This window comes from Dromiciops gliroides, chromosome 2 (genome assembly GCF_019393635.1).
Source record: "Dromiciops gliroides isolate mDroGli1 chromosome 2, mDroGli1.pri, whole genome shotgun sequence".
NCBI lineage: Eukaryota > Metazoa > Chordata > Mammalia > Microbiotheria > Microbiotheriidae > Dromiciops > Dromiciops gliroides.
In genome coordinates, this window is record NC_057862.1 from 458,334,412 (window position 1) to 458,470,624 (window position 136,213).

General features: G+C 41.2%; 1 protein-coding gene across 1 annotated transcript; it reads right to left on the reverse strand.

The window, feature by feature from the left end:
• Positions 1–22,104: 22,104 nt before the first annotated feature.
• BCAS4 (breast carcinoma amplified sequence 4) lies at positions 22,105–90,962 on the reverse strand. The gene is made up of 5 exons (XM_043981570.1): positions 90,506–90,962; positions 66,849–66,920; positions 60,303–60,404; positions 54,369–54,503; positions 22,105–22,673 (listed from the first exon to the last, which is right to left on the reverse strand). The coding sequence occupies exons 1-5, from the start codon at positions 90,800–90,802 to the stop codon at positions 22,569–22,571; spliced, it is 711 nt and encodes a 236-aa protein (XP_043837505.1). The 5' UTR covers positions 90,803–90,962; the 3' UTR covers positions 22,105–22,568.
• Positions 90,963–136,213: the final 45,251 nt, after the last annotated feature.

Below are 136,213 nucleotides of genomic sequence, written 5' to 3' on the forward strand. Positions count from 1 at the left end.
TCCCAGCAACAAACAGCTATGATAACAATATTGCATAAGTGTAAGGAACTGTTTGGGGGAGAGGGGGGAGTGTGGCATTTGATTTGTCTTGTGAAAGTGGAGGAAGGTCAAGGTGAGTACACTGATATCCTAGCAGAAGTTTTGAGGGATAAAATTAGAGGTTAGGCATGGTATAAGACTGAATACTTTTTGAGTAAAGAAATTGCTCTCCAAGGACATCCTAAAATAGGTGTAGTAAGGTCAGATGAATGTTTCTTCTCAGAAACAGAACCAGGTCACTTGGTCAAGAGGGTTAAGAGTATGATCATTTTCTATGAAAATTTTCACTTATCCACAACCACACTGCAGGAGTTGGCCAGAAAGAAAAATGAGGCTTTGATATTGTGAGGGAGTAATGATCACCAAATTAGCTGACACAGCTTACAGTGCTCTACAGCCAAATGAGGCTATCAGCTATTCTCTAATATTCTGCTCTCTCCCCACCTCTGTGTTCACATAGGCTATCCCTGGTATCTAGAATACACTGTCTCCGCATCTTCACTTGCTGAAATCTTTCTCTTCCTTCAAGGACCAACTAACCGTCTCCAGAAAGCCTTTCCTAACCTCCCTTTCCCTCCTTTCCCCATCCCAAACTGAAAATGATCTCTTCACTAGGGCAGAGTCTTCCCCCCTCCCCAAACACTCCTGAGTGCTGCCCAAACCAGATGGAAATATAATTAGAAATTACTTAACAAAATAAAAATACAATAGAATGTAGACGATGTTAATATGTGATTTTCTGAGTTAATATGTGACAGCCAGGGATCCTTATGTAAGGTTTCATACCCTCTTCCTCTCTTCTATATGTGAGTTCAACATAACTATCCCAGGGCATTTGGTTTCTCCTTTGTCCTATTCTACTTAGTATATTTAATTGTGTTTTTGCTGTGTGTTAGAATGGTGTATGCAGTTTCAAAGAGGCAAATTTAGGCTTGATATAAGGAAAAAAATCCTAACAATTAATTAAATCAGTCCAGAAGTGAAATGGGGTTCATCAGAAGGTAGTAAGTTTCCCTTCATTAGAAGTCTTCAAGTGAACAATCGCTTACAGGATGTTATTAAAGTGATTCCTTTTCATTGCATGGGTTGGACTAGATGATTACTAAAACTTTCAATACTGAAATTCTTTGATTCTGTTCTACCATGAGGAGCCCTCCATACATATCCCTCACCCCAGAAGAGCTTTCCCAGTTTTGAGGCACTCTGTTAGTATGACACCCACTCAAAACTATAGCTCACAAGCCCACAGATGTGTTTATTTTTACCAGCCAGCCAGATGACACATTAATTCAAACAAAAGACATTTAGTCAAATAGCAAATAAAATGTCAAGAAAACTTTCCCCTTCCAGTTCCATGTATCTATGGGGTTAATTCTCCTACAAGTTACCATTCTACCAGCAGAGAATGGCATACACATTCTAACATGTGACTAGAGAAAATACACAGGGGGAACACACAAAGGATATATATGGGGTTGGGATCATATTTAGAAGGCATATATATATAATGTAGCCAAGGCAACCCAAACCTCTAATACTGCAGAATTGTTAGTGTCCCCTGGTGATTTCATCCTGCTCTCTTAAAGTACACCTCTGTTGTCTGCTGGACATTTCATCTCTTCTGATTACATTGTCTTTACTAGATGTTATCTCTATGCCAGTCATATCTCTGTTCTCTGTTGTGTTGTCTCATCAAGGCACTTATGCTTGTCTTATAGATCAATGAGAGAGAAAGAGGGAGACAGAGAGACTGCCTTTATTATGCATATCTGGCAGCCATAAAACCTCATGGGTTCCCTTTTATTTACCTCATCCTAGAAGAGAAGTCCGAACTATGATTAACCTTGGCTTCATAGAGCAACTAGTAGAAATTGCAAAGGGACAGATTAAAGTTTAATACAAGGAAAATTTTCCTAACAAAGCTGTCAAAAAATGGAACAGACTACTTTAGAAGGTGATAAGTTCTCCCTATTTTGGCAACTTATCAGGCATATTCTAGAGCCGTGGTGTCAAACTCAAATAGAGGGGAACCACTAACACATATATAAGGTTCCCTGCAGGCACATTTTGACTTAGAAAGCATTGTTGTTTTGTCCTTCATTCTCGAAGAGGACCATGACATCAGAATGATTTCACAACTTGGGCTGAATTGGATTTAAGTGAGGGAGGGCTGTACAAGGTCACCAACCTCACTCTTTATTCCAGAGTCTCTGGGTCAAGTGGCAATATATATATATATCAGGTTCCCGGATATTTAAGGCAATTGGGGTTAAGTGACTTGCCCAGGGTCACAGCTAGGAAGTGTCTGAGGTGAAATTTTAACTCAGGTCCTCCCAACTTTAGGGCCAGCACTGCACCACCTAGCTGCCCCTCTTAGAAAGCCTCACAATAGCGTTATTTGTGTTCTGTAGTATATTTGTTTTAACTTTCCCAATTACATTTTCATTTAGTTGGACTGCACTGTGGAATGGTATAGGCTGCACATGTCAGGCCACATACTTGGCACCTCTGTTGTAAAAGGAATTCTTGTTCAAGTATGGGTTAGATTAGATGGCATCTAAGGTTCCTTCCAAGTGAGATTCTGCATTTATTCCTTCCAGCACTAAATTATGCTCCTATGATTCTGTGATTCTATATTAGAAAGAACAATGCATTCTGGATTTGAAGAACTAGCTTCAAATCTCAGCCTTTGGCCACTACCTATGTGACCATGGACATTTAAGAATAGTGTCAGAACTTCAAATTATATTACAGAACTAATTATCAATAACTATTTGGTGATGATGAAAAATTAGAAAAATATATCAGTGAAATAGACTAGATAAGCAAGATTCAGAAACCATAAGATTCAGCCTACTTTTAGATAAACCCAAATGCACAAATTAATTGGAGTGAAAACTCCGTTTTTTTTAATGAGGCAATTGGGGTTAAGTGACTTGCCCAGGGTCACACAGCTAGTAAGTGTTAAGTGTCTGAGGCTAGATTTGAACTCCAGTACTCCTGACTCTAGGGCCAGTGCTCTATCCACTGCACCACCAAGCTGCCCTGAAAACTCCCTTTTTAACAAGTACTACTTAAATAACTAGAAAGCTGTGTGGCGGAACTTAGCTTTAGACCAGCACCCTCTACCATATAGCACAATGAGTTCAAAATGAGTATCTGACAACTGATTATTAAAAGTCACACCATGTGGACCTGTGAATTAGTACAACAATTCTGAAAAAAACAATTTGAAATTAGTGCAAAGAGTGACTAAAATGTTCATACCTTTTTACCCAGGGATTCCAATGTTATGAATATATCCCACCAGAGATCAACAGCGGGGAAAAGGCCCCATATGGACCAAAATGTAGCAGCCTTTTTCTTTTTGTGATAGTAAAGAAATAGGAACAAAGTACATTTCAATCAATTGGGGAATGGCTAAATAAATTATAGTGCATAAATGTAATGGGTTATGACAAGGTTTTAGGAAATTATGAACAAGAGAATGACAGGGAAGCATGGAAAAGATAATGTAAACTGAAGTAAAGTAAGCAAAACCAGTAAATTAATGTACATCATGACTATAACAATATAAATGGAAACAGAAGCAATAACAAAACACTCAATGCTGCATAATTATGTTGACCAAGTTCCCCCCCCCCAAAGAGATAAAAGACACCTCCCTTGCTCCTTAGCATGAATGGATAATGCCAGATTTTTTTGAAATGTTGATTAGTTTCAAGGGACTTTTTCCTCTTTTTTTCTTATAAGGAGGTGCTTCTCTGAAAGATGGTAGGAGGATACAATGAGAAATATAGATGATGTAAAAAAATACAAATTTGTTTTTTAAAAAGGGTCACACCAGGGGGTGGCTAGGTGGCGCAGTGGATAAAGCACCGGCCCTGGATTCAGAAGGACCTGAGTTCAAATCCGGCCTCAGACACTTGACACTTACTAGCTGTGTGACCCTGGGCAAGTCACTTAACCCCCATTGCCCTGCCAAAAAAAAAAAAAGGGTCACACCACTTAAAAATAGAGGAGAAGCAAATCAAGCACTTTTCACAGCTTTGACTAGAAGGAAATTTCTTAACAAAAGATAGTGGTTATCACAAGATAAATAATTTTGATTACATGAAATTAAAAACCTTTTGCATGAAGAAATCAATGCAGCTAAGAAAGGAAATTATCAATGGAGGAAGAAAAAACTTTGTATCAGGTATCTCTTATAAGGGTCTTAATATTAAAGGCAGTAGGGAAGCAACACATATATGACAAAAGTCATTCCCCAATAAATAATTGGTCGCATAATGTCAATAAACAGTTCTCAGAAGAATTGCAAGATAATAACCAAATGAAAGATTGCTTCATAACACTAATAAGAAAATGCAACTCGAAAACAACTTTGAGGTTTCAGTTCATAATAAACGCATCAGCAAAGTTCACGAAAGATGAAAATAGTCCATGTTAGAGGAGCTATGGAAGGACAGACATACCACTGTTAGTAGAGAATAGAAAGCAAACTGGAATTATACTAACAAAGTGACTAAAATGCCTCACCTTTACCCAGGATCCTTTTGTTTGGCATGCAAGGAGCTGGAGGACATTGGAGGGTCCTCCAATAAAACAGAAAAGCCTACACCAAAGTTTTCATAGCAGTACTTTTCATGATAGCAAAGAACTGGAAATAAAATAGATGACTATTGATTTGGGAATGGCTAAACAAACATTCCATGTAATGGAGTATTACTGTGCCATAAGAAACAATGAATATTAATAATTCTGAGAAGTATAAGAAGACATAAACTGATGCAGAATGAAGTGAGCAGAACCAGTAAAACTATTTATTCACAGTGATTATAACCATGTTCTATGTAAATATGAAGAACATAAAAATGAAACAATATTTTATAATTATAATGACCAAGCTTAACCCTGAACAAGTGTTGGAATATTGCATATAATCTCAGACTTGATTGATATGTTGGTTAGGTTTACTGAACCACTTTTTTCAATGTCTTTTTATTTGTTACAAAGTGATAGCTCACTGGGTAGAAGGTGGGGAAGAGATATATTCAGAAATAAAGATGACATTAAAACAATGTATCAAACAAAACCTTTTTTAAAAAGAATGTGAGGTGTGCTAAAACCAAGAATGAGCTAAGACTGACAACAAATTCTAAAGACAACAAAAAAAATGGATTTGATTTTATTTTTAGCTACATGGGTGGGAGGGAGAGAAAGGGATGAAAGGAAGAAAAGAACCACTGGATTAGATATGTGACATTTAAAATCTAATGTGTGGTTGCCTTATTCCTGTCCCGAGTGTAGGGAAAGCTATCTACGGTTTACATATAAATTAGAAGCTTTAGCACCAGTTTGGGGGCATTAAGCATTTATTAAAACAAACCAAATATTAGTAAAGAGAGAACACATGGAGTTCATAAAGTTAAGAAACCTATCTACCCTAGAGGAGAGATAAGAGTCCAGCCTGGCCTGCTTCTTTCAAGAGTCCTCTGCCACCAAGAGCCTGTTTGAGATAAACTGCCAGTCCTAGCTTAACTCTGAGTCCCAGGGAGAAGCAGTTCATATACACTGCTTTAAGCTAAATGGCTAGCATCACCCAAATCCATTGGTGCACTGGACTTGAGGGTGGTCCCATGTTGAGGTCAGAGTCCAGTCTCTGAGAACACACCCTTTTCAGAGTCAGGCAGGTGTGCTTTCAATTGAATTAACTTTAAGTATGTTAATCAGCAAAGTCAGTCTCAGTCAATCCAATCAATCTAGGGCCTTTGGGTATTGGCAAAGCCCATTATTTTCTTACAGATGTCATCATGATGATAATCAATGAAAAGAAAAGACAGAATTACTCAACTCTTATTTTCTTTCTGTTCTCTCTAGGTTCTATTTTCTCTTCCAAGGAGTATGATCTTTGGACTGGAAAGAACAGAACAAAAATGGTTAATAATGAATTGAAACCCAAGAGTAAGTCAATTAGATGATTAGTACAGCTAAGTGGATTTGGAACTAACAAGAAATGAACTTAAAGAATGGTAATTCTTGTATAATGTCTATGGCCCACTTACAAAACATGAGGGTCTAGTGATGATGAAAAAAGCCAAGGATGGAAATGACTTAAGATCAGCAAGTATTTATTAAGTACTATGTGCCACTGTGCTAAGCACTAGAAATGCAAATGTGAGCAGAAAAACAGTCCCTTCCCTCAAAGAGCTTACATTCTAATGGAAAAGAGGGCAGCACATTAAAGGGAGCTGAAAAGTGAGGTTGAGGGTAGGGGAGAGGTGCAATGAAAGTATCCCATATGGGAGCATAATAAAGAAAATGCTGTGAAGATGAGTCAGGCCTTGAGAGGAATAAAGGCATGATTAGCCTCACCTGCTGCTTAAAATGGAGGTTCTAAGAGGAACTAGCCAATCAGAGGTAGAGACTGCAGGGGCAGAAAGCATTTCCAATGTGAAAAGTAGTCTGGGGTGGGGTGGAATGGGGAGGGGAGTGAGCTTCCAGGGCAGAGAGGTTTCTATGGTATGGTAGAGAAAGTTCTGTGGAGGAGTCAGAAGTGTAACCAGGAAAGGAATAGAGATTGGAGAAATGAGGCCTTGCTAGAAGAACTTGTACATTCTTCCTCTTGGATTGTTTGAACAAGTATGAGAAATGAGCTAGGTATGTGCTGCAGGGAAAATACACACACACACACACACACACACACACACACACCATCACCACCACCACCATCTCCACACATACTTTTTTGCCTTGAAAGAAGAGATATAACTTAAATTACCTCTTGACAGAAGACCAGCAGAAGCATTCTAAGTTCCTGAGTCAACCCAACAGAGGACATAGTTACCCGAGTGCATTTGTTACTGACCTTATTCATTTCTCATATTCTGATTAAGTTTAATAAAAAATGTTTTTGTAGGTGACTCAATGAAGCACATAACTAGTGATACAATAAAGTGTTTTCTTAGTAGTATGGAACCTGAGTCAAGACTTGATTGAGTAATATGCACCTGCGAATTCTAGACCAATGAGATAAGGTACTCTCATGAAGGGGTAGAGCTAAAGGAAGAGAGACAGCTAGATCCATGAGAGCCAAAGAAAGGTTGGCAGTTAACCCCACACAGTAGGTGGTGTTCATGACAGATGAAGTTAAGTGTTTGCTTAACAATACCTGGTCTTTACCACTAACTAGAGTCAGCTCCTCTGGCAAGGCTCCATTGCCCCAGCCTCTCTCTCCTAAATTGTCCTTGCCTTCTAATTTCTTTTAATACCATACAGCCCAAAGCTTTGTGACCCAAGGATAGGAGTTGTAAATGGGTGCAAGTAAACATGAGTCTCTAGTGTCCTTGGAATCTATTCTTGACCCTGCGCCATTTCACATGCTTATCAATAACTTGAATGAAGATATACATGGCTTACTTTATTATTTTTATTGTTTATTATTCTGAACTTGACAAACACTAACAAATATAAGCATTTCAATATAGAAGGAATGGAAAAAGAAGATTGGCATTAAAACCTTAATCCTTATTATGTTCACCTCATTGGTTTTTAATTATATAATACATTTTTAATATCTTCTGCCTCTCCTTGAGATCTGGTTCCCTCCTGATGACACAGCCTCCCTCTCTCTGACTACCCTTGCCAGCACTGACAGCACTTTGACTTATTCCTGACTCACCCCCAGACTCACTTGTCTTGGTAGGGGAGTTCCAATACTCCTTGCTCTGAATTGCCACTTCCAGGTTCTCCTCCAAGCATCACTCAATAGTCTATATTTGAAGTTCACAAATCCACATCTGCCTCCTATTCAGAATCCTGATAGCTATTGTCTACAGTCCTCTAGGACACTTCCTTCCTCGTTGAGTTCAGAACTTGGCTCTTCTTTCTCTCCTCCTCAACTCCTGTCCTCATACTGGGGGACTTCAACATACACATGATACTCAAACCTCCTGGTTACTCAACTTACTTATTTCCCATGACCTACTCCTCCACCTCACTTCAGCTACACACAAAGATCCTTGATCTTGCCATAACCTATAAATGTACCATCTCCATGTTTATGAACTCCACTTTGTCCCCTTGGTAAACAATTCAACTTTACACTGTCTTCTCTTGAGTCCCTTGCTCCCTTATCGTACGGTTGATCTTTGCCCTGTCGAGCCTCAATCTTAGATCACTCCCACTGTCCTCTGCCTTTACTCCTACATGTGTGCTATTGGACAAAGTTGGAGAAAATCATGCAACTGTACTGACTAGGTCCACTACAAATTTATGTTCTATAATATCAACTGTACCCTCATAGCTCCCACTAAACACAGAAGCTCTTCTAAATTTTTTCATCCTTCTTCAAATTTCCCATAGCTTCCCTACCCATCCCCCATCCTCTTAACTGAAAGCTCTGCCTCACATTTTACTGAAAAAAATTCAGGCTATTCATTGATAACTCCCTCTTCTCTTTTCCTCCTTAACTCTTATTACCTAAATGCCTGAGTACACAAATGATGTAGCAGTAATCCCATTCAGTCCCATCTTCTCCAGCTGATTGTTCCTTCTTTCATTCCCCTTTCTCCCTTATTTTCAATTATTCCTTGTCTTCTGATTACTTCCCTACTACCTACAAAAATGCCTATCTCTTCCCCATCCTCAAAACAAACAAACAAAGCCATTGATCCCTACTAATTATGGTCCCATATCTCTCCTTCCTGTTGTGTCCTTGAGGACATCTATAATCAGTGCCTCCACTTCTCCTTTTGTTTTCTTCTTAACTCTTCACAGTATAGCTTCTGACCTCTTCATTCAACTGAAACTGCCCCCTCCAAAGTTATCTATGATCTTCTAACTGCCAAATCTAGAGTCTGTGTTTTCAAACCACATACTTCTTAACTTCTACAGCCTTTGATACTTTCTCAATCATCCTCTTCTCCTTGATTCTTCACTTGGGTTTTGGGGACACTACTCTCATTTTCCTCCTACCTATATAACTACTCAGTCTCCTTTGCTGGAGCTTCATCCACGTCATACCCACTAACCTTGGGTGTCCCATAGGGCTCCATGGGACTCTCTTCTCTTCTCCCTCCATAGTATTTCATTTGGTGATCTTCTCAGCTCCCATGGATTTAATTATCATCTCTATGCTAATGATTTTCAAATCTACTTATCCCCTAACCTCTCTACTGGCCTCCAGTCTTGGATCTTCAACTTCCTACTTGACATCTCAAACTGGATGTCCCATAGATTTCTTAAATTCAATATGTTTGAAACTGAACTCATCTTTACTCCAAACCCTCCCGCTTACAAACTTCCCTATTACTATTGAAGGTAGCAACCCAGATGTCATACTCAGCTCCTCACTCTCTCTAACCCTACCCCCCTTATCCAATCTGTTGCCAAGACCTATTGATATTACCTTTTTAACACCTCTGCAATACTCCCCCTTCTCTTCTCTGATACTTCCACCACCCTAATGCAGGCTTTCATCACCTCAGGTTTGGACTATTTCAGTGGCCTGATGGTCGGTCTACCTTCCACAAGTCTCTCCCCACTCCAGTCCATCCTCCATTCATCCATCAAAATGATTTTTTAAAGGGATCGGAGAGGATGAAGGGTGAAAATCTAGCAAAATTACATCCACCCTAAAACGTAGACTTCCATCAGTACTTCCTTGCCCTAAGGTTGGAGAGGGTGGAGGGTAAATAGTAAAGAGCTCCTCCCAGATCCTCCATTTAAAGAAAGTACCTAGAGCAGCCATTTATTTCTCATCCAGCTGTATTCATCTGGACTTTTAAATCCCCCACCCCCTTTCAGCTTATTTTTATGTGTTATCTTCCCCATTCCACATTAGATTATGAGCTCCTGGAGGGCAACTGTCTTTTGCTTTTCCTTGTATTCCCAGTGCTAAGCACAGTGCACATAGTCAATGAACATTAATAACCTGGCCCTCTCCTACCTTTCCAGTCTTATGCCTTACATCCCCTTTCTGGTGTTCTTAAACCTTACACAGACACCCTTTTTCTGCCCTCCTCTCCAGTCAGGTATTCTTTGCTCTAGTGACACTTGCCTCCTTGCTGTATCTCAGACAAGACACTTTCTCTCCCAGCTCTGTATGTTTTCACTGGCTCTCTCCCTTGCCTGGAATGCTTTCCTTCCTCATCTCTACCTCCTACCTTCCCTGGCTTCCTTCAAGCACTAGGTAAAACCCTATCTTCTACAGGAAGCTTTCCCATCTCTCAATTCCGGTGCCTCCCCTCCACCGATTATTTTTCTAGTTATCTTATATAGTTTATTTGTACATAGTTGCTTGCATGTTGTCTCCCCCCTTAGACTGTGAGCTCTTTGAGTGCAGGGACTATCTTTCACTTTTCATTGTATCTCTGCAGCAGTTAATACAGTACCTGATATATAATAAGTACTTAATAAATGTTCATTGATTGGGTCTTTTTCAAATAGCAATTTTTAAAATCAATTCCCTCTCAATTCCCACATTGTTCATGTCTGAAAATGTATGTCTCATTATGTTTATCACCTCCCTGTCAGGAGAGAATCAGATGAGTGGAATGATTTATCTTCATTCTTTTGGACTCATGATTTATCATTGAGTTGATCTGAATTCTAAGGTTTTTCAAAGTTGTTTTTCTCTGCAATACTGTTATTTTATGAAAGTATTCTAATTTGGTTCACTTACCTCTACATCAGTTCATAAAGATCTTTCCATTGTCCTCCCAGAAGAGATTGAGATTGAGGCTGATGAAATGTGAATTGCCCAAGGTAGAAAGAAGCTAAAATGGCTTTGAGATGTGGCCTCCAGGGAAAATATATTCAAGGGGAAAGGAGTCAGAAAGTGAGGGATAAGAGACTAAAAGAAAAACAAGACTGAGAATACCAAAGATTGAAGGAGGAAGAACATTCAAGGAAACACCCTGAACATAAACAGATAAACCAACTAAGAATATATTGATAACAGAAGGGAATATGGTCTCCAGCACAGGTTTAAAAAAAAAAGTCCAAACATCTATGAATAAATATAAGGCAGCATACCACATACCTTCCCAAGAGGGTGTGTCACCACAGCAGAATACTCCTGAATGATTTAAAAGAAATAAAAATTTTGGAAGCAGAATTTGTGGTTTGCAAAGCAGAAATAATTGACAATAGAAAAACTTGCGTCCACGATGGCAAGTCTCACCAAAAAAGAAAGAATAACTGCCAATACAAATATACAAAAGTGAGGATAATCAGAAAGAAGATAAACAAAAAACAATAACACTAAAAGAAAATGTCTGCATATAATCAAAATATATTGATCACAAAGACAGGTTGAAATGAGGCACCTTTAGATTATAGGTCTTCCAGAAGAAAGTGATAAGTAAAAGAAACAACAACAACAAATGCCATAATGCATGACATAATACAAGAAAATTGCCCAGAATTTCTGAACCTGCTATGGAGAGGTGTAAAGAAGTGCCAATCAAAAAACCTTCAGATCACCTCCAAAACAAAACAAAAACCCTATTCTGCAAACTCCAAATATAGAGTGGTTAAATTGAACAATTCCACTGACAAACAACAAATTCTGAAAAGAACCAGGAGAAAGACTTTCAAACACAAGGGAAGAAAATTCAAATAACAAAACTTTTTTTTGTATCCACCAGAATCTACAGGAGGGAATAAATTAATGTGTTCTGAAGAGCAAAGGAGCTTAAGATACAACCTTGCAAACATTGAGTAAAAAAATAAAATAAAAAGTCATTCAGAATATTCCTAGAAAGATATACAGATCTGAAGAAATTATTTGCTTTTCAAATACCCAGGCACAACTATACGAGAAAAATAAATACAGCAACCAAGGATGACAACAACAGAAAGATCTTTAAGAGATTTTTTTCTAAATGCACAAAAGGAGACAAGGGTGAAAGAAAGCAGAAGTAAAATCAAAGTGATGGTTGAAAAACAGGCCTGAAACATCAGACTAAACCACACAACACCCTACCTACAAGTGAAAAGATTTGTTTTTGTTCTTGTGGGACTAAAGAATGGGAGGGTACATAAAAGAGGGGAAGAGAGGAAGAAAATATATGGCAATTTAGGTTTTACTCAAATCAAGTCGAAGGCCAAGAATGAAGGCACGATAACTTCTGTAGGCTCTCCAAGGGAAGAGAATCTACAGGAGAATGAGTGAGGAATCAAAAGGAAGGATTGGAAAAAAAAAAAAAGGAAAGAAAGGGAATATTCTTGTTTTAGTTCTGGGAGGAGCTACTTCTGATGAATGCTCCCATGGGAGAAGAGAGATGTTCCATAAAGAGGGATGGAAACCTTACAATGGGTATGATCTGTAAGAATTTGGTTCTTAGAAAAAAACACTTATCCTTCCTTGTAATAAGGAGAAGCATAGCTTCTTGAGGCAACTGACATCCAGAAGAGTGGGGGGAAATGAACCCAGGAAGGAAATGTCAAGGCAAATAGTACCCCCAAAAAAAATGACCAGGGGGAGGACAAAGGTTAATAATGAACTTTACAATCAGGCTCATGGGAAAAATCTTACCGTGAGGCAATATCCTCTCTATCACTTGCAGAAATTGATATTTCTAGGAATGAAGCACAACAGAAAAAGGGAATCATGGGGCAAAATCTGTAAAGGAATAACACAGAAACAAGCTCCTTAAAAGCTTTAATTTCATGATGAATATAGAGACTAAGGACTAAGTATAAAGGTCATGAATCAAAGAATAAAAGTCTAGAATAAACAAAATAGGAAGAGAAATAATGAAAAGAATTAAATTATTTTTAGAAAAATGTGTAGAAAATGAAATTTTAAAAATAAAGCAATTGAAAAAAATAAAGCAATTGGAAGAGGAAGAGAAGAAGGTGTAATTTAATTAATTGAGGGGGGATAAGAGAAGAATTAAATAACTAGATGAAAGCAAGAAAGACAAAAGAACTAGTAAGTTAAGCAAATTCCAAAATTAGGAAAATGAATAACAAATGAGGGAAAGGAGACTTGAAAGTGAGGGGAAGAGAGTTGATGAGAATAGAGTTGCCTTAAAATAGAGTAAACTAAAATAATTGAGAAGATGTGTTTACAGAGAAAAGGAAGAAAATCCTAATTTGGGGGAAAACATTTTGAAACAAATGGGGGAAAATACAAATTGAATTCTCATAACTTTAAATGTGAATAGAATAAATAACCCAATAAAATGAAAAAGAGTGACAGATTGCATCTCACTATTTGCTGCTTATGCAAAATATATTTAAAAAATCAAGAAACACAAAAAATAAAGATGAAAGGCTGGAAAAAATGTACTATGCATCAAGTGAAACTAAACAAGTAGGAGTTGTAAGCATTCTAACAAAATGCAAAAGCAAACATTCAAAACACAAAAATATCAACAAAGAAACTACATTATATTTTATATAGACAACAATGTTAAGCTATTAATAAGCTTATTAAGCCTAATAATATTGTTTATATGCTCCAAAAACCATAGCATCCAATTTAATAAAGAAGCATTAACTAAAGTAAAAAAGGGCATAGACAATAACACAACAGTGGCCAGGGATTTCAATGTCCCTTTCTCAGTTTTAGATGTCTAATAACAATAAATGAAAGAAAAGATATAAAACTCAACAAATTGTTGGAAAAAAATAAAGCTAAAAGACTTGTGGCATCTTCTAAGTGGGACTAGTAAAGATTACATTTATTTTTTTATCAACCACAGGGAGCTTTTATGAAAGCTGACCATATATTAGGTCACAGCAATATTGCAAATAAATGTAAAAAGGTAAAAATAGTAAACACATCTTTTACAGAATATGATGCAATATGAAAACAGTAAGTTCAGGGAGCAAAGACCAAAATGGAGACTTAGGAATGAAATCCTAAATAATAATAAGTGGATCAAAAAACAAATCAGAGCAACAGCTACTAATTATGTGAAAGAAAATTATGATGAACCAACAAACCAAAATTTCTAGGATTCACCCAAAGCAGTCTTCAGGGGAAAATAATTTTCCTACAAACACATTAACAAAATAGAAAAAGAGAATTAATTAACTGGATATGCATTTTTAAAAATTCAAAAACCAACAAACCCAAAATAAGCACAAAAGGAGACATTAAAAATTAGAAGAGGGGCAGCTAGATGGCACAGTGGATAGAGCACCGGCCCTGGATTCAGGAGTACCTGAGTTCAAATCCGACCTCAGACACTTAACATTTACTAGCTGTGTGACCCTGGGCAAGTCACTTAACCCCAATTGCCCAGCAAAAAAAAAAAATTAGAAGAGAGAAGTAGAAGAAAAAATGGGAAAAGAAATGAGAGTTGCACTGGAAAAAGAAGCAGAAAACAATTCCTTAAACAATACAATTAGCCAAGTGGGAGAAAAAATTGGCCAAATGGAAAAGGAGGTGCAAAAGCTTACTGAGGAAAATAAAGCCTTAAAAATTAAAATTGAGCAGATGAAAGCTAATGACTCCATGAGACACCAAGAATCTGTCAAGTAGAATCAAAGGACTGAAAAAAATAGAAGAAAATGTGAAATACCTCACTGGAAAGACAACTGACCTAGAAAATAAGTCCAGGAGAGATAATCTAAGAATTCTTGGACTACCTGAAAGCCATGATCAAAAAAAAAAAAAAGAGTCTAGACACTATATTCCAGGAAATTATCAAGGAGAACTGCCCTGATGTTATAGAATCAGAAGATAAAATCATCATTGAAAGAATCCATCAGTCACCTCCTGAAAGAGACCCCAAAAGGAAAACTCCAAGGTATATTGTAGCCAAATTCCACAATTATCAGATGAAGGAGAAAATACTCTAAGCAGCCAGAAAGAAATATTTTAAATATCATGGAGTCAGAGTCAGGATTGCACAGGACCTGGCAGATTCAACATTAAAGTATCTCAAGGCTTGGAATATAATATTCCATAAGGCAAAGGAGCTTGGTTACAACCAAAAATCAACTACCCAGCAAAATTGAGCATTATCTTTCATGGGAAAAGATGAACATTCAGTGAAGTAGGGGACTTCCAAGGTTTCCTGAAGAAAAGACCAGAACTGAACAGAAAATTTGATCTTCAAATACAAGACTCAAGAGAAGTATAAAGAGGTAAACAGGGAAAAAAGGGTTCTTCAGCAAGGTTAAACTGTTTACATTCCTATGAGGGAGGATAATACTTTTAACTCTTGAGATCTGTATCTCTATTAGGGTATTATTATTAAATTGACTTTGATATTATGATATAAAGAAACTTAAGGGGCAGAATAAAAGGAGAATGGGGAGGAGACGAAGGGGGAAGTAGAATGGGGTTAATTACATCATATGAAGAGGCGCAAAAAACCCTACTACAATAGAGGGAAAGAAGGGAGGGGGTGAGCATTTTTTCAACCTTACTCTCATCAAATTTGGTTCATGGAGAGAATAACATACACCCATTTGTATGAAGAAACTTAGCTTACTCTTTAAGTAAGTAAAAGGGTAAGGGGGAAAGGGTGGTGCTGATAGAAGGGAGGGCAGAAGCAGGGGAAGAAAGGGGAAATAAAAGGAAAGGTGGCTGATAAAAGGGAAGGCAAATTGAGGGTGCCAGTGGTCAGAAGCAAAACACTGGTGAGGAGGAATAGGGTGATAGAAAAAAAAGTACAAACAAAGGGGAAAAGAGGATGGAGGGAAATAAACAGTAATCTTAACTGTGAATGTGAATGGGATGAACTCTCACATAAAACAGAAGAAAATAGCAGAGTGGATCAAAAATCAGAATCCTATAATCTGTTGTTTACAAGAAACACATTTGAAGCAGAGAGATACACACAGTAAAGGTAAAAGGTTGGAGCAGAATATATTATGCTTCAGCTAAAGTAAAAAAAAGCAGGGGAAGCAATCCTTATCTCACACAAAGCAAAAACAAAAACAGATCTAATTAAAAGAGATAAGGAAGGGGCAGCTAGATGGCACAGTGGATAAAGCACCGGCCCTGGATTCAGGAGTACCTGAGTTCAAATCTGGCCTCAGACACTTAACACTTACTAGCTGTGTGACCCTGGGCAAGTCACTTAGCCCCAATTGCCTCACCAAAAAAAAAACCAAAAAACAAAAAAAGAGATAAGGAAGGAAACTACATCTTGCTAAAATGTGCCACAGATAATGAAGTAATATCAATACTAAACTTATATGTTCCAAGTAGTATAGCATCCAAATTCTTAGAGAAGTTATAAGAGGAAATAGACAGCAAAACTATACTAGTGGGGGATCTGAACTTTCCCCTCTCAGAATTAGATAAATCTAACCACAAAATAAATAAGAAAGAAATTAAAGAGGTGAATAGAATGTTAGAAAAGTTAGATATGATAGATGTCTGGAGAAAATTGAATGGGGATAGAAAGGAATTTACCTTTTTCTCAACAGTACATGGCACATCCTCAAAAATTGACCATGTATTAGGGCACAAAAACCTCAGTCAAATATAGAAAGGCAGAAATAGTAAATGCATCCTTCTCATATCATGAAGCAATAAAAATTACATGTAATAAAGAGCCATGGAAAGGTAGACTGAAAATTAATTGGAAACTAAGTAACCTCATCCTAAAGAATGAGTGGGTCAAACAACAAATCATAGAAACAATCAGTAACTTCATTTAAAATAATGGCAATGATGAGACAACAAAACAAAACTTATGGATGCAGCCAAAGCAATTCTTAGGGGAAATTTTATATTTCTAAATGCTTACATGAATAAATGAGGAAAAGAGATGAATGAATTGGGCATGCAAATAAAAAAGCTAGAAAAATAATATTAAAAATCCTCAATTAAATGCTAAATTAGAAATCCTGAAAATCAAAAGAGAGATTAATAAAATTGAAAGAAAACTACAGAATTAATAAAACTAAGAGCTAGTTTTATGAAAAAATCAAGAAAATAGATAAACCTTTGGTTAATTTGATTAACAAAAAGAAAGAAGAAAACCAAATTACCAGTATCAAAAATGAAAGGAGTGAATTCACTACCAATGAAGTGGAAATTAAAGGAATAATTAGCTATTTTACTCAAATGTATGCCAATAAATTTGACATCCTAAATGAAATGGATGAATATTTACAAAAATATAAACTGCCCAGATTAACAGAAGAGGAAATAAAATCCCTAAATAAGCCCATCTTAGAAAAAGAAATTGAACAAGCCATGAGTGAAGTCCCTAAGAAAAAGTCCCAAGAGCCAGATGGGTTTACAAGTAAATTCTACAAAACATTTAAATAATAATTGATTCCAATACTATACAAATTATTTGGAAAAATAGGTGGAAAGGAAGTTCTACCAAATTCCTTTTATGATGCAAATATAGTGTTGATACCTAAACCAGGCAGAGCCAAAACAGAGAAGGAAAATTATAAACCAATTTCCTTAATGAATATCAATGCAAAAATCTTAAATACAATATTAGCAAGGAGATTGCAGCAATTCATCACCAGGATAATACACTATGACCAGGTGGGATTTATACCAGGAATGCAGAGCTGGTTCAACATTAGGAAAACTATCAACATAATCAACCACATCAATAAGAAAACTAACCAAAATCATATGATTATTTTAATAGATGCAGAGAAAGCTTTTGAAAAAACACAGCACTCATTCCTATTAAGAAACACTAAATAATAAGCAGTATCTACCTAAAACCATCAGCAAACATTATTTATAATGGAGATAAGTTAGAAGCATTCCCAGTAAGATCAGGGGTAAAACAGGGATTTCCATTATCACTTCTATTATTTAATATTGTACTAGACATTTTAGCTTTAGCAATAAGAGAAGAAAAAGGAATTAAAGGAATTAGAATAGGCGAGGAGGAAACAAAACTATCACTCTTTGCAGATGATATGATGGTATACTTAGAGAATCCTAGAGAATCAACTAAACTACTTGAAACAATTAACAACTTTAGCAAAGTTGCAGGATATAAAATAAATCCACATAAATCATCAGCATTTCTTTATATGACCAACAAAGCTCAGCAGCAAGAGATGGAAAGAAATTCCATTTAAAGTAACTGTAGACTTGGGAGTCTACCTGCCAAGACAAACCCAGGAACTCTATGAACACAATTACAAAACAATTTTCACACAAATAAAATCAGATCTAAATAATTAGAAAAATACCAATTGCTCATGGAAAGACTGAGCTAATATAATAAAAATGACAATTCTACCTAAATTAATTTACTTATTCAGTGCCATACTAATCAGAATACCTAAAAATTATTTTATAGAGCTAGGAAAAGTAATAACAAAATTCATCTGAAAGAACAAAAGGTCAAGAATATCAAGGGAGCGCTTCTTCTTAGCGCCATCTTGTCAACTTCAGCTGCGCCATGAGAGCCAAGTGGAGGAAGAAGTGAATGCTGAACACTGAGGCCACAGGAGCTTAGATGGAATGACCCTTGGTGACATTCTCAGGAAGACAGAAACCATCTGGAAACTTCACTCCCCCTACATAGCACTGTGCTGCTAGCTCTACCATCTGACAAAGGACTCTCACCACCATTTGACACCTCCCTGACAAAAAGACATGCCACCTCTTAATGCAGATTCCACCTACCTGCTTCTTGATTTTGTGCTGTGGGACTCCTATCATTCCGGACTGATTGTTCGTTGTGGCTTAGTGTAGCACACCTGTACAATGAATCCTCGCTATTTTCTTGTTTGGAAAAAAAAAAAAAAGAATATCAAGGGAACTAATAAAAAAATGCACAGGGGGGGCGGCTAGGTGGCGCAGTGGATAAAGCACCAGCCCTGGATTCAGGAGTACCTGAGTTCAAATCCGGCCTCAGACACTTGACACTTACTAGCTGTGTGACCCTGGGCAAGTCACTTAACCCCCATTGTCCCGTCAAAAAAAAAAAAGCACAAGAAGATGGGCTAAACATACCAAATCTGAAGCTAAACTATAAAGCGGCAGTCATCAAAACTATTTGTTACTGACTAAGAAATAGAGTGGTGAATCAATGGAATAGGTTAGGCACAGGAGACACAGTAGTAAATGACTATAGTAATGTATTGTTTGATAAACCCAAAGACTCCAGCTTCTGGGATAGGGCCTCAATATTTGTAATGCAAATATAGTTCAGCACTAGGGAAAAAAATCTATATAATTAATCACATTAAAAATAAAATATCCAAACCACATTATTATCTCAATAGATGGAGAGAAAAAACCTTTAACAAAGCATATCACTCATTTATGCTTTTTAAAAAAGCTTCACTGATACTTTAAACACTTTTTTTGCTTCACTATCACTGCCTACCTCTTCTTCCTAATTCTGCCTCCCCTAGCCATAAAAAAAAAAATCTCCCTTGTAATCAGTAAACATAACAAACAAAACATCAAATCCACACATTGAGCATGTTAAAAATGTGTGTCTTATTCTGTACCTCTAGTCTATCCCTTCTCTGTCAAGTGGTAGAAAGCATGTTTTATCTTCAGTCACTTGGAGACATAATTGGTCATTTCACCAAAAGGTTCCTAAGCCTTTTAGAGCTGCTTTTCTTTACAGTGTTGTAGTCATTGAACAAATGATTCTCCTGATTCTCACTTTACATCAGTTCATACAAGTTCTCCCAAGTTATTCTGAATTTTCTCATTTCTTACAATGCAATAATATTCCTTACACCCATATACTATAATTTGTCTGGCCATTCCCCAAATAATGAGCAGATCACTTATTTTCTATTACTTTTTGACAGAAAGTGTTGTTATGAATATTTTTGTACCTCTAGGTCCTTTCTGTCTTTTAACTCTTTTAGGCATAATGTAATAAGAATGGCCAGAATTTATGTAGTGCTTTTGGGTTTGCAAAGTGTTTTACAAATACTGTTTTACTTCATTATTATAGCAACCCTGGGAGGTAGGTGATTTTGTCATTCCCCATTTAATAGAGAAAGAAACTGAGGCAAACAGAGGTTAAGTGACTTATCCACCCACAGTCACACTGCCAGTAAGTGCCTGAAGCCATATTTGAATCCCAGTCTTCCTGACTCCAGGTCCTAGTACTCTATCCATTTTACCACTTAGTTGCCTACTAATAATATTGTTGGATCAAAGGGTATTCACATTTTAGTAACTTTGGAAGGGTATAGTTGCTAATCAGATTTGCAGATGACACAAAGCCAGGAGAAGTAACTAACAGTGAATTGCAGAATCAGGGTCGGAAAAAAATCTTGACCGACAAATAATGGCTAAGATGAAATCTAATGTAAATTTGAAAATGAATGTAAAGTCTGATATTTAATTTCCAAAAAACCAACTACATAAGTAACTTTCTGTCTTCTTAAGAAGTGGAGAGGAATGGCTAGATAAAAAGATGTGTGTTTCATTATTAATTAATAATACTTAGAACCAAACTTTCTATTTTTTTTACCAAACCTCCTATACCACACCACCTCACTTCTTCTCAGGATAGGACCTGCCTCATGTTTCATAGCAAAAATTCAGGTCTTCTGTTGGATGTTCCCCTGCCTTCCAAATTCTTGGTTTTAAATCACTTAATCACATTCCTTTACCCTCTCCTCCTTTGCTCCAGTTTTAGAGGGTAAGGTGATGCTTCTTATTGCCAATGCCAGCCTCTCTGGGGCAGTTAGGTGGCACAGTGGATAGAGCACTGGCCCTGAAGTTGGAAGAACCTGAGTTCAAATATCACCCCAGACACTTACTAGCTGTGTGACCCCGGGCAAGTCACTTAACCCCAATTGCCTCAAACATCTAGAGCCAGCTCCAGTAGTCCTGATGTACATCTTGCCACTGGACCTAGATAGCTCTGGAGGAGAGAATGAGGTTGGTGATAGTGCACAGCCCTTCCTCACTTAAAGCCAATTCATTGCAAGTCATGACATCACCCCAATGTCATAGTTCTATTCAAGAAAAAAGGACAAACAACAACAAAAACAACAGCCTCTCTACTAGTGTTCTTGATTTTATCCCCTCCCTTCTCTTAATAAAGCACTTGATAAATGCTTTATCTGTTCTATCCATTCAATTCGAAGGTAGCTGGCTCTGCCCTTATGACCTAGGTAACTACCCATAGGCACTGTGATACTACGAAACCCTTCTGTGTTCTTTGTGATTAAGACCTCAGGCAGCTCTTAGCACTGCCTGGCATACAGGATTTTCTCAAGGACATCTACAACATAAGGAAACAGAGACAAAGAAGGAAGAAACTCTCCAGAAATAAGATACCTGAAACTAAATTGTTTCCCAACAAAGAGGTCAAAGATATCCATTATTTATCTCTCCTTCATTGCATGAAAATCAATGGTAAACAGTAAAAGAATGAGCCAGTCTTACTCTAGCTTAGAAATACCTCTCTGGGGGCGGCTAGGTGGCGCAGTGGATAAAGCACCGGCCCTGGATTCAGGAGGACCTGAGTTCAAATCCGGCCTCAGACACTTGACACTAGCTGTGTGAACTTGGGCAAGTCACTTAACCCCCATTGCCCCCCCAAAAAAAGAAAGAAATACCTCTCTGCTTTTATCTGTTGGCTATAGGCAACACCAGCCTTAAAGAAAAATTGGTACCCGTCTTACAATGATAGTTTTCAACTACTACTGCCTTCAGGCCCATTCCCCCATAGCTTTCTTAATGTGTTAATAAATAATTGTTGTATGAAGGAATTATTAAAACTATTAAACTCAGAGACTAAAATGATGGTTTAATGCTGTCTATGCATCTGACAAAATTAAATTATGTATGGTTTGGACAACTTTGTAATCACCAAATAACCTTTGGGTTTTGATTGAAAATACAAAAGCCAGTAGTGTAAACTATCCAGTGGAGAAGGACACAGTAACAACCATCTTGAATATCAAGGACATGGAGGCAGCTAGGTGGCACAGTGGATAGAGCACCGGCCCTGGATTCAGAGGACATGAGTTCAAATCCGGCCTCAGACACTTGACACTTACTAGCTGTGTGACCCTGGGCAAGTCACTTAACCCTCATTGCTCTGGGTGTTTTTTTTTTTAAGAGAGAGAATATCAAGGACAGCTCACTTGAGATGGCTCAGGTTTAATATTATAACAAGAATAATTTTCTAGAAGCAAACATACAGAGAAAATAACCAACACTTATTGTTCTCAAAACCAATCAAGGCCTGGCATTTGATGCTCTTTATTGAAATGACAAATAAAAAGGAGAATAAATCACCCTCCAAGTATTCACAGTAAACAAGCTAAGATTGTGACTTTTATTCCTCTTATTGATCACCATTAAGTATAAGAGGAAAACATGCATACAGGGAATATCCAAACAGTGTGCACTTTAACATTCAAAAGTCTCTCTGGCTAATCTCAGACACATGGGCACAGACAGCTTTTTTGAGCTGCGTTTCACACAAAATCTTTTATAAAGAAGCAAGAGAAAAGTTTACAACAATTTTTTTCTTAAAAATCTGAGCTCTTAAATATATTGTATTTCATTCTCAACCATCAGGAAGCAAGAGAATGAAACTGCATCTCTGAAAAAGCTGCAAGTGAATGGATATCCACTATGGTGTTGGACACTTTGTTCCAGGCATATCCATGGGAAAGTAGTCTTCAGTTCTGTAGAGTGTGGGCAGTTCATACATCTGTGGAACTGGTGTAGGCTGTTTCTGAAATCAAAAGAACAACTTTTCAAAGTGGTTAAGTGAGACGAGGGACTTAGCATTATAGAACTGGACACTACAAGCTCTATTATTATGGAGTCATATAGTTGCTCAATAAATGGCTTATAACTGATTGAGACCTTTGAAAACCTTTCTTATTTTGCCTGTATTTTATGTCACCATTTGAAACGGACAGTTTCTCAGTTCTGAATTGCCTTGGTCTTAACCCCTCTACCATTGTCCTGACAGCTAACTCTGAGCTGGGTTGGGAAAACACAGTCTTACCATGGCCACTATATCATCTTCTAGCCTCAGAATGATCTCCTAGGCTGATAATAGAAATCACTTTGTTTTGTGTTGTAGGGAAAGAACATGATCCAAAACTACCATCATTGTTTATTTTCAGGGCTCCTGCTTTTCCCAGAAGACCTCTGCTGAACAGCAGCTGCTTACTCACTTGACTTTGGGGAGAGGGAGGAAAATTTCAGTCTCTTGGTTTTCTAGAAAAACCAGTATGGTGGCACCTGTAACTTACCATGGTCAAGGATGTCATCCATGAGGGAGATCTCTAAAGTATTCAGAGCTTTGTATTAGGTCTTGTCCTGTTTAAGAGCCTTATTAAGAACTTATATGGGGGCAGCTAGGTGGCACAGTGGATAGAGCACTGGCCCTGGATTCAGGAGGATCTGAGTTCAAACCAACCTCAGACACTTTATACTTACTAGCTGTGTGACCCTAGGCAAGTCACTTAACCCCAATTGCCTCACACACACACACACAAAAAAAGAACTTAGATGAAGACACCCCCAAAGGATCACAGAATTTCAGAGCTAGAAGGGAACTCAGAGGTCATCTTTTACTATTCCACTACCTGAAGAATTCTCTCTACAACCTCACTAACCAGTTGTCATGCTTCAATTAGTTATTCACTCTACCTCCTGATACATCTTGTTCTTCTGATGGAGACCTTTAATTTTCAGGAAATTTTCTTTATTATCAAACTGGAATCTGACTCTACAACCCATTGCTCTTTGTTCTGCTTTCTCAGGGCAAGCTTACTTCTTACACATTGGACAAGTCTCTTTTTCTGGGCCTCAGTTTCTTCTGTAAAATGAGGAAGTTGGAACATTATAAAGACAACTTTGAAATGCTTTAAAAACTCTGATCAGTGTAATTGTTTTTGTTGTTGTTGAGTCTTTTCAGTTGCGTTCTACTCCTCATGACCCTATTTGGGGTTTCATTGGCAAGGGTACTGGATTAGTATGCCATTTCCTTCTCTAGCTCATTTTTACAGACAAGGAATTGAGGCAAACAGGATTAAGTGACTTGCCCAAGGTCACACAGCTATTAAATTTCTTAAACTGGATTTGAACTCATTAAGATGTCTCCCTGATTCCAAGCCCAGAGCTCTATGTGCTGCATGAAATAACCAACCATAATTCCAGAGGCCCAATGATGAAGCATGCTCTCCTGACAGAGAGGTGATAGGCTCAAGATGCAGAATTAACATACATTTTTGCACATGGCCTGTATGGACATTTTCCCCCTTCACTATGCATATTTGTTGCAAGGTATTTGATTTTCTTTCTTTCTTTTTCTTTTTTTGTCTGAGTTTGGGGGGAAGTGGAGAAGGAAAGGAAAGAAAAATAAATGTTAGTAATTTAATCTTTTTTTAAGTGAGGGATTGGGACTACCTGATCTCCACAGTTCCCTCCCACTTTAAATCCTGATTTCCTACTTTATTTACTTCAGTTTCAGTTTCCTCAACTGTAAAATTAAGGTAACATATGCTTCCCTCATAGGGAAAGCCATTTGTAAGGATCAAATGAAATAATGTGGACCCCTGGTTTTGATGGTCCCATGAAGAACAACCCTATGAGCTTTTGTGTCTCTAGAGAGATAAAATTTCTGAGAGACCTGAGTTCATGACATGCATATGAATAGGAAAAAGTTACTCTTGATTGTAGAAGAGAGAAGCAGGGATATAGAGAAGCCCCCAAAGTGTAAGTGTTTGGGGGAGAGCACCCCCATCATAAACCTTGATTCCCAGTACTTATACCTCAAAGATTGCTAAGAGTGGAAAGATCATTCTCTCCTCAGCTGAGATTTTATCAGTCTCATATTGTAGAGCATCCTGACTCTTGTGTCTGTGTTCTATCACCTACATGAATTTAAATGACTTCTCCATTACTATTTTACTGCTTTCTTTTATCAATATTTTTGTTTGCTATCTGTGATTGTCTTTTATCTAATAAACATTTGGTGGGAGGGAAGTCAAACTGTCAGAGATTAAGATAACTGATACCTTCCAGGTCTGGGGCAGAATTATTTCCTTCTCTCAACCTAGTAACAAAGGAAGGTGGCTTTTTACCTAAACTTTACAAAAAAGGGTATCAAATCAGTAGATATGTTATTGGGTTTTTTTGTTTTGTTTTGTTTTGTTTTGTTTTGTTTTGCAGGGCAATGGGGGTTAAGTGACTTGCCCAGGGTCACACAGCTAGTAAGTGTCAAGTGTCTGAGGCCGGATTTGAACTCAGGTCCTCCTGAATCCAGGGCCGGTGCTTTATCCACTGCGCCACCTAGCTGCCCCCAGATATGTTATTGTAATTGATGGGTATAAGGCTGGTCCAATTCCCTTCTTGAAGATAGGAGAGTGTAGGAGTGATTGGCCAGTCACAGTCATCTCCCTACTCTCCACAAAGGTGAAACTCCAGTATCCCTGAGACATGAGGTAACTCATTCCAGATCTATCTAAAAATCAGTGTTACAAGCATAGTAGCTATGGTCTTATGTTCCACTGCATTTTTTGTTACTAATATGTAAAACAACTACTACAATCATAAGGTGCTATAGAATTGGAAATTTGAGCTGGCATCTCATTGAACTGAAAAATTTTTAAATAAAAATAATACAACTGTAAGGTTACTGATTATCACTGGAAAACCTGTAGCCACACTGCTTAGACTGAGCCAATCACAGATCAAAGGTGGAAATTCAGATTGAGAATGATACAAGCCAAAGTCAGCATGAGACAATGGAAGAAATGCTGGCCCTAAAGTCAAAGGATACAGGTTTAAATCCCACCTATAAGGCTTCACCCTCCCATATCTATAGGCAAATCACTTAACCAATGTTGTCTTCAGTTTCTTCATCTATAAAATAAAGGGGTTAGGGGGCAGTTAGGTGGCACAGTGGATAAAGCACAGGCCCTGGATTCAGAAGGACCTGAGTTCAAATCCAGCCTCAGACAATTCACAGTTACTAGCTGTGTGACCCCCGGCAAGTCACTTAACTCCCATTGCCCCGCCAAAAATAAATAAATAAATAGATAGATAGATAGATAGATAGATAGATAGATAGATAGATAGATAGATAGATAGATAAATAAATAAATGTGATTGACAAAGCTCAGTGTCCTAAAATAAAGGGGTTGAACTAGATGGCCTCTGAGGTTCCTTAAGACTCTAAACCTGCTATCCTGTGAGAGGACCAGCACATATGACCTTTTTCTAGCTCCCCACAAAAAATAGGGATGCAGGTGGGACATGGCTAGAAGCAACAAAATCCTTCTGTACTATACAAACCTGGAACACAGTATGGTATAAGAGGTAGAACTGTGTCCAATAGACAGGCTACTTCACAGGGACTAACAAGTTAATGAGGAACTGAGAACATAAGAAATTATATTTTTGAGTCATGCCACTATGGTTCATGTAGTCCAGGATTCTATTTCTGCTTGATCTCTAAGGAAAGAATCATCAGGGAAGCGTCCTGTTGGGTATCTGTCCTCCAATTATTTTTCCCCAATGTTATATCTATGTTCTTTTTTTTTTACATCACTGTCACTCTCCAATAATTTTCCCCCACACCCATACATCCCCTTGGAACAAATAAGCACAGTTAACAAATCAACACTTGACCATGCCTGCAAATGCCTGCCTCATTTTGCACTGAGTCCAACTCTTCTCTTTCAAGTGGTGAGAGGCATACTTGACTGTATATCCTCTGAGGTCAAAACTGGTCACTGATTAGTCTCTTCACATTGTTTCTCCTATATTAATAGTGTTCACAGTATAAACTATTCTCCTAGTCCTGCTTACTTCACTCTGCTTAAGTTCATAGAAGTCTACCCAAGTTTCTCTGAATTATTTACATCTATCATTTCATAAGGTACAAAAATTCATTATATTCATATAACAAAATTTGTTCATCTATTCACCAGTCAATGGGCCTTTACTTTGCTTATAGTTCATTGTTGCTATAAAAAGTATTGCTATAAATATTTTTGTATGCATAGGACCCTTCCATCTGCCTCTGACCTCCTTGGGATATATATTCCTAGTACTCATATCACTAGATTAAAAATTATGTATAGCAGAGTGTCCTTTTTTAGTAAAATTCTATATTATTTCCAGATCCATTGAACCAATTGACAGCTCTACCAACAGTTCATCTGTGTTCCTATCTTCCCACAGCTTCTCCAGTATTTATCATTTTCATCTGTAGGAACCTTTACCAATCTAAATGGGGTGAGATGAAAATGGAAAACTCTTAATTTGCATTTCTCTTATTTTAGTGATTTGGAACATTCTTTCATATGGTTGTTGATAGTTTGTATTTCTTCTTAACTGCCAGTTCACATCCGTGGACCACTTATCTATGGGGAAAATATGAGTTTCTTTAAACTTTTCTTGATCTATTTCTATCACCCCAGCCTGCACCACCATAAATGCATTCCCCACTGTGTTAAATAGGATGGAAGCTTGTACTTTAGTCCTTTAATGGATCTGAAATCTCACTGATGTGGTATATCCTCTCCAACAGTATAAACCACAATTTATTCATGCTTCTTCAACCTGTATAATTCTTGTCCATTTCTTCCCAAGAAATTCTCTTCAGGAGATGTTGGAGGCTTTCTTCTAGGTCTTATAATATTTCATGGATACCAGTGCAATACTATTATCCCTAGTTCTCCTTATATGACCAGTTCACCTCTTTTTCCAAACATATAGGTGCTAGGTGGTATCTTTTCCACCACGTGTTGCATGAAACTCATCATTGTTAATATGCTGCAGCCTACTTTTGCTCACCATACATCTCTCCATTGCCCATGCATCCTCTCCATTGCTACTGACCATCTTCTGAACACCTGAAATTCTAATTTTTCAGAGACTGTGATGTTCTATGATTTGTACCCAAATAACATCACCAGAAGAATAATGATGGTTAAAAATTAATTTGAATTTCAGATAGGATTATAAAAAGTGCCACAGAATTTCCCGAAAGCAATTCAGTCAGCCAGTCAATCAACATTTAAGTACATCCTATGTGCCAGGCATTGTGCTAAGCCCCTCCTTTTGAGGACCTATAACTTCTCAATGTCTAAGTATAGTGTCCCAAACTAAATACAGTACTCTAGAAGTCATCTGATTAGGTCAGAGCACTGGAGGACTGTGCCCCTCTTAACATATCCTAAAATCACATTAACATTCTGGGTATTCTAGTGACCACAGAGAGTCACACAAACTTACACCCAAAGCCAAATAGGAATAGACGTAGGAGTATGCTGGTAAGTGTTTAACACCTGGCTCTCAAAAAATAGAAATGTAGACAGGACACACTTTTTTTTTTTTTGGTAGGGCAATGAGGGTTAAGTGACTTGCCCAGGGTCACACAACTAGTAAGTGTCAAGTGTCTGAGGCCGGATTTGAACTCAGGTCCTCCTGAATCCAGGGTCAGTGCTTTATCCACTGTGCCACCTAGCTGCCCCTGGGACACACTTTTAAGTTTAATCTTCATTATTAACATGTTCTTCATCACTTTCTTCAGTCTAGATAGTCAACAGAACAAGAAATCAAGCCCTGACTTATAGCATTTGCTGATTTCCAAGATATAAATGCTCACAATGAAAATTTAACAACTGGATCTCTGGAGCAAGTCTGAGTTGCTGCCTTCAGCACACCCCTGAATAATAAGCCCAAGAGCATCATGACCCTAGGTGTTCCCACAACTCTATGATACTGTTTTGCTCTGCCATAGAGTTGTTGTTGTTTGTCCATTCTCAGAGAGGACCATGTCATTGGGGTGATGTCATGACTTGCACTGAATTGGATTTAAGTGAGGGAGGGCTGTGCAAAGTCACCAGCCTCACTCTCTCCTCCAGAGCCATTTGGGTCCAGTGGCAAGATATACATCAGGACAATTAGAGATGTCCCCAGATGTTTTAAGGCAAGTGGGGTTAAGTGGATTGCCTAGGGTCACACAACTAGTAAGTGTGTGAGGTGAGATTTGAACTCAGGTCTTCCCGACTCCAGGACCAGCGCTTTATCCACTGTGCTACCTAGCTGTCCTTCTGCCATAGAGACAACTTAGTTCAAGGGAATTCACTCCAATATTCTAATCAATCAGGGGCAGCTGGGTGACACAGTGGATAAAGCACCAGCCCTGGATTCCGGAGGACCTTAGTTCAAATCAGGCCTCAGACACTTGACACTTACTAGCTGGGTGACCCTGGGCAAGTCACTTAACCCTCATTGCCCTGCCCCCCCCCATTCTAATCAATCAACAAGCATTTATGAAATGCTTACTATGTGCTAGGCTCTGGGCTATCCATTGAGGACTCAAGACAAAAATGAAACAGTCCCTGTCCTTCAAGGAGGCTACATTCTCTTTGGAACCAAGGTAGCTGGACTAAGCTCACCAGTCATCAGAGTTCTTATTCTGTCTTCAGTAGTATTGCCTTTCCTACCTATAGCCTGGGAGGATTGAAAACAGCTGAGACTCCAATGCTGTGCCTGAAACTTCTCTCAGCCTCCCCCTTCCCTAACCTATTATGTCAGGGTAAGGTGTGGCTGTTCTGTCTTCCACAGCAAGGCCTCAACCACTGAACTCACCATGGGAACATGGCCACCTCCTCTGGGCAGGAATCTCACATGTTACAGCAGGAAACGAGGCACATGGGGGCCTCTTTGTTCTATAGCTACTCTCAGAAGCACTTTCCTCCTACTGTACCTGGGGAGACCTTATCATTATCTCCTGTCATCAAATCAAAGTCTAGTGACCCTTTCTAATGCTATACCTGGTGTGATTCAGGGGCAACTCATGAAGCCTCTGTCTGGCTATCTAATTCAATGACCTCATTTGATTTTTGTCTCCATTTTATTTTATTTTTTTTAATTGATAAGTCCAGATTTCTTTCAAGAACAAACTACCTCAGATTTTCCACTTTGTTAGCAAAAAGTTTCCAAGAAGATGTTTCAACACATTAATTTTACAGATGAGGGGTGCAGCTAGGTGGTGCAGTGGTTAGAGCACCAGCCCTGGAATCAGGAGGACCTGAATTCAAATCCGGCCTCAGACACTAGACACTTACTAGCTGTGGGACCCTGGGCAAGTCACTTAACCCCAATTACCTCACCAAAAAAAAATTACAGATGAGGAAACTGAGGTACAGAGAGATGAAGTAAATTGCCTGAAGTCACATGGATAGAGGGTGGCCTAGCCAGGATTCAAAGACAGTTCTTCTAATTCCAAATCTCAAATCTCACAGTCTTTTTGCACCCTTCATCTTGCAATAATGAGAAAAAAACACTCAACTTAAAATTAGGGGACCTATGGAGATTTAAGTCCTGTGAGAAAATATAACTTTGCCACTTACTGTGTACCTATGACAAGTCAATAAACTTCTCTGAACCTCAGTTCCCTCTTCTTCAGAACAACAACAACATAAGAAGGGTAGGTTTGGAGACAGAAAACAAAGGCTCAGATTTTAGCTGTGCCACTTACTACCTATGTGACTGTGGGCAAGTAATTTAACCTCTGTGAACCAAAGTTTCTTCATTTGTAAAATGAAGTGGTTGGAGAAGATGGTCTCCAATGTTCTTTCCAACTACAGAGCCTTTAATTCTGTCTTTGAACTGCTTACTTTATAGGAATGTAAGGAATGTGCTATATAAATGTGAATTTTTTATAGCTATCTCTATTTTTAATATTTTGCCTTTCCAGATTCCACAATTGTCTCCTGCCCAATATCCTGTTTAAAGTGATAATAATTACAACTATGCCTGACCTCCTGGACCTACAAAGAGAGTAGGCCAACCAAGTGTGTTGGGGCTTTGTTTCTTCACCAAACCTCTCTCGCTTGCATAGTCACTACTGTAACTCCTGGGACTGACTCTTGAGGCCTGCCCAGGCAGTAGCTATGCCCAGGGGCCAGGAACCTTGGAGGCCAACAACTTGGAGCAGCAACACTCCTTCCACTGTGCAAAAATCCTGCGTGTTGAGTCCTGCCCAGAGGGTTTAAATGGCTGGTGGCAGCTTTGCAGAATGCAGTGGAGAGTTTCCCTCCCCTCCTCTCCACCAAGGTCTTCCTGATGAGGCTCATTCTATACAAAGAGAATTTCATAGACTACACATGTTAAAAAAAAAAAAAAGTAGTGACTAAAAGAACAGCCAATGGGAAAGATTCAAGAGCTCCCTTGTCAGAATCTGGTGGAGACACCAGTAGGATAGTCATCACTAGACAAGAAATAGTCAGTACTAGGCTGGATAATTGATGGTCATGTGGTAATATTAAGTTTTAGAGAATGTTTCAATTTTTTTGTTTTTATTATGTTTCATGTGTAACAACTAAGATTCTGAATTTCCTTAGACATGGTTGTTTTTTTTTGAGAACTCTCATTGTTTGAATTGATTATTGGCAAAGCTATTTAAAGTTGTGTTAAGCTCAATTTTGTAGCTAATTACCAGCATCTGAAACACCTGAAAAGACTTCCATTCCACGACTACACCCAGAAGACATCCCAAGAATAATCTGAGAAAAGATTTCCAAAGACTTAAATGGACATTTTCCTGTTTTCCTTTTCCACATTATATACACTGTTTATAATGTCCATTTACTAAAGGGGAGTGCCCCCTTTAGTTTTTCTGTTTATAATGTCCACCTGCTAATAGGGGAGTGCCCCCTTTAGCCTTTGTCAATGTGTCACTCAATTTTTTTTTCTCTCTTTTCATTCCCTTTACTTTGTTAGTCATAGGCATCTATAAAGTTATTGCTTCATGTAAGGAAACCATGTTTCTTTGCATGAAGCACAGGGGGGACTGTGAGATTTAAAGTGCTACCAACCTGTTGAAAAAGATATTGCAGGGAAGCTCTGCCATGAGGAGAAAGCATGTGACTTGGAAACCATCTGGAAGTTACAGCCTGTTAGTTGTGTCAATCAAAGTTACCAGCCAATTAACTTGGAGCTGTGTGTGTGGACAGCCCTGTTTCCTGTTTCACAGGAGGGTTCTGGGAGAAGCCTAGGGGGAAGTGAGGCTTTTTTGGTTCCTGACCTCAGCTTGGCAGAAGGATGCTGGGGTCTCTTAGATAGTTAGATGAAGTTTGATTTTTACCTCTCTCTCTCTCCTCAACAACTTCTGATGTACTTTAATAAATACTTAAAAGTCTAAACTCTTGCTAAAGCTTTTAATTTAAGGCAACCACTCATTAGATTTTAGACATCATAGCTATAATTTTAGACCCTTACAGTCAGGATATCTCCTTTATAAAATTCTACTACAGGAGCAACTCTAAAAAAGAGAGACTCACAAATTATTGCACTTATAGTTTATGTTATTTTTTAAAGACAACACAAAAGAGGGAGGAGCATCATGTAGCTGAAAGAGCTTTGGAGTCAGAAGATCTGGGTTCAAATTCTGTTATTATGTGACCTTGGACAAATCATTTCCCCTATCTAGGCCCTAGTTTTCTTCTCTATAAAATTAGGTTGAGGGGTGGGGGTGGGAATGATTTAAGGTAACTCCTAGTTATAAATCCTATTTCCAGGGGCAGCTAGGTGGCATAGTGGATAAAGCACCAGCCCTGGATTCAGGAGTACCTGAGTTCAAATCCGGCCTCAGACACTTGACTCTTACTAGCTGTGTGACCCTGGGCACGTCACTTAACCCCCATTGCCCCGCAAAAAAAAAAAGAAAAAAAGAAATCCTATTTCCCAGACTCCACCTAGAAGAATACAAACTTCCAAAGCATCCAGGTCCTTCAGAGAGGTAGAAGGACTGAGAATATAGATTAAGAGGCATCTCGATGGATTATTATTTATGATAACACATTTCCATAGCACTTTAAAGTTTGCCAAGTATTTTCCTCCCAACAAATCTGTGAGATAGGTGGTAGATTATCATCTAGATTTTATAGCTAAAGCTGTAAAAGTGACTATCCCAGAGTTACCCCTTAGGGCAGCAGAAAGGGTACAGACTCCCAGATCTTATCTTATCATCTTATATGACTTATCATCTATATAACCTTGAGCAAACCATCTCTCTCAAGCTGTTTCTCTTATATGTAAAATGGGGGTGAGGGGGGGGTTACTATCAACTGTAGTACCTACCTCACAGGGTTGTTGTAAGGATCAAATGAGATAATATACATAAAACACATTGAAAAGATAAAAGAAACAAATCATATTGTAACTGATAAAGCAGGACATAAATGTCAATGATTATTAACATTTTTAGCGATGTTAATAATGATAACAATTGCCATGGAGCTTGAGTCAGATGAAACATGCCTCAAACCTCAGTCAAGTATTACTTAGGTCAGAGTTTCAGATCTGGGCCCTTTAGAGGTTCTTCAGTCTTGCAGTGAGTCAATAAACATTTTTTAAAACACCTACTATGTGCCAGGTAATATACTAAGCACTTGTAATGATTGGAATGATGCCACCTGCTAGAGAGCTACTGTAGGAAAGATCTGCCATGAGGAGAAGGTGTCTGAGGGCAAGCCATGAGGTCAGGTACTTGGCGTCAGGAAGTGACATTTGCTCTTGGGTACCGTCAATCAAAGCTTTCAGCCAATTAGCTTGGAACGGGAGGGGGGGTGGGGACAGGACACACTGAAGATACAAAAAGAGGCAAAAAGCATTCTCTGCCCTCAAGGAGCACACAATCTAATGGAGAAAACAACAAGCCAATAAAGATGTACAAACAAGCTAAATCCAAGCTCAATAGGAAATAAAAGAGAGAAGGCACAAGAAAGAGGGGTTGGGAACAAAGCTTCTTAAACTGTGGGTCACAATTCCATATGGGGTCCAGTTACTGAATGTGGGGCTTGTGAAAATTTCAGCAGTAAATGTGTGATTTGCATACCTGTTTTATATGCCTATGTACCCAGGGTTGAGTAAAACTTTCTCAGGTGAAAAGGGGTCATGAGTGGAAAAAGTTTAAGAAGCCCTGGTATGGAAAATGGGATTTTTGTTGAGACTTGAAGGAACTCAGGGAAACCAGGAGGTGGGGGTCAGGAGTTTGACTACATGGGGAACAGTCAGAGAAAATGCTCAGGGCTGAAAAATAGTTTCTTGTTTGTGGGACAGCAAGGAAACCAGTGCCATTAGATCAAAGAGTACATGATAGCGAACTGGATATAAGAAGACTGGAAAGGTGAGGTGAGGGGTTAGGTTATAAAAAGGCTTTGAACACCAGAAGATTTTGTATATAATCCTGGAGGTGATAAGGAATCACTGACAGGGAGTATATTGGATGACGTGGTCAGGCCTCTACTTTAGGAAAATCACTGGTATATGAATAGAGGATGGATTAGAGTGGGAAGAGAATTGAGGTAAGCACATCCACCAGTAGGCAATTGCAGTAATCTAGAGCAAGAGGTGGTGAGGGCCTGTACCAGGGCGGTGCCAGTGTCAAAGAGAAAGGGGTATACTCAAGATATTGCAAAGATGAAATTGACAGGCCTTAGTAATACATTGGCTATGGAAGGTGAGAGAAAGGAGTTGAGGCAGACACCAAAATTGCAAGCCTGGGGGACTGGGAGGATAGTGATGCCCTTTGATAGCAAGAGGAAAGTTTGAAGGGGGTGGGAGGTGATAAGAGCAAAATATAATGAGTTCTGTTTTGGACATGTTGAATTTAAGATGTCTACGAGACATCCAGATTGAGATGAATAATAGACAGTTGGAGATGTAAGCTGGTGGTAGCTTTGGAGAATGCAGTGTCAAGATGATAATTAATCCATCATCGCTAAGGACAGCATTAACTGAAGCAGTATAGAGGGAGAAGAGAAGAGAGCTCAGGACAGAGTCCTCTGGGACACCTATGGTTAGAGGACATGACCTGAGTGAGGAGACTGAAAAGGAGACTGAGAAGCCATCTGACAGGTAGAATAAGAACCAGGAGCGAGTGGCCTCATTTTACAAATGAGGAAATTGAGGCTCAGATAAGTGACTCGCACAGCTGAGGTCACAAAGCTAGTATCATAGGTCTACCTGGCTCCAAATCCAGGATTCTATCTCCCATTCTGTCTCCCTAATGATCCTATGCCCCTACTTCCATGCTAGTGACTGAGACACTACCCTTTTCCAGCATGTGGAACTCTTGACTGCTGAGAGTTCTTCATTCTAGTCTCTTGTGTTCCTGACTTCACTTCCTATTTACTCTATCTCCTCTGAAATCCTGATCTTTTTGTTTCCAGTATTAGCTTGATGACTTAACCACCATTCCTGATTTAGTCTAGATATAAGGGCTTGGTTTGGTGTTCTTAGAACTTTATTAGACCTTCAATTCTGACTACCATGCCCCTAGCAGCTTAGCAGAAAAGCCAAACCCCCTCCTCCTAATTAAAATGTTCATGTGTCCAAGGACTGTACAGACTCAGATGTCTAAGAAAAATGGGATTCCCAATCTAACCAAAGAAGATAATGATTGAAGTTTGTACTTGTCATAATGGAAGGAGCACTGGTTCTTGAAACAGATCTGAACAAACTCGGGCATAGGCTCTTTACCTGGCTACTTACCACCAGGGATAAACCATCTCCCTTCTCTGGGTCTCAGTTACATAATATGTAAAATGAGATGGAGATGATCTACAAGTTCTCCTCTAAATTCTTACATCCTATGTCCAAATTTTCATAGCCACCAGCTAGATAATGCCCAACAACTGGCTAATGTTCAAAAAGGATGAACACAGGGGCAGCTGGGTGGAAGGCCTCAGGATCATTAAGAAGTGTTGAAAATAACAAGCAACCTTGAGGACAAAAAAGTAAACATTAGCACAACTAACCATTTTCTGAGGTTCCACAAAGGTCACTAAAATGTGCCAACAGTCCCTAATGGGGCCAATAGCCATTAGTTAAATAAACAAATAATAAGGATGAAAATAGACATCAACTAGAACTTACCCTAGTAGAGACGCTCAGTTTCAGAAATCCCCCTTGGGATACTTGATTATCAGGCCTCTGACCCCCTAACCAGAGGCATCTCCTCCCAGGACTGAACTGAAATTCTCCCATATAAGGAAGATGTGGCCTGGTACATTGTCTTTAGAGACTACTGAATGAAGGAGGACTTCAGGTCCTTGGCCAATCATTAACTTCCTTCTTTTCAGCCCTGGGTGAACTGTGCTAGGGGAATCGGCTTATAGCAATGCATGGGTCCTTCTCAAGTCCTTCCCCTAGTAAGAGTCAGTCAGAACCTACCCTAACATCCTGGTTTCCCAGCCACCTTATTTACTCCAAGCTCTTATCCTGGCCTATCACAGTTTCTTTTCTTCCCAAAGTAGAGAATAAGCAAGCTCAGAAATACCATCCTGGTACTTTTTTTTCTTTTTTTTTTTTTTGCGGGGCAATGGGGGTTAAGTGACTTGCCCAGGGTCACACAGCTAGTAAGTGTCAAGTGTCTGAGGCCGGATTTGAACTCAGGTACTCCTGAATCCAGGGCCTGTGTTTTATCCACTGCGCCACCTAATCCTGGTACTTTGAAAGACTAAAGCCCTTGGCAGAAGAGTATCAGGCTAATGGACCTACAGAGGTTCCTAAGTGCATGAAGCCTCAGCCTGAGGAGCAGTGGCTGTATTTACCTGTTAGTGAATTAATTGATGAAATCTCCCTCAGTCGTGTACACCACCGGAGGATTAATAAACTCAATTCTTAAGGCCTGTTTACAAGACAATTCATGCTAATATGCTTTTCTTGTCTGATTAAGACATTTTATCCATTTGAGCCTCTTCAGTATGAAAAGAGTTTGTTACCAAGGTTGAAAAAATAACATGGGGCAAAGGAAGGGAGAGAAAATGTGGGAAGGAAAGTGAAAGGAAGTGAAAGACAGACTAGAGAGAAAAGGAAGAGATGTCCTCTTACAGGAGAACAGAGAGACAGAGAGAGAATGAAGGAAGGCAGAAGGGAATGAGAGATCATGGAAAACAAGAGAAAGGATCACTAAGGAAGATGACAGGAGTAAGCACTATAAGGTCCCTTAAGAGATTTTCCAGGCCAGTCCCCTCACTTTACAAATCAGGAAACTAAGGGCCTGTGGAGTGAAGTGACTTACCTAAAATCATGCATCTAATGAGTAGCAGAGCTGAGATTAAAACTCTGGTCTTCAAATCCAGTGTTCTCTACCTAGACCAACTCTCAAAAGGGAATCCTAAGAAGAAGAAACTAGGAAAGAAAAAAGTAAGTAGAAAAGTGAGAACTTGAAGGAGAAGAAAAGCAAAGAGGACGATGAAAAGGAAATTCTTTTCTCTAAATCATATAGACAGTGAGTTCAGAATCAGGACCAGAACCCAAGTCTGCCTCCCCATTGGGTGTTCTTCATTTGATGTGTCTTCCTACTTGATACAATGTACTGCTGTCTGTGGATAAAGACCTAACAACAGTTTGATGCGTGATTCAAGCCATTCTCCCTCTGTCAGCACCGAGCCATCCACATACTCTTCCCCAGGCCTCCTCCTGATTAGGAGTGAGCACCATGGTACTGAGCTACCTGGGCAGGTTCACTGAGGTAAAACTGAAGGGAAAACATCACAAGAGGAGAACAATGCAAAGAATGAACAGAATGAAGAGCAGTCTGGCTCTGGAGAACCCCATGGAGTTACTTCAGTGTAATTCTGGGGACTGTCCCTTTCCTCCATTCCTGTATACAGCAGTCAAGGAAATGAGGCTCCAAAGAATGCCTGCTTCCCTTGAGCAAAGGCCAGAAGTAAAATCATAAGGCTAAGAAGAGACTGGGAAGATACAAGGCCCTTGGCCATCCCCACCCCCTGCCATGAAGCCTTGGTCTAGACTGCCTACCTCCCTTCCTGCTGTTACTGATGATCCTCTAGCATATTGGGAAAGGAAAAGACAAGAAACAAAGAGTGGGATCTTAGGTTGTCTTTCTAAGCAAGACATTTGCCTAGGCCCTCAAAAAAATTCCCTGAAGGGAAAAAGTGAAAACACATTGGATAGTGACAAGGCAATAAAAGAGTTAAACCCAACCTAGGGGTACAGAAGCAGTGGGCCGAGAGAGGTAGGGGATTACACACACACACACACACACACACACACACACACTCTCTGTCATACACTCACTCACCCTCACACACCCCTGTGAAGAGCCCAGCTCAGGTCAAACCAGTGGTTACCCATGGAACAGCTAATGAAGAATAAAAATAGTCTGTGTATGAGTATGTGAAGGGGAGGGGGGCTGGCGGTGGGGGAGAGAGAAGGAGGCAAGCCCACAGAACTGGCATTGCAGTAGTGTGGGGGGATGGGCTGCATTCAAATCAGGCTGCAGCTCGGGGTGACTCCTGCAGGCTGGATCTGCTGGTGAACTAAGCTACACAATGCGGAGTAACCACCAGCGGCAGGCCGACCAGAGGCTCTGCAACGCCACTGCAGTCAGACTCCACCCGCCAGAGGGGACTAGAATATTCCAAGGGGGTGAGGTGGGGGGGGGGGAGTAAGGGGGGAAAGGCTGGGCAGGAGAGGAAGCTCCTCTTTGGTTATTGGCTGGTGAGGGCCAACTCTAGCTTCCGGAAGATATGTAAGCCGTCCCACACCCAGAACCAAGCCAGACAACAGAGTGCACCGGGAAGAGCTCAGAACTTAGAGCCAGCACACTTGGGTTAAAATACAGACTCCATAACATTCATCCAAGGTCTAAGTGCCTCATCTCTCTGAGCCTCAATTTCCTCCTCTGTAAAATGAATAATAATGTTTGCTCTAACATCCTCAAAGAATTACTGTGAGGAAAGAACTTTGTTAATTAGAATTCACATTTATATAGACTTTAAGATTGGCAAAACACTTTTCCACACAGGTAGTTGCTACAGTGAATAGAGTACTGGGTGTGGAGTCAGGAGGACCTGCGTTCAAATTTGACTTCAGACATTTGCTAGCTGTGTGACTCTGGGCAAGTCACTTAGTCACTTAGCTGCTATCTGACTCAGTTTCTTCAACTGAAAAATGAGAATAACAGGGGCAGCTAGGTGGCGCAGTGGATAAAGCACCAGCCCTGGATTCAGGAGGACCTGAGTTCAAATACAGCCTCAGACACTTGACACTTACTAGCTGTGTGACCCTGGGCAAGTCACTTAACCCCCATTGCCCAGCAAAAAAAAAAAAAAAAAATGAGAATAACAATAGCACCCACCCCACAGGGTTATTGTGAGGATCAAATGAGATATTTGCAAAGCACTCAGCACAGTACCTGCTAGCACATAGCAGGGCAGTTAAATGCTTGTTCCCTTCAGCTTCCCTATGTGAGGTGGTATTTGAACCTAGGTATCTTTATTTCAGCACTCTTTCCACTATACTGAACTAAACTGCCTCTCAGTCTTAAAGAACTATATAAAAGCAAGTGTCCATTAAAACTAGATGAGGGGGCAGCTAGGTGGCGCAGTGGATAGAGTACCGGCCCTGGAGTCAGGAGTACCTGAGTTCAAATCCAGCTTCAGAAACTTAACAATTACTAGCTGTGTGATCCTGGGCAAGTCACTTAACCCCAATTGCCTTACTAAAAAGAAAAACAAAAAAACTAGATGAGGGGGGGTGGGGGGAGGAGGTGGGGGAAGTCTTGTTCTAGAAGACAATTTAGGGGAAGAGTAGAAGCAGAAAAATCCTAGAAGCAAAAAAGACATTTTCTACTGGACCTTTTCTCCAGACTGGTAAGCCTGATTATCTATAGCCATGGTCATCCTTACAGACCCCAAAGACTGAGTTGTCCAACTATGTCCTCTCTCTCATGCCCCAACTGGGGCAAGGTTGCCCATGTGATGACAGAGTAAGTCAATGCTCAGAAACTGTAAAGAAATGAAGAGCCCCTAGTAGTGGGCACAGGAAGCTGTGATCTAAAACAGCTTCCAAATGCTGGACCCAGCCAGGGCCTCCTGATTGGCTCCAGATGATGTCATTCAGATGGCCAGCATCCCCAGTTCAGAGCTAGGGCCTTTACTTGATCTCTGAATTCCATTTCAGAGCAAGCACCTTCAAGCTCCCTGTCATGGTCCCCAGGTTAATGATTATACCTCTCAGGTAATAGTTAAAGTCAGTCTGACCTTAGACCCCAAAACACCCATCAAGGTGTGATATTATCACACCAAAACAACCACCTGGAAGGTATTATTGCTTAATGAGACAAGGTTTATTTCATTGCCCGAAGGCGGCAAATTAAAGGGTTTCCCCAAGCTTCAAGGGGCATCAAAGAGGTGTCAAAGGGGCATCATAGGGACCTCTGGTTCCTCCAGAACACCTGGAAGAACAAAGCTCATGGGGGTACTAAATATTGAGAGTTATAATTAAGTCACCTCTTCATTGTCTGTATGACCTAAGGTGAGCTACAGTTCTAAATAATCCAGAACCAGGATAAAATTCCTTCTATTTGTTACAACATCACCATACTCAAGTATGGAATATCTCCCTACTGCCTACCATTGCTAGTCTAAACTCTTCTGACTGGCTTTCAAGGCCCCCTACAACCTGGTATCTTATTTGATCTTAAAACACTTCCCATCAAGCCTTATGCTCCATAATGACTAGTCATCCCACTGACTCCGGTTACAGTGTTGTCTCTGCCTAGAATTTCCTCCGTCTTTCCCTCTGCCTAACCATGATAGCTCACATTTATTAAGTACTTAAAGAGTTACAGAGCACTTGGCTCACAACAACCCTATAAAGGAGTAAGTTCAACCATTAACATCTCCATCTTACGGATGAGGAATCTGAAACCCAGAGAGGGGGTATAACTTACCTATGATCACATAGCACTGACTGTCAGAGTTGGGATTTGAACCCACAACTCTCTTGACTCCAAGTCCAATGTCCTTTCCACTATACAATTTGGCCTTTGTAAAAGGCCCAATTGAGTCCCGATGACATTTTCACCTGTTCCCCTGAGGTAGGAGGATGGTTCTGAAAGCACTAATTCTGAAAGAAGACCTTTGGGCATACTTGAGCCAGAAAGGATGAAGGTCAGGTCATCTGTTTCACTCCCAATCAAAGCAATAGGACCTATGTTTTTTCAGTGTCCCAAGAACTAAGGTGGTATTCACTAGACAAAGTAAGGGCTACTTCTTACTAAAATAGAACAAATAATCAATCCATTAACAATCAAAGCAAAGAATGAGACAAAAAAAAAGTCAATTTCTAGGGCCAAGACACCTTCTTCAGAACCCTTTTGAAATGATTTCCTGGTCCATGAGCACAAATGCTAGTTAATAATGTGACTTGGCATCAGTAAGAGTGGGTGATGACCAGCATCCTCAGAGTTAACATTCTGGGAAGATGCAAGAGTGCTTGCATGGGGGCTGCATGTACAGAAAGGAGAGAGCAGGCTGTGTAAAATATTAATCAGGCACAGTTTTGAGCAGAGCTTGCAACAATCCTAAGCCAATCCCTTCTCTGCAGCCCAACAAGCTCAATGACATGACTCACAACTTCTGGAACTCATGCATTCTCTTGTCCTGGATGAATGTGGAACAATTACAAAAGCTACTCATAGAAAGAGAAGAAACTGGGAAGCAGTGGAGGTACGGGGCAAGGTTGGGAAGTGAGGGTAACCTCACCACACATGTCATCATCATCATCATCATCATCATCATTTTATATGGTGCTTAAAGGTTTTAAAAATTCCATACATATATTAGTTATTTCTTTTGATCCTCAATAGCCTGGAAGGCAGGTGCTACTATTTTCCCCATTTTGTTAATAAGGAAACTGAGGCTGAAAGAGGTCATAAGACTTACCCAGGATCACATATCTAGTAAATGTCTGAGACAGGATTTGAACTAGAGTCTTGACTCCATTGCACTTATTCATTGCACCACAACCACACTGTCAGTTTCTCCATGGTGGAACACCACTACATTTGTATCCTACTCAAATTATATTCATATACACAGGTAAACCTGTCATTGCAACTTTGCGGGCCCTCCCTCTAATGATGCAAATAGCAGCACCTCTACAACATACTAGATTGTCTTTTAGAGTTGCTGTGGCCAAAAGAATTCATCACCATGGTCGACCTGGTAATGAGTCTCTGCACTTAGCAAAGTGGGTCTTCAGGCAACAGATATACACTCATCACTGAGCTCATACTGGAAAGCTTTCTAGATTTGTGGTCCTAGAAGAGCTTGGGTTCCACCTGCAAATCATTTATGAACCTGTGATCAGAGAAGAAAGTCATGGTGAAGAGCTGGCCTCATAGTTAGGCCTCTGGCACATACTAGCTATCACCTTGGACAAGTCACTGATCTCAGTACCCCAAGCAACTTTCTAAAAAAGCTACTAGATAGAGTTCCAGAGTTGGAGTCAGGAAGATGTGAGTTCAAAACTTGCCACTAGCTATATGTTTTTGAGCATGTCACTTAACCTCACTTAGGTTAACCTCTCTTCATCTATAAAATGAGAATAATAATAACACGAGGTGTTGTGAGGATAAAATACAATCATGTATTTTGATACATTATTATTATACATTTGATACATACAGAGTGCTTTGGCATTCTACAAGTCTTTAGAACTAAGTTACAGAGCAAGTACCTGTGTACTTTCATAAAGGGAGTTTTCTTCACTGTTCCTATCTCATTGAAATTCTAGGGGCGGCTAGGTGGCGCAGTGGATAAAGCACCGGCCCTGGATTCAGGAGTACCTGAGTTCAAATCCGACGTCAGACACTTGACACTTAACTAGTTGTGTGACCCTGGGCAAGTCACTTAACCTCCATTGCCCTGCAAAAAAAAAAAAAAGAAAGAAAGAAATTCTAGTTCTAGTCAAAGCATGAAGAGAAGATGGAGAAAAAGGAGGAGAAGAAAGAGGAGGAGGGGAAAAGGGGGGAATGAGAAAGAAAGGAGGAAGAGGAAGAACCTTAGGAAGAAGAAAAAGAAAGGAAGAAGCAAAGATAACCACCCCCACAAGCTAAGGCAACAGAAGATTTCCATGGATACACAATACACATGTATCATATACATATACATACCATATATACATACACATTCTATTTCTTTAGAACCCTTTCATGTCTATTACCTTATTTGATCCTTACAAGGTAAACATTATTTCCCTCATTTTAAAGACAAGACAAATGTTGCTCATAGCAGTGACATGACTTGCCTAATCAGAATATTGAGCCCAAGTCTGCAGATTCCCAGTTCAGTGCTTACACTTAATCTTTCAAATCCCAAATGTGGGTTAAGCTCCTGTTCCATCCTAGCTTTCCAGTTACTGGTTTGCCATGAATATTACCATGAAAAGTACATGAGAATAGCAACCTGGAGACCTGGGTTCAAACCCTGGCTCGGCCACTTACTAGTCTTCATCTCTGGATGAAGCCCCTCTATTTCTCTTGAGCACCAAAGTCTTTAACTGGAAATTGGAAATAAAAATCCTTGTGCTATCTACCTTTTAGGGTCCTTTTGAGGCAATGTGGTATAGTGAATAAAGAGTCCTACCTCTCATACATCCTGGCTGAGTGACTCTGGGTAAGTCAGTTAACCTCTCAGTGCCCCTAGACAGTTCTCCAAGACTTAGAAGTTCAGAGGTGTTGACCTGTATAGGTAGAGGGAGTTTCCTGACTGGGGAGCTTGCTCTATCAATGAAATTACAGATTATGTCTTTGTTCCTATACAACTTTCAGAGTCATTCTGAAGAAACTGCTTAATAAACATTAAAGCACTGTAGAAATGCAAGGTATTATTAACCTGTGTTGGAAATGTAGGGGGGGGACAGGACAATAGCCTGGGCAAGCCAGCTTTTCACTTAGTGTCCTGAGAAACACCTGCCCTTAATAGATGCATCATTACTTTGCTTCCCTTAGCCAATCAGGCTCTCCCCAAATGCCTGCCCCCCTCAAAATGTCCACTGAATTGGCAACTAAAGTCGCACCTCCAGGAATCCTCTGCCAGTCAACATACCACCCAACATTCAGAGTGGAACAAATGTATTACCTTATAAACACTGTTCAACTAACTGAGCATCAGAGCAGGTGGGGGTGGGTGGCTCAGGAGCAAGGGAGGGATGATGACAGGGGAGAGAGAAGCTGGGTCCAGGCACACGGTTCAATCCACTCCTCTCAGACCCTGTATTTGGTGGTAAGTATTGCCATCTGCTCACTGTGTATTTGTACCACAGAGAGGGAAGTGGGGGGGGGGAGACAGAAAAAGAGTGAGAAGGGTGGGGGGAGAAGGGAAAAGAAAGGGGGAGGGGGGAGATAGAAAGATACCATGGCTTAACATTATAGACCAGTCTTGAAGGAAGTCAGTCATTCTAAGAGTGGGAGGGAGGTAATGAGAAAGAAAAAGGGAGAAAGAGAAAGAGAGGGAGATAGAGAAGGGGGAGGGAGGGAGAGAGAGGGGGGAGAAAAGAAGGGAAGTACATGACAAGGAGGAGAAGGAAAGAGAAAGGGGGAGGGGGAAGATAGATATCATGGCTAAGGAAAGACACTCAAATCTCTCTCAGTCTTCGTGTTGCTCTCCTTACTCTGGCTTCACCACCAGAGAACAAAACCAGAGCCAAATCATGCCTCCTCAGAATTGCCACTGAAGGGAAATTCTTCAGGAGGAAGGGAAAGGAAGAGAAGGCAAAGGGAGGCCTCCTCTGCACGTCTGATACTCCACCAGGCAAGAAATCTGCCTCAGGGAGCAGCTCAGTGCAGAGCTGGTGGGGGGAGGGGGAAAGAGAGAGAGAGAGAGAGAGAGAGAGAGAGAGAGAGAGAGAGAGAGAGAGAGAGAGAGAGAGAGAGAGAGAGAGAGAGAGTGTGTGTGTGTGTGTGTGTGTGTGTGTGTGTGTGTGTGTGTGTGTGTGTTGGGGTGGAGATGGGAGGGAGGGAGGGTTCCAATGGGGAGGAGACTCAGCGGCTGGCAGCTGCGACTCCTACAGGCAGAGATAGGGGACAGCATCCTCTCCCACTTCCTCCATTACATCACAGACGGAAAAGCTGCCCCAACCACAGAAAAAGAAAGGCCTTGAACCTTCTTTATGGCGCCCCGGCCAGGCCTGCCCAACCGAATCATATCAACAAAGAATAATGAGGGAGAGGATTCAGGACCAGAGTTGAATGAATCATTTTTTAATCAAATTAAAGTTAGATGATTCAGTAGACAAAGCCCTGGCCTGGGAATCAAGAGGGATTGGTTTTAATGTACTAGTTTTGCCATCCATTTTTGAGGTGACCTTGGGAAAGTCCCTTCCCTCTCTGAATCTCGTTTTCTTCCTTAATAACAATGGCTGGGAGTAGAGAACACAATTAGATGCTCTCTAAGGTCCTTCGAATATTCTAAGTTCCTTTTATCTCTGACATGTTCTAAGAGTCATTCCAGTTTCAACATTTCCTGTTCTAAGGTGTTTTCCAGTTCTGATATTCTATGTTGCTGGGTCCTTCCAACTCCAATATTCTATTTTCCTAACAATTCTGACATTTTATGTTTGAAGGTCCATTCTAATGCCAACATTCTTTGTTCCTTCCAGTTCTGACATTTTATGTTCTAAGGATGCTTCTAGCTTTAACATTCTATGTTCTGTTATCATATGACCTTCTCCAAACTCCTTTCCCAAAGTATTTGAAAGAAGATGAAGGATTGTAACAAGTATTACCCTTTCATCTGAAAAATGGGGCAAGCCGCATGAAATACTGAGTCTCCAAGCCTGTTTTCACATCCTGTAAGAGGTCAATTGGTTTGCAGACCTAACCTGTGCTGGATCATCTAACCTTCTTTGGAAAGCAGAATAGGGACTTGGTTGAGAGAGAGTCAGCCTTAAGGGGGTCTTTGAACTTGGGACCAGGTTTTCCAACCATGCCTCTAGGTTCCTCTTTCTCCAGGGGCCCAAGGACTTTACACACACTACAATTCTCCCCTGTGCAAAATCTGCTTGTGCAACTCTGGAAGTCTGGTGTTGGGACTTGGCCCAAAGTGGTTTTGTTATTAGCCAAAGAGTCATCCTTGGAAAGAGTTGTGCTCTTAACCATTGGAAAAATTAATCAAAATGACACCTCGTGAACAAGATGTTTTGGCTCACTGGAAAACAAACAGCGGTTTACAACAAATTAGCAAGGTTCACTCTGTGCTTCTGGGCAAAGAGGCAACTCTTGGAGCATTCTGGATACTATTCCTGGGGCCTTTACTAGACTGGGACTGGTTTTTGGCAAATAGAAAAACTATCCAAGACAACCCATGTCCCTTGGTCTCCCTCTCCTACATTTTGAAGGGCCCCAAGGCCTGGGGAGCAAGCTGAGATGTCTCCAGTTCATTTTTACACTTTCCTGCTTCTGCCGCCTGCCCTGATAATGTGTTGCAGATGTGAGGCTCTTTATTCCTTTGTATGAAGTTGCTAGGCCAGACTCTCTCTCCAGAGTAACTGCTCCTACTAAGTTTGTGTCCTGTGAGCTAGGTGCCCTTCTCAAAAAGTCCTCTCTATGGTATGATGTTTCCCAAGACCACTTCCTCTACTATCTCCCCCCACCTCCACAGTGAGTGGGATTCAAGGAGAAAGGAAGTTTGGTAGATGGCTGATAATTTCTCCCTAGTTGTGAGAAATCAGTTCTAAATAACCCATCCAGAACTGTAGAAGGAGCAAAACATGTCCAGGGCCGACCAGGACACTCAGCTCTTCATCTCAGTCTTTCTCTCTATGTCATATTCTTTTATGTTTCAAAGTGATGTCTCATGGCCCCTGAGCTCATCCTCCAGTAAGGATCCTGTGGCTAACCCCACCTGACACCTCTGCAAGTCACTCAACTTCTGGCTTCAACCAGAAGTGTTCATTTCCCTTACTCTACCATCTTCAGATGGTCCCAGGACACCAGGCCCCCAAAACCATATAGGAAAAGTATGTCTGACAACCCCGTGGAAGGGCTTTATTCCTAAATACCCAATCTTCTCCCTCCTTTCAAAATCCACTCCTTATGTTCATTAATTGCACAAACATATATGGAAACACCTTCAACATTCCAGGAACTCTATTAGGTACTGGAGATAGAGACAAAAATAAAGAGCTTACATTAGCAGAGGAAATAACATGAACATGAATAAGTAAATATAAAATACTTAGAGTAAAAACAAAGAACTTGGGGGAGGGGCAGTAGCAACTGTATAGTGAGGGGAAATTTAATAAAAACTTATTATATGAGCTTTGCACTTTTCCAAATGCACTTTTCTTTCTTTCTTTCTTTCTTTCCTTTTTTTTTTTTTTTTTGCAGGGCAATGGGGGTTAAGTGCCTTGCCCAGCGTCACATAGCTAGTAAGTGTCAAGTGTCTGAGGTCAGATTTGAACTCAGGTCCTCCTGAATTTCAGGGCCAGTGCTTTATCCTCTGTGCCACCTAGGTGCCCCCAAATGCACTTTTCAAAACGTTTTCACCTGTATCATTACATTGGTTCTCCCTCATAATAACTCTCTGAAGTAGACAGGGCATGAATTATCATATCCACTTCACAGAAGATGAGATAGGGCTTAGAAAGGGAAGTGGTCCATGGCTAGAAAGTGGTCATCAGGACTTGAACCCAGATTTCCTGAGTTAGAGTCACAGAATTTTTGAGCTAAAAGGGACTTTGAAGACCTACCCCTTTTCTAAGATGAGAACATTGAGGTCCATAGAAGGGAGGTGATTTTGTTCAAGGCCATTCAGCTAGTAAGTATCACAACTTAAAAAATCTGGCTCTCCTATTTTATATTACAGGATTTTATCAGCCAGAATAGCCACTATCCCCCAATCTGCCTTTTCACATACCTAGCACAAAGTTCATTTCTATAGTAAATAAGGAGAAAAGGCCTTGTGGGAGGGGGACTTATTTATTCTTGGTTCTGTTACAAGCTTGTTGGATGATCTTTGCCAAATCACTTACCCTCAATGATGACCTGGCTGAATTTAGAAAAACATGGAAAGACTTGCTTGAATAATGAAGAGTGAGATGAGCAGACCCAAGAGAACATTGTGCACAGAAACAGCAATATTGTTCTAAGAAAAACTTAGAACAACTAAATCATTTTAAGTATCATAAATACTAAAATCATCCACACCCAGAGAAAGAGTTGATAAATAGATGTATAGTGTGGTTTTACATATATACACATATTTGTGTCCAATAATAGCCTTCTGTAGGGCAGAGGAGGGGCGGCCCAAGGGAAGTACACAGGAGAGAACAAAAGAAAACTTAGAAAGAAGAACAGAAAAGCAGGTTAGCTTTGAAAACCATGCATAGTATTTATTACATAGTTTATCAAAAAAAAGTAAAAGTGAAATGGAAATTTATGGTTTTATATTGAATCCTCTCTGTTACACTGTGTACATGGAAATGGTGGGGTTTGTCTTTTTGTCTTTTATTTTGTATTAAGTTCAAAATGAATTTAAAAGGGGGATCACTTACCCTCTCTCTGTCTCCATTAATTTTTTTTTTTTGCGGGGCAATGGGGGTTAAGTGACTTGCCCAGGGTCACACAGCTAGTAAGTGTCAAGTGTCTGAGGCCGGACTTGAACTCAGGAACTCCTGAATCCAGGGCCGGTGCTTTATCCACTGTGCCACCTAGCTGCCCTCCATTAATTTTTAATATTTTTTTTGCAGGGCAATGAGGGTTAAGTGACTTGCCCAGGGTCGCACAGCTAGTAAGTGTCAAGTGTCTGAGGCTGGATTTGAACTAACGTCCTCCTGAATCCAGGGCCAGTGCTCTATCCACTGTGCCACCTAGCTGCCCCCTGTCTCCATTACTTTTATAATTATTTTTAGTTTAGACTTGTAATATCACTGGTGAAAAGAATTTTAAGTGAGAAAATTCCCTCTACTGATGTAGATCAGTTCTACAACTCATAGTCTTAAAGAGCTGCCGAGAGCACTGAGGGGTTAAAGGACTTCCCCAGGATGATAATTAGTATGTGCCATAGATAGAACTTAAATCTAGGTCCTTCTTACTCCAAGGTCAGCCCTTAATCCTTTACCTTGACTATCCATTTCCTTCCATCCACTGCCATGTGCAAAGTGAACTGGGATATAGTAATAGGAAGTTGTGATCAGGTAAGAAAGATATAGTTAATATGTGTTAGAGAGTCAGGAAAGAATAACTTTCTTCTCAGATACTTCATGGAACGTTAGACTCTGAAGAGACCTTAGAAGGTAGACTGTCCATGATAAGGAGGACCTTAGACCATAGAATGTTGAAATCCCTCCACGAATGACAGTAGAATGGGAGCTCCCTGAGGGCAAGAACTGATGCATCTTTGATTTCCCATTCCTAGAGCTAAATACAACACCCTGTACATAGTGGGAAATCAATTTGTGTTGAATCCAACTGAACATAGAGCATATACTGTTAGCACAGGACCTGAGGGGTCATTTAGGACAAGCATCTCACTTGATAGAAAGCTCCAGAAGGGAAGATCACAGCATCAGCCTACAACAAAACCTAGGAGTTTACAGCCAGCCCTCATAAAACCCAGGTCTTCTGACTTTGAATCTTGTGCTCCTTTCATTAAAACATGTCTCCTTTCACATTAACTCTACATAGTCCACAAAAAATACTAGATAGAATTCTTTTTGATGTGAGAACAGGGGTAAGAGAGGATGGGGGAGGGAGGAGGGATGTATACAGCTTCCTGAGACTGAAGGTGGATAACTGCTCACTGCAGCTACTACCACATAGAACAGAAGGCCAACAAACTGGCCAATCCTCCTCCAGCATCCCTGAGGCCCCATAATGAGGTTCTCCAATCCCCTCCCTGCCACACTCCTAAGAAGCCCAGGTACTAGGGCTGCCCTGGTGGCAGCTGGATCGGACTATACCTCCAGGGCTGGGTCTGGGGGAGAAGAAGAGGAGATCCAGGAATGATACAGCTAACCCCAGACCTTAATTCAAAGACAGTTGGGGCCCAGCCCAGGGGCTGTCAGAGCTGTCAATCCCCCTTCCCTCTCCTCATCAGGTTGGGGGAGGGGGTAATTTTCAAAGGCAAGGAGGGATGAGGGAGGGAGAACAAGGGCCAACAACAGAAAGGATTAGCTGGAGTGGAGATGTGGAATCAAGGAAGAAGTAAAGGCTTATGTGGAGAGAAGAGGGAAGAGAAGGCAGTTGGTCCTCGATGTGGGGCCTCCAATACAGCCAGGGAATTATTCCTAGGAAATTATCGACTAAGTCTGGCAAACTGGGTGAGACCCAGACCTGGGTCCTGCCCTATATTTGACTGAGACTCTGATCTTTCCAGGGCTTTCTAGATCTAGGGCAAAAGGGGCCAAGAGGAGTAAGAGCAACCAAGGGCACAATTCTGTGTAGTTTTACTTTGGCTTATTCCCTCTCCTGGGTGAAACATTTGAAGTTGGGAGAGAGAGGAAAGTCCAAAGTGGATTTTACCCTTAAAAGTCAGTTGCTGGGACAGCTAGGTGGCACAGTGGATAAAGCACTGGCCTTGGATTCAGGAGGACCTGAGTTCAAATCCAGCCTCAGACACTTGACACTTACTAGCTGTGTGACCCTGGGCAAGTCACTTAACCCTCATTGCCCTGAAAGAAAAAAAAAAGGAAAAAAAAAGAGTCAGTTGCTGAGGCAGTTAGATGGCACAGTGGATAAAGCACTGGACCTGGAGTCAGGAGGACCTGAGTTCAAATCCAGCCTCAGACACTTGACACTTAACTAGCTGTGTGACCCTGGGCAAGTCACTTAACCCTCAATGCCCTGCAAAAAAAAAAAAGTCAGTTGCTGATACCCTACCCAACTCAGCTGCCTTAGATCAGACCACCTTCTCTAAGGGGAATGATTAGATCTGGGACAGGCTATGGGGCAAGACAGTGAGGGAGAATGGACTTGGAATAAAACAAAATGCTGATTTATGGAATCAGTGAGAAAATGAAGTGGGAAAAGAGAAAACTAAGACCATTACAGTTTTCAGGCACATGCGTGCACATGCTCACACACACACACACACACACACACACACACACACACACACACACACACACGGCCTGTCCTGGTTCAGATGCTCCCTTGGTGACTGTAATCTTGACCACCAAGAAAGGCCTCATATAGGACAAGATTAACACTCCCTGCTAGACTGCATTCAGTGGGTGACTCAGTGGCTACTGGCAGGGATGCCTTTCCCAGGACAAGTTACTACAGGTAGTGTCTATCGGCTTCCTGCTGCTGTGTGAAAGCAGAGTCCAAGAAGGATTCAGAGCCCCAATAGCACTAGCTCCTACAACCCTCAGGCTACCTGAGGGCCATCAAAGGATACTGGACCTTCATCTTACCTCTAGTGCCCACAGCAGATCAAGAGGGTTAGAAATCAATCAACCACTTAAGGAATTCCTCTCCCTTCTCGGTGATGTAATCAAAGAGCTGTTGGACTAGGTTTGCTTATTTCTTCAACAAATATTTACTGAAAGAACTGGAAACTAAGGGGGTTCCCATCAATTGGGAGAGAGCTGAACAAATTATGGCATATGAATACAATGGAATATTATTGCACCCTAAGAAATTATGACAAGGGATCATTTTCAGAGAAACTTGTTGAGATTTATATGCCCTGATGCAGAATGAAGTGAGGAGAACCACGAGCAAAATTTATATAATATCAACAGCATTGTAAAGAAAAACAATTTTAAATGTCTTAAGGCTGGGGGCAGTTAGGTGGTGCAGTGGATAAAGCACCGGCCCTGGATTCAGGAGGACCTGAGTTCAAATCTGACCTCAGATACTTGATAGCTACTAGCTGTGTGACCCTGGGCAAGTCACTTAACCCTCATTGCCCTAAAAAAAAAAGTCTTAAGGCTTCCTATAAATGCAATGACTAAACATGTCTCCAGAGGTTCTATAATGGTGCATGCTACCCACCTCCTGACAGTCAATTGATAAGCATTTATTAAGCGCTTCCTATGTACCAGACACTTTGCTAGGTGCTGAGGATACAAAGAAAGGCAAAAGCCAATCCCTGCTCTCACAGAGTTCATGGCCTAATGGGTGAGACAACAAGCAAACAAACAAATATCCTGCTATATACAGCATGAGGAGGAAATCATTACTGGAGGGAAGGCACAACAATTAAGAAGGATTGGGAAAGGTGATGTGTAGAAATGAGACAACATTTTCACACACAGCCAATGTGGGAATTTGTTTTGTTTTACTATGAATATTAATATAAGTAATATTAATATAAACAAGGGTTTGGATTTTCTTTTCTTTTTTCAATTGAGGGAATGAGAATCAGAAGAAGGAAAGGAACTGTTGATAGGGTTACCACAAGAAGAAAAACGACAAGAGGGTCATTGAAGCGATTTTTTTAAAAGTACAGGAGAACTGAAAGAAGGCCAGGAAGAGATATAGACAAGCACGACAGCTTTAAAAGTTCTATGTTAAATTTATTATACACTTAGAAAGAACAGCAAGCTGTGCATAGTAGATGCAGTTCCATGTATAATCCTCTTGTTTCAGTTCTACTGAGTATGTGGACATGCTCATTTTATTTCAGATTTTTTAAGTTCAGATAAAAAGTTAGGTGGTGGGGCAGCTAGGTGGCACAGTGGATAGAGCACTGGCCCTGGAGTTAGGAGTACCTGAGTTCAAATCCAGATTCAGACACTTAACATTCACTAGCTGTGTGACCCTGGGCAAGTCACTCAACCCCAATTGCCTCACAAAAAAAAAAATTAAAAAAAAAAAGTTAGGTGGTAAAGCAGATGGGCCTGGAATCAGGAAGACCTGAGTTCAAATTGGTCCTCAGACACTTTCTATGTGACCCTGTGCAAGTCTCCTCTGTTTACCTCAGTTTCCTGAACTAGAAAATGGGGATTATAATAGAACCTGCCTCCTAGGGTTGTTATGAAGATCAAATGGAATTATTATAAAGCACTTAGCACAGTGCCTGGCACATAGTAGATATTCACTAAATGCTTATTTCCTTCGTTTATCCGTACTATTGTCTAGTCCACATCTCTTACTACTGTCTGGATCCCATATCTCCTTGTACATAAGATTAGCATGAGAAATGAGCACATGTTTTGTTGATATGTAACCAAATTGTCATTATATAGCACTCCCCTGATCTACCGATCTAGTTACCCTCTAAAAAAAGAAATAGAGGTTGGTTTCTTATGGCCTTTTTCTAGATGAAATCATTGTGGCCCTCAGTAGTGACATCCCTTTGCTAGATGTCCACAAACCATTTCTTTAATATTGTGTTCTTAAATTCTCCCAAGAATCAATCAAGGACAGTGCCAGGCATATCATGCACAGCCTATAAATGTTAGTTATGATTGCTATTGTTGTTATTAAAAACAAACAAATATTTGCTAAGAGCCTCTTATGTGCAAGGAGACCCCGTACCATCACTAAGGGAATTACAAAGTTCCAGCTCCCCCAGGAGTAGACAATCTGGTTGAAGAGTTAAGACAGCTAAATGGTATAGGGAATGTTATACTGGATTTATAATCAGGAAGATAAGTTCAAGCAACTGCCTACTTCAGGCAGTTACTAGCTGTGTGACACTGGACAAGTGCCTCAGTTTTCTCATCTGTAAAGTAAGAGGGTTAGATTCGACAGCTTCTAAGGTCCCTGTTAGCTCTAACTCTATGATCCTATGAACTACAACACTTAATTGTGTGTGATTAAGTTGCTATGAGATAGCTACACATGAGAGCTGGCAAAGACCTTGAAGAACATCTTGGTCCAGGATCCTTCCTATACAGAGGAAAAACTGAAACACAAGGAATTTTTCAATTCTTTGACTCAGTTATATAGTGAGTTAGTTGGCAAAGCTGAGATCTGAACCCAGGATTCTTCGCTGGAAATCTAGAGTTCTAAGGAACATTAAGAGGCAGCCATATGATGGGGGTGAACGTAAGCCTGTGATCTGCAGAGGTAGAGAGATTTGCCATGTCACTGAATTCACAGATGCAGGAGGTACCAAAACATTGCCAAGGGCCTTGCCATTTGACTATTGCTCTCTCATCCTCATAGATTAAATCATAGAACCATTGACTGGTAGAGTGGGAAGGGACCTTATAACATGGGTGTCTGGAGAGTATCTAAGAAATCATTTAAGGGGCAGCTAGGTGGCGCAGTGGATAGAGCACCGGCCCTGGATTCAGGAGGACCCGAGTTCAAATCCGGCCTCAGACACTTTACACACTTACTAGCTGTGTGACCCTAGGCAAGTCACTTAACCCCAATTGCCTCACCAAAAAAAAAAAAAAAATCATTTAATTCCTACGATGAAACTGAAGTACAGAAAGGGAAATGACTTGCTCAAGGTCACTTGACTTGTTTGTTAGTGATAAAGCTGGGACTAAATCCTTACATTAGCAGGGCCAACAGGGCTTTGAATGATCCCGATATCCTGTTGGGTGAGGAAATAAAACAGCTGAATGATAGCAGTGGAAAGAGCCCTTTTTCTCTCTATACCTACAGTATTCTAGGCAGGGTCATGTTTCCCCTCCCCTCCCTACCAGCCTAAGAAGGTAGAATACTCACATTTCGGAAGGCAGGCAGACTGGTTGACTGTAACCACTTTCGAATGGTGTGAGGGAATGCTCCATAATCTTTCTCGGCCTGGAGCACTTGTGCCTCCAGGAAGGAGACATGGTGTCCCACCATCTTCACAAATGCCTTGGGGGAAGGTTGTTTTTTTTAGGGGGGAGGATTGGAAGAGAGGAAGGGAATATGGGTAGAGATGAAGAAAACAAAATCAGGAGAAAAGCTTAGACACATCTGCCTTGGATTTGAACACATTCCTGGCTGCAGCTCCACGGCCCAGAGCAAGACGTCAAAACCCCTAATTACTACCACAAGTCTTCCCTCAGCAGCTCAGGTTTCATGCAATGCCCCATAGCCATCCCTGGGAGGACAAGACAGAGGGACTAGTTCCTCAGGATCCCAGGGTACAAGTAGACACACTTCAGACAAAATAAGACTGGTACTCTGGCTGTCAATTTGCTGTGTGATCTAGAAAAGTTTCTTAACCTCTCTTGGCTTCAGTTGCTCCAAGTGTCATAAAATAGATGAATTAGAAAGCAAGGTGCAGTGGAAAGTGAATGTTTGGTACAGGGTGAGAAGACTTGGATTCAAATCCTGGTCCACTAAGCTATTTCCTGTATGACTTCAGGCAAGTCATGTAGTCTCTCAAGGTTTCAGGTTTCTCCTTTGTAAGGGGAAAAAGTTGGACTAGATGTCTAAGGAAAAAAAAAAACTGACCTGTGGAACTTTTCCCATTTCCCAGGGCTGGGAATGAATGAGATCAGTTTTTCAAAGCTCCTTGGCCAAAAGACATTAAAGAAACCCAAAATGGTATTATTAACATAATTCTTCAGGTGCTCAAGCAGATGTGATTTCTCTGCAACAGCTTTATCACAGCCTGAGAAGCCAATCTACTCTTTGCGGGGAGGGGAGAAAAAGAATGGAGAGGGAGACAGGGTTCAGGGTCCACTTGGCAACTTTATAAACAGGGACCAGAAAGTCCCCACTAACAAGGGAATTGTCTCTTTTTCTTCACCCTTTCTGAGTCAATTCACATAGGATCAAAGAGTAGGAGAGTCTTCCCCTCTCTCTCTCTCTCTCTCTCTCTCTCTCTCTCCCCCCTCAGACCCTGCATCCTACAAACAACTCCAATTTCTTCGCTCACATTAATACCATTCTGGTAGGGAGTGTGAGGCACTGCACTGGAATGTAATCATTCCAAGGCCTGAGCTGCCTTTGAAATGCCAATAACTGCCTCATGGCAAAACCACAGCAGGAAGAGAGAGAGAGAAACCTGCAAGGCCCAACCTACTGGGCCTCATGGGCCAGGCACAAGTTTCATTCAGCACCACATAGGGTTGTTATGGTTTTGTTTTGAAGTCTATCTGCTAAGCTTCTTTTCTCCCTCCCCCCAGCTCACCCAAGGGCTAGTGGGGACACTGCCTAGAAAAGACCTCAGGCCTCAAAAGGCTGAAGAGTTCATAGGATTTAGAACTGGGAAGGGACCTTAGAGCACCTTCTTCTTGTACAGAGGAGAAACAGAGGCCCAGAGACGGGAAGTGATGCTCAAATAGTAAGTGGCAGAGTTGACTCAAAACCAAGTACTCTGACTTCAAATTCAGGGATTAAACTGAGCCTAGAAAGCATCCAGACATGGCTCCTCTATACATAGAATGGTCCTTGTCTGCATGAGAAAAGCATCTTTGCTAGGAAGCTGGCGCTGGGTAGGCAGGATGATATATTGAGGATAATATGAGAATGACAACAACAATTCACATCTACAGAACTTTCAGGTTTGTAAAGCACAGAGGCGGGCCTTTCCAACATCATTATCCTTATTTTATCGAGGAGGAAACTGAAGCAAGTCAGTTCCCTCCTTCTAGGCCTCCATTTCCTCATCTGTAAAAGGAGGAGGTTGGACCAGATGACCTATAATGTCCCTTCCAGCTCTGTATCAATTATCCCATGATCCCTCAGCTCTGAGAGATTAAGGAACTCGCCCTCAGGCAGCTAAAGGTCAGAGCTAGGATCCCAGCCTCCACCTCCTACCCCTAAGTCTAGTGGTCTTTCTACCATGCCACATGCCTCAATGCCAGGCTGGCTCCTGCCATGCTTGCCCTCAGCTCTTCCACCTCCATCTTTCTTTCAGTTGAGCAGAAAATCCTGGGCCTTTCAATGCTTTAAACTGCCTAGTTCTCTTTTCTTTATGTTCCTTTTCCCCACAATCCCACCCAAAGCCTTGCTACTGAGTTAGAGCTGAGGCCCCTGCTGGGAAAAAGCAGGGGAAGGATGGGGTTGGGTATTGTTCTATTGGGGGAAAATTGCAGAACTTTACAGGAATAAGAACCCCTTAAATTCCTTCAATGTAGTAAATGAAATTACTATAGATGAGGAAACAAAGACTAAGAGGTGAGGCAACTTGCCAAAAGTCATATAGCTAGTGTCAGTGCCAGAATATGAACCCAGGAGTCCGGACTTGATGGGCTGTAAGGTCCCTTCAAGCTCTAAATCTATGAGCCCATGACTCCAAGTGGAATGTTCTTTCTGTCTGTACTGCTGTCTATACTGATTATACTAACCACACTATCTATACTGACCACACTGTCAAAGCTCCTTAAACTCTGAATGTGGAAGTCACTAAAAATTTGGCAGTAAATGTTCGTTTCGTATACCTATTTTATATACCTATATACCTGGGGTCACATAAAAATTTCTTGGGTCAAAAGGGGTTGTAAGTAGAAAAAGTTTAAGAAACCCTGATCTATGCTGACTACACTGTCTACACTATCTCTCAAAGTGAATCCCATGAATACATAGGAGATGAATGGGGGAAGAGGGTAGCCAGAAGACACATAGCACTAGTCCCAGATGCTGTTCTACTTGTCCGGGAACATTCAAATCAGATTCATCTCAGAGCAGGTTGGCAACAGATGTTAAAACTAATTGCCTCAAGTAGCAGCCCAGCTACTGCCAGGAACAATTTACACATGTTTAGTGTCCAGAGAATCTCAAAGCCCTTTACAGAACCTTGAAGAGGAGGCCTTGATGGCATGTAGCCATAGAAATGAGTTCAATGGCCACTGGCTTTCCAACTGAACCCCCTTCTCCTCATGGACTGGTCCTCACACCATGGAGAACTTAAACATTACTTGATTTCTCCATCTTTAAGAAGTCCTATCACTGTATCTAGGAGAATCCCATCCTCCCACCTCATTACATTTGAAGCATTAAGACTATGACAAACACCCCCAAATTAACTCTGGTGTTGGCTTAGTGAAGAAGAGTGGACCTATAGAAAAAGCGGTTGTTTCAGAGCTCAGAGACCTGGGTTCAAATACCAATTCAGACTCTTCATGGCTGGGCAACAATGGGAAAATGATTTCACTTTTCTGAGATTTGGTTTCCTCCTCCATTAAATAGAGGTGATAATACTTAATACTTAACTCAGGGAGCTGTTGTGAGAAAATCACCTTGTAAATCTGCATGGGCTATAGCAATGTGAGTTATTCTGATTTAGTGTGAGAGCTGGGTCTCCACTAAATAAGGATAACTCTGATGATCTCATTGTGGTTTAGCCATGACCTTGCTTCTTGACAACTGTTCGAGGAGGAATACAAGTTCCAGCATGCTCTACCATGTTGGAAAGCCCTTGAGTAATGACATGGTGACAGAATACAGGTCTATCATCTAGAAACAAGCCTAGAATAAGTTGGAAACCAGATTGTTTTCAGGCTTATGAAATTCTTGGACACAGCACTTCTGTAAAAACATCAACTAAGTTTTGTAAGGGTTGCAGAAAGAGTATGTATCCTGAAGACCTCATAGATGCTTGAAGTATTTAAAGTAATTTGGATGTGGGCAGGATTCAGGAGGGTCAGGGAGTTTTGTGAGCCAAGTCCAGGCTCCTGTAACTGCTGGAAAGGTCACCTTTTCAGAGAGAGAGAGAGAGAGAGAGACTGACTTTATTACTTGTTCCAGCTAAAATTACACAGATCACAAGGATTTTACCATGTTGGAATTCTGAGGCAAAATTCAAAAAGTAGGGTGCAGGCCAAGGTCAAGAATCAAGTATCAATCAGGCAGGATCAAACAGGCTGGGGCTGATGACCTCCGTAGGCCCCCTGACTCTGCTCAGACTTGCCTAAATTCATTCCCAGACCTCAGGAAAGGGGTTAAGACAGGAGTCCTTTCCTCTCTCCAATAGAATAGGAAAAGTAGACGGGCAGCTAGGTGGTGCAGTGGATAAAGCACCGGCCCTGGATTCAGGAAGACCTAAGTTCAAATCCAGCCTCAGACACTTGATATTAGCTGTGTGACCGTGGGCAAGTCACTTAACCCTCATTGCCCCACCAAAAACAAAAATAAAACAAACAAAAAAAGAATGGGAAAAGTAGTCCAAGCTAGTCCAGGAAGCAGTGCCTAGAAGTCAGCTTCATCCAAGCTGTGGGCATCATTCCATGCAAAGGGAATAGGGACAAGACTTCAGTTTTAAGGCTGGAAAAAGTCAGACAGGCAATAGAAAGAAGAAGGTACAAACCTTTGCTTTTTCCCTTTACAAAAAAAAAAATCCATTAAACAAAATTAAAATGAATCAGCTATGGGGTTGGGGGGTGGGGAAGCTAGGTGGCGCAGTGGATAAAATACTGGCCCTAGATTCAGGAGGACCTGAGTTCAAATCTGGCCTCAAACACTTGACACTTACTAGCTGTGTGACCTTGGGCAAGTCACTTAACCCTCATTGCCCTACAAAAAAATAAAACAGATACAAAATAAAATGAATCAGCTATTCTAATTTCAACCTTTTTAACAATATTCCCTCCTGGCTCTCAGTTGAGCCTGCTTCCTGAGGTATATCCAGTACATACTCACAGACTCTTGCAGGGGTCCCAAAAGACAGGAATAGTCAATATTAGAGGGGTTGTAAGAAGACAGGCACACTAATGCATTCAGTGGAGTTGTGAACTGGAACAACTGGAAAGCCGTGTGGAAGTGTTCAAAGAAAGTAACTGAAATATGCATGCCCTTTGACCCAGAGATTCCACTCTGAGGCATATACTCCCAAGGCACTGACTGACAAAAAGAAAGGCTCTATGAACACCAAATGTTTATAACCCTTTTGTGGTAGCAAGGAACTGGAAACAAGGTAGGTGTCCATCAATCGGAGAATGGCTAAACAAATTGTGGTACGTAGATGTAATCTTTAAGATACATTTTGAAAAAAAGAAATGATAAGCAAAATGACTGAAAAAAATAGAAAGTCATGTACCAAATGAAGTAAGCAGACCCAGGAAAGCAATATACACAACTATTAACAGTGTAAACGTAAAGAGTAACAGTCACAAAAGTTGGAACTGAATATTGCAAAAATTATAAAGAATAAGCTTGGTTCCAAAGAAGATGTAAGAGAACACATCTCTCCCTCTGCTCCTTTACAGAGATGATTATTTTTTTTTGGCTGGGTTTGCTGAATTTTTTTCCTCTTCTTTCTTTTAGAAAAAATTCTTTGTTATATGAGGTGGCTTCTTAGGAGTGAGGAGGAACTGTAGGTGATATTTAAATAAACAAACAAACAAACAAATAGAGAGAGAGAGACATACACACAAGTATGTATGTATATTTATATGTGTATATATACACATATATACACACTATATATAAAACAATATTTCTGAAAGAGGGAAGGGAGGAAGGAAGGAAGAAAGGAGGGAAGGAAGGAAGGAAGAAAGGAAGGAAAGAAGGAAGAAAGGAAGGAAGAAAAAGAGTGATAGAGACAGAAAATGTTCAGGTTACTCAAGTCTAGCACAACAATCTTGCCTCACCCCCACCCCCCACTCAATCCACAACCCAATGCCTTTTCCTCAGAATTAGATTCTTGAGAAAGAAGGCAAAGGAACATCCCCGCCCCAACCTCCATTTGATTTTCAAACACCTTCAAATATCAACGTGACAAACCTCTAATTTATCCACTTTGGTGTATATGCCACTCATCTCCATCACTTTGGCTTTAACAAGGGGAATATTTTCATCCAGAATCTGCGAAGTGTCATTCCTGATCTGTAGGAGACAAAGCAGCCCATCAGGGTAGAGGGTTCTCTGGGGCCTTGCTCCCTATTCTATATGCCTTGTCTTCCTCCATGAAGGGGAATGGATCATGGCCAGCAAGGGTCTGGGAGGAGAGAGTAGAGGAGATTCAGTCTCATCGGGGACATAAAGTGGCCACTGTGATCTGTGACTCACTGGCATGTCAGTGCATCATGATGTTTTGTGACACCTTACTAACTTTATCTTCAAGGGGATGAATTAACCCAAACTAAGGGGGAAGGGGGAAGGAATGGAACATGCCAATTTTCTCAAATCCAAACCCAACCCAAGTATAAATTCATTACTTAACTAGAGACCAAATAATTTTTCTCACCTATCTCCCCTCCCCAATCTTAAGCAACTAAACAGATTCATTTTCTAACAAGCACAGAACATGAAAATAATGTGTCAAAGCCCAGACTCAATGAATACTTCTTTCCTTAATTATCAATCGAGCACTGTGCTGTGGTGGGGATACAAGGAACTACAGTATGAGAGTATAGTGGATAGAGCACTGGATTTGGAATCAAGAAGACCCGAGTTAAAACCCTTCCTCTGAAACTTAGTGGCTCTGTGACCTTGGGAAAGTTATTTAAGCTAAGGCTCAGTTTCCTCATCTATAAAATGAGGAGGTTGAACTAGATGGCCAGCTCTATGATCCTATAATCTGCATTTGAGTCCTGGTTGTATCACTTACTATCTGTGTGAATTTGGATCAGTCTCTTTGCCGCTTTAGTTCCATTTCCTCATCTATAAAAGGAGGGGTTAGATTCAATGATCTCTGAGAGCTCTTCTATGTTCTGTGTTCTAAGATCCCTTCCAGATCTGACATTCCAGGATTACCTTCTGGGTGCCACTGGGTGGGGAGGGGGTGGGGGGGGGAGAGAAATGTCCTTGTGAGTAGGTGCAGGTCAGGGCACCTGTAGCCTCTTTAAGGAGAGAAGGTTGCCAGCAGTTTGGAAAGGTGCAGTTGTCCATCTTCCCCAACATTCCCTTCCCATTAGCCTCAGCTCCTTCCTTATTTGGAGAGCTGTTCTTCCCCACCCCCAACACCTTGCTCTCATTGGCCAGAAACCAAAAAGGACTTTCATGCTCCCAGAGTTTGAAAAAGGGTCTGAGAAACATCAAACTGAGACCCAGAGTGGAAAACCAAATGAGCAATCACGGGTGCACCTGCTTAGGGGGAGGTGGGTGGGGGGAACTGGGCCGATTTCTAGAGCTCATTATGTCTGACAGGAAACCAGATCAAGCAGTGGGAGGGACCATCAAAAGGGAACCAGTGCCTCACTGCTATGCTTCAAAGAAGGTTATTTTTGTAAAATCAAAATGGAGTGAATGGAAAGAGACAACCAGCTGGGGGGACCTCAGCTCTGGATTCCGTCCTAAGTTGAACCTGCCTATCCCCTCAACTCCTGAGAAGGGCTGGGCTTCAGACTCTGCTGTGGGCTTGGTGCGGTATCAATCTCTCTCTCCACCCACCTCCTCTCCAACACCTCCTACCTGTGCCCTGGCCCACAGGGAATAGCGAAATACCCACTGTCTCCTTTTGCAGAGTCCATTTCTGGAGAGAACCCCACCACAAGGCAAAAGCCAACCAGGGAGAGAATTATTCCATGCAACAAAGACTAGAAAATTATCATTGCTACAAGGTCAGAGTGTCAGTGGAACAAACCCAGATCTTCTCTCTCACCCTTCCCCGCCCTCCCCCCCACACCTTTTAATCTTTTCAGAAACAGAAAAGAAAAAGGAGAAAAAAATGTGGCACAAGATTCAGGCCGTTAGATTTGTGGAACAAAAGGCTAAGAAAGAAATGCTTAGAATGGTGCAGCCTGGGACAGACGAGGAGAAGGGGCTTCTCCAATCAGGTGGAAACCCTGCAGTATGTTGGCAATTCCTGGGGAAAGCACCTTCACTTTGGTAACTTAAAAGCTGCGTGATGTACTTAACTGGAACATTAAGAAAACCTAAGTTTGAGCCCCAGCTCCCGGTGTGTGAGAGCAGGTTATTAACATCCTTGAACCCTCAGGCTTCTTATCTACAAAGGGGAGACAATATTTTCATGATCTATTTCCATAACCATTTCGAAGAAATTCTTTGCAAAGTATAAAGGACCACTTAAAAGTGGATTGTTATAAAGCACCTGCCCTGGATTCAGGAGTTCCTGAGTTCAAATCCGGCCTCAGACACTTGACACTTACTGGCTGTGTGACCCTGGGCAAGTCACCAAGTCACTTAACCCCCATTGCCCCTCCCAAAAAAAAAAAGTGGATTGGTGGTGCAGTGAGTGGATAAAGCACCAGCCCTGGATTCGGGAGGACCTGAGTTCAAATCCGGCCTCAGACACTTGACACTTACTGGCTGTGTCACCCTGGGCAAGTCACTTAACCCTCATTGCCCCCCCCCCCCCGCAAAAATAAATAAATAAACAAACAAACAAATAAACAAATGAATAAGTAAATGAATGAACGAAAAGTGGATTGTTTTTATTAAGGAAGACCCTATCCAGAGACTAAGAATGGAAGCAAAGGGATATCAGAAAAGGAATTCAAAAGGTTCTCCTAAGAATTCCAGGGTCCCAACCCCAAAGCATGAAATACCAGTTCAGGCCTGATTCTCTTAGGTTACTATTCTCCCATCCAGAAATTAGAGGTGTAGGCAATGGGTGCTGAGGTCAAATGCAGGCTCCCTCTGAGAAGCAGGAATATCCTCAGTGATTCAGGGCCCCAGGGAAGAAAAGCAAAACACACTTGACCCAAGAAAGAGAAGTACTGCCAAATGCAGCTGCTGGCCTAAGGCCAGGGAGAACTTTTCTCCCACTATTTACAGGGTGGAACAGCCAGCTCCCTGGAGAAAGGTGGGATACAGGCTGCTGAGAGGGGGCCCTTATTCCAAGCTGCTCCAGTGAAATTGGTGGGAGTTAAGATGTTGGGAGCCCTGAGAAGTAGTGGACAGACTGTTCTGGACACTACAGATGAACAACTATTGGCAATTCTAACCAAGTAGGCTACCCATAGTCCCCCACCCCACCCCACCCCACCAGAACTAATATCTCTACAGGTGAGGTGTGGCTATTGATCTCTGCTGCTTCTCTGATGACCTTCTTCTTCTTCTTCTTCTTCTTCTTCTTCTTCTTCTTCTTCTTCTTCTTTCTTTCTTTCTTTCTTTCTTTCTTTCTTTCTTTCTTTCTTTTTTGGTGAGGCTATTGGGGTTAAATGACTTGCCCAGGGTCACACAGCTAGTAAGTGTTAAGTGTCAGAGGCCGGATTTGAACTCAGGTCCTCCTGACTCCAGGGCCAGTGCTCTATCCACTGGGCCACCTAGCTACTCCTGTGATGACATTACTCACTCCCATTTCAAACAACAACTCCCTCCCATTTATATAGCCCTTTACCATTCAGAAAGTTTTTCCTCATCACAGCTAGGTAGAAAAAACTCATTCTCATTTTAAAAATGAGAGTGAAAAAATTTGGGGGGGGGCTCCCTTAAGGACACACAACTGGTAAGTGGCAGACCTAAGACTAGAACCCAAGATTCCTGACCCCAAATCCAGGGTTCTAGCCAATAAATGAAACTGAAAAGGAAGCCCTTACATGTATATAACTCCTTGCAGCTTACACAGCATAACCATAACCTTACAGTTGACACAGTGCTGTCACACATATTACCTTCAACAACTCCTATATTGCAGCCAGATTATACTATTCACTGTTTCTTTAATTATTCCTGCACTTTTCTACCTCCATGCCTTTGCCAGTATTGTTCCCTACACTCAGAGTACCTTTAACATCCATTCCTGTTTGGTATCTGCTCTATCAAGGTCCATGTGCCACTCTGTCATTTCAGTTTAATTCAGTAGAACAGATATATTATGTGCCTGGTATATGCAGAGAACTACTATGGGTGAGGAAGATAAGAAATAATCCCCACCCCAATGGAGTTTACAATCCAGGTGGACATGACAAAAATACAGATAACTGATACTTGCCATCTCACATGAAGCCTCCCTGATCCCCCAGTTAGGTGCAGTCTCTCTGCTTCCTCTGATCTTATGTGACCTTGTAGTCTTATATCCCTCATACTCTTATAGTCAAAATCAGGGGACATAGCTGCTCATGACTGCCTGTTTTCTCATGGTTCATAAGCTAAGAATTGTTTTTACATATGAAAATAAATGACATTACATTGCCTGGGTTTATGTCTTTACCCCCTATTTGACTAAGCCTCTTGAGGTCAGGTACCATCTTCTTGTCTGTTCCTCTGTTTCCCTTAGCAACTAACACAAGGCTTTGGACATAACAATCACAAATGTTAGTGGAATGGGATCCGACACACTGGGCTGGTCAAGTAACAATAGGAAGGATAGACTTTGTCATTTCATCCAGCCAGAGCAGAACTCTTGCTATGTGACTCTGGATATGTCCATGAGCATCATGTATCACATAGGACACAAAGTCATAAATGAATAATTAAATTACATATAGTGGCAGAGGGATATAATACAAATAGCATGGGACTTGGAATCAGGAGACCTGCATTTAGATCCCTGCCCCATCATTTACCAGCTGTATGACCCCAGGCAAGGGACAGAGCTTCTCTGGGCCTGCCTGGTTTTGCATCTGTTACATAAGGAATTATAATGCTTACACTACCTACCACACAGAGTAGTTGTAGGCTGGTTATGAGGAAAGCACTTAGTGAACCTGAAAGCATTATGGAAACATGAACTATGACAGACATCTGTCTGTCTCCAGCCTCTGAATTAGTAAATGATGCTCCAAGGTTCTAGCAGTGGTTATTATCATCTACTTATGCAGGTGACCACCGATACTTCTGACAGCAAGAAGCCTTGAAACTTTGCAGGAGGAGTTGAATGGGTTACCTGGATGAAAGCTGACTCCTAGCTCCTGCTTGAGTCCCACTCTGAACATAAGGACTGAAAACTAAAACTAAAGCCCTCCCAGAAGATAGTCACCATTCCTGCAAAACTGTCAGAGCCCCAGAAGCATCAGCCATGAAGAAGGTGATGATGATCCCACATGATACATCACTGAACAGAATACTCTGAAGGCCAGGTGGAAAGTCTCTAAAGTTTTTCAGAGTCCCTGGCTGTCCAGCCCATGCTCAGAGCCCCTCCTCATCTAGCAGGAATCCAGCCCTAAAAGATGTTGGGATGGAAAAAGGAGATCTTTTGAGAACATGGCCTGGAAAATAATCAAACCCTAGAACCATAATGTTGGGAAGGTTCTCAGAGTTTGAATATGAGAGTTGGGAGGGTCCTCAGAACATAGAAAATCAGCTGGGAAGGACTTTAAAAGAAAGAATGTCTGGGAGAGACATAACAGCATAGAATGGCAGAACTGGGAGGAGCCATGGAACACAGAATGGCAGAGCTGGGAGGAGCCTTGGAACACAGAATGGCAGAGCTGGGAGGAGCCTTGGAACACAGAATGGCAGAGCTAGGAGGAGCCTTGGAACATAGAAAGTCAGAGCTGAGAGGTACCTTCGAACATAGAATATCTGAGGAAGAGAACATGGAAATTGTAATGTTAGATATGGAAAGGGCCTTAAAGACCTTTAAGTTGAACTGCCTTACTTTACAGGGAAGGAAACTGAGCCCTAAGAAAGAGGAAGTGGCTATTCAAGGTCACACAGAAAATGAATAATAGGCAGAAAGACAAGACCAGAGTCCAGGTCTTCTGACTCCCAGCAAAGTCCTCCAGGGACCAACCTTTGCAGCTCAAAGGCAGTTCCCTCATGAGACAAATGCAACCCTCCCATAGCCATGTGGGTTCTCAATCTGCCTTTCTACTAACAAAAGAGGGTAGAAACCAGTCAGGTCCGGGGGGCCTTGGAGTGCAAACAGGCTCAAGGCAGAATGCTACCCACAAGGACACTTCCCCTGGGCCTCAGTATGCTGAAGCCCTTTTCAGGCTTCCTAGATGTTTGTACAGTGAGCTGCCTGGAACCAGAGGAGAGTTAAATATAGTATTTCCATCCCCACTGTACATCTTCCCGCAGAGGTGCCCGAGAGTGCCACCTTGTGGCTTGGTCTCCGAGCCTGTGTGTAATAAGACCATCTCAGGGGAAGGGAGTTATCAAGATGGCCGCCTCAGGAAATACTTAGGGGTGTGTGTGAGATGGGAGAGAGAGAGGGAGGGGGGAGGGAGGGAGAGAGAGAGAGAGAGAGAGAGAGAGAGAGAGAGAGAGAGAGAGAGAGAGAGAGAGAGAGAGAGAGAGAGAGTGTGTGTGTGTGTGTGTGTGTGTGTGTGTGTGTGTGTTTTCTCCCTCTTCACTGCTGGCTACTGCCCCACTCGTCTGGTTGCTAAATCACTGACAACATGGCCTCCCTAGAAAGCTCCCGGAATGAGTTTTCTGGCCTGGGCCTAAGCTGAGCCCTTCAGGCAGAGAAACACCTACCATGTCAGTCAGGCCACAGAACTCCTCCAGCCTGAGAAGCATATCTTCAATGGTGGCTTCCACTTCCTTCACCTGGAAGGGAAAGAAGAGCCCAGGGAATTAGTTTTACTGGGCAGAAGGAAGACAAAAAACCCATTTAGAAAAATAACAACTTTTTTTAAAAAGGAAAGTGATAGAGGGATAGGCCAGTAATGAAAGAATACAGGATTTTGGATCCAAGGACGCGAGTTCAAATCCTCCGTTTTGCTTAATTCCACCGTGAGTTTGGGTGATTAATTTTGTCTTTGGTTCCCTCCTTTGTGAAATGAGGGGGATAGAACAGATAATCTCTAAAATTCCTTTCCAGATTGGTCATTTCTGTCATCTAAAAGCTCCTTCAGCTCTACATTCTTCTAGGAGCCCTTTTGTTTTTTTACAACCAAATGATAAGGCAGGTGTGTGTGTGTGTGGGGGGGGGTGCTTTGGATCATCAACCACTGCTGGGCCAATTCATGTAATAATAATGATGACAGATTACAATAATTATATTTTTGTTTGTTTGTTTGTTTTTGGTAAGCTTTAAGGATCACAAAGCCCTTTCCTGACAAGAACCTTGAATCACTGGTAGTGCAAATATTATTGTCCCAATTTTCAGATGAAGTAACTGAGGCTCAGAGAAGAGGAGTGATTCATCCAGGATCCCACAGCTAGTAAGTGGCAGAACTGGAATAACACAATTATTTGACTGAGGGCAAGAAGGGAGAAGTGACTTGCCCAAGGTCACACTGCTAGCTGAAACTCAACCACTTCCTGCTGCTTTCTAGATATGGCTCTAGGATTTAGCCACTGGGAGATGCTAGGATTTCTGTGGAGAGAGCCAGTGGAGTTTTTCTGGGCATCCCCCTTCACCCCAGCCCCAACCTGTGGAAAATTTCCATTTTTCCCATCCATATTTCCATGGGGAATTGATCCTACTCACATTTCTACAGCTGGGTACTTTCAGACCAAGGGTAGTGGTATAAAGACAAAGAGAGAAAAAATTCTCTGCTCAGAAACATCTTTGGGGCTGGAATATAAATAGTACAAAGTGAATGTAAAACTCTGAAAGCTCTGTCACAGCTGGAGTTATTTCTGTGGGTAAATCTGGTGGGGGGGGGGGAATTAAAAACTGTGAACCATATTGGTGGTTCCTAGGGAAGTGGAAAATGTGCAGGAAACACCCCCCCGCCCCAACAAAACAAAACAAAACAAAAATACTATCGACACAGAGAAGTGTTTTCAAAACACTGAGGAGAAGGGCTGCCTTATCAGTGGCCAGGGCCGCAGCTAAAGGAAGGGCTGGGCTAGTTCCTTCCATTCATCCGTGGGAAGCCAGGTGAGATGTAAAGACTTCACTGAGGAGCTATGGGAAATCTGAATATTCTCTGCAGGGAACTTGCTTGTGCCCAAGGAGAATGAGGGTGAGCTAAACTTCTGTTGTGGGAAAGTCAGCTAGACAACACTGGCAATCTGAGCCTCAGTTTCCACATCTGCCAAATGAGGTAGTTGCACTAGATGATGTCTAGTGTCCCTTCCAGCTCTATTTATGAGTCTATTAGCCTGAATAAAGCACAATAAGGAAAGCACATCTGTGTGTTCCACCACACACACCCTACCTCAAAAGAGAAAGAAAATCATACAACACATTCAAAAGCCGCACAGAAATAAATGACTTTTGGAATGTCTACACCACAAGTGATAAACATGTTGCCTACAACATTCTTTGTGTAGAGAAACCATTAAAATGTAATTGGGAAATATTTAATAAAATAAGTAAAAATACAATAAAACATAAACAATGTTACATTTTTAAAACTATGTGGCCCACAGGGATTCTTATGTACAGTTTAGTGGCCCCTATTTCTACTTGAGTTTGACACCTTTAGTCTAAACCATTGCTTCCTTTCATTAGAGCAGATAATTGTGCAGATAAGGTAAACCACACAAGAAAAACTCATTTTTCCCCTTGAAATATATTCTCTAATACAGCCTTGCAAATGAGATAGCCACATTGTCCAGGCCACACACATTTTTAACCAACCTACTATCTTCATCACAAGCAGGGGAAAATGGATGATTTCAGTGTTCTTGACTCATCTACAGGTGTAAATTCTTACTCCCCTAGGATGATCCAGTATCTAATTTTGATATGAATAACAATAGACTTTATTTACAGCTGTTATCTCACTGGAGCCTTGCTATTCTCCAATGGGGATTAGGATCATAAGATCATAGATACAGAAGCTGAAAGGACCTCAGATATAATCTAGTTCTACCCTCTTCATTTTACACCTAAGGAAACTGAAGGCCACTGGGCTAGAAGTCATGTCAGAGGTAGGATTTTAATCCAGGTCCTTTAACTCTCCATTATATTATAATGTCTTCCTAAATATTATCTACATTTTAGAGTTGAGAAAACTGAGGTGGACCAATTCAATTCAACATTTAGTAAGCACTTAACTTTGTGTGAGGCACTAAGTACTGAGGATACAAAGACAAAAAAAAAAAATGAAACAGACCCCTCCAAGAGGTTACATTTTACTAGGAGGATACACTGTGTACACAGAGAAGTAAATACCAAATATATACAATGTAGTTTTTTTTAAAGTGAGGCAATTGGGGTTAAGTGACTTGCCCAGGGTCATACAGCTAATAAGTGTTAAGTGTCAAGGCCGGATTTGAACTCAGGTACCCCTGACTCCAGGGCCAGTGCTCTATCCACTGTGCCACCTAGCTGCCTCCAAGTATATACAATGTAATAAAAAGTAACTTGAATCCTGGGGTACTATCAACTGAAGAGATCAGAAATCTATAGGCCAGCTAATAAATGGCAAAGTCAAAGACTAAAATCCATCTTCTGTCTCAAATCAGTGCTCCTCCCATGACAACCACGACAACCATCAAGGCTTTGGTTTTCTCATCTATAAAATAAAAGTGTTGAATTAGATGATTTTAAAAGTTCTTTCCAGCATTGATGTTCTCTGAGTCTGCCTCTCATGAGAGGCAAAATGGGTATTTTTCTTTCTGTTTGTGAATAATGGATTTCAACTTATCTTTCACATTCGCCCTTCTTAGGGTCAAGAGCTCAGCCTTTCACATAAAACAGCAGGAAATTTGATGTAAGACCCATGGTCAGCCTGAAAGACAGGACAACTAGAGTCTAGAGGAGCCTTCTTCTAGTCCTAGCTTGACTCCTAGAACATTCTATGGCCTTAAATAAGTCACCAGACATCTCTGTTCTTTGGTTTCTTCTGTCTATGAATTAGGAAGGGCAGTTTCTAGGTATTCCTTCTTTACAAGGATGTCACTAGTGGGAACAACACAGCCAAAGATATTGTGAGCTTCTTGAGAGAAAAGATTAGAGGTTTTCTCTTTTCTTTACTTACTTTCTTTTTCTTTCTTTCTTTCTTTCTTCCTTTCTTTCTTTCTTTCTTTCTTTCTTTCTTTCTTTCTTTCTTTCTTTCTTTCTTTCTTTCTTTCTTTCTTTCTTTCTTTCTTTCTTTCTTTCAGCTAGGTGGCGCAGTGGATAAAGCACCGACCCTGGATTCAGGAGGACCTGAGTTCAAATCTGACCTCAGACACTTGACACTTACTAGCTGTGTGACCCTGGGCAAATCACTTAACCCCCATTGCCCAGCAAAAACAAACAAACAAACAACAAACAAAAAACAAAACAAATTCTGAGCTTAAACATAAAAAAGAAGCATTTCAGGGGCAGCTAGGTGGCACAGTGGATAAATCACTGGCCTTGGATTAAGGAGGACCTGAGTTCAAATCTGACCTCAATCACTTGACACTTACTAGCTGTGTGACTTTGGGCAACCCACTTAACCCCAACTGCCTCACCAAAAAAAAGAAAAGAAAAAAAAGAAGCATTTCAAAATATACAGAACACTAAAGGAGAATTGTACAAGAAATTGTGACTCTATTTCATACCACTTGCTTTTAGATATACATACTCATTACATATACATATATAATAATTTTCATATATTGCTTTCTTTTTTAAATAATATTTTATTTTCCTCAAAAGCATGTAAAAACAATTTTAACATTCATTTAAAAATTTTGAATTCCAAATTATCTCCCTCTGAGATGGTAAACAAATTGATATAGGTTATACATGTGCAATCATGCAAAACATATTTCCATATTAGTTACATACATTGCTTTCAAAATTATCATGCTATTCTGTATTTCCTTCTGAACTTTTTTCTTTTCTTTCAGTGCATTGGGGGGGGGCAGGGCAATGAGGGTTAAGTGACTTGCCCAGGGTCACACAGCTAGTAAGTGTCAAGTGTCTGAAGGCAAATTTGAACCCAGGGCTGGTGTTTTATCCACTGTGCCACCTAGCTGCCCCCTCAGTGCATTTTTTTAAAATGTTTTAATAGTCCTCTTTTTTGGGAAATCACTTGCTAATCCCTCACACTCAATTAAAAATAAAGAAAAATAAAAACAAATTTAACAAATAAGCATAGTCATATAATGGCCATGACCAAAAATATATGCCTCTTTCTTCACTGTGAGTCTATCACCTGTCAGGAAAAGGGTAATATATTTCATCATAGGTCCTCTGGATAGGTCATTGTATTGATCAAATTTTCTTAAGTCTTTCAAAATTATTTTTCTTTACAATATTGTTGTTATTGTATAAATTGCTCTCCTGGTGCTATTCATTTCATTCTGTTTCAGTTCATACTATCCAACAATTCTCTGAAGTCATCTCTTTCATTATTTCTTACAGCCCAATAATATTCCATTACATTAATATACCACTATTTGTTCAGTCATCCCCCAAGTGGTTTGCACCCTTCTTAGATTTTAATTCTGAAGGGGATTTTTTCTTCCTCTTAATTCCCACTTCAGGATCAAAAAGTTAGTTTTCTTTGTGACTATTACCCCTTAGGAGTTATCCTCCCTTTTAACATCCTCCCTCTTTCCCTTCCCTGCCCCCCGCCCCCCAGTATTCCCCCATCTCCTCAAGACCAGAGGTTTGTTTTTTTTTTTGTTTTTTTTGTTTTTTTTAGTGAGGCAATTGGGGTTAAGTGACTTGCCTAGGGTCACACAGCTAGTAAGTGTTAAGTGTCTGAGGCCGGATTTGAACTCAGGTACTCCTGACTCCAGGGCCGGTGCTCTATCCACTGTGCCATCTAGCTGCCCCAAGACCAGAGGTTTTAATGACCACTCGTCAGGATGTAGAAGAGATTTCCTGCTGAGAAATAGATTGATTGAGATTACTTCTGAGATCCCTTCCAACTCTAAGATTATGACCCTTTGTCGTTCATTTTTGCACCCCTGAAGCCAAGCACAGGACCTTGTCCATATCATTAATATAATCATCAACAATGTCAAAGGTACTGCCATCTTTCCAGTGTCCTGGGTTCATAATCATAGCTTACCTCAGCTCCTTGCTCTTCCTCATCCCATATATCCAATTAGTTACCAGATCTTGCTTTTTCTACTTTCACAACATTTCTCACATATGACTTCTCTCCACTCACACAATTACCATCTTAATTCAAGCCCTCATCACCTCTCTCTCCCCTAGTTTATTGTAACAACCTCTAATTGTAGATTTTTCTGCCTCAAATCTCTCTCTGCTCCTGTACATCCTACACACAGGGCCAAAGTAATTTTATTTAAACACAAATCTTACCATGAGACTCCTCTACTCAATCAATTCCAGGGGGTTCCTATTGCTTCTAGGATAAAATATAAACTCCTCTATTTAGCATCTAAAGCCTATACAACCCAGCCCCAATCTATCTTTCCAGCTTTATTGGGCATTACTTCCCTTCCCTTATTCTGCAATCCAGCGAAATAGGCCTTCTCTCTGTTCCTCAAACTTGACACTCCATTTCCCATCTCTGTGTCTTTGCCATGGCCATCCCACATTTCTGTAAAGTTCTTTCTCCTTACCTTCCCCTCATAAACTCCTCTTCCTTTAAAATAAAGCCCAGGTACCATCTTGTGCCTTCTCAATTCCCCCAACTGCTAGCATCCTCCCTCCAAAACTACCTTGTATTTAACTACTTTGTATAACTTTGTTTTTATTTGCTATATATTTAAGCCATATACATACATACATACATACATATATATGTGTGTGTATGTGTATATATACATATATATACATATATATGTGTGTGTATGTATATATATACACACACACACTTGTCTCTCCTATTAAAATGAAAGTTCATTGAGTAGAATGCCTGGCACATAGTAGGTATTTAACAAATACTTGTTGAGTGATCACAGAAAACTGTCCTAGGAATGGGAGGAGATAAAGAGTGGATCATAGGATCAGAGATTAACTTAAAGGCCATCTACTCTAAGACCTTCCTTTTACAGATGAGGAAACTGAGGTGCATAGAGGTAAACTAACCTACCTAAGGTCCCTCATCTAGATTGGCAGAACTAGAGTTGGAATTCATGTCTTCTGGTTCCAATAAAAGCACCAAAACAGGAAAGTGCAATACATTTCCATGGTGCAGAGAATTATCCAGTTTTGCTGGAATGTATTATATAAAGGGAAGCAATATGAGATGAGATAGGAAATGTATGGAGGTTCTAGGTAGTCAAGACCCTTGAATGCCAGTTAGAAGCTAAACTTTATTGTAGAAGACTCAGGGAGCCATTTACAATCTTAAAACAAAACAAAACAAAACAAAACAAAAAAACCCAAAATTATATGACTAGATCTATGTAGAAGAAAGCATGTTCTAGCAGCAATGTGAACTGAAAATTGAAGGTGGGGGGGGGGAATAGGGCACAGATTAGAGATGGGGAGGCCTTTAAATTTAATATATTTTATTTTCCCCCAATTACATGTTAAAACAATTTTTAAGCTTTTTTAAAAAAAAGTTTTGAGTTCCAAATTCTATCCTCCCCTGCCCCCTCTCTGAGATAGTAAGCAATTGGATATAGGTTATACAGGGAAGGCCTTTAAAGAGGTTATTTCAGTAGTCCAGGTAGGTCGTATTAGGGATCTGACCTAGGGTGGTGCCAGTGGGAATAAAGAGTAGGGTATATGTTAAGAGAGGAAATCATCAGGATCCAGGATGTGATTGGATGTCAGAGAAAAGGAAAAGGAAAATCAGAGATTATCCTGAGAGGAAGCCTTGCATAGTAAATATGTACTGGACTTTGGCTTAGAAAGATCTGGGTTCAAAAATAAAAATAAAATAAAAAAAGAAAGATCTGGGTTCAAATCCCATTTCAGACATATTAGCTGTGTGACCACAGGCAAGACACTTCATCTTGCTTGCCTCATCTGTAAAAGAAAAATATGTGCTGAACCTACCTCAAAGGGTTGTTATGAAGTAAAAATTTATATGTATATATATATATATATATGTGTGTGTGTGTGTGTGTGTGTTGTTGTTGTTTGTCCTTCATTCTTGAAGAGGACCAATATGTGTGTGTATACTATATATACACATATTTATACTTCTATAGTATATATAGCTTGCAAATTTTAAAGAACTTCATAAATGGCTATTATTACTCCAAGATTGTAAAAATGGGAGACCAGGTGAATAGTTGTCACAATTAGAAAGAGTGTAGTCATGAATGAAAATGGTTTAGTTCATGTTGAATTTGAGGTGCCAGTGGTATGACCAAGTGGATGGTGTCCCAGAGGTAATTGAAGATAGAGATCTGGAACTCAGAAGAAAGGTCAGGATTAGAAATATAAATTTGGGGTTCATCTACATGGAGGTGGCAGTTGAATCCATGGGGATGAATGAGGAAGCCAAGGGAGAAAATGCAGAGTGAGAAAATAAAAGGGCTAAGGACAAAGCTTTGGAGAACACTCACATTAAAGGTGTAAGGAAGAAGACAAAGAGTTTGTGAAAGAAACAAGGAAAGAACAATTGGTGAGCTAGGAGAACAACCAAAATAGCATAGTATCTTGAACCTAAGAAAAGAGAGATTATCTCTCTGGTCAATAGTGTGAAAAATTGAAGAGATCAAGGACAAGGACTGAAAATATACATACATACATACATATAATTAGATTAAGCAATTCAGAAAGCAGTTTCTTCAAAGATGGATGGTTGGGGGTGGGGAGAAGAGAGGAAACCCATTTGCAAGATGGTATGGACAGTATGGATACTGAGAAAGTGTCAGCATGAGTCACAGACAACTTTTTCAAGTTCAGCAACAATAGGAGAAAGGAAACTATAGCTATATGCATCCAGAGAAGGCTTTTTTTTTCTTTTTTTTTTCTAGAACTGGGGAATTCTGAATGTTTGCAGGCAGATAAAGAGGAGACTAAAGATGGAAAAGAAAGGGGATGTCTGATTAAGTAAGGTCTTGGAAGAGGTCAGGAAGAATGGGATCAAGGTCACAGATAAAGGAATTAGCCTAAATGATTAGCAAGAGTAGCCTGCCTTTTGACTGGAGCAAGGAAAAGAACGAAGGAATGTGAAGGACCTACCTAAGATGGTCTTAATCTTCTCAGTGAGATACAGACTATTCCAAAAGTCTTAGTGCAGTGCTAAGTTTTCTTAAAACTGCACAAAGACTTTTGAGTCTCCTCATAGAAAATATTATTTCCTTTAATTCACTAGAGGAGGGGGGAATGGTGGTAGAAGTAGGTTTCATAGAATCATATATTTTCCACTTGAAGGAATCTTAGAGGATGTTGATGAGAAGAAAAAGTTTGGAATATTCATTGTTAAGGACATTAAGGCAGATGATAAAGGCAGAGTAAGAAGATCTGTTGAGTAGAAACATTCATCTAGGTTGAAATACTTGTGATCGGTCAAATCAATTTGATTTTGTAATGTTCTCCAGTGATGTTTAACAACTCTTTTTTTTTTCAGGGCGATGGGGGTTAAGTGACTTGCCCAGGGTCACACAGCTAGTAAGTGTCAAGTGTCTGAGGCCAGATTTGAACTCAGGTCCTCCTGAATCCAGGGCCGGTACTTTATCCACTGTGCCACCTAGCTGCCCTGTTTAACAACTCTTAAGCAGGAAGAGAGAGACTGTATGGTGAGGGTAACCCAGAGATGACAGTTCATAGGTCATAAGAACCTGAAGGTAAAGGCGTAGGGAGTCTCAAGTGGCAAACTGGATTTGGGCTGGGTATAAAGCAAGAAAAGTTGTAGTGAGAGAGATAAACTAGAGGAGAATAGATGAGTAGGGACCAAAAGTCATAAGAGTAAGATTAGAGCAAAAAAAATTAAAATGAAAAAAAAAAGAGTAAGCTTAGGGCAAGGGACCAAGGTAGGTAATAGACCTGTGATCTCACTAATATAGGAAACTCATAGACAAGGAGAACCCCTCTACCAAAGCATCTACAAACTCCCTCAGCAGCTTAAAAATCTAAGACAGTTGCCTAAAGTGATAGTGCCAGATTGAAATAGAAATGGATTACTTTGGGCTACACAGTTCCCAATTACATTTTTGGCTGGTTCAGGCTGCACTTGGGAATTTTGTGAGCTACAGTTGGCTTGTGTGATACTTCTGGTCTCTGGGAGGTTAAGTGAGTTTCCAGGGTCAGAGAGCTAGTATGTGTCAGAAAGGGAACTTGAACTCGAATCTTCATGGCCCAAGGTCAGCTTTCCACTCACATTACTCCATGCTGCTTAAAGAAGTCAGTTTTCAATAGTAAAAATGCAATGTCCTTGAGAATTGAGGGTTTTAAAAAAATCTTTCAATCTTTATATTCCTTGTATCTAGAACAGTGCCTAGAACATAGAAAATATTTAATAAATATTTGGTGAATTGAATAAAAAAATTTTGTGGGTAAGAAAAGGAGAGATTGTATATATGAGGATGCAAGGTCGTGACCACAGAGAAGAATTTCAAAGTTCCGGACCTGGAAGGTAGCACAATTCTAAGAGATGGTCAGGACATATGGCTATGTCCATATGTGTTTGAAGTAAGGGTGAAGAAGGAAGACACTGGAATTAAGGAGGAGAGTGAATTGAGAGGGCAGGTCATTGGCGTGTACCTAGAAACAGTGGGAGTGATTAGAATAGAATGAGTTTGGGAATCAGTAGAATGGGTGTGCCACTTGTAGTTGGTATGATGCTGTAGTACTGGGAAGCTAACACAGTAAGAAAGCTACAGCATATTCCCCTAGCATAACTAAACCAATGGAGGATTTACAGATTCATCCCTCCATGGCCTATGATAGAATGTAAAAGCTTGCTGCTATGTAATGTGCATACATGAGATACCTGTTCTAGATGGACTGTGGGGCCTGACTGAAGATGTAAAGCCTTTGGATTTTGCTCTAGGTCTTGTGATTCCTATGGGAGAGAACCAGAAATTTGGCCTTCTCAAGATTCCTTCTTCAGGGCGGCAGCTAGGTGGTGCAGTGGATAAAGAACCGGCCCTGGATTCAGGAGAACCTGAGTTCAAATCCAGCCTTAGATGCTTGACACTTACTAGCTGTGTGACCCTGGGCAAGTCACTTAACCCTCGTTGCCCCGCCCCCCCCAAAGACATCAATAAGATTCCTTCTTCAGATGAGTTGGTGAGGGGCAGGGGCCCTGACCCCCCAAAACCCTGCTTGAGGAGTGGATTGGCCCCAAGGGGTTTCTGGGACTTTCAAAATTTCAATACTCCAGGCCTCCTAGGAATGGGGAAAGGAGATTGCTAAGGGGATGCCTCTTCCCCTTCCCTCTCCCAGCTCTGCTACTTTCTCTTCCTAGGTACACCTTTTGACATCACCACAGTCTGTATCTACATAGCAGGTGCTTAATAAATATTGATTAGATGGAACTCATCTCTCAAACATCTCTCCTGCAGTCTCACATCTTCAACTATCTGCTTAAGTGTCCACCTGGATGTCCCACAGGCATCCCAAATTCAACATATCCAAAATAACTCTCCCTTTCTTCCCTAAATCCATTCTTTCTTCTAATTTCCCCATTTCTGTTCAGAGGATGACTATTCTTTTAGTCACCCAGGTGCACAGCCTAGGAATCATCCTCAACTCTTCACTCTCCCCAATACTGATCTGTATACCAGATCAGTAGCTGAGTCTACCTCCCCAACACCTCTTACATTCCTTCCCTTCTAGGTGGCAGCGTGGATAGAGTGCTGAGCCAGAAGTCAGGAAGTCCCAAGTGTTCAAACCTGGTCTCAGATTTGAACTGTGTGACATGAGGCAAGTCACTTAACCTCTGTCCACCTCAGTTTCCTCATCTGTAAAATGGGGATAACAACAGCACCTCCCTCCCTTCTAGAGTTGTGAGGAAAAAGTGAGCTAATACTTGTAAAGCCCCTTGTAAACCTTAAAGTGCTATATATCTGCTAGCTATTGTTATCCCAAGTCCAAGCCTTCAACACCTTCTCTCACCCAAACTCACCTCACCTCCAGCACTTAGCACAGTGCCTGGCACAAGTAGGTACTTAATAAATGTTTATTGATTGGTTGTGTATTGAAATAAAGGCCTAATTGTTGCTTGAACCTCTTCTTGCTGAACCATCTACCAAGCAGCTGCCAAACTGATATTTCTAAAGCCCAGGCCTTGGCCATGTCACTCTTTTGTTCAAATCCCTACATGCTAGCGTGCACACACACACACACACACACACACACACACACACAAGCTCCCTAACTGCCTCTAGGATCAAATGCAGACTCCTCAGATTGGCATTTAAAGCCCTTCACAATGGGGCTCCAGACCTCTCCTTCCAGGATCATTAGCTATCTCCCCCTCACACACTCTACACTCCAGCCAAAATGACCTCATTCGTGTTTTCCACATACAACATCCTATCTCCCACCCGCAGGCTTTCACAGAGACCATCCCTGATGCCTGGAATACTCTTCCTCCCACCATCGGCCTCTTGAAACCCCTTCAAGGCTCCCAGTGGCTCTTTTGAGAGACCCTTCCTTCCCTGAGTGCATGTGCCCCTCTCTAATTTCTATATCTTTATTTTATAAATATGCCATGTTTACACATCTGTGATCATGTGGTATTCTCCGAGTGCAAAGTAAAGATTTCTAAAAACTGGGATTCTCTTCATTTTTCATTTGTATTCCCAGTTCCTAGCACAGTGCCTGCTACATAGAAAGTGTCTAATGAATACTTGGGATTGATAGAATTAAACGTCTATGAAGTACTCCAAGAAATGTGCTCTTTAAATCTGAATAACAGTCATTGCATTATTAATATCGTAATTACATAATAATAATTATTATTGTATTTATTACTTGTGAAATATTACAAATATCATGACACAAAGAGCACTTTCCCAACCAAACCACTGATCTTCTGTCAAAGTTGCAGACCTGGCCAGGGGCTGAACTGGAATGAGAGTTATCCTCAAAAATGTCATAAATAAGGACAGTTCTTCCTTGTCTGGTTCACCTAGTGAATAAAAGCCATCTCTCCTACAAATGGCATCAGAAACCACAGACTTGGGGGGCAGGGAGGCCTCAGGGCAGAGAGGTCATAGAATAGCTTGTTAGAAAGGGGGGCGGGGAGCAGCTAGGTGGTGCAGTGGATAAAGCACCGGCCCTGGATTCAGGAGGACCTGAGTTCAAAAGCTGGCCTCAAACACTTGACACTTGACACATACTAACTGTGTATCCCTGGGCAAGTCACTTAACCCTCATTGCCCTGAAAAAAACAAAAACAAAAACAAAACCAGAAAGGCCTGTGGACTTACTCTTTTGCAAGATCTTTAGAGTAATGCAAACATTCATCTACTTGAGATAATTAAGGGGGGGAAAATGGTTTCTAGATACAGAGGCAGAAGAATGGACCCGATATCCTCTAAACCCCCTTAAAACTTTAGGACTGCATGATTCTTGGAAGCCCAGGAAATGGGGTCCCTTTTTTTAATTATTATTTTTTGTTTTGTTTTTTTGCAGGGCAATGAGGGTTAAATGACTTGCCCAAGGTCACACAGCTAGTGTCAAGTGTCTGAGTCTGGATTTGAACTCAGGTTCTCCTGACTCCAGGGCTGGTGCTTTATCCACTGCGCCACCTATCTGCCCCCAGTGGGGTCCCTTTTAATGAAATTTTTACTCCTTAGAGTCCTTTGCTTTTAGCAGAATGATGACTAGTCTCTTGGGAAAACAAACAAACAGATAAAAAAAAACCCCACCTTAGATCAATCTTCCCCCTTCCTTTCACTATCAGATTTCTCAAAATGAGTGTTTTATACCTGTTGCCTCTATTTCTTTTAAAAATATATTTTATATTGATATGGTTTGTCTTGACACAATAGACCCTTCCCAAGAAATATTCAAACAACCTCCCCCAAAAGTACATTCCCTTAAAAAAGAAGTATATTCATTGCTGACAGAAAAGAAGGAAATGTCCTTTAAATTTAACAGTAGGAGGGGCAACTAGGTAGTGCAGTGGATAAAGCACCAGCCCTGGATTCAGGAGGACCTGAGTTCAAATCTGGCCTCAGACACTTGATACTTACTAGCTGTGTGACCCTGGGCAAATCACTTAGCCCCAATTGCCTCACCAAAAAAAATGAAAAGAAAAGAAATTAACAGTATGATATGAATATTAATATTGAGCTTGGCCACTTTATATTTTCTTTCTATTGGTGAAGTCACTGTGCATAGTTCTCTGTCTATTTTTTTCACTCTGCAGGAATTCATGTCTTCCCATGTTTCTATGAATTCTCCATAGTCATCATTCCTTACAGCCAAGCCATATTCCATTACACTCATATGTTCAGCCATTGCCCAACTGTCAGGCCCATATTTTATTTCTAGGTTGTTGTTATCACAAATAATGCTGCTGTAAACATTTTTGTACATAAGGGTCTTTTCTTGCTCTCAAAAATCTCCGTGGGGTATAGCCCTAGTAACAGAATCTCTGGGCCAAAGGTTACAAACAATTCTTACTTAATTCCAACCCATTTGCAAGAACAGCTAAACCAATTTAGTCCCCTCAGCAGCTAATTAGCATGGCTAGCATCCCAACACCTCTCTGAAGATGCTTTTTCACTTTTTCCCACCTTTGCTGTGCCACCCCCATTTCTTCAGCACCATCCTCCCACAGTCTCTGCAATCTACAACAATCTGGCTTCTGTATGCAGCCTGCTGTCCTGGCCCTCCCCCTACCTCTAGTACAGTTCCTACAGTCTCCTTTGCTAACTCATCTTCCTCCTTCCTACTCCTTAACTCAGGACATTCCTATACACAGTCCTTAGCCTTCTGAAGCTCTTCTCTCTTCCCTTTGTGCTAACAAGCATATCATACACTCGAAATTAGAAGAAATTTAGGCGCTATCTACTCAAACCTCTCCAAAATGGTCAGCCAGCCCTTGTTTAAAGGGGCAAAGGAAATCCACAACCACCTAAGGCATCCCTTTCTGCTCTTCTTGTTGGGGAGTTTTTTTTCCTTACCTTGAATCAAAATTGATCTTTTTGCATCTTCCACTCACTGTTCCTGATTCTACCCTCGGTGACCAAGCAGTACAAATCTGATGCTTCTCCATAAAAGTATTTTATTATTTTCCAGTTACATGTAGAGATAGTTTGCAACATTTGTTTTTATAAGATTTCTAGTTTCAATTTTTTTCTCCCTCCCTCCCCTCTCTCCCACCACCCCAAGACAACAAGCAATTCGCTATAGGTTACATATGTACAATCACATTAAACATAAAAATCTGGTGCTTCTCCTACATTACAACCCTTTCGGTACTTGAAGATGGAGAACATCTCTTCTCTCCAGACTAAATATCAACATTTCTATCAACCCTCAAGGTCTTTCACCATCTCCTAGTCATTGTCTTCTGGATGTGCTCAAATTATCAATCAATGTGCTTCCTTAAATGTGGTAACCAGGGAGGGATAGGAATTGGACCTGAACCTATGATTTCATTAGTGCTCATCATGATTGGTTCCGGCCACTCAATGATCATGGCCAGTGTGGCATAGTGGATAGAAAATTCGACTCAAAGACAGAGTTCAAGTTCTATCTCTGGCAAACATTGGCTGCATGGCCAAAACCAATCATGATTTACTAGATGTGGTCTGACCAGTAAGCTATCACCTGCTTATCCCTTATGCCTCTCATGGTGTAGTCAAAAATCAAATTGGGGTTTGGGGCTTCCATATCATAGTATTGATTCATATGGGGCCCACTAAAATCCTTAGATGATTTTCACACAAACTGTGGTCTATTCACTCTCTTGTATCTGGTTACTTATGAATTTTGAATCCAAAAGTTGTACACTAGTGTTTTGTGATAATATTGGCTACAGGTCTTACATATTTGTAAAAACTGAAGCCCAGATGTACATTATTATCATGCTTATGATTACTAATAACTCTCATTTATACAGCACTTTAAATTTTTCAAAGTACTTTCCTCATTACAAACCTTTTGGCAGCTAGGTGGTGCAGTTGGATAGAGCACCAGCCCTGGAGTCCGGAGGACCTGAGTTCAAATCCAGCCTCAGACACTTAACACTTACTAGCTGTGTGACCGTAGGCAAGTCACTTAACCCCAATTGCCTCACCAAAACAAACAAACAAAAAACCAAACCTGGCAAAACAAAGATTATAAATCCCCAATTTAAAGATAAGGCAACTGAGTCTCTGAAAGGTTAAATGCCTTGCTCACTGGCCCATTGCTGTTAAGTGTCAGAGGCAAGATCAAATGACTTTCCCAAGCACGAACAACAAACTGAGGGGAGAATGAAAAGTCTTTCCTGAGTTCACCTTAGTTTTCACTAAAGGTAGAGGTTTTTCAGAGGACTACAAATACTCAGAAGTCCTCCAGGTTTTCTCTCTGTAAGGTGAAACATAAGGTTGGGAACAATTCAAGGAAGGCCAGTTAACTCTGCCAAAAGGCCTTCTACCTTAAAGTGCTAAGAAAATGAATTATTAGTATCCCAACAACCCTAGCACTGACTCCTTCTCTGAGCCTATCAAGCTTTAGCATCTTTCCTGGAGAAACTCAAATCAGACTCAGGAAAAGGACTTGCCTGAGTTCCTTTGGGAATTTCCATAGTTAAATGACTTTATTTATCTCTGAGGCCTTCCCCTTTTCAGTGTCACATGTCCCTAAAGTCTGTTCACCTTCTGCTCTGGAAAATCAATTTGGAACAACTTTGAAAGACTTAAGAATTCTTATTGGCACAATGTCAAAACACAATTCCAGAGACCTAATGATGAAACATATTACCCATCTCCAGATGAAGAGATCATGGACTTGGGGTACACAGTGAGACATACGTATGTTCCCACATATACATGTATACATGCATATGAATGTGAGTGCATATAGCCCACATATACATATAACACAGATACACATGTGTGTATATAAAATCTCCAGATAAGGATAGGAATTGGAACCAGACCTGTGATTTCAGGGGTATATGTATGTTTATTACAAGGACATCTGTATATATTCTGAAAATAAACGTATATGTCCTTTTAATAAACAAAATCCTTAAAATAAACATGCGTGGTGAGTAAAATCAAATTATTACATTAGTAATATCCAAATCCATATATAAATGTGTTTGTATATATGGATATATATGTGTGTGTGTATGTATATACATATACAGATAGATACACACATAAACATGTATAGATATATAAATGCCACATTAGTAATGTCTACATACACAGATATTACCAATCCATAATTTGTTTTGATTTACCATGTATGTTTATTACAAGGACTTTCTTTTTTTCTAGTAGAAGGAGGGGAAGAAATGTAGGAGGGAGAAAAAATGAAATTTTGTTTATCAAAAAATATTTATGATTAGGGGCAGCTAGGTGGCGCAGTGGATGGAGCACCGACCTTGGATTCAGGAGTACCGGAGTTCAGGTCCGGCCTCAGACACTTGACACTTGCTAGCTTGTGTGACCCTGGGCAAGTCACTTAACCCCCACTGCCCCGCAAAAAAAAAAAAAAAGGAAAAAATATTTATGATTAGATTTATGTGTGGAAAAAGAAAATATGTTTGCCATGAAGCAGGCTCTTGGGTAAGGGCTTCATAGACATTCCAGGACCAGGATGTTCTGATAACAACAGAAGCAGCTCACATTTCTTGAGCACTTTAAGATCTATAAAATACTTTTCTTCCAACAACCCTGTGAGGTGGGGAGCAAAAGTATTAGTATCCCTCTTTTGCAGATGAAGTAACTGAGGCTCAGAGAAGTGAATAATTCATCCCAGATCACAAAACTAGTAAACTGGGGCAAAAGACTTGAGCACAAGATAGGCCTTGAAGAAGCTGTTTCCATTACACCAGTGCCGCCTTTCCACTGAAGCTTGGGGCCTGCCCACAGCATCTCTAGCTGCAGCTGAAGGAAGAACAGCCCCAGACTCCGCCCCCAACTCCTGACCTATCAGTGCTGAGTGAAAGGCCAAAGAACTCAGGCAGGAGGAGGCAGCTGACAGAGACAGCCTGGCCTGCTCCCAGCAACATGGGCATTTGAAGAGTCACAGTACTGGTTCTGAACTCCAGCAATGGGGGAAACACAGGGAAAAAAGGGCACAAGTTAGGGGGAAGGGGAAGGCTTATTCTTCTAGCATGTGATTAGGATCATAGGATTTAGAACTGGAAAGCATCTTAAAGAAAATAACCCTTTTATTTTACAGATGAGGAAACTGGAGCTCAGAGAGGGGAAAGGACTTGTTCAAAGCCATACATAGTAAGTAGCAGAGCTGGGACTCAAACCCAAGTGCTCAACTTCAGATCTAATGCTGTTTAGACTAGACCATGGGCCCTTCTCCTTTACTATATATATACTACCTACTAGAAGAGTCTTTAGTGGTTTAAGATCAACTTGGGGCAAGTTCTCGGATCTATGCTTGCCCCTGTGTCATTGCAGTTTATTATGAATGCCTTTGGATAAAAATGGAGATGACATGTTGGAGATCTAAGTTGTAGGAAGGATAGCTAAAACTTTGAATGATTCTGTTAGGATCCCAAAAGATCTCCACAATTTAGAATAATGGGCTGAAAAATAAGATAGAATTTAATAGAGATAATCTTGGTAGCTCAATAGATAGAGTATTGCCCGGAGTCAGGAAGACCTGAATTCAACTCTGGCCTCAGACACTTACTGGCCATGTGACTCTGAGCAAGTCACTTAATCCTGTTTGCCTCAGTTTTTTCATCTGTAAAATGAGCTGGAGAAGGAAATGGCAAACCACTACATTATCTTTGCCAAGAAAACCCCAATGGGATCATGGAGGAAGAGTTAGATATGACTGAAAAATCACTGAACAACAAAAATATGGTGTCATAGGATCAGGAGCGTAAGATAATAAATTTTTGTTAACCAAAAAAAATTTTAAATGTACATACTCCCCCCCCCAAAAAAAAAAAAGAGAGAAAGAAAATCAGTTTGGCATGAAACAGGTTCTTGGGTGAGGGTTTCCCAGACCTTGAAGAACCAAGATGTTCTAATGCATCTAATCTAACCTCCTAATTTTACATGAGGAAATCAAGGCATAGAGACAGCGACTGGCCCAAGGTCACATAGGGAGCAAATAGAAGAGTCAGGATTTGAATCCGGGTCCTCAGACTCCAAATCTTGGGCTCTTTCCATACTATATTGCTTGGGTTACCAAAACAAAATGAATTTTATAAGTAGGAGATGGAGGTTTAATCTCAGGGTTTTAGTGGACTACAAGTTCAATGTCAATGTGTGATGACAATGAAACCAAAACAAAATACTTAGTGTGTTCTTAGGCAGCATTGAAAGAGAATGAGAAAATTAGAGGCAATAGTCTTACTACAGTCTATTCTGGTCAAACCCCAACTAGAATACTGTACCCGGATGTAGGCATTGTATTTAGGAAGAGGTAGAAGGTGACCAGGAAGAGAGACCTGGAGACCATAAATTCCCCATAACTTCAGGACTATAGGCAAAAGTTAGCTGAGCAAATCACCAGGATGCTAGATAGAGAGCTCGTTCATTGAGTAGATTTCCTTTCTCATCTCTTTCAGTTCTGACATTTTATTTTTTATGATATCTACCAGCACTGACATTCTAGATTCTAGGTTCCCTTCCAGCTCTGAGATTTTAAGTTCTATTTTCTGAGGTTCCCTCTAACTCTAATCTGCTATAATAATCACATCCCAGAAAAGGAGAAATGGGGTTGTGGATCAAGATTTTCTCTGTTCAGCTACTTTTGGGAAACTTTTAAGTAAAAGGAACTTTGCCCTCGCCAGCATTGGTTCCACCTGTTCCAAGGATGTTAAGATGCTAAGATAGCTTTCTTCTCTCATTCGGTCAAAATTCATCTCCCTCCAAAATCTTCTGTTTCTAGAATTTGGGGGAAAGCAATCTTGGGAGCAGGGGAGGCATTAGAACAGGAAGAGTGCGGGCTCTACAGTCAAAAGGCTTGGGTTCAAATTCTAGTTCTGTCACTGTGTGACCTTTCAAACCAAGTCGCTCCCTCTCCATAAATCTCTTTCTTCAGCTATCAAATGAGGGAGTTTCACATTTTCTAGGGTTTGTTTTTTTGTTTGTTTGTTTTTTGTTTTTTAGTGAGGCAATTGGGGTTAAGTGACTTGCCCAGGGTCACACAGCTAGTAAGTGTTAAGTGTCTGAGACTGGATTTGAACTCAGGTACTCCTGACTCCAGGGCCGGTGCTCTATCCACTGCGCCATCTGGCTGCCCTGGGAGTTTCACATTTTCTTAAACTTTTTCTTGTGTCCTGGACTTTTTTGGGAATCTGATGCACAGTGCCTAGTACTAGTAAACACTTAATCAGTGTTTGTTGATTGTCTAGCTAAAGCCTGTGGACATTGTCTGAATAATGTTTTTAAAGGCATAAAATAAAATATGTAAGATTGAAAAGAATTACAAATTATATTGAAAAAAGATGTCATTTTTCCCAAGTTCACAGACCCATTGTGCTAAATTATCCCTAAAGTCCCTTATGTTTCTGACAATCTGGGAACCTGACACCTTGAGACTTCTTCTAGAGATGAACTATGAACTTTCCCCCAAAAGAGGAAGTTGGAACCAAAAAAAAAAAAGAAAAAAAAGAAAAAAAAAACACCACCAGTGACAGGAAACCCCCAACCAAACAGTCTGCAGCATATGCCCATTGGCCAACCAGAACAGAGCTTCAGAATTGTCCCTTCATCAGCAGCCTCCTTCCACAAGACTGTAATCCCTCCCCACCCCCACCCCCACTGTGAAACCAAGATTGAATGGCCTGCCTGAATAACAATGAACATTAGTATAGCACTTTAAAGGTTTACAAATCTTAACCAAATTTGACTCACTAGATCCTCATAAAAACCTAGTGAGACTATCTGTGCAAGTATATTATTTCCATTTTCTTACTGGCTACTAGGGAACAAAGCTGGGACTCAAATGCAGGTCCCCAAACTCCAAATTCAGTACTCTTGAGTCCCAATGTCATTATCTCTTCCTCCACCGCACTGCCTCCTCTGCCAGAAATGTTATTTGTTCTTCCAAGTAGAAGAGAACAGAATTCGAGTACTCAAAGGGAAACTGAGGCTTAGAAAGGTAAAATAATTTTTCTAAGGTCACAGAACTAGTGCATGACTCAGCAGGGATTTAAACATCAGCCTTCTGATGTTAAGGACAGTGCTCTTTTCCATCTCACCAGGTAAAGGTCAAAAATCACCATGCAGAGGCTCTGCCAAATGAATAAGGTCAAAGGACATAATCTAGCCAGGCTTGGTCCCCACTGGACTTTTATTTTCTAAGGGCAACACTGCCACACTTGAGATAGAAGCCTAAAAGGCAGAAGGCCAGGGTTCTAATTTCTGTTCTGGTATCAACTAAATATGCCACTGTAAGCCAATCACTTTCCCTTCTCTATGCTCCTATCAAATAAGGGGATTGGACTACATGCTTGCTAGGTACCTTCCAGCTCTAAATTCTCTGATCCTTTAACATAAGCAGGGTCCTGATTATAGTCCTAAAATAATTCTTAATGTATTAAAAACAACAACTAGATTCTTGCTCCTGGGTTCTAGCTTTGGTTCTGTCAGTAACTAGCTATGTGACCCCAGGCAAGTCCCTTCCCTTTGACATGGGGAAAATGGGGTAGGGGGTTAGGGAAAGGGATAGGAATTCCTGTTTAAAGAATTACACCCTCTTGCACACAAAAGCAATTAGAATAAGATAGTAGTTTATTTAGGGGCTGGAGAAGGGAAGGGAAACCAAGAGAGAAATCCTTGGACTTCTCATGGGGAGAAGGCATGGCGCAGAATGTGGCTCTGAGATACCAATCTCCTTGAGCAGGAGACAGGCAGGTACTTTTATAGAGGACTGATGGGGGTGACCATCTGACTATGGAAAGTTCCCTTAGTGAGGAAGGACCATCCCCCACTGGTGATGGCTGGAGGAGTTGGGTGAGGGGTGGCTGCAGATCTTTCAAGCCATCTCTACACAAAGGTAGCAGCCACACCCAAACTTATCTCCCCAGGGATGGAGGAGACTGGAATGAAGGGTGGGGGTCCGGGAGCTTGCTCACTGAGATCCAGTTCCACTTATCTCTTTAGGTGTGTCTGTCCTTTGGATTAGTTCCTCAAGGAGAAGGTTCTTTGAGGTACCCCAGAGAACTTCTGGGGTGCTCTGGGCCCATAACACCCTTTTTTTCTCATCTGTTAAATTAGAGAATTGGATTAGATGGTCCAGAAGGTCCCTTCCAGAAGGGGGATTCCTTGACCCTTCCTGATCTTGTCTTTAATATTTTCCTTAAGTCCGGCCTACTCTGTTAGAATGATTGAGATCTACTGATAAGCCATTTTCAAGGGAGAAGCAAAAAAGCCCCCATCCATTCTCTTTCTCTTAACTATTTCTATTTCTTTTTGCAAATAAATTGCACCAAGGACTTTTAAATGGGTTTGTCCCTGCACACTAATAATAAAGAAGCACTTCAACTCTTTCTACATTTGGTCCCCTACCAATCCTGAAGATCCCATCTCTTGTGTGAACAAAGGAGAATCCAGAGTGAGGAAATTAATTTAATACACACTGCATCATCTCTCAAAGGCCATCCCTAACAGAGAAAAAAAAAATAAAGCCTACATTTAGCCACTGGGCACAATGACATATCCTTATTTTGAAGAGAGAAGATGGGAATGAACAAAACACAAAACAAAACAAAAACTCAAGAATGGGGAATATTGAGCAGAGGTTTAATTTCCTTCACAGGGAAATGCCAATTAACTTTTTTCTGACACTGTCACAAGCTGGGGTGCATGGCTGTCCAGCTGACAGGTTTGGGTTTAAGTGTATTTCTTTTGTAGTGAAAGGAAAGGGGAATCTTATGCTGATAAGAGGTCACCTTGAAACCATGTCAAGAACACGCAAGAGAACTCAGGATCAAACTGTTCTGAAGATGGGAGGGACCTCTGAGAGCATCTAGCCCAACCCCTTTCATTGATTTCTAAAGACTGTAAGTAATTTGCCCAAGGTCATACAGCTAATCAATAGCAGAATCAGGATTCAAATCCTGAGCTTCTGACTCCAGGTCCAAGGCTCTTTCCACTAAACCATGCTGCCTCATTTTTGTCTAGAGAAGGTTAGTAAGGACTTGGTCCATGTCTTCAAATATTTAAAGGGCTGTCATGTGGAAAAGGCCTTGACTTGTTCCAAGAACCAGTTGGTAGAAATTACAGGGACTTATATTTCATCTCAGCTCAACTGCAAAAGTTCCTAACAATCAGAGCTGTCCAACACAGCTGTCTCATAAGATAGTGAGCTTTCTGTCACTGGATGTGTTCAAGCTGAAGCTGATTGTTGTTAAAGGGATTCCTGCTTCAGGAAGGTATTGGCTTATATGGTATCCTAGGTCCTATCCCACTATCAGACTTGGAGATTCATGACTCCAAAGCACAAGCCTCAGCTCCACTTCACTAGAGATCAGTTGGCTCAGTGATCTGATGGAGTCTTTGCAGTTCATCAGACTAATGGAAAAAGGTCAGGCCTCTGCTTTCTTCCTTTTATGTGTTGACTTTCCACACTAAAATGCAAGTTCCTTGAGGGAAGGGGCAGGGGGAGGGATTTAAGATTCTTTATTTCAGTTTTGTGAGAGAACCACTAATGCCCAAATCACCTGGTCTCTAAAGAGGGAAAAGGGGCTGGGAGAAGGACTTGTACATCAAAGCTAGATTGGACCACCTTGGGAATGAACGCCTGGGTCCAGATTGCTACTCATCCCATTTCTTCCCAGTGACAACACCTGGATAACAGGAAATGCTTCAGGGAATCCCTGAGCAGATCTAGGTTAGCATCTGATGGGGCACTCGGAGCAGCACATCCCCAGGAGGATCAAATAACATTCTTCCACCTGAATATTCATCCTAAATACCACCTACTGGAGGATGACCCCAGCTAGGCCCCTGCACGTATAGGCAGCATCCTAGGCCATAACCTCTGCAAGGGGCCTTAGAACAGAAGGCCAGAACTGGTACCTGAGAGCTCATTCAGTCCATCCCTCCCCTTTCACTAAGGAGGAAATTGGAGGGGAATAGGAACTTTCTCAGGGTGGGGAGCACAGAGGATCCTATAGGGGTAGAACAAGCACTCACTCTAAAAGTTTGGCTGCGGCAAAGGGGCTGCTAGTTGCCTCCCTCACTTTCTTCTCCGCCCCCTCCCTCCGCCCCAGCAGGGTCCTCACTTTCCCGAAGCGGTTTAACCCTTAGAGGCCCGAGCTGCTCTTGCGGGGTCCTACCTCGGCCCCGGGCTCGGGGGTGAGGGAGAGGGCGAGCTCCTGCGCCCCGCTGTGCAGCGGCTCGGGCTGTGACTCCGACTGCTCTCTGTCCCCAACCCCGTGCCCGTCCCGGTCCCGGTCCCCGTCCCCGTCCACCAGCAGCATCATGAAGGCAGCGGCGGCGGCGGCAGCGGCTGCAGGACCCGGCTCTGGCACGCTCATTTCAAAGGCTCCCGGCAGCCGACTCCTCCCTACCGTGCCCCGAGCCCCGCGCCCCCGCCACCCGGGCTCTTCCTGGCAGAGGTGGGGCAGGTGCATGCAAAGCCGGGGCGGTGGAGCGTCGCCGCTGGTCCAGCCCAGCTCCGGCTGCCTGCACCCGCAGGGAACGGGTGCTGGGACCGAGCGGCCGCTGCTGCTACAGCTGCTGTAGCTGCTGCTGCTGCCGCCACTGCCGCCGCCACCACCGAGCCCAGCCACAGTCCAGAGCCGCGGCGGGCCTGCCACCCAGCGGCGCGCGGCCGGTACTGCAGCCCCGCGGCCCATCCCCAGCCACTCTCCCGCCTGGGTCCCCGCCGAGCCTCTGCTCCCTCCGCCTCCCCGCCGCCTAAGGTTCCTCCCCTCCACTCTTCCATGCAACTGGAGATGGGGGATGGCTTAGCGGCCGAGGTTTGGCGGGGTAAGGTGGGGCGGGGCCTCGGGGGACCCTGGCTGCAGAAAGGGGAGCCCTTGGCTACTTTATATGCCAGACTCTGATCCCTCCCCTTTGGAGCTTTTTCCCTCCACTTCTCCAGCCCTGAGCAGTCCTCTTCAGGGCTCGGCCGCCAGTCCCAAGAACTTGAACTCTGTTTTGTTTTCCTTTGGGGCTTCCCTAGGGCTCCCTCCCCGACTGAATTTCTAGGTGAACTGCTATTTTTTAAAGAGATGAAGAGGTCAGAGTGGGAGACAGGGAGAGCCTTCATTATTGTTCTTTCTTCGAAATTAGATCGTAAAAGCATTGATTCTCTCCTCCCTCCTCCCCCATTCTTGCACCGAATTTTATTCCCTATTAGAGATGAAATCCCAGATGCTTAATGTATGGAAGTAGAATCATTGAATGTCAGGAGGAATCTTAGCAATCACCAAAATTGTAGGACGTTAGATTAGAACTGGAAGGGGCTTTAGCGGCCATTTAGACTCACCCCGACACCCCCCTTTTTTATAGGTGTGGAATGTGAGAGGTTAGTGACCCAGGATCGCAGAGCTATTTGGTGTCTTAGTAGGTTTGTGTCTTTGCTTTTTTAAACTCAGGCCATCAGATTCTGCATCCAGGTCTTTCCATTGTACTTCACTAACTCTGGTCCAATACCCTAATTTTTTAATTTTTAATTTTTTGCGTTGCTATGAGGGTTAAGTGACTTGCCCAGGGTCATACAGCTAGTAAGTGTCAAGTGTCTGAGACTGGATTTGAACTCAGGTCCTCCTGAATCCAAGGCTGGTGCTGTTACCTAGCTGCCCCCCAATACCCTAATTTTTCAGATAAGGGAAGTAAGGTCCAGAGAACAGAAGTGACCTCTGCCCAAAGTCATCACATTAATTTAGCAGCACTGCTGAACTAGAACTCTGATCTCTAAACTCTTTGTTGGGAGTATAAGGAGGCAAGTCAGAGAAAGCTTTCCCCCTCTGCCCCTGGGGAATGAAATTCCCAATTCTCTTCTCCATATTATTCTAGAATTGCCCCAAACCCTAAACCCATAGTCAATTAACAACATTCAGACTCCCAGAAACCCTTCCAAAAGGTGACCCTGAGGCTCCAGGCACAGGGTCACAGGAGCTGGGAGGTAGCTTAATTAGAAACAAATTAACCCATGCTCCTCTGTTCATTGTCAGCAAGTCACACATGGAGACTTTAACCAAGAGCTCCCTTCTTAGCTGTGGGGCTCTTCTATCTGGTTTTTTGAGGTTGAAAGTTCCCCAGGAACAGGGCCCTACCTAAATCGACTTGTGAGAAAGATGAATTCACAGTCCTTTCCCGTCCTACTTCCTCCTAATTTTGCCCCTCCCAGATTTGAGAGAGCCCCCAAGGTACCTCATTTTGGCCTAGAATCATAGAATATCAGCTGGAAAGAACCTTAGAAGATAGACTGGCAGAACTAGACCAACATGAGATTATCCACTCCAATCCTGTCATTTTCAGGGGCATAAGCAGAGACCCAGAGAGGCTGTGACTTGCCCAAGGTCACCCAGGATTATGCAGAGCCAGAGGTAGAATCCAGGTCTCCTGACTGCCAGTTCAGGGTACTTGTACTACCCCAGGCTACCTTCCAAAGCAGGCTGTTCTCTGGAAAGCCTGGGGATCTGCTCTGTAGAGGAAGACTCCTGGCTCTTCCCACTTCCTTGTTTTTCTTGTCCTTACCCAATCTCCACTTTCCCTGGGACCATTTCTAAAGATGGGTATTCAACAGAAACTGTGAGATCTTGGGCAAGTCCTTTCCCCCTCTGGGTCTCCATTTCCTCATCTATAAAATGAAGGCTATGTGTTAAATGAGAAGATGCCTTCTGGCAATGACATTCTGTGGTCCAAGACTAATACCCCTCCACCCTCTGACATCGTATGTTCTATGAGTCCTTCTGGCTCTGAGGTTCCATGACATATGTATGTACTCTGCACTCTGAGATCCCTTCTAGCTCTAAACCTGTGATTCTGAATGGTAAACATGGTGGACCAGGGGAAAGAGTGGAACAGCAACAAAAGCTGCCCCAGGGGCTTTGTTGCAAGGTTCTGACCATGCCAATCAATGCCCTTTCCCCTGACCACCTCTGCCCCGGAAAGTGGGGGAGGCCACTACTCCTCTGTAGCCCCACCATGCTTGGAGAGAAAGGCAAGGCGAGCAAACACTGGCAGCCCTGAGGCCTGGGACCAAGGCAGCTGCCTGCACTGACCACACCCTGACAGAACCAGTTTAAACCAGCTGCACTGATTGAGGAGGAGCATCAGAGACTAGCTCCCTCTAGTGCCCAAGTGAAGTCTGCAAGGCTGGCTACTCTATACGGAGCAGTGGGAGGGTTGGAGCTGGCGGGGACAGGCTCGGGCCTGGTCTTCTCTGCAGGAATGCTGTCGGGGGTAGGCCACGAGGCGGGGCCTGACTGGTCTCAGAGGGAAACCTGGCTGGCACCATGGGGATTGGGAGGCGGGCTTCTCTCGTCTTCACCCTCTTACCTTTCCCCTCTCCCCACCTTGTCCTCATTTCCAGATCCAAAACAGGTAGTGGGAGATTAGAAAGACGATCCAGCCCAATCTGAGCATTTTGTAGAGAGAGGAAGTGACCTGTCTGGGGTTGGCATGTTTCTCTAGCAGCAAGGCCAATTTTCCAGCCTTTATGGCCGAAGGACTCTAAAGGCAAGAGGAAATTATTTCTAGCTGACAACGAAAGGCTCTGGATTCTAATGTTTGACAAACCCTGCTTGCAGACAAGTGGCCTCCCCCTTTGTAGTTTCTCCATCAGCGAAACCGCGTTCACAACTCGTAACTCCCCTCACAAACACACGTGTACATGTGTTCTGAGGAGCAGCAAACAGGACCACTGGGAAAGTTAATCGCTAGAATACTGAGAAATAATAATGCCCAAATTAAAATGGACTGCCTCCACTGTCAGGAAACTCCAGATCACTGGAGGGCCTCAAGGGGAGGCTGGATCCCTCTTGTTGGGGATGTTGTGGTGAGGGTTCCTGCTCATGTCTGAGTTAAAGAGCAGTATGGTGGCCTGGGTCCAAGATTTAGTGTCAGGGACCCTGGCCCTGGGTCCCACATAGTACTCTTGTGACCTTTATCTTTTTTTTTTCTTTTTTCTTTTCTTTTCTTTTTTTTTTTGTTTGCAGGGCAATTAGGGTTAAGTGACTTGCCCAGGGTCACACAGCTAGTAAGTGTTAAGTGTCTGAGTTCGGATTTGAACTCAGGTCCTCCTGAATCCAGGGCTGGTGATTTATTCACTTCGACACCTAGCTGCCCCTTATGTGACCTTTATCAAGTTACTTCCTGTCTTTGAATCTGTTTCCTCATCTGTCAAACGAGGGCTTTGGTCTTAATGAGCTCTACAGCCTCTTCTAGCTCTAATCCTTAGACTTCTGAGGTTCTTCCAAGCTCTGAATGTTCATGATTCTGTTTTCTATCCAATCCCCAGCAGGAGCTTAGCTCACTGCCACCTTGGCTTCCAGCACCACAGAGTACACACATGGTGTGGAAGCTGCAGAAACATACAATTCAAGGTTGTTCTCAAGTACCTGATGTTCTTTTTAACAGAAAGAGCCAGACAGGATGACAACCAGAGAATATTCCTGGATATTAAAAAAATGGATAGAAGACTCAGGATAGGAAGGAAGAGCAGACAATTCTGGAATCTGTCTTCCTCCAAAACAGTCATGCATCAAATTCATTTAAGAAACATTTATGGAGGCAGCTAGGTGGCACAGTGGCTAAAGCACTGGCCTCAGATTCAGGAGGACCTGAGTTCAAACCCAGCCTCAGACAGTTGACGCTTACTAGCTGTGTGACCCTGGGCAAGTCACTTAACCCTCATTGCCCTGAAAAAAAGAAAGAAAGAAAGTAAGAAACATTTATGTGCCTACCTTGTGAAAGTCCTGGCAATAAAGGACTCTTTTGAAGAAAAAAAAAAAAGTTATTGCAGTAGAGCCTGAGATTAGATCTACCAAATTGGGAAGACAGGAGAATGGGCCTAGAAACAGGCTATCTATTGCTTGAGAACCATTCTAGTTAACTGTAGAAAACCTTGGGGTGCTGTAGGAAGAAGTTTAGATTTGGAAACTGATGGTCTGCTTTCTTTCTTTTTGTTTGTTTTTTGGGGGGTTAAGTGACTTGCCCAGGGTCACACAGCTAGTAAGTGTCAGGTGTCTGAGGTCGGATTTGAACTCAGGTACTCCTGAATCCAGGGCCGATGCTTTATCTACTGTGCCACCTAGCCGCCCCCTTTTCTTTCTTTCTTTTTTTTTTTTTTAGTTTTTTTAGTGAGGCAATTGGGGTTAAGTGACTTGCCCAGGGTCACACAGCTAGTAAGTGTTAAGTGTCTGAGGCCGGATTTGAACTCAGGTACTCCTGACTCCAGGGCCAGTGCTCTATCCACTGCACCACCTAGCTGCCCCCTCTTTCTTTTTAATGGAATTTTTTGTCACTTTTAAAATTCTGAACTACCTTCATCTCTCCCTCTCCAGGCCTGGTTTCAAAATCTTGGATCTACTCTGCATTTCTTTTCCTGTATATTGTTGTTGTTCAGTCATGTCTAGCTCTTTATGACCTTGTTTGGGGTTTTCTTGGCAGAGATACTGGAATAGTTTGCCATTTCCTTCTCCAGCTTATTTCACAGATGAGGAAACTGAGGCAAACCAGATTTAGTGACTTGCCCAGGCTCATGTAGCTGGTAAGTAAGTGTCTAAGGCCAAATTTGAACTCATCGAGATGATTCTTCTTGACTCTAAGCCAGACACTGTCCACTGTGCCACCTAGCTGCCTCTCTACCTGTATAACCTTAAGCAAATCATTTAACTTCTCTGGGCCCCAGTCTCTTCATTGGTTAAATGAAGGGACAGGGCTAGATGACTTCTAAGTTCCCCTCTAGGTCATCATCTATTTTCCTGTGGCTCATCGACCAGGTTCACCAGAGGATGATGATTTTCTTCACCAACTTGCAAAGACCATTTACATAGGCATGGAAAGCTGGACAGTTTTCATTTGTGGAAAGACACTCACACCAATGAAATAAAATATTCTTGAAATACTTCTGTGGAATTTTAGGATTTAGAAGGGACTTCAGAGGTCATCTAATCCAACCCCCTCATTTTAGATATGAGGAACCCTGGGCTCAGAACAGTGAAGGACTTGCCTCTGGTCACCAAGAGAGTAAATCTTGGGCCAGGATCAGAGCCTGTGTTACTTGGTTGGAAAGTATTGGCTTGAAGCCTCACAAATCTAAGGAAACGAAATTTCAACTAAAAAAAGAAAGCAGAGGGCGAAAATTACCCGCATCTATTCACCAATCTAGGTGCTATAACAACTAGCTACAATGTAAGAACAGCAGTAGAAGCTACCCAGAAATTCACAGGAGACAAAAATCCAAGTAAACACCCAGAAATAAAACCTATGGCCTCATTTATCTTTTTTTTTTTTTTTGGTGAGGCAATTGGGGTTAAGTGACTTGCCCAGGCTTGGGTCACACAGCTAATAAGTGTCAAGTGTCTGAGGTCAGATTTGAACTCAGGTCTTTCTGAATCCAGAGTCGCCACCTAGCTGCCCCTGGCCTCATTTATCTTGTTTGTCCTTCATACTCGAAGAGGACCAATAACATCATGATGTTGGGGTCAAGGTACATTGTGGCTGATTGTGGCTGATCAGGCCAAGGCTCTACCACAGAGCAGGCACAAATAGTCTTTATGAATGTTTGGAGTAGAGATGTGTCTACATTTGTGCATCTCCCATTTCCTTTGTACAGCATCCATTCTGCTTTGCTCAGAGTATAGTAACTTCTTTGAGGCAGGCATGTCGTGCTGGGCATCCTGTGGTGATGTCTCCTGTGTCTCACAAGCTATACTAAAATTCTTCATTGAGACCTTGAGAGTATCCTTGTAGCACCTCTGCTGACCTCCATGTAAGCACTTGCCTTTGCATGAGTTCTCTGTAAAATTGTTTGGCATTTGGGCTATGTGGCCAGCCCATTGGAGTTGTGCTCATTGCAGTAGAGTTTGAATGTTTGGCATTTCAGCTCAAGAGAGGACCTCAGTATCTGGTGTTTTATCTTGCCAGGTAATCTTCAGAGTCTTCCTAAGACAATTAAAATGGAAGTGATTCAGTCTCCTAGCATGGTGCTGGTAGACTGTCTAGGTTTCACAGGCATATAACAGTGAGGTCAGCACAAGGACTCTGTAGACCTTCAGTTTGGTATGCAGCCTAATACCTCTTCTCTCCCACACATTCTTTAGGAGTGTCTCAAATGCTGAGCTAGACTCTGGCAAGGCTTGCATCAACCTCATTATCTATGTGGATATCCCTAGAAAGTATACTCCCAAAGTAAGTGAATTTATCTATAGCACTCAGAATTCCACCATTTGCTGTAAGCAGTAACCAGTGTGATTCCACATGTGGATGGTGCGGTGCTGGCTGCTGGAGAACCTCTGTTTTCTTGGTGTTGTCAGGCTAAAAATTAGTACAAGTGGCAGAGAATCAATCCATATTATGTTACATCTCAGCCTCAGAGGCTGCATTGAGTACATAATCATTGGTGAACAAAAAAGTCACACCCCAACTCTCCTTCCACTTTAGTCTTAGCATGTAGCCTTTTAAAGTTAAATAGTTTGCCATCAATGTAGTTGCTGACCTTGATGTCATTTTTGTCCTCTTTGAACAACATGGAGGAAAACATCGTGCTAAAAAGCAAAGGAGCAAGCACACATCCTTGCTTCATTCCATTGGTGACCGGTAAAGTGTGAGAACATCATCCTTTATCCAGAATCTGTGAAAGTATGCCATCATGAAACTGACAAACAATACTGATGAACTTTTCTGGGCAACCAAATTTCACCATGATCTTCCACAAGCCCTCACAACTGAGTATCAAAGGCCTTGGTCAGGTTGATGAATGTTGTGTACAGACTTCTGTTCTGCTCCTGGCATTTCTCCTGGAGTTGTTGAACAGCAAATACTGTATCAATCATTCCTCAGCCTTTTCTGAAGGCTCTCAGGTAGGTGACCATCTTCCAGGTGAAGAACCAGCTTATTAAGGAGGACTCTGGCAAGAATTTTGCTGGCAATGACTAAGAGAGATACACACACACACACACACACACACACACACACACTGTGATTGTCACAGGACAACCTATTTCCTTTACCTTTATAGAAATGGACAATGGAGGCATCCTTGAACTCCTGGGAGGGGGTAACCTCCTCTTCCCATACAACCTAGAAGGTTTCAGTCAGCTTCTGTATGAGCAATGGACCCCCTGCCTTATAGATTTCTGCTGGGATAGAATCAGTACCAGGCACTTTGCCACACGAAAGGAGCCTTAATGGTATTCAAAACCTCTTCTTCAGTTGGAAGTTTGACTAAAGAGGAATTGACTTCAACCTGAGGTATATGGTCAATGGCTTCAGCATTGGTTAATGATCATCTGTTGAGAACACTATGGAAGTGTGCAGCCCATCTCTCCAGTATCATGTACTTATCACTAAGCAATGTGACTCCATCAACACTGAGTAGTTGGGATACACCATAGGTCTTTTCCCCAAAAATAGCCTTCAGAACATTGTATAAGCATTTTGGATTGTTGCTATTGGTGTAAAAGTGAATTTCATCTCCCTTCTTACTGAGCCAAGAAACCTGCATCTCTCTAAGATTCCCTTGCACTTTTTTTTTTTTTTTAGTGAGGCAACTGGGGTTAAGTGACTTGCCCAGGGTCACACAGCTAGTTAAGTATTAAGTGTCTGAGGCCAGATTTGAACTCAGGTACTCCTGACTCCAGGACTGGTGCTCTATCCACTGTGCCATCTAGCTGCCCCAGCTTCCCTTGCCTTTAATTTTGATGGAGTTAAACACTAATGGACAAACTGTCCTGCTGGCAAAATCTGTGAAGTTTTTGTTTTTTGTTTAGCAGCTTCTGAATTTCACCATCATTTTTTTCAGAGCAATCCTGATGTTTGCTAATGTGGAGAAGCATGCTAATCTGTTGGTGCTGAGTCTGCTGACATTCATTTTGCTTAGGGTCTCCGCTTTTTTTTTAATGTGAATGTTTAGCTTTGGGAGAATAAATTTATGATCGATCCAGCACTCCGTACCAAACATCACTTTTGTCATTCTCACATCCTGTCTATCTCTTCTCCTTGCAATGACATAGTCTATTAAATGCCAATGTTTGCCATGAGGGCGTATCCATGAAGTTTTCTTGCATTTAGGTAAACAGAAGACAGTGTGAGTGATGAGGTCATAAGATGCACAGATCTTCAATGTAAGTGACCACTGTTGTTGCTGTTTCCAACTTTGTTCCTCCCAAGGACTCCCTGTCATGCCTGATAGTCTGTGCCACCTCTGATGGTAAAATCACCCAGAATCACAAACTTGTCCTCTTTTGGTATACTGGTGATGAGAGTCTCCAGGTCTTCTTTGACCTCCTTAGGATCCATCATGGTGGAAGTATGGCATTTTCCTGCAAGCGGCAGTCACATTGTTAGGAGCCTGTCATTAGGTCCTTTTGGGAGGCATACGAGCTTGCTGACTAGATTAGATCTGATTTCAAAACTTATGCCAGCTTCCTGGCACTCCTCTTCATGGCAGCCGCTCCAGAAAATTGTGCATTCAGCTTTGACTTCAGTGAGCTGTCCTTCATTTGCCAGCCTTGTTTTACTCTCGGCTGCTAATTGGATGCAATACCTGCTGAGTTCTCTCACAACAAGAGCTGTTTGTTTTTTAGGTCTATTGGATTTCCTCTTGTCCATGAGCATGTGCACATTCTATGTACCATTGGTGAGGGGAATCATCTTTGCAAAAATTTTTGTACTTTTTTTGCGTGTTTTGACTATAGGGTGGGATCCCCATCTGCTGCAGTAGGCAGGCTAGGATTGGGTGAAGCAGACAATTTTAGAGCATCTTTTCTAGCCCCTTCATCATGCCAGCAGGTGAGTAGTATGGTTCTTTTTTTTTTTTTAGGGCAATGGGGGTTAAGTGACTTGCCCAGGGTCACACAGCTAGTAAGTATCAAGTGTCTGAGGTCAGATTTGAACTCAGGTCCTCCTGACTCCAGGGCCAGTGCTTTAGTCCACTGCACCACCTAGCTGCCCTAGGTGAGTAGTATGGTTCTTTTTTTTTTTTTTTAAGTGAGGCAATTGGGGTTAAGTGACTTGCCCAGGGTCACACAGCTAGTAAGTGTTAAGTGTCTGAGGCTGAATTTGAACTCAGGTACTCCTGACTCCAGGGCCGGTGCTCTATCCACTGCTCCATCTAGCTGCCCCCAAAATCTATCCTGTTTTGTTTTTTTTTTAGCAAGGCAATTGGGGTTAAGTGACTTGCCCAGGGTCACACAGCTAGTACGTGTCTGAGGCCGGATTTGAACTCAGGTACTCCTGACTCTAGGGCCGGTGCTCTATCCACTGCACCACCTAGCTGCCCCAGTAGTATGGTTCTTAATAAAGGCTGCTCAGATACCCATGGGGTTACAAATCCCACTGCTGCTTCAGTCCAGTGAAAAGACAACCCAATGGCATGGGCCACCTATTGGCAGGGTTGTGACTACAGCTCCCAGCGTATCCACATCTGCTGCTTCATTACTTGCCAGTTGCCACAGAACTTCAAGGTAGGTAAAATAGTAAGAGAGCAAAATAATAAAATAGTTAAATAGTGGATAATGAGTGATGTCTTCTTGAGTTGCACATGAATTAAATTTAAGTGAGGTAGAGTTGTTAGCCTCACTCTTTTCCAGAGCATTGAAGTCTAGTGGCAAGACAAAAGTCAGGATCACTGGCGATGGCCCAGATGTAGAGGATGCCCTTGGCTTTTTCAGTGTCGGACCAAACTCCTGCTTTAGCTGCCTTCTTGGCCTATTGGAACAAATTGCTTCCATCTGCCCATTCTACCAGGGAAAGTCTTCATAACCTTGGGATGGATATTTCCCTAACTCACCAACAGGTTTAAGGCCTATTGGTTATCTTCAACTTGGTTTAGCCCATCTGCTGAGATAGCTTCTCTGGCATATAGCCGCTGTTCATGCCATAGCTTCTTGGAGCCTCAGGTAAAAGATGGGTAACAGGGGGACATCAAAGGTGGCTGCTGAGCAGCCCTGAAAAGGGTTTAGCAAGGCCTCCCACCAGAGGTGTTAGTCCTCCTGAACACCCCATACACCTTCACTTGTTTATACATAAAGGAAGAAAATACAAATCCTAGGACATAGAGGAAAATTTGATATTTATTATATCATTAAAATTTCATAAGATCTGGAAGAGCCAAGTTTATTGATTACTTTTTTTGGTGTGTGGGGCAATTGGGGTTAAGTGACTTGCCCAGGGTCACACAGTTAGTAAGTGTTAAGTGTCTGAGGCCAGATTTGAACTCAGGTACTCCTGAATCCAGGGCTGGTGCTCTATCCATTGCGCCACCTAGCTGCCCCCGATTGATTACTTTTTTTTTTTTTTAGTGAGGCAATTGGGGTTAAGTGACTTGCCCAGGGTCACACAGCTAGTAAGTGTTAAGTGTTAAGTGTCTGAGGCTGGATTTGAACTCAGGTACTCCTGACTCCAGGGCCAGTGCTCTACCCACTGCGCCATCTAGCTGCCCCCGATTGATTACTTTTTAAAAACCGATGGAGAAAATATTAATTAAGCAGATTAAACTTAAAAAGTGTCATTTGAGAAAGCCAACTGTCAAACATTTACCAGCATAGTACTGTTGGGAAGATAGGTCACATCTTACCCTTGCTACATTAGCCAATTGATAGCCAATCGTGGGATTTATTCCCAGCACAACCACATACCCTCCATTACTATATCTCTTCCCTTTTATGTAAAAGCTACCAACCTTTTGCCTTCTGAGTCTGGTGCAGGCCTTTTGATGTAGTTATAGCATAAATTAATGGCAACCCACAGCAGCTATACCAGTTCCACTGGGAGAAATTCCCTTAGATTTCAGATCACCCCATGGTTTGGGCAGGTGCACTTGGGAGGGTGGGCTCCACTCTCTGGGGCAGTGAGGAGTGACTGGTGATGCCCAGTTTTCATTTTGGGTGAGAAAGAATGAGTCACCCCAGAGGAGCAGACATAATGTGCAGATTACCCTTAGTGCAGAGGTCCTTTCACTTAGAATGGCAGAGAATAAATCCAGAGGCCAAGGACCTCCTTCACAGGCCCGAGGGGAGGCCACAACTCCATAGAAAGTTCCTAAAGGCCCTAGGATAGGACTGACAGGCCTCTTTGAAGTGCCTCAGCCTCCAATCAAAGGGCCTCCTCTTCACCACATGGTTGGCCAGTCTAACCCATCAGTTATAGAATGTCCACAAATGCTCCACAGCCTCTACAAGACCCTTCCATTCCATGTCATCACAACTCTTCTGGGAAGCAGGCTCCTCAGCTTCTCTAATGGAGAGATACCATGCTGGGTGCTCTAATGGAGAGATGCAGACCCAGGTTACAAAAATAAAACCAGACTCTTTCCTCCGCTATAACCAGTGAGTTATGAGAACTATGAAGATCTAGAGTTTCTACTCCATTTTGTGGCCCTATGCCTTAATTTCCCCCAGCTTCCACTCCTACATGGTTTCAAAAGACCATGGTCAGGAAGACCTGAGTTCAAATCAGGCATTACACACCTACTGGCTGTGTGACCCTGGGAAAACAAACTTAACCTCCGTCTGCCTCAGTTTCTTCATCTGTAAAACGGGGATAATAATAGTACTTATCTTCTAAAATTGTTGTGAGAAACCAAATGATCCACTCTTTAATTAACAGACCCAAATGAACTCTATCTCCAGGTACTAAAAATTAGTGGATCTGATTGCCGATCCACTCTAGACCTTTGAAAGATTACAGAGAACAGGAAAGGTGCTACAAGGTGCTACAAAGGTGCTTGGATAGTGGCAGATGTCCCAACTATCCAAGAAAGAAAGAGAGTGGAATCTGCACACTTGAAGTCAGTGAGCTTGGCTTAGATTCTAGAAAAGAAAGCAGTAATGGCAAAGATTTGGCATAGCTTCCAGGAAAAGAACATGCCAGACTCATTTCCTTTTTTGATAGGATTACTAAATTAGTAGATCGGGGCAATGTTATAGATAGATCTAGTTTACTTAGATTTTATTTTTATTTTGTTTATTTTTAAATTTTATTTTTATTTTTTAGTGAGGCAATTGGGGTTAAGTGACTTGACCAGGGTCACACAGCTAGTAAGTGTCAAATGTCTGAGGCCGCATTTGAACTCAGGTCCTCCTGAATCCAGGGCCGGTGCTCTATCCACTGTGCCACCTAGCTGCCCCACCTAGATTTTAACAAGGCATTGGACAAAACCTCTCATTCTATTCCTGTGGAAATGTTGGAGAGATATGGAGAGACATGGAGAGACAATAATATAGTTAGGTGAATTTAGAACTGGCTAAGTAGCCAGACCCAAAGGTAGTAAGTCAAATTCCATGTCAGTTTGGAAAATCTCTAATGGAATACCCAGGGATCTGAGCTTTGCTTTGTTAAACACTGTTATTTGTGACTTAGAAAATGCACAGATAGCATAGGTATCAATTTGTGGAATATAGAAAGCTGGATATGTTAGCTAGTAGGTTAGATGCTCAAGAATCCACAAAAGATTTTGACAGAATAGAATGATAGACTGTTACTAAGTAAATGAAATGTAATAGTAAAAAAAATGTAGTCATACACTTGAGTTCAAAAAATCAAATTCACAAAGACAAGCTGAGAGAAGTGTGGTTGGATAATGGTTGGTCTGAAAAAATGGAGGGAGGCCGTACTGATTTGTAGACTACTGTAAAGGAAATGAGTCAATATTGTGATATACCAGCCCAAAAGAGCTAATGTAATCCTAAATTGCATCTAAAAAAACATTGTCCTGGATGAGAGAGGCCATCATCTTATTATACTCAACCCTGGTCAGGCTATATAATGTGTTTATTTCTGGGTCTTATGTTTTTGGAAAGATGTAGGATACGCTAGTAAGCACCCAAAAGAGGGTGACCAGGATGATGAAAAGCTTTGAGATTATGAGATGAGGATCAGTTGAAAGAAATAAGGAAGAGAATATATTAGAGGTGCTTTCAAGTATCTGAAGGGCTGTCCTTTGGAAAAGAGATTAGACTTTTTCTTCCCAGAGGGCAATACTCGAAGCAATGGAACAAAGATGCAGAGGAACAGATTTAGGCTTGATGTAAGAAAAAGCTCCTTAATAATTATAGGATGGGGGCAGCTAGGTGGCACAGTGGATAAAGCACTGGCCCTGGATTCAGGAGGAGTTCAAACCCTTCCTCAGACGCTCAGACCCCTAGGCAAGTCAATTAACTTTCATTGCCCTGCAAAAAACAAACAAAAAACAAAAAAATAATAATTATAGGATGGACTGCCTGGGGAAAATAGTTAAGTTCTTCCTTACCAGAAGTCTTTAAATAAAGGCTGGCACATTATAAAGGGGATTCCTGTTCTGGAACAGGTTATTAACCTCTGAAATTCCTTCTATCTCTGAGATTCTGCAATTCTGTCACTATAAATCCATTATCTTTCTCCTGTGAAATATCAGTACTTGAAGGGCCCTTAGAGATCAATTGCTCCAAACTCCTCATTTTACAGAGGAAGAAACTGAAGTCCATGGAAGGCATGACTCACTTGCAGTGTTAGTAGCAGAGGTGGGACAAGGCACATACATTATCTGACACACCTTACTTCTTAGTTCATCTGATGCCATAGTTAGTGTCTGTGGGAAATGGAGGCAAAGGACAGAACCAAAAACCATCTTGTCCCATTACTTACACGGCACTAGGAGAACAGCCAGAGAATAAATGTCCCTGTGTTTAGATCTCTGGTTCTAGGTGGGAATGGTGGCACATGCCTATAATCCCTGCTACTGAGGAGCCTGAGGCTGGTGGATCACTTGAGCTCAGGAGTTCTGAGCTTCAGTAGGATAAAGCCAATGTTGGGTGTCTGCTTTGTCACCAATATGGTGAGACTCCAGGAGTGGGGGTGGGGGGACACAAAACCGACCAAACCAGTGACAAATCAGCCCAGGCTTGGAAATATAACAGGTCAAAGCTTCAGTGGCAATCAGCAATAGGATTCAGCTCATTAATGGCCATTGCTTTTCCAGCCTGGGTCAGATAGGGAAGTTGTTGTTGAGTTGTTTCAGTCCTGTCCACCTCTTTGTGACCCCATTTGGGGTTTTCTTGGTAAAGATACTGGAGTGATTAGCCATTTCCTTCTCTAGATCATTTTTACAGGTGAGGAAACTGAGGCAAACTGGGTTAAGTGAATTGCCCAGGGTCATTAAGTGTCTGATACCAGAATTGAACTCAGAAAGATGAGTCTTCCTGACTCCAGGCCTGGTACTCTATTCACTGCACTACCTAGCTGTGCAAAGATAGGAAAACTGTCTCAGAAAAAACAAACAAACAAACAAACAAACCCAAAATCCCTGTGTTCAATCACCCATTCTGTAGACTCAACAGCTCTAACTTGATAGCTCAAAGCCACAGTCCTATAGCAGCCAAGGAGAGAATCTACTAAAAGATACATAGACAGGGAATAAACATTAACCAGGAGGGACCCAAACTGTATCAGTACCAGGGAGCAAATGAAATTTTTGGAGTAGTGAAGGAATGCTGGCATGGCAGAGTGGATAGAGAGTTGATCTCAGAATCAGAAAGACCTTAGTTCAAATCCTGCCTCTGTCATATCCTGACCTAGTGTCAGAGGTAAGATAACTTCTTGTCACCCTGAACAACTCTCCAAGGCTACACTTTGAACAGTTGTTGGTATATGCACCGGCAGAGGGAATTTGCTTTCCAGGAGTTCCTTACACAAATGAACTCACGAGTCTATATCAAAAGAAGAAAAAAAAGGCAAGATGTCATAAAGAAGATTCCTCCAGAGAGGAGTTATTGCATCTGCTCCCTTCTCCCCATTCCCCCAGTTCAGTCTCAGCCTTTCTCACCTGGACAGCTTCCTAATTAGTCTCTTATCTTACAATCTCTCCCCTTACCCACCCATCTTCCATTTCAACATCCTATGGCCACCTCTGGGCATTCATCCAGGTCTTCCACTGGTATCTGCAATGAGTTCTTTCCTCATCTCACCTCTGAGCATATTGATTTTCCTTCAAGGTTCAGATCATGTGCCATTTTCTCCAGGAAGTCTTTCCGCCATACCTTAGTTATCTCTCCAAGGACCTTGTATTTACTTAGCTGTATATAAATTGTATTCTCTAGGGTTGTAAGCTCCTTAAAGACAGATAGGGTTTCATTTTTGTATGCTGTGTTGAGTTGAACTGAATTAGAATAGGTAACCTTCTAGCTTCAAAACTCCATGAATCTAGACCTCTATGAGTTGACCTTAGGTGTGCAACATGTTACTGTAATGAAGGACTGGCCAATGAGTCCCTGGGAGTAAGTGTAATTGGTTCTGCCTATTGAGATAGCTCAGTGGCACAGCATATAGAATACTGGACCAGGAGTCAGGAAGACATGAGTTCAAATCTTGTCTTACTCACTGTGTGACCCTGGGCCAGTCATCTTTCTTTTGTCTGCCTCAGTTTCCCTCAACTGTAAAATGGGGATTATAAGAGCACCTGCCTCCCAGGATGGTTGTGAGAATCAAGTTAGATAATGTTGGTAAATCACTTAGCATGATGCCTGGCACATAGTATGTACTTTTAAAATGTTTGTTCCCTGCCCCCTCCAACCGTTGGCAACCCACATGGTATACCTGCTTCTAGAAGTTCGTGGAGATGTGGAATGGAGGGACCTAACCTTCCACTTCAGCGTATATACATGTGTTCATACATTCTGTGACAGCTTCCTGTCTATTTACTGATTAGTAAAGAAAAGTCTTTTGATTGGTGACTGAGCTGGAGCTGAGTGTACATACAAAAGGCCCTAACCAAATGAATTAATCTCCCTTTTCCCTGGTGGCAAACAAAGTGAAGGAGGAATGGCAACAGGACAACCTTGTGAGCTCCCAAAGGTCATTAGAGCCAGCAGTTTACCAACAGCTATGGCTACTTCAGCCCAAAGGAGCAATTTGCTTATTCCAGTCTGGCAGTGGATCAACCACGAGGCCAGAAACCCATGTCCTGCAAGCAATGGAGTGCAAGCAAAATAATCCTTTGGCTATGCTGGACCCACAACTAAACTTAGTGGGGGGAGGAATGTTTGTAGCAGCCACTTAAGAGTCCTCTCTCCCAGAGATCACTGTGGTAGAGGGATAGAATGCCCCCATTTTGGGGGGGATATGTTTGTTCTTTTAGTCTTTCTATATCTTCTCAGTAAATATCCCTTTGTTAAAAAACAAAAAACAAAAAAAACCTCAATTATCTATGATATACATGAGATACAGGGGCAGCTAGGTGGCACAGTGGATGGAGCACTGGCCTTGGATTCAGGAGGATCTGAGTTCAAATGTGGCCTCAGATACTTGACACTTACTAGCTGTGTGACCCTGGGCAAGTCATTTAACCCTAATTACCTCACCAAAAAATAGAATAAAATAAAATAAATGAGATAAAAACTAGTTAAATTTCGAATGGATCACTAATCAGTGGTATTGATGATAGTAAGGAAATATTGTTACTGGGCACTCTATATTGAAGAGAATATTTCAGGATGGGAACTAGAGCTAAAAGCATTACAAGAATCACCCTAACCCCTTGGGATTACCCCTAGAACCTTATGAAGTAGATTAGTTATCCTCTTGGATTCCAACTTGCCAATGCAAGTGGGAATTGGGTTTAGGATCCTTAGAATCTTATAAAGGTTACATTAATTAATAATTAGAACGAGTTTTATCTTTAGCAATTGTCTAATAACCTTAAAGAAGTCACTTCTCCTTCTTAGGTCTCACTTACTTCCTCTGTAAAATTAAATGGAAATGTCAAGCGCAATCATCTTTTTTATTCTACTATCTTATGGAAATGCTTGTTTTATTCCATAAATTTTTTAAAAAATTAATGAAATGTGAGTAGAACTAGATGAGCTCTAAAATCCTTTCAGGTCTAAGTAAATAATGGCAATGAATGAAATGTGGGAGCCAGCTGGTGGCTAAGACAAGGGTACAGATAAATACAATGCAAATTAGAATTTGATGAGTTCATAAACGAAATACAAAGTGCTAGGAGGGCATCAATGAGGGAAAGGACACTTCTGGTTGAGAATCAGTGAAGGTTTGTTTCATGGAAGAGGGTTTATTGAGACCAGTCCAATAAAGCCAATCATATGTTCATTAGCCAGCTCACTTTCTCCATTTCTAAATGAGGCTGTATCTAAAATCAAAAGTCGAGCTATTTAGAACATAATTCAGATTCCTGCTGGAAATAACACAAATTGAACTTGTCCAGAAACTACAACAGATCATCAGGCATTTATTTGCCTCTGTTCTCTCCTTGTTTCACATCTCTGTGTCCCTTCTTTATTTGACTGTAAATGCAAAGCCTATTTGGCACCATTTGTAATGTTAGTATGCACATGGTGGGTAAAGAACAAATACAATTTAGATGAAGCCAGAGTTGGAATGTGTAACAGTTTTGGTGATGACACATAGCTGGGAGGGGTGATTAAGACACAGGATGACAGAATAGGGAGATGTGGCTGAACAATAGTTTATGTGAAAGAAATTTGCGGGGTTGAGTTTACTATGCACTAGAAATGAGTCATCAGTATGACAAAATAGGCAGAAAAACTAATGTTAACTCAGTATGAAGTAATGGATGTTTAGTATCTAGAAGGAGGAAGGAAATAGTCATATTGTTTTCTGATCTGGCCAGAACCCATCTGGAGTACTGAGTTCAGCTATGGACTGAACTCAGTTTGAAGAAATGTTGAGAGAAGTTCCAGCCAAGATGGCTGCCTGAACTAAGAATGCCCAGCCCATAACAGCTGCGACTCAAGCAAAACCCAGAAATTCACACCAGCACCAATAATGCTAAAGAATTCCAATGAGAATATATAGTAAGACCCCAGATGTAATTGGGGTTACAGTAGAACTACTCAAGAAGCGGCCAGCAGCCAAGCCAATGCCAGCATAAACCAACATTCTGACAACCTCCCAACATGACCAGAGACAGTCCAGCAACAAGTCTAGTCTGCAAGGCTCTGTATCCAAAGAAAGCAAAAGCAGAAGGCTCCCCTGAGAAAACCCAGGGTAACCAAAAAGACAAGAACTAGAGTCAGGGGGAAAGCTAGGTGGTGCAGTGGATGGAGTGCTCTTTCTGAGTTCAAATCTGGCCTCAGCCACTCACAAGCTGTGTGATCCTGGGAAAGTCACCTAACCCTGTTTGCCTCAGTTTCCTCATCTGTAAAATGAGGTGGACAAGGAAATGGCAAACCACTCTAGTATCTTTGCTGGGAAAAGCCCAAATGGGACCAACAAGGAGTCCAACATGACTAACAAGAGTCAGGAGGGAAGGGAGATTTATCAAGTGAGGAATAGCTGAACAAATTGCAACACTGGAATGTAATACAATAGTATTATGTCATAAAGAATGATGAAAGAGATTATTTCAGAGATTCACAGGTAAAATTAACTTGGGGGGGCGGGGCAATGAGGGTTAAGTGACTTACCCAAGGTCACACAGCTAGTAAGTGTCAAGTGTCTGACTAGTAAGTGTCAAGTGAACTCAGGTCCTCCTGAATCCAGGGCTGGTGCTTTATCCACTGAGCCACCTAGCTGCCCCCTAAAATTAATTTTTATAGAGTGAAATGAGCAGAACCAAGAAAACACTGTATACAAAGACAAGAACACTAAAAAGGAAATTAACTTTGAAGGATTTAAGCACTCTCATCAATGAAATGATAAATCATGTGTCCATGATGAAGGATGTTATACCTACCTCCATCCCAGAGAAGTGATAGATTCAACACACATAAAGAAACATGGTTTTTTACCTTGGCTCCTGTGTGGATTCATTTTGCTTGCCTATGCTTATTGGTTACATGGGAATTATTTTCCTGCAGTTTTTTAAGTAGGGAGTATGGATGGGGAGAGACATTAGCAAAAGTGATCTCAAGAAAAAAGAGGGCTATTTAGATATTTTTTTAAAAGCACAGAGGAGAACAGAAGGAAATTCAGAGAGAAGCACAAACTAGCAGGCCAGCTTTGAAATTAATGTGTGAAATATGTTGCATGGTTTTTTTCTGTAACAGAATTTTTTACATGTTCAGATCACCTGTGATAGTAGGACCTACATAGGACATAGCATGAACCTGCTTCTGGGAAAAGACATACTGCATTCCTCTACCACACAGATGGGAGTAGTGTCTTTACATTGGCTGTGTAGCCAGAACAGACTTCATCTTTAAAATGACCAATCTGAAACAGTCTCTCTCTTTCCAGCAGTGGCCAGGGTGTAAATGTCTTGTTCATCCACAGATTGAGGTCCATGACTGCCTTCCTCCTCCCCCTTTTAGGCCCTTTGGGCCAAGAATCAGGCTTGGGATTTTGGTCTGTTTTGTTTGTCCTTTTCAGTTCTAGGTTCAGGCAGTGTGATCTCTAGACCTTGAAGCTTGAGCCATGGTAACCCTGGAGCTAACAACATTCCAGGCTAGGTATTGTTGCCAGCCCAGCAGGGAAGCCCTAAGAAGCCAGAATACCACAACACAAGCCCATGGAGGCTTTGGACTTGGAACTTGGTAGGATTGTGCTATTTAGGAACTGAGTTAGGCTGTTCAGTAAATCCTCCTCCCCTCCTTAGAAACTTGCCCCTGCCCAGGTCTTAGAGGGATTATCTCTATACTTGTTCTTGATAGATCTTCGAAATAAACATTCCTTTGTAAAAGCTTCTTTGACTGTTAAATGGTTAAACATATCCAGAATCTAAGGGACTCCTTAAGAGAGAACACAATCAGTGGAAGTGCAAACAAATGGTAGAGACTAAACTCCTTAAGAGTACTGGAGAAATATGATAGAGGGGTGAAATCAGGGACATGCTGGTAAATATTGAACAAGCAGCTCTCCAAAACAGAAATAAACCCACGACACACTTAGAACTTTCATATGCACTGTTAGAAATTTTTCATAATTTTACTAAATCTAGGCAATCAACAAAATAATAAATCAAGCCCCGATTTATAGCATTTCTCAATTTCTATGGTGTAAATACTCATACCAAAATTTTAACAATTGGCTCCTCAGGGCTGATACAAGACCATTTCAGCACTCCCTGGGCGAAATGTAAGAGACCTGGCCATCAGGCAGTAGGGGCCAGCATAATCACTGTTACACTTTTTTGGGGGGGGGGCAATGAGAGTTAAGTGACTTGCCCAGGGTCACTCAGCTAGTAAGTGCCAAGTATCTGAAGCTGGATTTGAACACAAGTCCTCCTGAATCCAGGGTCAGTGCTTTATCCACTGCACCACCTAGCTTCCCCCCACTGTTAGACTTTTTAAAAAAACTAGTGGTTATGAAATGGAGATTCAGTTTCATATACTTTGTTGTGTTAAGAATATGGAAATGCTCTCTTTTGTTGTTTAATTTCAGAAAAAAAATATTAAATTAAATTTTATTTTTAAAAAGAGCAATGTAGACAAAGTGAATCAGGTGCCCAAGAGGGTGAAGAAGAGTCATGTGAGGAACTAAGGAAGTAAATATGGGAGTAGGGGGAGGGGAAGGTTGACTTCAAATACCTGAAAGGTTTTCATGTGGTAGAAGATGAAATTGTTTTGTGTGGCCCCTAAAGACAGAACTAAGACCAATATGTGGAACTCACAGTGAGGCAGATTCTGCTTTGGTATAAGGAAGATTTTTTTTTTTAATGAGAACTGAATGAGAATTAAATAGGTCACTACATAAGGTAATGAGCTTCTGGCTGCTGCCTATGTTCAAGTAAAATATAAACAAATGACCCCCAACATGGAATGCTCTTGATGGATTCTAGCTTGGACTAGATTATATGGAAGGTTTCTTCCAGGTCTGAGTCTTTATGGTTCTAAATACTTTAAACTATTTTAAAGCTGTAACTTAATGATCTTTGCTTTTCCCTGCTATAAAATTGAAAATAAATTTTGCTGTACAGGATCCAATCTCAGAAAGTAAAATGCACATAGAAAAAAACCATGTGCAATATTTCTATTTCTCATATTACTGGTGTAAAGAGGCCACTAAGAATAAAAATCAGTGACATCATTTTGGCAGCAACTGCCCTCTGGCCAGCCATTTGGATACTTTCTGCAGTCTGACTGAGCAGTAGCCATTTTCCTCTTTCCACGGGGGACTAGGAGGACACAGAGTGACCTCTATCAAGGATATATTTAGAATTCCTTAGTAACTCAAGGGGCCAAACTCACTGCTTCTTTTAACCCATGAAGGTATCATTTCTACCAAGTGTTTTACTTAGTCTTAGCTGTTCGTGAGAGATGCCAGGCCTTTTTGAAATGGCCCATGAAGAATTAGACCAGTAATCAGGGAGTTCCCACTTCAGTTAATTTCATAAATAACAATAGTCAGCAAGGACCTTCTCGATATACACCATCAAAGGATGTCATGGAAGGCTGCATGGTCCATCTTTTAAATAGCTATTTTGAGGCAGATATAATTGATAGAAAATTAGATTATGACATTGATATCTTGTTGTTCTGTCTTGTCCCCCTCTCTCCAGGTGCACTGGAACACAGTCCTTGCAGAGACAGTGCCAGTCTTCATCTAGTCCAAGGCCCTCATTTTGCAGATATTGCTCTGAGACCCAAAGAGTGGAAAGGTTGTTTTGGGTTTTTGGTTTGTTTGTTTTTTTTGCCAAGAAACAAGGAAGTGGTTACAATTGGGAGTTGTACTCAGATCTTCTGACTTAAAGTCTATTTAGTTTATTTCAATACAGCAAACATTAAGTATATGACTGCTATGTGGAGGCACTGTGCTTGGCACTGTGGATACAAAGACATTTAAACCGTCCCTGCTCTCTAGGATCATACAAGCTATTGGGGAGGATACGAACACAAATATTTATAATTCTTGGGAGACTTAGATAAATGCAATGTAGAAATGTGGGCAAATTACTGAGAGAGAACGCTCAGACCCTATGTATGTGTGCTGGAGGGGAGAGATGGTGCTGGTCAGGGAAGACTTCATGGAGAAAGTGCCACCCAAGTTGGGCCTTGAGAAAGGGAAAGCACTTCAACAGTGAGAGGGGAAAAGTCCCTTCCAGGCATGGTAGATGCCATGAGGAAAAACATGGAGATGGGAAAGGACAAGATGTAAATGAGGAATGGAAAATAGTCAAACTGGACTAGAGAAAAAATGAAGGGAAGTGGGGCAACTAGGTGGAGCAGTGGATAAAGCACTGGCCCTGGATTCAGGAGTACTTGAGTTCAAATCCAGCCTCAGATACTTGACACTAGCTGTGTGACCCTGGGCAAGTTACTTAACCCCCATTGCCCCACAAAAAAAAAAAAAAATGAAGGGAAGCAGTGTAATATGTTGTGAATCACTAAATTGTAGTCAGACTATGAAGAGCCTGGAAAGTCAAGCTCAGAAGTTTATATCTTATTTAGTAGGAATTGAGTAGCCACTGAAAAATTTGAATAATGGTATTATTCAATAAATAAACACTTATTAAGTGTCTACTCTGTGCCAAGCATTTTGCTAAGTGCTGGTGATAAAAAATACAAACAAACAAAAAATCAAATGATTCCTGCCCTCAAGGAGCTGACATTCTAATGGGAGGAGAAAACATGAATATAGATAAGCATGTACTTACTCTCTCCCTCTGTGTGTGTGTGTGAGTGTGTGTGGTGTGTGTGTGTAAGGATTTTTGGACACAGCCAATGTGATAATTTGTCATTGATATCTATATCCATCTATCTACATGATATCTATATATCTATATATAATATATGTATATATGTGTGGGGGGAGAAATTGGAGGAGGTAGGAAGAGGAGAAAATAAATTATTGCTAATAGAAAAAAGCAAAATAAAATATTCAAATATAGGTATATATGTATATAGTCTCTATATACTCTCTACCCTTACATATATATATTTTTTTTTTATATATGTGTAAGGATATATTATACATATATACATATATATATGTAAGGGTAAAGAGTCCACCACCTCAATAAATATAATCACAGAAGACTCATACACCTCAACTCAATTAATCAATACTACAAACTAGGTGCTAAGAAATCTTCCAACAACCCTACCTTAATGTATAAGTAAGTCATAAATTCATTTGTGAGGAATGTAAGGTTTCTGGCCACTGGATGAAGACAAATGATATCACACAGGATAGGTCTTGTGACTGGCTGAAAGAATCAACCATCCTTCTGGGTCTAAGTATAAAAATAGTAGACTGTCAAGTAATGGGCAAATCCAGTGCTGCAGAAGTCAAATTCAAGAGCTGAGAATTCTAGAGTCGGATACATACTCCTGAAAGGGAATCCCTCTCTGAGGGAGAACACGGTTTCTTTCTTCCTCTACCATTGACTGTTTCATAGGATTAAATGTGCCAGTAGCAGATAGTGTATCCAGCTAGGATCAGGGAGACTGGACCAGGAGGACATCACAGCCCTCTGGGAGCAGAGTGAGAAAAGTTACCTGAAAAAAGAGGCAAGTTTCAAGAGTATGACCCTTTGCATCAGAAAATAAAAAGGGCTTTAAAAAGAAAAGGAGGGGCAGCTAGGTGGCGCAGTGGATAGAGCACTGGCCCTGGAGTCAGGAGGACCTGAATTCAAATCCAGCCTCAGACACTTAACACTAGCTGTGTGACCCTGGGCAAGTCACTTAACCCCAATTACCTCACCAAAAAAAAAAAAAAAAAGAAAAGGAAAAGTAATAAAGCACCAGGAATTGTTACCTATCCTTTGTCACATGCCCCCTCCATATCTTACTTCCATTGTATTCTAAATTTGTTACCATTCTCCTTGTGGACTTGTGTGTGCTTTTGAGCAAGCATGACCCAGGTTTGGAGAGGAATATTTTGTCCTAACTGTGTTTTCTCTACCACTTTAATAAATTTACTTGCTAAAGCTAATTTAGTTTACTGGCTGATTGTTGATAGGAAATTCACTAAAGGGAATTCATGAGTGATGGCACTAGAAACCTAGGCCCTCAGGGTTACCCCTAGAAACTTGAGAGGGAATAGATAGCCACCCTCTGAAGACCTCAGTGGGAATGGGAATTGTTCAAGTGGGCCCAGAAGGGATGCATAAACAAAACAAATACAAGGTAATTTGGGGAGAAAAGTACTATTAGGGATGGGGTATCAGGAAAGACTTCATATGGAAGATGATACTTGAGCTAAGCATGTGAGGAGGGAGTGCATTCTAAGCATGGCTCACAATTTAAGGAAATACAGTTGGGAGATGGAACATTACATGTGAGGAATAGAGAGAAGGTCAGTTTGACTGGTCCATTGGGTATATGAAAGCGAGTAATGTCTAATGAGGTTGGAAAGGTAGGTTTGGAGCCAGGTTGTAAAGGGCTTTAAATGGCTAAAAAAACCAAAGATAATTGTATTGGATCCTAGAGAGAATAGGGAGCCATTGAAGTTTCCTGAGCAGGGTAGTAATGTGGTCACAACTGTGCTACATGATGAGAAGCTTATCACAAGGCTGTTGTTCTTTATTTTTTTTAAATTATTATTATTTTTGTTTGTTTTTTGCAGGGCTATGGGGGTTAAGTGACTTGCCCAGGGTCACACAGCTAATAAGTGTCAAGTGTCTGAGGCCAGATTTGAACTCAGGTACTCTTGAATCCAGGGCTGGTGCTTTATCCACTGCGCCACCTAGCTGCCCCGCTGTTGTTCTTTATAATACAACATGAAGAAAGAGGCCTTGCAGATTATTTAGTTCAACCCCTTCATTTCATTTTTCAAAAAGTTATAGTGATTGCTTTTGTTTTTATTTCATAGCTGTTTCCACATATACTCTACCTCCACCATCAAATGATCCTTCCCTTGTAACTAAGAAAAACAATTAAACAAAACCAACTACTGCAAGCACTTTGTTTGACAGTGTATGCAATATTCTGCAGCCATTGTCTCCCACCTATTCATTTTTCAGTACCAAAATTGGTCATTAGAACAATTCAACATTTGACTATGTTTTATTTCCTTTTTATTTATACATTATTTATACATTACTTCTGTAATGTATATTTGTATACTTTATACATTACTGTATACTTACTTTATACATTAATTATATATTACTTATACATATACATAATTTATACATTATTTCCTTTTTAACATGATTTTAATTATTATGTATATCATTCTCCTGGTGCTACTTACTTTAATCTACATTATTTCATGCTTTCCCAAATTTTTCTGAACTATTATAATCATAGTTTCTTATGGAAATAGCTAAATTTCTCACTCAATGGGCAAGCACCTACTTTATTTCCAGATTTTTTTTTTACAGCCACAAAATGTACTACTATGACTATTTTAATCTATATGCTTTCTGTCTTTTAACTCCTTGGAGTATATGCCCAGTAGTGGAGACTTTGGGTTAATCAATCAACAAACATTTATTAAGCACCTACTGTATGCCAGGAATTGTGCTAGGCACTGTAAATACAAAGACCAAAATGAAATAGTTCCTGCCCTAGTAGGAGTTTACATTTTACCTAGGGAGACAAATAGAGTTTTGGAGCTGGAAGGAATCCTGGGGACCATCTTCTAGTCCAACCTCTTCAGATGAAGAAACTGAGGCTTGGAGATGGGTAGTGAGTTACCTAAGGTTACATAGCTAGTTATTGGCAGAGCTAATAGAGCTAGGACTAAACCCAGGTCTCCTAATTCCCAGCCAAGGGGAATTAACAATACAATGACTTTTTTTGTATAATTCCAAATTATTTTTTTCTTCCAGGCTATAGCCCCTTGGTTTTATAGATCAGGAAGCAGAGATTCACTGATAGAGAACGACCTTCTTTCTCCCTATGTACAAGATAGTAAGCAGCAGAATCAGAACCCTGGTGTCTTGGCTAAAAATGCTTATGAACCTAATATGGATGTCTTTGGGGAGCTGTAAATTAACAATTACAAAGTCCTTGGAGAAGTAAACATGCTGTCAAAAGACTCAGCTTCCCCCTGGTATCCAAGCAATTGTGGGAAAGGACAACAGGGATATTTGAATAGTTGTCAAGAGCTAATCGAGTCCATTCAGAGGTTCACTGCTTGGCTTCCCTCCTGGCCTCCTTTCTTGGCATGAATCACATCTCCCTTTCCCAGCCACTTCCTAACTCATATTGGCCCTGCTTCTTCTGAATCTTAGCTGCTGCTGGTGTATGCCATTCATCTCAGCATCTTGTACCTGTAAGGATGTAGAGGCTGGGACAGACAGCATAGATGTGGGTGTGGGTGTGGGTGGCAGGGGACTCAGGGCTTCCAGCCAGAGAGATATGTTGCAATTAAATTTGCAGTGGGTTATATATAACTTTTGTGCAGACTGTCCACTTCTAGAATGCTCTGCTTCTTCCTCTTCTCTGCCTCTTAGAATCCCTAGCTTCCTGGAAGACTCACCTCATATGCTTTTCCCAATGCTTACTTCCTCCTTATTAGTATAAACTTCTCTGTTTACATGTCCTATTGTCCTCCAAGTAGAATATAAGCTCCATGGGGCAGGTAGGTGGTACAGTAGATAAAGCACCGGCTCTGGATTCAGGAGGACCTGAGTTCAAATGTGACCTTAGACACTTGACACTTACTAGCTGTGTGACCCTGGGCAAGTCACTTAACCCTCATTGTCCAGCCCCCCAAGAACGTAAGCTCCAGGAAGTCAACAACTGTATCTCACTATGTTTTTGTATCCACAGAGCCTAGCACAGTGCCTCATACCTAGTAGGCACTTACTAAATACTTATTGGATTGGATTGGATTGGATTGTGGGAGTTGTCTTGGACAAGAATTTTTTTGTTTTGTTTTGGTTTTTACTTCATGTATTATTGGGATCATAAGATTTAAACTAACTAGAAAAGATTGGGAAGTTCATCTACTTTATCCTTCTTTTCAGTTACTTTTCAGTTGTGTCCAACTCTCCAAACCCTATTTGGGGTTTTCTTGGCAGAGACACTGGAGTGGTTTGCCATTTCCTTCTCCAGCTCATTTTACAGATGAGGAAACTGAGGCAAACAGGGTTAAGTGACTTGCTCAGCGTCACCCAGCTAGTAAGATTTGAACCCATCTAGTCTACCCTTCTTATTTTGCAGGTAAGAAAACTTGACCAAGACTATGTAGCTTATGGATGTAGAAGCAGAAAGGACATCAGGGACCATCTAGTCTAGCCCCATCATTTTCTTTTTTTTAGAAATTCTTTTTTTTTTTTTTGGTTTTTTTTTTTTTTTAGTGAGGCAATTGGGGTTAAGTGACTTGCCCAGGATCACACAGCTAGTAAGTGTTAAGTGTCTGAGGCCGGATTTGAACTCAGGTACTCCTGACTCCAGGGCCGGTGCTCTATCCACTGCGCCACATAGCTGCCCCTAGCCCCATCATTTTCACAAGAGGAAACAGACTAGTAACTGGAGGAACCAGGTTTTGAACCAGAGCACCTGTGAGATATGGCTACATTAAACCCATTTTACAGATTAAACCTGAGACTTGGAGAATGAGTGACTCACCCAGAGTCACAGAGCCTATGTAAGTAGCAAGGCCCTGAAAAAGGAGTCTAGTAGTTATTGATAAGCCTGGCTTAGACTCCCATGTTTCCTTCTTTTTTTTTTTTAAAGGGGCATGGAATGTGGGTTGGTTGGTTTTTTTTTGTTTTGTTTTGTTTTGTTTTGTTTTGGGGTTTTTTGTGGGTCAAGGAGGGTTAAGTAACTTGCCCAGGGTCACACAGCTAGTAAGTGTCAAGTGTATGAGGTCACATTTGAACTCAGGTCCTCCTGAATCCAGGGCTGGTACTTTATCCACTGCACCACCTAGCTGCCACCCCCTCCCCATGTTTCCTTCTTGAGGTGATGAACCTGCTCCCTGGTCACCAGGGAAGTTTGTCTCTCCACTGTCATGGGTCACTGCTTTTTTTGTATTCCCATATTTGAGGTAGTCACATTTGGGCTGTTATTATTCTCCATCCTCTTGAGATAAGTCACCAAGTTAATGATTTAGAGTCTGAATTACTAAAATGATAGTCATCCTCTTGAGAGAGACACCAAGTTTCCGATTTAGAGCCTGATTTGCTAAAAATAAATTATTTTCAACTGAGTCAACTAAGACGTACTTTTAAGGCAGCTGCCAAAGGCATTTGGGAGTGCTAAGGAAAACCTGAAATTCAAGTCAGCACATACCATCGTTGTAGGTTGAGCAAGTGCTTTGGTCAAGCATGGGAATAAAACAGAAAGTCTTTTATGTTATAGAAGAAACAGTATTGCTGTGAGTGCCCCATAGCCTGCTCTGGGTCAGGCCTTAGTCACTGACAAAGAAACAAGGACCATTTCCTTATGGTTTCAGGCTTTGGTGAGGGATTGAATAGAGAAGGAATGCTGTCCTGATACAATCTGACATTTGTTATTGCAGGTGACTCTGGCTGGCCAACCTCAGTTCCCCCTTCAAACTGATCCAAGTGTTATTTATGGACCTGATGTGTTGTTTGCACACACCTGGGTGGGAGGGCACAAAGGCAGGGGTTGTTTTAAAGTCAGTCATCCTCAGGTACCCAGCCTCCAAAGTAAAAGGCAGCATAGAGAGCTCAGCCTTAACAAACACAAGGCTAACAGGCCTTTGCCCCAGGACACCGACATCCAGGGGTGCTTCCTTCCCTGAAGGGCATGCTTCCTGTCAATGATGACTATTGGCCCCACAACTTACTTCCTAGTCCACTGCTGGCTCAGGATGCTGCAATTATCCCCAAGGTCTTATGATCTTGTTACTCCTCACCTGGGGCCATCTTCTCTGCCAACTACCGTAGGGGGAGAGCCAGATGTTAAAGAAAGGCACTGGCACATTTGCACCTGTGGTTGGGGTTGGACTGTTCTCTGCCCTCTTGCTGCCCCCATCCTCAAACTGACCTCTGTGCTACAGCTACACTCACTTACCTAAAACTGTTTTTAACTCCAGGCAAGAGAGTTCCTAGTTATGACTCTGTTGTCAGGAGTGAGACGGGCTGGCATAGTGGGAAGAGGACCTGATCTGTTTGGAAGTCTTGGGTTTGAATAACATTTTAGTTATTTACTAGCCATGAGCCCTTGAATAGTCACTTAACTTATTTGCCTCATCTGCAAAATGGGGATGCCAATACCTTGAGGGGCTAGGTGGTGTAATGAATAGAATGCTGAGCCTGGACTCTGGAAGACCAGAGTTTAAATCTGGCCTCAGACACTTCCTAGCTGCGTGACCCTGGACAAATCACTTAACTCTGCTTGCCTTCGTTTCCTCATCTGTAAAATGAGCTGGAGAAGGAAATGGCAGCCCATTCCAGCATCTCTGCCAAGAAAATCCCCAATGGGGTCACAAAGAGCTGAACACAACTGAAATGACAGAACAACGACCAAAAATTGTGGCATATTCCCCCAAATGATTTGCTCATCAGAAATGCCACAAAACAAATAATCAAAGACATGGTGCTAAGCAAAGGAAATCTAGTTAAGAGGGAGGGATGGCAGCCCCCGGCTAACGTAGCACGCATGCGATGTTGAAAGAAGCAGAAGAATCCTCAGTCAGTCACCTGACGCGGTGCCGGTGCTGAAGATACAGAAAGGAACGAAGTCCGACCTCTCCAGCAGTTTCCATTCTAGTGAGAGACATGGCACACGTATGTACAAAGTAAACACAAGCTCTTTTTTTTCCCGGTGGGGGGAGGCAGTAGCAGCTGAGGAATCAGGAGAGGAGGCTTCGTGTAGAAAGTGGAGTCTGGGGCAGCTAGGTGGTGCAGTGGGTAGAGCACCGGCCCTGGAGTCAGGAGGACCTGAGTTCAAATCCAGCCTCAGACACTTAACACTTACTAGCTGTGTGACCCTGGGCAAGTCACTTAACCCCAATTGCCTCACTTAAAAAAAAAAAAAAAGTGGCGTCTGAGCCGAGTGCTCAAGTAAACTGGGGATTCTAAGGGGCAAAAATTAGGGCAGAGTAAGGAGAGAGCGTGCTTTACTGGCATGGAGGAGCCTCGGCAAAGGCAGGGCGAGGGAGGAGTGCCTGTGAAGGACAGATCCTGGACTATTTTGGCTGGATCGCAGAGGATGTGAATAATAAAGGGGCCGGGGTAGGTAGGGGGCGGTGGATAAAGCACCAGCCCTGGATTCAGGAGGACCTGAGTTCAAATCCAGCCTCAGACACTTGACTAGCTGTGTGATCTTGGGCAAGTCACTTAACCTTCATTGGCCCAAAGAAAAGAAAAGAAAAGAAAAGAAAAGAAAAGAAAAGAAAAGAAAAGAAAAGAAAAGAAAAGAAAAGAAAAGAAAAGAAAAGAAAAGAAAAGAAAAGAAAAGAAAAAAGGGGGACTGGGATTGAGAGCCCAGACCTGGTGAACACTGCTGACCGATGCACTCTGCAGGGAGATCCTCGGAGCGCAGGGATTTATGGGAATACTTCTCCGCCTGCCCTATAGTAAACAGGCATATATGATATCACCATATGATAAGGGATCGGGACAGGGTCATAAAATTCCTGAGCAAGCTCCCAGAACCATGTTAGCTACGTCAGGGCCAGCACACTGCACACGTTCATAAGATTCCACTCTCATTGGCCAGTTCCCCATTATATATAATAGAGTTGAAAAGGAAGGTTTGAAGACTTCTGGCTTGAAAAAGGAAGATTTGAAGACTTCTGGCCAAGGTAGACTGTCCTGCTCCCAAATACCTGTTCCAGCAAAACCCTTAAATTTGCACCAGACCAAATAGTGGGCAAGAAATCTAAATAGTGGCAAGAAATCCACCGAGAAAGTGCAATAAGGGATTTCTTCAACCCCAGAATTGTACAAAAAGTTAACCAGAAGCCCAGGCAAAGGGACCTGCCAGCAAAGCCAGTGCCTGTAAAGGCAAATAAACTGGCAGCTTGCAGTTTGACCAGAGACTCATGTAGCTTGCAGGCCTCTGGCTCCAGGGACAGCAAGAGTGGAGGCCCAAAGAAAAAGACCAAAGGGTGGTCAAAAAGCCACAGGGGAGGGACACTGAAAGCCCTAGGGAGCCATAGGAACCAAAGTGGCTTGGCAGCACCCAAAGATACCCTGAGTCTAGAGATTCTGAAGTCCCTGTTGGGCTGTCCTGAGATTCGAGAGGTCCCTGAGAGTCCAGCCCTGGAAAGCTTAAGAATCCAGGGGGGCCTAACCCCAGGAGGTGGAGAACAGCAAAGGGAACTTAGGTGATCTGGGCCAAATGAGGGCAAGACCAAACAGGGCTGACAATCCCACCCCAAAACAAAACAAATGCTGGAGTCTGGTCCTGGCATAAAGCCCCAAATCAGAAACTAAAGCAGGAGAGAAGAATAAATCAAAGAAAATGCCAGTCTGTAGAAGAAGTTTCTGTAGATATAGACATTTACCAAAAGAAGAAGTAAATAATTCTATAACAACTGCAAGCAGTGACTCAAAAGGAAAAACCGAACCAGACCGGACCAGATTTTCCACAAGGATTACATGAATACCTAGAAGAAATGAAGCAAGAGATTAAAAAATAAAATAAAAGCTCTGGAGGAAAGAATTAAGGGAATGAATAACTTAGAAGAGAAAATGTAAAGCCTTATACAAGAGGAAGATGGCCTGAAAACCAGAATTCACCAAAGAGAAATCAATGATTCCATGAGAGGAAAAAAATATTAGAACAAAATCAAAAGATTAAAATAAGAAAGTGTAAGATCTGATGTCAAAAGTAACTGACCAGGGAGCAGCTAGGTGGTGCAGTGGATAGAGTACCGACCCTGGACCCAGGAGGACCTGAGTTCAAATCCAGCCTCAGACACTTGACACTTACTAGCTGTGTGACCCTGGGCACGTCACTTAACCCCAGTTGCCAGACACACACACACACACACACACACACACATACACACATACACACACACACACACACACACACAAAGTAAATGACCTGGAGACCAGCTCAAGGAGAGAGAATTTAAAAGTCATCTTATTCTTTCAAAATTATGATTTTTAAAAAGCCTGGACACTATATTTCAAGAAACCATAAATCAGAGTTGGCTACATCTTGCAAACTTCAAAGAGTCTGGAGGATTTAGGACTTCCATTCTTCCTATCCATGTTCTAGCCACATCCTGGGATCAGCTAAGGGCACTGACTACATCAGGTACAAATACAGATGGACACAAATTCACCATGATTAAGGGGAATTCCATGTCACCCCATAAATGGGGGAAAATGACTTCCAGCAACCAGGAATTGTGAATTACCTTTTTGTTACATGTGCCACCAAAGTTTGAATCTACTCTTCTGTAGATTCTCTATGTACTTTTGGGAGGGCATGTCATAGATTTTTGGTGTGATGCTTCGTCACAACTATTTTTATTATGATAAATATCCCTTTGAGGCTTTTTGTGGCTCAGTGGATAGAGTGCCATAACATCAATGTATTAGAAAACTATATTGCCATTATGACCAACAATATGATGAATACAAAGAAAAATGGAGTATATGGTTAGCTATCCAAGAGGAAAAAATGAATGACACTGAATGAACAAAGAAGAAATGTCTGAAGAATTATGTTACCTTACATCTGGAAATTAATTGATTTAAATGTAAATTGTTACCAAACAACTTTAATTGGTTGTATTGATGTCCAACCTTGAGTTTGTTTTAAAATGTTTTATCGATATATTTTGTTTTTTTACATCACCTACATTTTCCCCGATATCTCTCCTCCTCCATTCTCCAAGAGAGCCGATCCATTTAGCAAATTATTTTTTAAAGAAAAAAGTAAAAAAGAATAATTAGCAAAATTGATAAATAAATTGAAAAAAATTCTGAGAATAGATGTATTGTTCCACACCCATGAACCAGCTCCCTTCCAACTCTACAAAGAGTAAGTGAAGGTATCTTTTAAAATTCTTTTCGGGGCCCAAGATTGTTATTTGTAATCTTTCAATATTAATTTTTTGTAATTGTTCTTTCTATTTCCATTATTGTGGTTATTGTGTATATTATTTTCTTGGTTCTCCTTCATTTTTCATCAGTTCATATCAATCTTAGTTTTTTCAATTAAGTAAATGCTATGTTTCAAGCAGTGTGGTTACAGATTTTAAAAGTGAGAATGTCTCAAAGAGTTTACATTTTTGGGGGGGCGGATACAGGTATATAGACAAGTAGATACAGATCATATGCTAGATAAATGAGAGAAAATATGGTTTAACAGAAAGGCAACTCCAGAATTAGAATAATCTGAAATTAAGTTTTGCCTCTTATATATTAGCTGTGTGGCAATGGATAAAAAATAATTGAATCTCTCAGCACCCGAGTAACTTTATTGTGTATGGTTTTTTTAATTATTATTTTTTTCAATCAAGGAAAATCTGCTCCTTTTGCCTATTTCCCTTATTCCATCTCCAATTGTGGGGAAAAAAGAAAAAAATTATCCCCCTGTTTTTACATGTATAATCAAGTGAAATAAATTCCCAAATTGGCCACGTTCAAGAAAATGTGCCTCATTATACAATCTACATTCATCAGTTTTCTAACAGAAGGTGGGTTGTGTGTTTTGTCTTGAGTCTTCTGGAATTATCATTGATCATTGTCAATGATCTGAATTCCAAAATCTTTGATAGTTGTTTTTTTTAATCTTTACAAACTTGTTGTTAATGCATAAATTGTTCTCCTTCTTCTGCTCACTTCACTTTGCATCACTTCATACAAGTTGAGGCAGCTAGGTGGAGAGGGCACTAGGTGTAGAATCAGGAAGACCTGAGTTCAAATACAACATCAGGCACTTATTAGCTGTGTGACCCTGGGCAATTCACTTAACCTGTTTGCCTCACTCTCCTCAACTATACAAATGAGCATAATACCAGTTCCTACTTCCCAGGGTTGTTGTAAGGAACACTTTATAAATGTTAGCTATTATTAAACCTTCTTCAGGTTTCTCTAAATTGATCCCTTTCATCCTTTCTTATAGCACAATAGTATTCCATCACATTCACATATCATAACTTCATCAGTCATTCCAAGCTGATTTCACAGTTTCCAATTTGGTCATCACAAAAAGAATTGCTATACATACTTTTACTTTATATAAATATGTATTAATAAATATATGCTTATATATAAATATATAACATGAAGGTATATTTATGAATATATATTTATAAATATTTTTCAATTTTATAACTATACACCCTGAATTTGTTTTGCTTAGAACTGATCCCTTTATTAGCTCACCCTCCGTCTAATTTCCCTTTTTCCTTTCTCCCCTTTCCCTCCCATTTCCTGTTGAATGAAATGTATTTCTGTAACCAGAGTGAGATTCAGTGTTAGGCTTTCCCAGCAACCTTTTCTCCTGGTTTGTATAGACTTCTACTGGCACACCTCAATTCAGTCAGAATTTTCCCTACTATTTCTCTCCCTTTTCCCTAGTATGTTCTTCTTACTGTCTCTTTCCATTCTTCTTTTAAGATCATCAAAACTGGGGGCAGCTAGGTGGCATAGTGGATAAAGCACCAGCCCTGGATTCAGGAGGACCTGAGTTCAAATCCGGTCTCAGACACTTGACACTTACTAGTTGTATGACCCTGGGCAATCACTTAACCCTCATTACCCCAGCAAAAAAAAAAAAAAAGGATTATGTAGGTATGAAGGCCTGAGACTATGAAAAGTTAGGGAGACATGTGATCAATTCTTTACTGGTAAATGATATTAATTAATAATAAATGCTTACTGCCAAAATGGGTACAATGGCTATTAATACATAAATAGCAATAATATAAGAAAACAGTTTAGTACAATACTTTAAAAAATACATAGGTCGAGTGACATAACTGCAGGCTCTCCGTTTGTCGGAGATTCCTGCCCTGATTATTCTGCCACAGGTTTCAGCCAAGGCTGGAGGCTGGAACTGAGACCCAACTGTGCTCCTGAGGTTCAGGCCACACAAGCTGCTGCTTGCTTCTGCACTTTCTCCTGGTTCAGTAGAAGCCTGTGATCATTCCTTGCCTTGGACCTCCACCCCTTGACACAAGTCCCCTGATCAGTTAGTAATAGATCTCTGATCCCTTTCCATTTCTTTTTTTTTTTTAAGGCTCTCATTTCTTTTCCATCTTTTTCTTGGATTTCCTGATCAGGACTTGGTCTCATGTTTTCTAGATCTGTGTGGAAGAGTTTTAGGGGAGAACTGTTATTCTGCCATCTTGGCTCCATGTCCCATGGAAATCTTTCTATTATTCTCTGCATTCATCATAATTTCCACAGAATTCTAACATTACATTACATATATGTACCACAATGTTTAACCATTCTCTCAGCCAATTGGAATTTGCTTTGTTTTCTGTGCTTTGCTACTACCAAAAAAAATATGTTGGCATAAACATTTTGTATATATGGGACATTTCCTTTTTTTTAATCAGTGACTAACTTGGGGTATATGCCTAGTAGTAAAATACCTGAGTCAAAGGTTATGAACATTTTAGCCACTTTTTTTTGTTTTGTTTTTTAGTGAGGCAATTGGGGTTAAGTGACTTGCCCAGGGTCACATAGCTAGTACATGTCAAGTGTCTGAGACCGGATTTGAACTCAGGTACTGCTGACTCCAGGGCCCATGCTCTATCCACTGCACCACCTAGCTGCCCCTATTTTAGCCACTTTAAAAAAATAATTCCAACTTGTACTAATAGTTGTGCTCATTCACAGATTCATCAGCATTTCATTAGTGTGCCAGTCTTTCCACATCTTCTCCAACATAAATTACTTCTGTCTTTGTCCCATCTTCATTCCTAGGCACTGACTTAAGTGGTCTATATATTTAAAAAGTTAAAAACATGGTCTCTGCCTTGAAGGAACTCACATTCTGATGGGGGGTGTGGGGGCGGAACAAACCACTATGTATTTAAAAGATATGTCGTGTAAATGGGCGGCCCCTAGGTGGCGCAGTGGGTAGTGAGCTGGGCCTGGAGTCAGGAAGATGAGTTCAAGTATATCCTCAGATACTTACTAGCTCTGTGACCCCGGGCAAGTCACTTATCCCTTTTTGCCTCAGTTTCCTCATCTTTAAAATGAGCTGCAGAAGGAAATGTATCTCTAGTATCTTTGTCAAGAAAACCTCATGTCACGAAGAGTCAGGCATGACTGAAAACGACAGTTAAATGAAAGGTAATTACAAAGAGAAGGCCCTAGCAGGGGGGTGAGGGGAAGGAGGTAGGGTCAGGGGCGGGAAGACTTCTTGTAGAAGGTGGGATTTGAGCGGAGTTTTGAAGGAAGCCAGAAATGGCAGGAAGCAGAAATGAGGAGGGGGAGAATCCCAAGAATGGGGAGTAGTGGCAAGAGGGCAGAGAATCCAATGGTGGGTGCTGTACGTTATGAACACTGAGGCCAGTACTGGCTGGATCACATCCAAGAATCAGAGTTAAAGTATAGTATAAGTAATACAGGTGTGTGCTAAGACCTCACGTTGTTTTGATTGGCATCTCTTATTACTAGTGATTTGAAACATTCTTTCATATGCTTGATAATAGTTTGCAATGCTTCTTTTCAGAACTCTTTGTTTCTATCATTCAATCATGCATCTATTGGAGAATGACTTTTGGTCTTTTATATTTCTATTAGTTTTGCATATGTCTGAAATCTCAAACCTTAACCAAGAAATTTTATTTTTTTTAAAGGCTTTTCCCCCATTCAACATTTCCTTTCTTATCCTAAATGCAAATAGTAAGTTTTTAATAAATTAAATATTTAAAAAATAAAAAATAACATTGAGCAAGTCTTTGCAGCAAATATATATCTAATTTTTAAAATGACATCAAGAAGCTATATGGGTGAACTGAAGTAAAGTGAAATGAGCAGAACCTGAAGAATTGTACACAGTAAGAGCAACATTGTGGGATGATCAACTATAATTGTCTTAGCTCTTCTCAGTAATACAATGATCCATGACAATTCCAAAGAACACATGATGGAAAATGCTCTCCACATCCAGAGAGAGAATGGATGGCGTTTGAATACAGATTGAAGCATACTGTTTTCACTTTCTTTACTATTTTTGTGGCTTTTTTCTTTTGGTCTGTGTTTCTTCTTTCGCAACATGACTAATATGGAAGTATGTTCTACATGATTGCACATATATAACCTATATCAAATTGCTTACCATTTTAGGGAGCTGGGAGGGGAGAAAAATTTGGAACTCAAAAAATTTTTTAAATGAATGTTTAAAATTGTCTTTGCATATAATTAGAAAAATAAAATACTATTTTAAAAAAAGAAGCTAAGGGGCAGCTAGGTGGCGTAGTGGATAAAGCACCGGCCCTGGATTCAGGAGTAACTGAGTTCAAATCTGGTCTTAGACACTTGACACTTACTAGCTGTGTGACCCTGGGCAAGTCACTTAACCCTCGTTGCCCCTCCAAAAAAAAAAAAAAAGCTATCAGGAACTCCTACAAATCATTAAGATTAGGCAGTAAATCAATGGTCAGAAAACACATAGGATCACAGAGCTAGAGTGAATCCAATCCCTTCATTTGTAAAATGAGGAAACTGAGGCCAGGGGAACTTAAATGATTTGCCCAAATCACACATGCAATAAATGTCAGGATTGGAATTTGATCCCGAGTTCCTCTGATTCGAGAGTCAGTACTCTTTCCCCTGTACAATGCTGCCCCCCATACCAGTTTTTCTCAAAGGAAAAAACACCAATGTAAACCCCCAAACCATACAAACTCCCTAAAACTTGGAGAGATTTACGCATCAAATTAACAAAGAATTAAACACAATAAAATGCAATGATCAGTGAGGCAACAAACTCTACTACTGGTGAAGCTGTGAATTGGCACAATCTTTTTGGAAGGTGACTGATTTTGGAAAGTAACCAACATTTTGTTCATGACGGGTTGCATCCATAGTTACCCCTTGGACATCTCAAACTAGATGTCCCATAAACATCCCAAATACATCAAGTCTAAAACAGGACTCATCATCTCCCCCTACACCCCTGCCCAAGCCCTTCTCTCTTCCCAACATGCTTCTCAGCATCCAGGGCACCACCACCACCCCAACCATCAGGACTCACACTTCCATATCATACTTGACTCCTTAGGACTCACCCCACACATCCAATCAATTGCCAAGTCCTACGGGTTCTCCCTCCACAACATCTCTCATTTGTACAACCTTCTCTTCACTCCTACAGCCACCATCCTTGCTCTGGCACTCATCACCCAGGCCTAAACTATTGCAATATCCTCCTAATTGGCTTTCATGCATCAAGTCTTCCCTGACTTTAATTCATCCTCCACTCAGCTGCAGGAGTAATTTTCCCGAAGTGCAGATCCAACTATATTGCCCCACTACTTAATAAATTCCAGTGGCTCCCCATTACCTACAGAATCAAATATTAAAATGTTCTGCACTTTAAAGATCTTCACAAACTAACCCCTTCCTCCCTTTCCAGTCTTACACTTTACTCCCTGCACATACTCTTGTGATTTAGCTACACCAGTCTTCTTGCTCTTTCTCATGCAGAACATGAAATCTGCAGCCTCCCTGCTGTTTCACTAGCTGTCCCTCCTGGCATGTGGAGGACGGCCTGGGATGCTCTCCCTCCTCACCAAGTCCTCTTGGCTTTCCTGCCATCTTCAAGACTCTGTTCAAATCTCATCTTCTGCAAGAGGCATTTCCCAATCCACTACTCCCCCTTTCCTTTCCCCAATTGCCAGTGTCTCCCCCCCCAAAAAAACTACTTTCCATTTACACTGTAAATATACATGTATATCCACTTCAATCTATAATTATTGCATATTGTTTCCCCTATTAGAATGTGAGATCTTTGAGGGCAGGGGCTATAATTTTTTTCTTCTTTTTTTTTTTTTTTTGTATCCCTAACACTTAGCACAGTGCCTGGCACATAGTAGTAAGTGCTTAACAAATTCTTGTTGACAGTGACTGCTTGCAACCCATCACTTATTTAATAGCCAGGTGGGGCAGTGGATAAAGCACTGACTCTGGAGTCAGAAAGACCTAAATTTATTTTCCCCCCCTCAAAGACAGTATATTTCCAGTTACATTTAAAGATAGTTTTCAACATTTGTTTTCATAAGACTTTTAGTTCCAAATTTTTCTCCCTCCTTCCCCCCTCCCCAAGACAGAAAGCAACTGATATAGATTATATATGTACAATCACATTAAAACCTATTTCTGCATTAGTCATGCTGTGAAAGAAGAATCAGAACACAAGGGGAAAAGCTCAAAAAAGGAAAAAAAAACACAACCAAAAAGTAGAAACAGTATGGTTCAATATGCATTCAGATTCCACGGTTCTTTTTTTCTGGATGTGGAGTATTTTCCTTCATTAGTCCTTTGGAATTGTCTTTGATCATTGTGTTGCTTAGAAGAGCTGTTTATCATAGTTGATCATCATACAATGTTGCTGTTACTGTGTACAATGTTCTCCTGGTTTTGCTCACTTCACTCAGCATCAGTCCACTTAAATCTTTCCAGGTTTTTCTGAAATCAGCCTGCTCATCATTTTTTACAGCACAATAGTATTCCATTACACATTCATATACCACTTGTTCAGCCATTCCCCAATTGATGGGCATTCCCTTGATTTCCAATTCTTTGCCACCACAAAGAGAGCTGCTATAAATATTTTTATACATGTGGGTCCATTTCCCTTTACTATGATCTCTTTGGGATACAGACCTAGTAATGGTATTACTGGGTCAAAGGGTATGCACAGCTTTATAGCCCTTTGGTCATAGTTCCAAATTGCTCTGCAGAATGGTTGGATCAGTTCACAACTCCACCAACAATGCATTAGTGTTCCAATTTTTCCACAGTTTCTCCAACATTTATTATTTTTCTTTTTTGTCTTATTAGCCAATCTGATAGGTATGAGGTGGTACCTCAGAGTTGTTTTAATTTGCAATTCTCTAATCAATAGTGATTTAGAGCATTTTTCTCATATGGCAGTAGATAGCTTTGATTTCTTCATCTGAAAACTGCCTGTTCATATCCTTTGACCATTTCTCAATTGGGGAATGACTTAATGCAAATATCTTATAAATTTGATTTAGTTCCCTATATATTTTAGAAATGAAGCCAGAAAGACCTGAATTCAAATCCAACCTCAGACACCTACTAGCTTTGTACTCTGGGGAAGTCTCTTATCTTCTGCCTCAATTTCTTCATCTATTAAATGAGAATAATAACACTGGATTTCCTAAAGTTGTTGCAAGAATCAAATCAAATATTTGCAAAGTGCCTTGTACATATATTATGTTTAAAGTACTATATAAATGCTAGTTATTATTATTATAGTTATTATCACCATCATTATTATAGATAAGTCTTAGAGAATTGCTGGAGTCTCAGAAAAGTTACATGAGTTACTTCAGATCACACAGCTGGTAGATGTCAGTTTCCTGACTTTATATCCCATACTTTTCCTATAACATCCCAGTGCCTCATGAGCAATATACAGTGAGAGCTACAAAACTGATCATACCCTTTTACCCAGTGAACCCATTAATAAAGCTATATCCTGGGGCAGCTAGGTGGTGCAGTGGATAGAGCACTGGCCATGGATTCAGGAGGACCTGAGTTCAAATTCGGCCTCAGACACTTGACACTTACTAGCTGTGTGACTCTAGGCAAGTCACTTAACCCTCATTGTCCTGCAAAAATAAATAAATAAAGCTATATCCTAAAAGAGGATTGAACTAATCCAACCATTATGCCCAAGGAATTATTAAATGGCATTTACCCTCTGACCCAGCAATACCACTAGTAGACCTGTTTCCCAAGATGATTGGGGGAAAGGAAAAGAACCTGAATGTTCTAAAATATTTATAGCAGCTCTCTTTGTTCTGGCAAAGAACTGGAAATTATGGGGATGCCCATCAATTTGGGAATGGCTGAACAAGTTGTGGTATATGAATGTAATGGAATACTATTGTGCTATGAGAAATGATAAGCGGGTTGATGTTACAAAAACATGAAAAGACTTGCATGAAATAAGGAAGTGAAATAAACAGAACTGAAAGAACATCATATACAGTAACAGCAATATTGTTTTAAGAACTTGGAGTAACCGAGGACCTATGAAGGAAGTTGTTTTCTGCCTCCAATGAACTGAAAAGAAGTATGTATAACATGGTGCATATATACATATATATCATTTTATATATATATATATATGGTACAAACACATGTATTTATATGTATATGTATATATGTATGTTTGTGTATACACACACGTATTTGTGCCTAATGATAGCTGTCTTTAGAGTAGGCAGAAAGGGAGGGAAAATATATAAAAAGTGCACAGCAGAAAAGAAAATATAGAAGGGAACATAGAAAGCAGAGTAACTTTGAAAACAGAGTAGTACTTAGTTGTTTTTTAATAAAAAATATATAGTTTTTTTTTAATGTAAAATGTAAGGGGCGGCTAGGTAGCGCAGTGGATAAAGCACCGGCCCTGGATTCAGGAGTACCTGAGTTCAAATCAGGTCTCAGAGACTTGACACTTGCTAGCTGTGTGACCCTGGGCAAGTCACTTGACCCCCTTTGCCCCACCCCCCCAAAAAAGTTCAAAAAAAATGTAAAATGTAAATTCTTGATTTTTATGATAAATCCTCTTTTTAGGTTGTGCTGTGTACATTCTTTTTTGTCTGTTTTTAAGTTCAAAATTAATTTTAAAAATTTTAGTCATAGCAGCTTTACTTATAAAAACAAAACAAAAACTGGAAACAATACATATATCAAATAATGGGGGAATGGCCAAAGAGTGATATATCATTGTAGTATTAGTGATAGGGACTTGATGTGTGATTTTATTAGCATAGGGAACTCTCAGATGAGGCAATTCCCTCTGCTGATGCAGGGAGGTTCTCTTTTTTCTGCAACTATAATCTTCGAGAGTTGCCTTAGTCATTGAGAGGTTAATTTACACAGCCTGTACATATTAATGATAGGACCTGAACCCAGTTCTTTGTGACTAAGTTCTCGATCCTCTGTCATGGTATATTCCATCAATGTAAGGGAATATTAATGGCCATATAAGTGACAAAGATTTGTGCAATGTAAAGAAGTCAGAACCCAAACATATACACTGCCTATTACACACACACACACACACACACACACACATATTTATATTTATATTGCAGGGCAATATGGGTTAAATGACTTGCCCAAGGTCACACAGCTAGTGTCAAGTGTCTGATGCCGGATTTGAACTCAGATCCCCCTGAATCCAGGGCCAGTGCTTTATCCACTTCGCCATCTAGCTGCCCCCTGCCTGTTACATATTTTAAAATAAAAAGAAAGAAAATCTGATAGGGATGTGAAAGACAGGAAAGAAAACAGAAGCAAGGAAGATTTTACATATTTTGGCCTGTGATTTCATCATGACATGTACTCTGTTCAATGAGGCAGATCCTAAGTAATCTATACCTGACCATTTGGTGGAAATCTGGTCCTTCTACTCCCAATCATCTTCCACAATATGCTGGGTATCTACTTCTAGATCTCTGGACATTGCAAATGTAGCAGCAGACCACAAGAAGTGTCCACCAGTCATCCTTCACTCTTCCTGCAAAACTGGCTCATTTTTTTATCCTACTACCCATTTCTCTGACATCCTTTATTACATTTTCCTCCTTTATGTATCACAGCCTACTTATACCCACTCTATACCCATCTGTTTCCCTTTGGATAAAGGCATAGCAGGTTTACCAGATTTGCAGATGATGCAAAACTAGGAGGAATATCTAACATGTTGAATGACAGGTAGGACCTAAAAGGATCTTGACTAGAGCATTGGGCTAAATCTAATAAGATGAAATGCAATAAGGAGCAATGTAAAGTAACACTTGGGGACAAAAAAAAAATCATTGTCATATGGAGGGCGGCATAAAGAAGTAATTAATAGTAGCTTAGAAAAGGATCTGGGAATCTTAGTGAACTACAAGCTCAGTGAGTTGGCAGTGCAGAGTGACAGCCAAAAAAGCTAAAGCAATCTTGGGCTGCATTAGAAGGGCCTTAGCTTCCAGGGATAGGGAGGTGATAACCATACTGAACTTTATGAAAGCTTTATGAAGTTAAAAAATATCCAAAATGCTGATGTTTTTCTATTGTGGGGTTTTTCTTCATTGCTGATTTTTCTCTTATAACATGACTAATGCAGAAATATGTTTAATGTTATTATGTGTGTATATATATATATATATATATATATATATATATATATATATATATATATAACCTGTATCAGATTACCTGCTGTCTAGGGGAGGGGGGAGGGAGGGAAGGGAGGGAGAAAAATCTGAAATTGGAAAGCTTGTATAAACAAAAGTTGAGAACTATCTTTACATGTAACGGGAAAAAAATAAAATACTTTATTAATTTTTTAAAAAGTATCCAAAAGAGGGTAACCAGGATTCAGTCACTTGTCAGGCAACAAGGATTTATTAAGTGCTTTCTATCTGCCAGGCACTAAGCAAAAGTAAACACCAAGGATACTAAGAAGGGGGGAGGTAGAGAACAGTCCTTTTCAAAGAGCTCAGAGAAAATCTAAGGGGACACTGAGTTTAAGGAGGACTATGAAAGGTTTTATGAAGAAGGTGGGACATTAGCAATGGGCAGACTTTGTAAAGTAAATTTAGCCTTGAGGTTAGGGAACCTGCCTTAGGAGGTAAGGGGTTTCCCTTCCTTGAGGGTCTTTAAGCAAAGGCCAGAAGACCACTTGTCAGCCACTGACACATGCTTATTGTTAAGGGCTAAAATTCTAGCCAAACTGTCTAAAATATCTAATGAGTGGTCACCAATAAATTATAAGCTTTAGCAAGAGTTAGACTTTTAAAAGCATTTATTAAGGAGAATAAGAATTTGGTAAAGAGAGAAGAAAGGCCTAGATTCCTATCTATTAAAGGGAGAGCGCATTTCTAGCTCCCTTCTCCACCAGCGTCCTCAGGAAAAAGCGCTAGTCCCTTCCTTCTTCCTCTCCTAGCCAACGTCACTTCCTTCCACCCAAAGAAAAGACTCCTGGTCTTGCCCTCAAAGACCTTCGCTTCATGGGAGGAACTCTTCTACAGCAAGTCTCCAGCAGGTGGCATCATTCCAATCGTTACACTATAGTAGGAGTTCCTTTATAATTGGGTTAAATTAGATGGTTACTGAGGTCCCTGCCAATTCTCAAACTGTGATTTTGTGGGTTGCCCTCAACTGTGGTATACCAGGTCTCAAAGCCATACATACTAACCAGAATAATGGTGAAAAAAGATGGACTGGACCGTTGCTTATTTTAAATGTTGTTAAAATTTAAATACTTTGAACAAACTAGTTTATAATTTCGTATATGGTCTATTTTAAATTTAAATGAGATGCATCATGTGTATAACACCTTCAAGGAATGGTGTAGATTTGGGAAAGGTGGTATATTTTCAGTTACTTTAAACATAATTATTTCTTTAAAATCCTTTATGAAGATTGTGCCAGAACTTGAAATCCCATCATGTGAAGCATAATTATGCTACTGGGAATGGTTTGGTCTACAGAAAACTTTGGGGGACAGAGCCAATTGCCATTTTCAATTTTTTTTTAACGGGGCAATGGGGGTTAAGTGACTTGCCCCGGGTCACATAGCGAGTAAGTGTCAAGTGCCTGAGGCCGCATTTGAACTCAGGAACTCCTGAATCCAGGGCCGGTGCTTTATCCACTGTGCCACCTAGCCGCCCCCCCATTTTCAAATATTTAAGATGTTATTTTATAGTAGAGCCACCAGACTCATTCTGTATGTCTCCAGAGAGATTTGGGTGGAAGTTACAAGGTTGCAGATTTTGGTCTAGAGGTAAGAGTGTTAGGCCTGGAGTCTGAAAGAGCTGAGTCAAATCTGGCCTCAGACACTAGTTGTGTGATCCTGGGTAAGTCACTTGTTTGCCTCAGTTTCCTCATGTGTAAAATGGGATAATAGCACTTACCTCCCAAGGCTATT

What these genes read in the sequence shown, in the direction of transcription:
- BCAS4 (XM_043981570.1), bottom strand. Translation starts at nt 90,802, where the DNA reads ATGCACCTGCCCCACCTCTGCCAGGAAGAGCCCGGGTGGCGGGGGCGC. An exon ending in CCCCCGAGCCCGGGGCCGAG is followed by an intron (nt 66,921 to 90,505) that starts GTAGGACCCCGC and finishes TTTCCCTTCCAG; the next exon opens with GTGAAGGAAGTGGAAGCCAC. An exon ending in CCAAAGTGGATAAATTAGAG is followed by an intron (nt 54,504 to 60,302) that starts GTTTGTCACGTT and finishes CCTTCCCCCAAG; the next exon opens with GCATTTGTGAAGATGGTGGG.